The sequence below is a fragment of the Rhinolophus sinicus genome, chromosome 8 (assembly GCF_057876585.1).
Source record: "Rhinolophus sinicus isolate RSI-liver-muscle chromosome 8, RSI-T2T, whole genome shotgun sequence".
Classification (NCBI taxonomy): Eukaryota; Metazoa; Chordata; class Mammalia; order Chiroptera; family Rhinolophidae; genus Rhinolophus; species Rhinolophus sinicus.
In genome coordinates this window covers 38805822-38949006 of record NC_142508.1, presented here as the reverse complement: position 1 = coordinate 38949006, position 143185 = coordinate 38805822, and the positions used below count along the sequence as shown (strand labels likewise).

Here is a 143185-nt window from a genome sequence, read left to right as displayed (position 1 = left end):
TTTTTATAGTAAATGAATACAGTATCTGCCAGTAATTTTGCTTGTAGAAAAAATTAAAACCATCTTATTTGTCTCTTTACTTGAAATTCCTCCGATTAAAATACCCAGGAGGAAACAAGCCTAAACTAGAGTTGTTTTAAAATTGTTGTTACAGTAAATGACGTGCCTAGAGACACAGTTGTGTTAGATCAAAGATGTGGTTCCTTCAGGGGTACCCACAGGACTGGGAGAGACAGAGCGTCCATATACCTGTTATGATGCCTCATGGTCACCAGGGGGCATTAATACACCACCGCTCCAGAGTTGGGTACCGTGGGTAGGGTGGGAGAGAGGCTCCTTATTCAAGTAAGAGAAAAGCAGGAAAAAAGACACAGAGGTAACATTATATTTGTTTCCATTAGTATAATTTCAAGCTAAAACCAAACAGAAAATTTTAATTTGGCAAGAATTTGGAACCATGGCTGGTGGAAATTTAACCTGGAACTTCCCCCATAGGAAAAGAGTTCATCTACTAAAGCTTAATGCACACACATCTTATGATCCGGCAGTTCCAGTCCTGGCCATATGTCCAACAGAAACGTTCACCAAGAGACATATGAAAAGACACATTCAAAGGTGCGTTAGGATTGTAAGTCCAAGCTAGAAAATTCCCAAGTGCCCATCAACGATGTAATAGGTAAAACAAATTTTGGTACAATCACGCAATGAAATACTGTACATAAGCACAATCACTTAACACAATATCTACCATATTAAATTTGAAATACACAACACAGTATTATTAACTATGGGTACAATATTGTACAGCTGGTCTCCAGAACTTACTCATCTTGTGTAACAGGAACTTTGTTCCCACTGAATGGCAGGCAACTCCCCATTTCCCCTTCCCCCCAGCCCTTGGCAATAACCATTCTACTCTCTTTTAAAGAGTTTGACTGTTTTAGAATCCTCATATAAGTGAAACCATGCACTATTTTTCCTTTGATCTGGCTTATTTCACGTAGCATAATATCCTCCAGGTTCATCCAGGTTGTTGCTAATGGCAGAATTTCCTTCTTTAAGGCTCAGTAATTTTCCATTGTTTGTAAATACCACATTTCCTTTATCCACTCATCTGTCAAACATTTTCCAGGGTAGATCATATGTTAGACCAAAGCAATGTTTTAGGGAAAAACTAGTAAGGAAGAAATCCAGATTCATCCACAGGGGAATGGGTAACTAAAATATGGTATGAGCTTCAATACTAAATACTGAACTAGCTATATAATCAAGATGGATGAAACCCGCATATAAAATACATGAGTGGATGTGTTAGTTGATGAGTGCATTATACAGTACGCCATTTATCTAAGTTTTAAAAGCCTCCATAAATACCATATATTGTTTATGAGTATAGTCAAACACCACATAGTAAGGGAATAATGCTAGGTTGGAAATTATGTACTGCAAGGTCAGAATAATCATATTGTGAAGATACAAGCAATGGAAAGAAAAGGAACCTTAACTGCTTTTGTACTTTTATTTCTCATTTTTGTAAAAAAGAAATTTGACATAGCCTTGGGTAATATTTATATTGTTTCTGTATCATTCTGTACGTATGAAATGTTACAAATATTTTTTAAAATTTGGAATGCCATGAAGTGAATTAGGGGTGCCCTGGTAATTTTCAAAAATCAAGTCATCAAAGATGCAAAGATTTGATAATTCGAGGCTCCAAAATGAAATAACAGGTTTTATACAATTATCACCCATCATTTACACAAACACAGACAGGAGAACAAATATTTGTCTCTGAGACCTAGATGTTTTTGAACATTATTCCCATGGGAACAGCTCTTGAGGAAGATCTGCCGTCTTCTCCTGGAATATTTTATCAAAGACTTCAGCTTGGGCCACCGTGAAGTAATTTTTCCAGTCTCCAGAAATGCCTGATAAACATAAAATAGAGACACACATCAGATCTAGAGGTAGGTTACAAGACCCCAACACATCTCCTGGATCTGTTCCTTCTGTCCACTTGACTGGAAATTGTAGCTAATATAGCAGGACGACCAATGGCTCATCGGTGAGCCTTGATACCCATTTACACTTCCATCTGCCCGGAAATGATTTCCTATATTCTCTTCTCTCTCAACCCATTGTGGATACAATCTATTAGCAATAATGCAGCTCTATGTTCTGTTACATCCAGAATCTGTCCACATCTTACCACATCTGTCTCTATCACCTTGGCCCAAGCCAACATCGTTTTTCACCTAGATTATTGTATTAGACTTCTAATTAGTCTCTCTGGTTTTTTTTTTTTTTTTTTTTTTTTTTTTATACCTTTCTCCACTGTAAGTTATTCTGAGCATGTCAGCCATCTTGATTCCTTAAGAAACTAAGCCAGATCATGTCACTTCCTGCTCAAATTCTCCAAGGACTTCTGGTTTCCTTCGTGAAAGTTCTTATGGCTTCTACACGGCTCCAAGTCGTTTGGTCCCCTGTCATTTCTCTGATCCCATCTCCTATGACCATGCATTTGTTCACTCAGCTTCATTTCATTGAGTCTTCTGATTCTGCCTCAAACATGCATCTCAGACTATTTTCACTTCACATCCCTTCTTGCTGGAGTGCTGTTCTCTCAGGTATATCCATCTTGTTCGTTGGCCTCTTTCAAGCCTTTATTCCAATGCAGTCGTTTCAGTGAGGTTCTCTCCCACCCACCAGCTAATTTAGAACTGTAAATCTCCATCCTTGCTGAACTTTACTTATCACGTATGATATGCTATGTCTTGTCCTTTGTGTGTGCGTGTGTCTGTATGGCATGTATCTCCAATATATGTTTTAGAAAGTCACAAAGTTTTCCTTTTAAATTGCCAAAGACTTCGTGTTTCAGAGTCATAGATGCATAGTATGTACTCAAATGTCTATTGAAATGACTAAAAGAATGAGGGACGTGCTATCATTGTCTCCATTTTACAGACGAGGAAAAAGCGACTGGAGAAATTACAGTTAGAAAGTGATAGATGCAGCTTTGAAGCCAAAGATGCTGATACCAGAAACCGTGTTCTGAATTATACAGTTATGTTATTATTTTATATATCATATAAATTAATACTTAAGTATTATACTAACTAAATCAATACATAAATTAATATATAACTGAATAATACATAATTACATATAAATGTATATGCTTAACTTACATGCATAGAAATAATGTAACAGAATGTCTAATAAATAATTGGTGCCCTATAAACACCCATGTTACTCTCATGCTCATCATTATCTTCATTATTAGAACAATTTTCATAATTAATTTCTTTTTTTATTAAAGTTTATTGGGGTGACAATTGTTAGTAAAATTACATAGATTTCAGGTGTACAATTCTGTATTACATCATCTATAAATCCCACTGTGTGTTCATCACCCAGAGTCAGTTCTCCTTCCATCACCATATATTTGATCCCTTTACCCTCATCTACCACCCCCTCCCCGTAATTTATTTCTTATGCTCATGTATCCTCCATAACACACCTGACTTTTATTTATTATTTACTTATTTTTATTAGTTATTATTATATAATATATATTTATATATATAATTATAATAATAATAACAATTATTATTTGGCCTAACATAGGATCTACCCTGGGAATTGTTTGTCAGATGAGTGGATAAAGGAAATGTGGGATAGACAAACAATGGAAAATTAAAACAACAGGGTGATCAGACATTTATATACCTCACAAAGTAATAACCCCAAAAAGTCTATTACCTATGTGACACTGTACATAGCTATTAGATTGTTATTGACTATATTCCCTATGCTGTACTATATATCCCCATGACTATTTTTTTTTAGAATTATAGTTGACATTCAATATTATTTTCTATTCGTTTCAGGTGTACAACACACCTGACTTTTAGTAAGCCAGGGTGAGGTCTTGAGGTACCAGAATCTCTGTAAATTCAGGCTGCCCCCTATTAAACATCAGGTGAGAGAATGTTTCTGTGCAGGCAAGCCTGTGAAACCAAGCAAGTGATCTGTTTCCAAAATACAATGGTATGAAGGGCATAGGACAGATACTCTCACTCCAAAAGGAAGAAATCAGAAAGAAAGCGATCATGGGTCCCAAGCAAATTCAAAACCTAGCAGGGCAAATTCCATTAGATTAAAATGTTTTATATTAAAGTATGGTTGGCATATATTATATTTCAGGTACACAACACAATGATTTGACTTTTAGATACCTCACTAGGTGATCATGATAAGTCTAGTAACCCACCTAGGTTTAAAGGATCGAGAATTAACCTCTTTGTCTTGATGCTCTGACCTCCTGGACCATTGGGGTGGTGGCCCCCAGCCCCTCTGCGCTGGGTGGCAGCCCTCACTCAAGGTCTTTTGAATTATTTAATTCCTTTCTTCCATGAGTCTTTCTTCCACTCTGGATATACTTGAACTATAGGGCTCTGGGAAATGCACTCCTGCTATTGCACGCATCCCATTCTTCATTCATCTTGAGCCCAAGGATATGGACATGATTACGCGTTCACCACGGGGCCCTTACAATGTCTGATAGCAAGACAGTTTCTCAGCTAAGTGAAAAGTCTCCCCTCTTTCCCTTTTGAGTCGTTGTTTATATATTTCTTTGTTCAGGATAGTTGTTGATGCTAAATCACCAGTGGGATAGCACCAACATGACCACCCCCACTCCTGTCCTCACTTCCCAGGTAAATCACAGCTGGCAGGTTGGCAGGGGTAGTGAATTCACCTGGTTACTGCTTATAGAGCAGGGGTCCCCTGTGCCAAATTTGGAGGAGAGAGAATCTGAATGACCTTGTATTAAGTCAGATGACCGTTCCAGGTCTAATCTAGTTTCTCCTAGTGCCTGCAGCCCACATCAGTGCTATGAAAATCGGCTCTCTGAAGGGCATGTCAGAAGTTCTCAAAGGGGTGAAGAGGAAGTTGATAACGAAGGTGATAAGTTCAAACACTCCCTGGTTCCAACTGCGAGAGGCCAACTGCGAGAGGTAAGCACAAGAATGCCCTCATGTTCTGATACATTCTGGAGCTGGATCATGTTCTTTTACCTTTTCTCAAAAATGATCCATTATTTTGATCTAAAAGCCAACCACGCAATAGGGTATAATTGGACATCTTGTTTTCTTTCATGACCTGGAAGGAGCTGTTCTTGAGGACTGAGTTCAGTTCTTCTGGTTCTAATTTCTTGCCCAGGAATTGGCAGAGCTTCTGTACAGCACTTCTTGGATCCTAGAAGAAGAAAAAGCAAGGAAGAAGGTATGAAAGAAAATATATAGAAAAGGAGGGGGAAATGGCAAAATGAGGAGAAGGCGGAGCGGGGAGAGAAAGAAACAGTGCTGAAACGAGGCGCGTTGAGCTGGACGTAACTAGGAGGAAGAAAGGGAAGAAAGTAAAGAAGAAAGAGCACAAATACAAGTATGTCAAAGATGCAAGGACCAACATAGATTTCCCAGTGTGGCTGAATTCAGGACACCTTAATAGTAGAATACTATTTTCTAAAGAGACTTTTTAGAAGGCTTTTTTGGGCAGTTATGATGAGGATTAAGCAAGGAGAGGTTCAGAGAGAACGTGACAAAGATTTAAGGGATTTATTTCAAATCCTGGTTGTGCCATCCAATAGTAATACTGTTTTTCATAACTAACATTTGAATCACACGTTGAGTTTTACAATATCTTTTTATATATATTATCTCAGTAGTTAGTAGTTGGCGCATGACCCTGGGAGATTATTATAAGGAAATGGATTTTATAACCAGAAACACTTTGCTTTGAACTGTAAAATCTTCCTTTTATAGGCACCATGCTTTAAAATTTTTCTTTATTCCATAATCTAACAAGAAAACACACGCCTGTAGAAATTACTACAATAAATCCATTTTGTGGCTTGGAAGCATAATTACAGCAAAGTATGGGAACATGTACCTGATGCAGCTAAACACGTTGCAAAATGAAATTCATGTGGAGCCACAGAGGATTGGACCAAAGTAGCCAGAGGAAGATCGTAGGAAGTAATATTTCTGACATAGAAGCAAAAACCTGTTTATGTTCTTTTCTCTTTTCTCCAAGACCCCACTAATAGGTAAAGTCCTTCTTTCAATGGCTTAATCGCCCTTAATGGTTTTGAGTATCTCCTGACAACTTTTCCTGTCCATCCCTGGTCAGTCCAGTCCTTGGCCTGTCAGAATAATTACGCAGATTGATTTCACAACTTCATTTTCCTCTTGTTAATCAATGACTTGGTCCCATCTTCTTCCTCAGTCCCCTCCCACCACGAGGTTATCACCAGCATCGTGTGTCCTATCCCTAGAAATTTTAGAATCAGTTGCCAATGTGAGTATAGCGATTGTGCCCTGTCTCAGTGCATGAAAAAGTTCTTAAGATGTTGTAAAATGAGAGAAAGAAGAACACATGAAGGGAAAAAAAAAAAAAAAAAGCATGGAGCTTGGGAGCCAACCAGAAGCAGGACAGTGACGATCAAGTTGCTGTTTTCACACCTAATGACCCCTCACAAGGCTAAACTTTGATTGAGAAGGTGGAATAGAGACTCAGAGGAATGGAGGGAAGTTAGAGGGGTGAAGATGGTGAGAGGGTGAGTGCTAACCGTAAGAACAAGAGTTACCTGTTTCAGCTCTTCATAACTCAGTATCAGGAAGTTCTCCTTCCCTTTCATGGACGTCCAGCCACGAATGTGGTCAAACCACGATCCGAATGCCACTGCATGGGTGGGGGTGGAGGGCAGAAAGAGTGGGTGGATTACAAACTCTGTGAAAGCAGGAACCCATCTATTATGTTCACTCTTGTGGGCACAATTGCTAGCACAATGTCTGGCACACTTAGAACTGTCATAACTCTTTGCTGAATGAATGAGAGTAGAGATTGAAAATTATTATCCAACATCATGCATTTACCTTGTAATGAGCCTAGTTTATTTACAGCAGGTTCTGTACCCAGTTCTCAAGGGTCTCTAAGGGGATCCTATCAGACAGCCATGTGGCTTAAGGAATTATATATAAGGACTGGGTACATATATAAGGAATATATATATATATATATATATATATATATTTGCTTATTATTTATTTATTTATTTATTTGTTTATTTATTTATTAGTTTCAGGTGAGGAATGATATTCTTGCTGCCCCCAACCTGTTCAGTATTTATAATTTTTCATTGATAGGTCACTCCCATATCCCTTGAAGATATTTTTCTGTCTTCTTACCTTCATTGTTGCTATTGTAATTATTGTTCCTTTAGAAATTATCTGCTTTTTTTTCTGGTTTAAGATTTTCTTCCCTTTTTTCTACTACAGTTTTCCTAGAAACTAGGTGTAGATTTATTTGTAATAATTCTTTTTGAGGCTAGGTGAGGTTCTTCAAACTGAGATATCATCAATGCAGGAAATTCTCAGGCATGTTTCCTTGAAAATAGATTTACCTTATATTTTATATTATCTTCATGGGAGGTAAATATTCTCACTCCATCTTCCACATCTTAACTATTTTATGCTTTTTAATATCTGTCTACCATGACCAAGCCCTTCTTAACTCCAAAGCATAGTGGGAAATTATCAACTAAGAATTCTATCCAGTTAAATTATCATCCAAGAATGAGCATAAAATGAAGATGTTTTCAGGCAAAATACCAAGGGAATTTACCACTTTTGTTATAAAAGAACTATTTTAAGTTATACTTCATGAATAAATAAAGCAAATCCAGAAGAAAGCAACAACCAGTGGGCCAAAGAAGAAATCAAAAGGGAACTTTTAAAAAATCTTGGAACAAAAAAAAAAAGGAAGCACAACATATCAAAACTTGTGGGATGCAGCAAAAGCAGTTCTGAGAGGCAAGTTTATAGTGACAAATGCCTACATTAAGAAAAAGAAGATCTCAAATTAATAACCCAACTTTATACCTCAAGGAACTAGAAAGAGAACAAACAAAGCTCGAAGTTAGAAGGGAGGAAATAACAAAGACCAGAGCAGACCAAAAAAGAGAGAGAAAGGAGAAAACATTAGACTAGATTAACAAAAATAAGAGGTATTTTTTAAAAAAAGATAAACAAAACTGACAAATGTTTAGCTAGACTAAGAAAAAACAGAGCAGACTTAAATAAATAAATGAAAGAGGAGATATTACAACAGATGCCACAGAAATACAAAGGATCATAAGAAGCTACGATGAACAATCACACACCTGGAGGAAATGGATACATTCCTAGAAATGTAAAACCTACCAAGACTGAATCAGGAAGAAATAGAAAATCTGAATATTCCAATAACAAGTAAGAAGACTGAATCAGTAATCAAAAATCTTCCAACAAAGAAAAGCCCAAGACCACATGGTTTCCTGTGGAAATCTACGAAACATTAAAAGAAGAATTATACCAATCCTTCCCAAACTTCAAAAAAAATTGAAGAGGCGGAAACCCTCCCAAAATGATTTTACGAGGCCAGCATAACCCTGATACCAACGCCAGATAAGGACACTGTAAAAGAAGAAAACTACAGACCAATATCCCTGATGGATACAGACACAAAAATCTTTAACAAAACATTAGCAATCTGAATATAAGAGCACATGAAAAGATTTTATACCATGGGGTGCACTTCTATTCAATAATGTCCCAGACTCCTGGCCAATGAGATGAAAAAAATAAAGACAATATACACATATTAAAAATTAAGACAATAGTCATTAACTTGAAGGTTATACTTCATAGAAAATCAAAGAGAACCTATAGGGAAACAATTACAATTAAGAAGAGAGTTCATTCAGATTGGTGATTCCCTAATCAACATTCAAAATCAGTTACATTCCTCCAAATCAGGCACAAACAACTGGAAAATGTAATTTAAAGATGCCATGAGTCTAAGAAAAAATGAAATGCAGCTAAAAACAGTAGTAAGCTTTTCATTAAAAAACCCCCCACAAAACATAAAAGACCAAGTAAGGCATTTAAAAAGCTTTAGATAAGGGATGGGATAAACAAAGAGACATATCTATAAATGAAGAGAAAAACTAAATAAAATATGCCATTTCTCCATTCTGTAAAATTAATATAATGATAATCATAAAAATACTGACAATAACAAGTGTTACTGAGGCTATGGAGTAACAGGTGCTCTCATATGCTATTTGTGGGAATATAAATTGATGCAATCACTTTGGAAAACAGCTTACTATCTTTTAAAATTGAAAATTCATATTTACTATGCCTTAGCAGTTCTACACTCAGGTTTATAAGCCAGAAAGAAAGTCACGCACACATGTACCAGAGAAGCATTGTTCCCAATAGCCCTAAACTTGAACCACCTCATTTAACTTCTAACTTTGGACTTACAAAATGTTGGCAGCAGCATCTGACTGAAAAACTAATGACTTCAGTGATGCTTGCAAACAGCAATTACAGTTCATTCCTTTGATTCTCCCCCTGGCCAAACCTAACCCAGCAGTGCTCATGCTGCTGGGGTGATTTGCCTTGGGAGGTGGGACATGGCCATCAAAGTATGCCTGGGGTCTTCTGCATAGAGAATTCTAGGGTTCAAGTTTCCCAGAGCATGGGTGATGAAACAGGTGCAAGCTCCAGGAGTCCTATAGACTCCTTACTTTGCTCGGGAGGAAATGTATTCAGAACAGGGGGCCCCCTAAGGATTTTTCATCATGTATGATTCAGAGTTTTGCTCTAAGACACAGGGTCCAGAGCAGGGACAATATTCCCTGGGACTTAAATTTTGAAGATTTCTTCATTTGTATGGGGGAACAGGTTTGGATCAACCTTCTGCAGGGCTGCAGAGAACTCAGGAGATTGATATTAGTTGAAAAAAATAAAGATTTTGGTTCTCAACTGGAAAGAGAGACTGGTGTGTGAGTTTTAAGGTGGAGATAAGCAAGATTTTGGGATAGTCGTGAGATTTCCAGGATATGTCTTCATCACTCACCACTATCGATTGGGCTTTCCTGACAGCTGACGCACAGTTCAGTCTACTTTCTGTACCAATTGGCAAGATCAAATACATAGCATTGGTGAGGGGGCTGTTCTCTTCACGTCTGGGCTTCCACCATAGGGTTTTCACTGTTGCCTTTTTTTTTCTGAAAGAGTAAACTGAGGCAAAGCAGGAGATAGGGCTGACGAGTTCAGCCAGGATCAGCTCAATAAGAAATGTGACTGTAGGCTTTGAAGATTGAACTTTACGCTGAGGGCAAACAATCCAGGGAATGTGTACTTGTGCACATATTACAGATGATTGCAGCATAGCCTGGAAGGGCCAAAGAACATGCAGGCGAGGACACCAACAAGTGTATTACGTTCATCTAGGTGGGAAGTAACAGTGGCTCTGGTTGATAAAGCACCAATGGGAGGGGAGGCAAATAAATATTCATTATTACTATTTTTCCCCCCTTACCCCGTACTCTGGCGGGGCAGCTCACACCGAGCTTTGGCTGCTCATGGCACCTGAGCCATCGGCGCTCCAACCACCTGAGCCACCGGGCCTGCCCTAAGTATTTATTAACAAAGGTGTATTAGCTGATCACTACATGGCAAGCACCACATTAGGGGGGTCAACAATGAACAACTCACAGAGCTTACATTTTAGTGGGGAAACACACGGAATAAACAAACAATTACAATACATGCTCGTTGGTGATAAGTACTAAGGGGGAAAAAAAGATAAGACTAGAGAAATGGGGAGGGGTGGTATTTTATATGGTGTGGAAAAGGAAGACTTCCCTAAATGCAGAGTCATTTTAACAGAGACCAGAATGAAGATATTAATCAAGGTTGTAGAATTTACACTTCAGATCGAAAGACACAGACTGAAAGTAAAGGGATGGAAAAAGATATTTCACACACACACACACACACAAAAAAGCTGGGATAGAAATACTTATATCAGACAAAATAGACTTTAAAACAAAGGCTGTATGGAGTGGCCGATTAGCTCAGTTGGTTAGAGCGTAGTGGTGATAACATCAAGCAAGATTGCTGGTTCGATCCCCGCATGGGCCACTGTGAGCTGCGCCCTCCTTAAAAAAACCAAACAAACAAACCAAAAAAAAAAGCTGTAACAAATGACAAAGAAGGATGCAGCAATTCCATTTCTGGTTCATGTATCTGAAGAAACCCAAAACACTAATTGAAATGACATATGCATCTCTGTTGTCAATGCAGCATTATTTACAATAGCCAAATATGGAGGCAACCTAAGTTCCCAGCAATAGATGAATGGGGAAAGAAGATGTGGTACATATAAACAATGGAATGAATATTACTCGGCCACAAAAAGAGTGAAATTTTGCCATTTGCGACAGCATGGTTGGACCTAGAGGGTATGATGCTAAGTGAAATAAGTCAGACAGAGAAAGACAAATACTATATGATTTCAATTGCATGTGGAATCTAAAAAACAAAAGAAATGAACAAACAAAACAAACAAATTCATAGACACAGAGAACATTTTGATGGCTGCCAGACAGGAGGGCAGTTGGGGGGATGGGTGACAAAGGGGAAGGGACTCAGACGTGCAAATTTCCAGTTATAAAAGCAGTCACAGAGGTGTAAAGCACAGCCTAGGGAACATAGTCAATGATACGGTAATAACTATGTTTGGTGTCAGATGGGTACTAGACTTACCGGGTGAACACTTTGTAAGTTGTATAAATGTCTTGTCACTATGTTGTACCCTTGAAACTATCATAATATTGTATGTCAACTGTAACTGAAAAAAATTATTTTAAATAAATGTGGGATTTAGATAAAGGAAAGTGGTGAGGGGCTTGGGGAAATGGGATGGGGAAAAGATAACACGTGTGAAACGTCAGAATCATGCTTGCACTTGGATGAGGAGGTGGTTCTATTTATTTAATAAAATAGATATGGGGCAGTTTAGGTTATGGGGGGCAAGATGTTCAATTTTGAACATACTGAATTAGAGGTATGTATGGTTTTCTCTGCAGTACAGGTGTCCATAGATTTAGAGAAACAGGTTTGAGGTAAGGGAGACCTCACAGCTGAAATATGGGACTCATCATATAGTTTTGGGAAAAATTGTGAAATTTCAAGTATTTGAGAAAGCCTAGAAATTCTACATAATTACAAGTATAGATTTATCGAGGTAATAGATGGGAGAGGGGGTTGGGGGACAGGGTGAAAAAGGTGAAGGGATTAAGAAGTACAAATTGGTAGCTACACAATAGTCACGGGGATGGAAAGCATAGGGAATATAGTCAATGATATGGTAATAACTATGTACAGTGCCAGGCGGGTACTAGACTAGTCAGGGGATCACTTCTTAAATTATATAAATGTCTGACCACTATGCTGTACACCTAATTAATATAAAATAATATATAAAAATTTTTTTAAAGTATAGAGATCCTAGGGTAACGCATGCATTTTTGAGACAGATAGGACAAGAGGATAAAGGGAGTCTTAGAAGGACGCATGCAAGTAATAGTGGAAAGTCAAGATTGTGTTGTCCAAGAGTCCAATGGAATTCTGACTTTCCAAAAGCCACAAAGTGGGAGAGCAGATGAGAAGAATACGAGTTTTCTGTGTCAGGCCCTGGACACGCCGAGCACAGCTGGGATGGTTTATGGTGGGGCAAACGGAAAGGTTGGCCGGGATCCTGCTGCTCTGCAAGGCAGTGTGTGGAATTAGAAAGTTAGGGTTCCAGTGGAGATTGAACCTTACACCCACAGGTTAGTGAGATGTAGCGATGTCAGGTTGGACGTCAGATGAAGTCTGGGAAAGGACTCTGACATTCCCAGCTGCCACAGGTGCCAGTCACTCACCATTTCCTTGGATGAACCATTCAAAATATTGTTCCAGTGACTCTGGTTTCTTAACAAAATACGAAATAATCCAGAAAAAGTAACCAGACACGAGAATATCTCTGGGATTTCTGATGAGATAAATCACCTTAAAGAGAAAAATGGGATCGTGAAAAAACAGTACAGCTTCCCATGCTTCCTGACCTTCATACAAATGGAGAAAAAACCCAATTCCTAGAAAAATACCTATTAAATTTGAATGAATTCTTTTAATTAATAAGTTAGTTATTGTATTCATTAATCAAATGTGTATATTTTAAAGTTCCTATGAGGCAGTCATAGGGGGTAATACTAAGAATATAACAATGGAAGAGGAAAGCTTTGTCCCTTCCCTTTGGAATATTATAGTCTCCTCACAATGGGAAGCAACCAGAAGATTTTAAAAGGTGAGTGGTATAATATTTATGTTCTATCATTTACAGGTTAATAATAGGAGAAGGGATTAATAAATCGTGCTATATTCATAGATACGTAGCAGACGTTTGGATGGCATGGGTCTATTCAGATGATGTTTAAGAGCAAGCAAACTAATCTACAGAGTTTGAAGGCAGCACGATGGTCACCTCTGCTGGGTGGGCATTGACTGGGGAGGCCCACGAGAGTATTTTCTGGGGGAGTGGAAATGTTCTAAATCTGGATCTGGAAGATAGCTACCCAGTCATGTACATATGTAAAGATTCGACAAACTAATAGTCCGGATTAGTGCACACACACAGACACACATGTGTAAGAACACTTGGCATTTGATGGGAGGGAGGTGGGGATGAGTGAGAAGGGGAAGGGATTAAACAGCATAAATTGGTAATGACAATATTGCCACGGGGATATGAAAGACAGTTTGGGGAATATAATCAATAATGTTGTAAAGATTTTGTAGGGTGTCAGATGGGCACATGTCTTATTAGGGAGACCATTTCATGGACGGTGTAGATGTCTGACCACTGCACTGTACACCTGAAGCTGAAGCTGAATAATATTGAATGTCATCGATAATTTAATATATATATGGTCACGGGATATGGAGTATAGCATAGGGAATAGAGTCAATGGAATTATAATAGATATATATGATGTCAGAGGGGCAACAGATTGGGGAAGGGTGGTTATCACTTTGTGAGGGGTGAAATGTCTAACTACTATTACATTGTTTTATATACCGGAAACTGAAAAAAAAAAAAAGAACATTTGGCATTTGAACATCTGAATTATATTCTGGATTCTGCACCAACTTTTTTTTTTTGTGACGTGATCCCTGGCCACGCCTCTCTCTAGGCCTCAATTTTTCCATGCGAGGATTTAACACCAAGAAGACACATGTAAATACATGTATTATAACGAAGCTTGGGAAGTGGTGGGTTAAAAAAAAAAACTTCATGTGCCATGACACCTTGTGAAATTTCCCAGAGACGAGAATATTATTCCAAGCTTTACAATCTAATTTAAGCAAAAAAACATTTTAAAAAAAATTTCACAAACCAATCAGCACCTTCCAGGACAGTGTGTTTCTAGAAACGACCTGAGACATGCTAGGTCCTGGATATCCATGGTCCCTTCTGGTGATTATCTATCAGCCCCATGAGGGATTCATGTGGCTGCTAAGCTCAATAGACAACTATACAGAGAAAGACATAGTGGTTAGTAAAACCAGCCATGCTGCCAGAGCAATCGCTCTGAATTCAGGCATAGATTTACGAATTTGCTGCTTCCTAAACAGCTAACTTTATGTCTGGTGCTTCTACCTCAGTGGAAGGAGGCATTCATTTCATTAAGATTGGCTAATTATTTTTCAGAGCAACAAAAGGGGGTTATCTAGTATGTAACACAGTTATAATTTCTGCTTGGGTTTAAAACGTGGTTTTCGAAGATGCTGGCATTACCTCTGGTGTACATCTGGGTTGTATAACCTGTGCAATGGTCTACACCCTTGTACTCAAGTGTGGACTGGGGCATCACCAAATGCAGAATGTCAGGCCCCACCCCAGATCTGCTGAATGAGATGGCATCTCAACCAGGTCTCCAAGTGATTCCTAGACACATGAATGTGTGAAAAGCATTGATCAAACATATCTTGACCATCATGCACTGACCTTGGCCTTGGACTTGAAGATAGACTTGGGGAAGAGGTGGATGGGGACGTGGGAGGTGATGAAGCGTGTCCCTTCCTTATCCTTTAGGGATTTATATCCATACATAGTCTCCAACCAGGGTGAGCGTTCCCAAATGGGGACAGATTGGACCCACTTGGGATCTCCCTTGGAGTAAATCAGGGAGAGAATTTCAATCAACCAGTTCGTTCCTAGATAAAGAAGGAAAATGGCCGCTCATTTTTCAATCTGACTTTTTAAAATATTGTGATAAAATATAACATAAAATATACCTTCTTAACCATTTTCAAGTGTACAGTTCAGCAGCGTTACGTGTATTGACATTGTCATGCAATCAATCTCCAGAACTTTTTCATTTTGCAACACTGAAACTCTGTACTCATTAAACAACAACTCTCCATTTTCCCCTCCTTCCAGGCCTTGGCAACCACCACTCCACTTTCTGTTTTAGAGTTTGGTTATTCTAGACACCTCATTTAGGTGGAATCATACAGTATTTGTCCTTCTGTAAGTGGCTTATTTCACTGAGCATGACGTCTTCACAGTTTATCCATGAGGTAGCGTGTGTCAGAACTTCATTCCTTTTTAAGGCTGAATAATATTTCATTATATGTGTAGACTACATTTTGGCTATCCATTCATCTGTCAGTGGACATCTGGATCGCTTCCACCTTTTGGCTATTTGCCTAAACCCTTGTGACGTTCCCATCATCCTTGGATTTTCACTACCACACCACGTCCAATGCCTTCAGCCTTAGTCGTTGCCCAATTTGCAGCCCCTTTACTCCCCCTCCCCTCACAGAAATATTATCCACATCCCATCATAAAATCCCTTGAATTTTCCAGGCTTTTTCCAGTTCCTGCCCATTGTCCATGTTCATACCTTTACCTGAAAATATTCCTTTTGCACTAAAGAATTTCACATTCATTCTTTTCATCTCAGTTTAGATGCTATTTTTTCTACTTTTTTTTTTCTTTGGCTCTGATGGTTGTGTTTTGTTCATCGCCCCCAGTTTCATTGAGATACAACTAACAAATCAAAACTGTACATATTTAAGGCGTACGATGCGAAGATTTGATATATGTATACATTGCGCAGTGACTACCACAGTCAAGCTAATTAACAGATCCATCATCTTGCGTAATTGCCTGCGTGTTTTTTTTTTTTTTTTCCTATTTTTGTTTCTTCTATAAAGATTTCACTAGTCATCGTCCTCCACTTCTCCATACAAGCACCTGAATCAGCCTTAGGATTCGCTCCTATGGGTTCCCCAATACCTTCAACTACCCCCTCTGAACATTCATCTTACTGTGTAACTGCCTAGCTGAATCCTCTCCTCTGAAAGTACATGGTATTACGGCACAGCTCTAGTCCCCAAAGCACTGCACGTTGTCTGGCATATAGAAAGCACTTCATTTGTCTACTGAATGGATAAGGGACATAGCTGAAATGTCTCTCCGTATTTGATCCTGCTCCCTTACCTGATTTGGGGAAAGACAGTATTAAGACATCTTCATCCTTAAACACAAAATTCTCCTGCACTTCTCTCATGTGTTCAGGTGTGAAATCCACAACAGGAAAAGGTATCCCTTCAAACCACACAAACCCATCTGACATTATGGTGAGCTCTTTGTTAGAGCTGGTGTTAGAATTTGAGCTGTAGTCACTGTTGCAGGCTGTGGCAGCTGTCAGGAGATAAGCTTTTATAGTAAAGATAAAACAATCATTAATCTCCTGCAGTTTGTGGAAAGTTTGCCTGCTGATAAAGAGAAGTAGATATTGTAACTAACAGACAATCACAAGGTTGATAGTATTGAGCAACCATGAAGTCATTCAGAGAACATTTTGGGGTAATCTGAGTTTGGATTCATGGGAGGGAACCAGGAATTCAATAACAAGCCAACAATGTAGAAATGTGGGTGAATTAAAAAATATTTTTCGTAAGCTTGATTTTTTTTTAGAACAGTTTTAGATGTGTAGAAAAATTGCGAAGATAGTATAACAAGTTCCCATAGTTCCTACTTTATTCAGATTTCCCTATATACCTAATGTCATTTTTCTGTTCCAGATCGTATCCAGGAGACGACACACATTGCGACATTATGTCTCCTCTTGGCTATGACAGTTTCTCAGACTTTCCTCGTTTTTTATGACCTCAACAGTTTTCAGGAGTCCTGGTCAGGTATTTTGGAGAAGTCCCTCTGTTGGGGTTTTTCAGATGTTTTCTTTATCGTGGTTAGACTGGGTTTATGGCTTTTGGGAGGGGAGAAGATTACAGAGGTAAAATATCATTATCATCGTAATATTTCAAGGATCCTTATTATCAACATGACATATCACTGTTGATGTTGACCTTGATCGCCTGGCTGAGATCATGTTTGTCAGACTTCTCTGCTGTAAATGTATTCTCCTCCCTCCTCCTTTCTATGTGGGCATATTTAAAACATGAACTCTAGGCCTCAATGTATTAATAAGAACACACTGTATAAACTCCAATTGAGGGATATTCTACAAAATGATTCTCCAGTACTATTCAAATTGTCATGAAAAAAGAAAAAACAAACAAACAAAAAATGCTGAGGGTATGTCCCAGATTAAAGGGACATGTAAACTAAATCCTTGATTAGATCTTAGACCACAAAAAAGTGTTATCATTATATTATTGGTACAATTGGCCACATTGAATATGCAATGTCTATTAGATAATGATATTGCATCAATGCTAAATTCCCCAATTTTTATAATTTTACTGTGGATATATAGGAAATACCTTTGTTCTTAGAGAATATATACTAAAGTTTTGAATATATACTGCAACTTGCTCTCAAGTGGTTAAGAAAAAAGTTAATATTATATATGAGAGAGAAAATGATTTAGCAGATATTGCAAAATCTTACCATTGGTGAATCTGTGTAAATTGTATATAAGAATTCTTTGTGGATTTCTTGCAAGATTTATCTAACTCTGAAGGTAATTCAAAATAAAAGTTAAAACTAAATAGACACAGTGACGATAATAAGCTGGAAGGAAATTGAGAAAGCATGGAATGCAATCTCTCTTTTTGAGTGCAAAGGTCAAGAACTTGTTTTATACTCACAGATGTGGGGTTGAATTTATATTAAACTATAACTGGACTATAGAATCCAGTTCTCATGTACCATTTAAATGTTAACATACTGAGAATTTATGAAATGCTTTCAGGTTTTGGGGCCTGGGCTAAAACACTTCTCATACCCACTGCATTGAAAACCCATAATACAATTGTTATTTCATTGGTCCTGCCCTTGTATTTCCCAGGGGAGAACTTTAAGGGTCAATGGCTTCACATGTTTACGTAACAAGCAAAAGGGAGAATGCTCACCGAATGCATGAAATATTGACTCCGGGAGTACTTACAGAAACATCTGGGTTCCTAGCATTTCCCTCTGGGCTTCAGTCAGCTAAAATTAAGACCATCTAACGAACGCTCTAAAACCCAAATTTGAAGGCAACAATGTTTAAATTTGAATATTTGATACTCAAGAGGAGGATCATCATCTCTCTTTCTTATTAATTCCTGGGCTGGATCAATAGATTGAGCACTTGTGTGTTAAACCTTAAAAAGGTATCAAACAGAAATTCTGTAGCTGAAGACGAATACAGTGAATGAAACGAAAAAAAAAAAAAAAGTAACAGAGAGCGTCAGCAGAATGGGTCAAGCAGAAGAAAGAATCCATGAGTTAGAAGACAGGAAATTTGAAATTAACCAGTCAAAGGAGAAAAAGGTATAAAGATGGAAAAATAATAAAGAAAGCCTGCATGATCTATGGGGTCACCATAAAAAGAAATAATCTGAAAATTATTGGAGTCCCAGAAGGAGGAGAGAGAGAAAAGGGGGCAGAAAGCTTATTTAAAGAAATAATGGCTGAGAATTTCCCAAATCTGGGGAGAGATTTGAATATCCAAGTTCCTGAAGCTCATAGCACCCTCCCCCCCAAATCAGCTTAAAGAGATTCTTTCCAAGGAGCATTAAAATAAAACTATCAAAGACAAAATCTTAAAAGCATCAAGAGAAACAAAACTTATAACTTACAAGGGAACCTCCATAATGCTATCAGTGGATTTCTCAATAGAAAACTTATAGGCCAAGAATGGGATAATATATTCAAAGAGCTGAAAGAAGAAAACTGCCAACTAAATACTCTATCTGACAAAGTTATCCTTCAGAAGAAAAGGAGAATTAGAGTTTCTCAGAGAAACAAAAGTTGAGAGAGTTTACCACCATTAAACCTGCCTTACAAGAAATACTGAAAGGAGTTCTTCAAGCTGAAACTAAAGGATGCCAATTAGTAATATGAAAACATGAGAAAATATGAGACGGCCGGATGGCTCAGTGGGTTAGAGAGCGAGCTCTCAACAGCAAGTTGGCAGTTCAATTCCCTCATGGGATGGTGGGCCGCGGCCCCTGCAACTAAAGATTGAAAAGGGTGACTGGACTTGGAGTTGAGCTGTGCCCTCCACAATTAGATTGAAGGACAACGACTTGGAGCTGATGGGCCCTGGAGAAACACACTGTTCCCCAATAAAATTTATTTTAAAAAAATTATTTAAAAAAAAAACATGAGAAAATATACAACCCCATTGGTAAAGGTAAGTATACAGTCAGATTCAGAATACTGTAATATGATGCAGAATACTCTACTACTGTAATATGGTGTTGTGTTATACACCTAACTCCAGTACAAAGGTTAAAGGAAAATAGGCCGTGGGAAGACTGAAATTTCAATGAAAGAATCAAACATATCTTCCTGTGGTCATTTCCTGAGTGGCTTCTCTAGGCAGGGTATTATAACTTCAATACATTCAGTAATGAGTACGCAGATTTCTATTATCAGTCCACGGGATTGAAAGAATTTGGCCAGGGTCCACATTTACCTCTGTTCCTCATCTCTGAGTTAAGGATCTTGAGATGGGGTTATCCTGAACTTCCTCAGGTGGGCCCTGAATCCAATGACAGGTACCTTCATAAAAGACAGAAGAGGAGAAGACACAGACACACAGAGGATATGGTGACATGAAGGCGGAGGCAGAGATTGGAGTGATGCAGCCACAAGCCAAGGAAGGGCTGCAGCCACCAGAAGCTGGAAGAGGCAAGGAAGCATCCTCCCCTAGAAGCTTCAGAGGGAGCACGTACTTGCCGACACCTTGATTTCAGACTTCTGTCCTTCAGAAATGTAAGAGAATACATTTCTGTTATTTAAGCCACCAAGTTTGTGGTCATGTACTATGGCAGTCTTGGAAACCAATACGGTGCTCTTTGATCTCATGCTACATGCTCCTTCCAGAGCTTCCCGTCATTGATACCCAACAGTCCCATTATACAAAGCGGCAGCCGTCTCACACCACACAGAAGCTCACACATCCCAGGTGGAGGTCTAGGGTTCTAGGCTGTTTAAGGTGCCAGGAGGGAAGGACAGCCTCCAAAAACAGTGAGTTCTTAACACAGAATTGAGAACTTCTCTCCTATTCTGTATGATCCTCTAACCACATATACAAAAACTAACCCACTGTTAACATAAAACTAAAAGGGCTTTCTAAGTAAGAGGCAACAGCATTTATGTGAGCTCAAGAAAGAAAAAAGAATAGCTATTCGGAAGCATTGATTCATGAAGAAGCCCCCAAAGTGTTATGAAGAGGAGACAAAAGGCAAGGGGTGTTTATGAGAAAGGGAAGAGGAACAATTACATCCATAGAAGGAAGGCATTTCTGTGGGTGCAGATAAGCAAACAGTGATGCTAATTCTAAACAATGTTTTTAATTTTCCGTCTGGTAGTCAGTCATTAATCCCATAGTCATAATACCTGCTTTCTTGTGATCTTTGCAAACAGTTCTTTGGGACACAATGTTACATTAGCTCCCATCCAAGGTTATCTTGTCCTGTGTTTGTTAACATTCCAAAGGTATGAGGCATAAGACTTGCAAAGCAGTTCCTCTGGATGGCAGCTCTGACTCCATTTTAAAGTGGCTCCCTTTATATTATTATTATTTTTTTTTTACAACACCAAGCTTGCATCTGAAAGAAATCCAGATATTTTTGTATAGCTTTTCATGCCAACAGCCTCGTCCCAGAATCGACAGAATATACAGATATTCCTACTGGAGAAGTGGAGGAGAAACATTTAAGCAGGGAGTGGGTGGAACACAGAGAAGGCCTCAGGCTGTCCTTTGTCCCCAGGGCATCAGTGATGGGCCATTAAATGGTATTTGCAGAATCTCGTCTCTACCTTGAACAGAATGGTCAGGCATCTGAGAGTAAATAAAGTATCAAATCCCACCTCATTAACCTTAATGACATTCATAACCGCTCTCATCAATACCCAGAGTACTATAGATTTTTGAGAACCAAAAGAATATTTTGTTATTGTTTTAGCAACTTTACAGAGATCCCATCTGCAGCACTGAGTAGCAGCTGTGTGAATCTTCCAGGAATCAAGGACCCCTGCTTTCTCACGAGGATTTTCCCACAATCCTCTGCTGCCTGAGACAGCCACATCCTGTGCCCCCATCCCATCCTGCAAATTCTCAGCTTGCCCTATGATGGAGTCCCTGATGTGGTTAGTGGGATTTGTGTCCCCTTGGTATGTTCTGGTCGGCACCCTACATGCTGTTCTCCTAGCTGCTCACCATCCTCAGTTTCGTAGGTCACGATTCAGTGCTCTGGATGGGGTGAGAGAGGATGGGCCTCTTTGACAGTGTCCCACATAGCTGAGGAAGCCGGGAGCTCACTCACATGCTCTCACTTTCCCTGTGGGGAGAAATCACTGGCCTGAGAAGGTCACTCTTGGCACTCAGCTGTGCCACCTTGGGGCAGGGGTGACGCAGATAAAGTCACACTGGTTGTCTTACCTTCTCCATGCATCCAAACTCATATTTTTCTTGCTCTAGTGGTGTGCTAGAACTTTCCTGCTGGGCCTTTGGATTCCCACAAAGGACCTCTTGTCGGGGGGAGGGTGACTATCAAATTCAGCGCTCTCCAGGGATCCCTGAACCCAACCCCAACAACGCTGCAGCCAGGACCCAGGTCTATATGCCTGTTACTCGACAAATGGGTGGGCAAGACTCCTTCTGGGTCCCTTTGTGTGTGCTGCTTGTGACCACAGAACCACAGTCAGATGGGGCTGTAGCCGAGTACTCGGGTCCCGGTCCTTAGACGAGGCCACAGTGGCTGAGTCAGCCACATGGGTGTGAGCCCCTCTTCTCAAAATGGCTCTCCTCGACCCTGGACTGAGTGGGCTGGGGCTGGGACTTCTTGGACTTATAGAATGAACTTCAACAAAAAGGGAGACTTTATTGGCTCCAGTAACCAAACCAAGGAACAGGCAGAAGTATAATTGCAGATACCTGGAGGAAGAACTGTCCACTTAATTCTCTGCTACGGCATGTGAGCTTAGCCTCCTGGCAGGGAACAAGCCTTAGGCATCTCCCTTTGACCTCCCAACAGGTTAGCTATCACAGAGAAAAGTCTTCCCACATCTCTGCCACCAGTTGGAAGAATCATGGCTCTGAATGGGTCATGAGTCCATGCCCAGGGGACAGGCCCATGTGCTAAATCCTGAGCCGTCTTCCTGGCTCCACAGTCTGAGGGCTTAGCAGTCATCACTGACGTTGAACATACTTATGCCTCTGACTCAGCAATTCTCAACTTAGTATATACACTCACCAAGGACATGTAACGGGATGTTCGTAGCAGTGCTGCCCGTAATGTCCCCTTGTGAAGCCCACCCTAAGGATTATCAGGAGTAACATGGATGAATGAATTGTGCTGCATTCACACCGTGGGAAATTACACATCAATGAAAATGAAAGGTCTGCACTTATACGCAATATGGCTGAATCTCACTCACATAATAGTGAATGAAAGAAGCCAGACACAAAGGTATGATCCAATAAATATGAAATACAAAGAGACAAAACTAATCTATGCTGTCCGAAATGAGGCTAGTGGTTACCCTTGGTGAGCAGTACCTGGAAGGGGGCATGGAGCAGGGCTAGCAACGATCTTTCTTAATATGATTGTCACTAACATAGAGTGTTTAGTTTGTGAAAATTCACCTAGCTCTACACAGTGGAATATTACTCAGCCATAAAAAGGAATGAAGCACTGACACATGTTACAACACGGATGAACCTCAAAAACATGCTGAGTGAAAGAAGCCAGATATGAAAGGTCACATATCGTAGGATTCCATCTATATGAAATGTCAGAATAGGTCAGTCCATGGAGACAGAAAGACTACTGGTTGCCAGGAACTGGGAGGATAAGGGATTGGGGAATGTCCATATAGTGGGTACAGGGTTTCCTTTTGGGGTGATGAAAATGTTTTGGAATTAGAGAGAGGTGATGTTCGTACAACATTGTGACTGCACTAAATGCTGCTTCGTTATCTTTAAAGTGGTTAATTTTATGCCATGAATTTTATCTCAAAAAATAAAAAATGTACACTATACTTTAAAACTTTAAAAATTGTGTTAGGGGAAGCTTGAGTTTCTCTGAGAATTTAGTTAACCTCCCAAAGATTGTTGTTAGCAATTCATTAGGATCTTGATTTGAATGAAAATTCTTCCCCACAAATGCCCTACTCATTCCCCACCATAGCCAGCATTGCATCCATCACCATTGAGCTTTGGCTGTGCCTGGTTTCAAGAAAAGGAGTCATCCACATGGAAAAGAGATCAAGTCTTTATTGGTCAGAATGATCCGAGAAAGGATATATTTTGAAAGGCAGCTGATGAATCCTGTAACGTCTGTCCCTTTAATAACACCAAGACTTATTTAAATGCTGTGGAAGAGAAATGGCGGTGAGGGTCAGTATCACAGTCTGTCACCCTCCAGAATGATCATTTCTCCTTCCTAATGGGAGACCTGGTCTACCCCCAACTAAACAACATGAGTATGTGGAACAGGAGAATGATAGAGGAACGTTAGAGATCAGTGGCCTAAGGAGGGTGTAAGTATTTCTCTCTTACTCTCAAATACAATATGCATTACTGATTATTTCATTACTTGATTATTTTAACATAAGTTATGCGGTATTATTGGAACAAATTTAGTAAATTGATAATATTTAGTGTTAAGAAAGTTGCTAAAAGTGGACAGTCTCATATGTTGACTGAGGCTAATTTGGAACAGCTTAAAATTTAACACACACACATACACACACACACACACACACACACACACTCACACCCTTAATATATATATATATATCCTTTAACCAAGTGGTTTCATTCAGTTAATCTAATAATAATTTAAAAACCCTCACACACTTACTCAAAAATTCAATGTAGAGCGTAAAGGGGATCAAATATAAGGTGAGGGAAAGAGAACTAACTCTGGGTGGTGAACATACAATGTGATATATTGATGACGTAATACAGAATTGTACACCTGAGACCTATGTAACTTTACTAACAATTATCACCCCAATAAACTTTAATAAAAAGTAAAGATGAAAAATAAAAATAAAGTGCTACACATCACTGCAAAAAATAATTCAATGTAGAAGGTACACATTTGGTCATAGTCATATCAAATATTAAAAACCATCAAATTATGCTTTAATAGGGGAGAAGTATATCCACATTTTGAAATTTGGTGAAAGCATGAAGAAAGGTGAGGTAGATTTATGCATTTACATGGAAAAATCACCGTAATATATATATTTAAATGAAGATCAAGACACAGGACAAAGAAGATAGTATAATTCATTCATGCTTAAAAAGACCTTTAAAAAAAGTTTATATGTGTGGAAATGCATAGAATAAACCTGGAAGAATACATCCCGAACTGGTAGCTGTGTTTTCTGTGAAACAGAATAGAAGGGGAGGAGGGAAGGTGAGAAGGAATAGTAACAGTTTACTCCCTCTATTCGTGTGTTGCTTCAGTGTTTAAATGAGCACTCATTCACATATTACTTGTGTAAATCAAAGTAAATATTTAAAAAACAAAAGTGATACATGCATATAATTACAAATATTGGACAGCACGTAAAGATACACCAATGGGACTCGACAACAGTCCAATGCAAATGTGACCATTACTAAGATTTCCTCATATTTATCTGTCCGGGGCCTTTTTTCTATATTTATAATATGAACCATTTTTTTTAGTTTTTAAAAAACATTTTTGTGTTTCTTAAAGTTGTCTACCTTGAAAATGTAAAAAATAATATAAATGATTCCACTTTAAAATGGAGTCAGAGCTGCCATCCAGAGGACCTGCCTTGTGTGCCTTAAACCTCAAACCCTTGGAATGTTAAAACAGGGCAAGATAACCTTGGACGGGGCCTGAAGCAACATCGTGTCCCAAAGAACTGTTTGCAAAGAAGAAAAGAAAGCGGTTATGACTACTGGACTGAAAATTAAAAACGTTGTTTAGAATTAGTGTCACTGTGTTCGCTTATCTGCGCCAATAGAAATGCCTTCCTTCCATTGATGGAATTGTCCTCTTTCTTGTTTGGGCTTCTGCCTAAATCAGTGCTTCCCAAATCGCTATGTTTAAAAATCTCAAATAAATGCTTGTTGTCTCTCACTTTGACGTTTTATTTCTAGGCTAACATAAAAAAACATTATATCTTGAACACTTTTCCTGTCACTGAATGCCACCCTGTGCGTCTGTTTCTAGTCCTGTATGTGACTGTGCTTATTCTCATTCAGTGATAACGGACGGATATGTTATTAAGTGCTTTGGGTCACAGTGATGACCATTGCCTTACACACATATTTGTACAGCTGTCCAGGGTTTTCTTTAGGACAGATCCATAGAATAGAAGTTGTTGAGTCAAAGGGCCTGGCTCTTTATGGATGAGGAGAGTCAAAGATCACCCAAATCCTGGCTCACCTGCAGCAGGTACAAAGACTCTGTGTTCTGTATTAATTTGTTAGTCTCAGGGAAGGCTCTATTCTACATCCCATCCGTCCTTTCATATTTTTCATCTACTTCTAATATTATGTTGAGTTTTATATGGTTATGCACTCCATCTTACATCTCTTTTTATAAAAAGAATTGGGAAAGTAAGGGAGGAAGGGAAAAAGAAAGAGGGAGAGGAAATGGAAAATGCGAGGGTGAAGGGGAAATGCAAACACAGCATTACACTTACTCTGTATTAGGCATTCTTCTGAATGCTTTATAAAATCTGAATTATTTGATACCCTATGAGGTAAATCCAGTTAATACGTCTATCTTCATAACCACCATAAATGGTAATGAATGGTTATCTAGAAAATGCCCATTTTATACACAAGAGAGCAGACTCAGAGTGGTATTTTTTAACCACTGCCCAGTATGGCCTCTCAAAGCAGAAAGGATGTAGGAAGATGGGTGGAGGAAAGTTATTTCATTCATAAAACTGATTATCTCTTGTGGAGAGTGATAAACCCCCTGAAAGTCTTCTCTAGAAAGTAGGATTTCAACACTCTAGAGGACATAATTAATAGAACTAAACATGTAGTCCTATTTACTTGGCTGCTAGAAAGCTCAGCTCCAATTGTATAATCTCACCACACAGCCTGTATAGTGCTAACTACCTCTTGCCTTACGACTCTGAATTTTCCTTGATTTGTAATCTATTAATTTTATTATTGCAAAGCTAGTTATTTTTATTAGCTGTCTTAAACTTTCTGGAGCAGGGCAGTAAAAAAGGGAGGAAAGAAGGGAGAGAGAAATGAAGCATCTATTTCTGAGAAGCCGATATGTGACAATTCTGAGAGTGGTCTAGGACAGCAGGCATATGATAGGGATTTGGAGCTGGATCACCCCCAACCTCTGATGCCCTGGAGACCCCATCACTGGTGGGAAGTGAAGAACACACAGCCCCTAGTGCAAGGTGGTGGTCCAACTGTTAAACTCCCACTGCAGTTGAACTGGGATGGCATCCCAGTGGAGAGGCATATGCTGGCTGGTTAAATGTTTCAGGAATTTGAGAAGTCCTAGGAAACAGTAACTACACAAACAATGGGATTGAATGGCTAGAGCTGAGCACCGCTGATACCCTATCCTAAGATAATGAAAAGCTGCAGGTGAGTAACGGGCCATTGAATACCAAGTGTGGAAACCACGGAGACTTCCAGGCATCTTACCAAGGAGCGAACCTGCAGACCAGCCTAGGACTTAACTATTGGCAGAGTTCCAGAGAAGGTTCAAGTATCAACAAACTCATTTGGGGGAAAACATGGGACCCCTTGCCTGTATAAAAAAACATGCTTGTTGTGTCTGGGTCCCAAATAGGTCTTTGCCGTTTCTGGAAGCCCAAAAGAAAGGTCAACTCAATCACTGACTAGTTACAACGTGGATAAGGAAAAAGCAGTCATTCCTCCTAGATTAGACTGAAATGCTCCATGTGGGTCTTTATCTATGTGTCACTGATATAGACAATGACCCCAGAGACATCCCCTAATTAATGGCTGTGTGAGTTTTGACAAACGCATAGAGCCATGGGGTAGAAATGGATACTGACTTTAACCACCACTGAATCCAGGCGAGGCTTGGAGCTTCATCTCTTACTAGCTGATTGGCTAAGATGACCAGGCTCTCAGTGTCTGATTCCACATCCGTAAAATGGCAATTTTAATGGGGAGAGAGATAATGAATGGAAAGCTCATAAAAGCATACCGTAGGGGCTCATTGAATGGAACTGGTTAGTAAGCGGTCTCTGCGCAAAGCTTCTTTACGATAATGGAATTTGACACTGAGTTAGGGTATAGCCGAGCCTCTTAAGCTTTAATTTCCTCATTTCTCTCTGGGTATAATGACACCTATAATCACTTCCTGGGGTCATCGTGAAGGTTAAATGAGACACGATTGCGCTCAATAAAACCCTCACCGTAATAATTCAAGCATGGAGATGGGTGAATTCCCCAATGTCTCTTGACTATGCTTTTCTCCTTCCCATGTCTTCTTTTCAGTGGAAACTAACCTCATTTCTTTATCTGCATGGGGTCAGGGACAGATGGTTCAAGCCAGGGACCAGCAAACTAGAGCCCAGAGGCCAAATCCAACCTGCTATCTCTTTTCGTGTGGCCTATGAACTAATAGTTTTCTCATTTTTAAGTGGTTGACAAAAACAATAATCAAAAGACAAGTAATATTTTGTGACACCTGAAAATTACATGAGATTCAAATTTCAGGGTGTATAAATAGTTTTACTGTAACATAGTCACGTTCATTGTTTTTTATTTATTATTATTATTGCCGCTTTTGTGCTACAAGACAGAGCTGAGTGTGCGAGAAACCATATGGCCTACAAAGCCTAAAATATTTGGTATCGGGCCCTTTACAGGAAATGTTTGCTGACCTCTGATCTAAACCACCATCAGATAATCTAGACCCCCAACTTCCCTTTCCGTTAATCCAGAGGGCTCCCCACTTTAAGGTCTGTAAGACCCCTCACTGCCTCCTTCCCCAGACAACTTACTGGTAAGGAGAACATTGCTTCCATTTTCTGTCATCATGGTAATTTTTTGTCAGTGAACACCAACTCCGATTCAAAATATAGCCTTCCTTGGTGCATCTGTGAAAGAGTTTTTTCCTGAAGAAGAAAGGGAAGACACACACGGGGGGATCTGCAGAGAAAGAGAGGAGCAGGAGAAACAGGAATATAAAAAGTCTGATGATTAACCATTACTAAATTAACGGCACAAGCTTTTTCTACCAGAGCAGACTGTTTTCAAAGTGTTAATTAAAACGTAGAAAGGTCAGGATTTGGATTCAGGTTTAGCCAACACCGAAAATCATGTAAGCAGCTGCTGTCAATTGCTCCTTGGATCCAAGGCATCCGAGATGGCCCATCAGAGGGACACTCACCCTTTCCAGTGCAATACCGCCACCTGCCTTGGAATTTCTTGTCAAGAGAACACCAATCATAACTGCTGTGGACAGAGATGCAGTTGTGGTAGACCACATCGCCGTACATAAATGGAAAGACACAGGTACTGTTCACAAACGCTGGAAAAGAGAAAACACACCAAATGGCAGGCGAGTTTACAAAGGGAAGTGACTTTCTAATCTCTGTCGCGATTGTCAGCACCATGCCTGCTACCACCCCCAAACCTGCGTGTGGCTGGTCTCGCTAACTGCCTTCCCTGTGTGTGGCACCAAACATCAGTGAACATGCAGGGAAGCCTTCTTTTAACCCTGAGCTGGAAGCTGAGTGCAGTAGCTGGCTTCCTTTCCGTGTGAGTCCTTCAGCGACTGTACACCCAAACTCCTAACCTGACATTCTGGCCTTTCTTAGAGTCCCCTTTCTCCCTCTCTCCTAGAAAAATAAATCTCTTAGCTTGCCAAAGGTAGCTCCGAAGTATTTCTTAAGGTTACCCACTTCCCTCCACACCCTTTGTCACCACCTAGCATTGTGCCTTGCTTTGACTACGGCAATAACTGATTTCTGGATACTGCCCACCTGTTTGTCCCATCATTCTTCACACTGCTGGGAGAATGTTCTTTCTTAAATACTAACCTGACCCTGCCACTAACCTATTAATGTCACATTGCAGTTAGGATAAGAAATAGCATTGAAATGGCTTGTGACGCCCTACGGCCCTACTTGATCTGGTTCCCTAAAACACCTCCAACCTCATCTTGGGCCACTTTTCCTTGTGTTCTCTTTGCTCACACCTTGTAAGGTGTCCTGAGAGTGCCGCCATCTTTCTTGCCTAAGGGGTTTACAGGCGTGATCTTCTCTGGTTGGCAGGAACGTGTCTCTGTTTTGCCTGTGTAGCCTCCTCTTACCATGTTTTCCTGAAAAGAAGACCTAACTGGAAAATAAGCCCTAGCATGATTTTTCAGGATGACGTCCCCTGAACATACGCCCTAATGCGTCTTTTGGAGCAAAAATTAATATAAGACCCAGTCTTATTTTCAGGGAAACACGGTATGTTCAGCCTAAATGTGAATCTCCATGGAACTTCCTTGAAGGAAATCTTGGAGGGCTGACTGAACTTGGTCTTGAAATACAGGATTGGGTTGCCATGACCGGGGAGGGCCTCTTGTGCCAGAAGAACAGCAAAGGAAAGAGTAAAACAGCAGGAAAACTCAAGGAATTTTCAGGAATATAACATTGTGTCATGGTTGTGGGCTAACATTTGAAACGTTAACAAATAAAGAGATGTATCCTCACCTGGAATCACGGGGTGTAAATGGGCAACAGATTCTGAAAGAGAAAAAAAATGGGTAAAATTTAGGCCACCTCTTAAAATACTCCATTCCTAGATAAATGGCTGTTAGAAGTATCTTGAAGTTCATGTAGCAGGAAACCCTCTGCTCTCACCATGTGGATGACTTATGATTACTTCTAGTTGTTGTTGGTGGTGGTGAGGGGTGTCTCACCTCTACCCAAGACATAGCCCATTAATTCAGGTATGAGCTCTGAGTATTCCAAAGGGCTTTCTTTGAGTAAGTTAGAGTAAATTCATTGGCACTCAACATCCATCCATTAGTTGACATTCCACTAGCCTGGAAGTTGGAGGGACCATCCTAGCTCTTACCCACATGTCAACATTTCAGGAAAACAATCCGTTCAGTGTGAGAGCACTGAATATTCCCAGCAGCCTTGGTGATTCTGTTTTGTTTTGATTCCTAGAAAATAATGCTTTTTTTTATCATCTCCAAGCCTGTTTCAGGGAGTAAGTGTCTTGGTAGCATGAACACCATAAAGCCCAGTTAGACCTGATTAAAGACTAGAAATGACCTATTATGAAGAAGTGTTATCCAGTAACATTAGCTGATCTTTAATTAGCCATTCCTGTCTTCCTGTCACTGTCCTCAGTGGACCTTCACCACACCCCTTTGAAGGAGAGAATATAATTTAGAACTCCCTTCTCCTCCCCATCCCCCCAAAGGGTTACAGACCAGAGGACACAGGCAACAGAGAGAGACTGGAAGTTATGTGACCACTGACTGGTGGGAAGTAGGTTCATACTTAAGGAGTCTGACTTTGGAGACTGATCTGAGCGGTCGCTTACCTGCGCAAGGGACTCAATGCATGTGCCTCGCTTTCCGTACCTTTGATGTAACAATGCTAATTCATAGGTTTGCATCTGACTAACTCAGGAGTCGGATATGGTGAGTACAGCGTCAGTAGTAGCCGATAGCGGCCCTGATCTTCAGAAAATAGCTAACAAGATGAGAGTGCTTTTGAAGTTGTGGTTAAATAATTGATTATTATGGGTGGTTCCCTAGGTGCCCGCCTTTCTCCTTAGTGCCTTATGCTGACTACCTTAAGGAAAATGAATCTTGCCACACGCCTGTAAAACTGGCATTATTGTATGTTTATAGGTTATGCATTGTTAATGATGACCTCCATGTTGTAGATACAGAAGTGGAGGCTTAGAGAGAGAAATCATTTGCTCAAAGCCACAGAATGAAGAAATCATTCAGGTCCCCTGTCTCCAGAAACGAAGCCTCTAAAATAACCATGCCTGTGCGGGGCTCTGTGTCTGGCCCCAAAACTCTCTTAGGAGGTGCTGCCGCAAAGCTGAATCTCCTCCCCATGCAAGCTGGGGTTGTTTTAGGACAAAACCACGGGTACTTACATTGTGTTATAAACCCCAGCTGTCACTGGGTGCATTTTCCGCTTTGCCCAGTCACTGTGGCCAATCTTCCAAACCTTTCATCCCTACTCTCTTTAATCCCCACAGCCTTTTCCTCATTTTACAGATGAAAGAGCAGAGAGGTACTTGCATTTAAACATTGTCCACACAATTAAGAATGGGTACAGCCCAGACTCACGTCCTGTTCTGTCTGGTTCCAGGCAATAAGCTATTTCTTTCAGACCCTGGGGCCCCCAGAAATGGTCTTTCGTCATTTCATTTACTAATAGTGCCAAACATGACCAAATCCTCACAGATCTTCTATCCTTGCGTGTTGTTATCACATGCATCTCTGCGCAAACATCACCATGTTGCCTCCTCCCTCGCCTCCCCCTCCTTCAGCAAATAATGATGAAGAAGCATCACCCCCAATATCAACTGAAGACTTATTGTACCCAATGCGTTCAGAGAAAGAGAAGACAAAAGGCTGCCCCCAAAATCCCAAAGCCAACCTGACACATTTAGGCGTGTCATTCTCCTGCTGGACATAAACAAGCTCATAGATCTCAGACAAGTTTACACTGAGATCATGAGAAAATAAGGTAAGGCAAGTCCACTTCAGAATTTTGCCTGAACAGTCAAAAACGAGGTCACCGTGTCACAAAATACCAAACACCTCCTGTCCTTTGGCTGAAATGAGTGACTGCTGCTTCTTGAATGACACCTTTTTCCTCCTCCTAATCTGCCTTCTCTGTAGAGATTTGCTGAGATACCCAGGCATTGAATTGTCCCTGCCTTCTGACACCAACCATCGTTAACCTAATCCCCTCTACTCTCCCAACCAGAACCCAAACCCTAGAATAGGTTCTAACACCCTGGCTTAGAATCCCAAGGTGCCCTATGGAACCCCAAGGTGTGTGGTCATCTTGACTCCAGTGAGTGAAACATCCAGGCTGATTAACTTCTGTGTGTTTCTGGTGGCCTCGGGCTGCTGACGTCAAGAGTGCCAGGGGACTTTCTGACCTTTTCTACCTTAATCCTTACAAGGACTAGGAGAGATAAAGATCACTTTCTCTCTGTCGAATTGCTTTGTTTTCTGGGGAGGCAATTCACATGGTTCAAACTTCAAAGGAGTTATAAAAGGGGAATCAGTCCTCCCAGCCTCTCTGACCCCAGCCTCCCTGTCACCCTCCCCACAGAAAACTGATGTAATTCTTGTGAAACCTACAGGGATGTTTGTGAACATTTGAGGGCATATTAACAACGTTGCACTCCTTTTTCACACAGAGGATAGCTGAGCCTACATACTGTTTCTTTTGAACATTGCTCCCTTGACAAAAGATATTGGAGAACTTTCCAAAACGATACATAATAAGCTTCCACTTTCTCTTCTTTTTTATTGTGGGAAGAATACTTAACATGCGATGTACCCTTTTAAGAAATTTTTCGACACCTTGAGCTGAGCTGCCTCCCAGATGGCTCAGTTGGTTGGAGTGCGTCCTCTCAACCACAAGGTTGCCGATTCGACTCCCGCAAGGGATGGTGGGCTGTGCCCCCTGCAACTAGAAAACAGCAACTGGACCTGGAGCTGAGCTGCGCCCTCCACAGCTAAGATTGAAAGGACAACAACTTGACTTGGAAAAAAGCCCTGGAAGTACACACTGTTCCCCAATAAAGTCCTGTTCCCCTTCCCCACCCAAAAAAAGAAATGTTTAAGTGTGCAGTGCAGTATTGTTAACCACAGGGCACTATGCTCCATAGCAGGTTTCTGGAACTGACTCGTCTTGCATGACTGAAACTTTACACCCATTGAACAGCAACTCCCCATTTCCCCTCCTCCCCAACCCCTGGCAATAACCATTCCACTCTCTGTTTCTATGAGTGTGACTATTTTATATACTTTGTATAAATGGAATCACACAGCATTTGTCCTTCTGTGCCTGGCTTACTTCACACGGCATAATGCCCCCAGGCTCATCTGTGTTGTCTCAGATGGCAGGATTTCCAAGCTTCCTCTTTCTTAAAGACTATTATTACCATTCTGTAGATGAGAAGGCTGAGGCTTAAAGACAGGCAGCATTACTTGCACAAGGTCACCCCACCAGCGAGTGGAAGAACAAGGATTTGAACCCAGGACTCTCCAGATTCTCATCTTCAGCACCAATAATTATGCCATAGTTCAAAGTATTATGGACAGTGGATAGAATCTGTTTCCTGCCCATCTCACCCCAAACCACTGCCTCCGAGATTCCCTCTTCCTCCTGCGTCCTCTCCTCCTCCCCTTCCTCGTCGTCTCACCTGCTTTCAGTCCATACACACAGAGAACCAGGGACACCCAGCCTGCCAGCTTCTCCATCACCTCGCATTACCTACAGAGGGCCTGCACCGTAGCAGAGGTTGCCTCTGACTTTATACGCTCCAATGTCTGCCCCTCCTACTCTAGCTGCTCCCACAGCACACAGACTTACTCCGGAGCATTTTCTCCCATGCCCTAAATTTCAGGGTGCACAGAAAAATTAGGAACACCCATCTTGAAAGCATTCTACAAGTGTGGTTCCTGGACCAGCTCCATCACCCTCACCCGCAAACATGTTAGAAATGCAAATCCTTAGGCCCCACCCCAGACCTGCTGAAACTGGGGGTGGGACCAGCCACCTGTGTTGTAACAAGCCCTCTAGGCGAGTCGATGTTCACTAAGGTTTGAGAACCAGTGCGCTATAGCTTGCTTAATACTTTCATATCCATTCATATCATTTACTCCCTTGATTATTATTATTTTTTCAGTAAAAGTCCAGCAAGAAAGGCAAAACCAATTTTAGCCTCCTGGATAAGTAAGGCTCAGAAAGGCCACACATTGTGGCTGTGCTCAGCCAGTAGTGGAAAGACAGAGTTTAATCCCAGTTCTTATACGTGGGCTTGGGCCACTTTAGAATTCCTTTCCCAGCCACCATCTCTGGAGGGATGTGGGGAGAGCAGAAGAGGCAAGAGCACTTTATAAGAGAGAGAATGGATTGGAAGGGTGAGTACCAGTAAAGAGAAGGGTGTCCTAGTGGAGCCCCAGGGTGATCTAAGATGGGGAACAGACCGTCAGTCCTGGAGACCACGCATCATGACGGCGTCGGGAAGGGAGGGGATTAACATTCATACTTTAGCATGTATCTGAGCTGACATCTTTTCAGACATTCTGTCAGTTATGCCCCACTTATAAACATGTAGGGACCAGGTATTGGTTACAAATACATTTGCCTTTTCCAAATAGAGACGAGAAAATGGAATAGGGGAGACGTGGAAAAACTTTGATAAGGGTACGGAGCCTGGAGAGGCCGAGTTTCTCTTGTCCAACATGTAGGTTTTTGCTTTTTGCTATTTTGCTGAACTGATGGATCTTCACACAGCACCTGGCCTCTCTGCAGGTAATGAGGTCACCTGTCAATCACGAGTAAACAAAACGGGTTGGCAACAGTGCTTCACCCATGGGAGCTGAGAGAAGTCTCACACCACTTCATGGCGTGGGAATTGTATCCCCCGGTTCGACATTTGGGGAAACCGAGGCTCAAAGAGGCAAAACCATCTGTCAAGGTTACATGGCTCATGCCGAAGTGGAAGACCACAGGTGCAATCCAGGCAGTCTGACGTCAGGCCTTCTGGTTTCTGCTCGCCCCACTGTCATCGAGGTCTTACAGGCAAACGCCTTCATAGGGAGTCGGTCTCTTCAGAGCCACAGGTTCAACTCTCACTCGATACTGGTCCCCAAGACCTTGTTTCTGACTCACTTGCTAGCTGAGTGACTCTAGAAAGTTTTGCTGTCTATGTCTGCATGTCAGGTCTGTAAAATGTTTGGGCTACGTGCATCCTATCTGAGAGCCCAGCAAATCTTTCTTTCTTTCTTTCTTTCTTTCTTTCTTTCTTTCTTTCTTTCTTTCTTTCTTTCTTTCTTTCTTTCTTTCTTTCTTTCTTTCTTCCCTCCCTCCCTCCCTCCCTCCCTCCCTCCCTCCCTCTTTCTTTCTTTCAAGTTAATTCCAGTTAATTATATAATTATATCCCATCACATCACAGTGTCCAATCCTCAACCATCACTATCCAGGATACATACAAAGTCAGTGGGAGTGTGAGACCAGATTCCTATATCTCTTATTTAATAAGCTAAAATTTGTGGCAGACATTTGAGCTTTTGTTATTTATTAGGGAAGATAGTGCATCTTTGACTTTGATTTCTCTCTCTCTTTGTGGTGAATTTTACAAAATGTGCTTAATTCTAATTGTAACTTCTCTCAAAGATAATGGGAAGTTATATTCCCAAATATTCATGATTTGCAGAGGTGGTGATAAACATGTGCAGAGTTGCTGAGGCACGTTGTAGAGATTCCCCACCCCCCACCCCCTAAAGGCATGGCCAGGACACTCTGAGCAGGACCCAGGACACCCTCCCTACTGGAAGGGCTGAAGTGGACATCAGGGAGAAACGATTATTCCTTTCTTACTCAACTGAATAGTCATTATGCCCCAAGGCACTCAACCAACTGTGATAAAATGTTTTTTCAGAACCGAAGTTGGTATCTAGCCAATGGTATTGGGAGGGCTGGATGAGGATGAAAGAAAAAAATCTATCAACGTCATCAACCTACCAAGTGGAAGAGCTGGACTTGGACGTTAGAGTTTCCCTACGAATAGCATTAATCACGGGGAACTAGAGAGAAATGATCAATGATTCCAGCAGAGAGGGGATTATGTGGGGCTCAGTTTTATCTTTGGCAATAATGAAAAGATAGATAGCACTGGGTTTGGATGCAGAATGTTAACTTGCAATGTCAGTCCTGGAACTAGTAGAAAATATTGAGCATTAATATCAGATAGACTAACTTTCAAATCCTGGATTTCCCACTTATTAGTTAGGGATGTTAGCTAAATAACTCACCCTCTATCTTCCTCTCTTTGTTTGTTTGTTTCTTTCTTTCTTCTTTTTTTAAATAACTCTCTCTTCCTTCCTTTCTTTTCTTTTTTTTTTTTGAAGGTGGGGAGGAATGGGAACAGGACTTTATTGGGGAACAGTGTGTACTTCCAGGACTTTTTTCCAAGTCAAGTTGTTGTCCTTTCCTTCTTAGTTGTGGAGGGTGCCGTTCAGCTTCAAGTTGTTGTCCTTTCAGTCTTAGTTGCAGGGGGTGCAGCCCACCATCCCTTGCGGGAGTCGAACTGGCAACCTTGTGGTTGAGAGCCCGTGCTCCAACCAACTGAGCCATCTGGGAGGCAGCTCAGCGCAAGGTGCCGTGTTCAATCTTAGTTGCAGGGGGCGGAGCCCACTGTCCTTTGCTGGACTCCAGGAGTTGAACTGGCAACCTTGTGGTTGAGAGCCACAGGCCCATGTGGGAATCGACCCGGCAACCTTTGGGGTTAGGAGCACAGAGCTGCAACTGCCTGAGCCACTGGGCCGGCCCCCACTATCTTTTCCAGGGGTGGTTTAATATCTATGTTTCATAGATGCACAACACAAGATGAACAGCAGGCATTCGACCTTCACTAGTATTTCTTGCTTTTAAGAGACAAGTAATTGTAACTAAGATACATACATCTTCCTGAAACCCTGTGTATTCGTCTGCTAGGCCTGCCATAACAGAATGACACAGACTGGATGGCTTAAACAACATGCATTGTCTTCTCACAGTTCTGGAGGCTAGAAGTCTGTGATCGAGGTACCAGCAAGTTTCTGGTGAAGGCTCTTTTCCTGGCTTGTAGACGACCACCTTCTTGCTGTGTCTTCACATGGCCTTCCTTCTGTGCTCATATGGAGAGAAAGAGAGATCTCTGGTGTCTCTTTGGGTATCAACATATGAATTTTGGGGGGGGGGGAAGGGACACAGTTCAATCCGTAACACCCTGATTCATCTCTTCAAAATGAGATTATTGGTCTCAGCCTCATTTATACTACGGGAAAATCAGATCATGGGCACTAATTGAGAGTCAATATAAAAAGCCAAGATGTCTTGATTCTTGGAAAAGCTAAACCATATCCACACGTAGGCAACTAGTTCTTTTAATCAAAAGCTCCCACAGAGTTGAGAGTTTCATGAGAGAACTAGAGATGTGGGAATTCACTGGAACACAGAAAGCATTGAAGATAAAGTGGAGGAGCATTTGGTTAAGGGTCAGAAACCCCCAGGTTGGAATTCAATGTCTGCCGCTTTCTTGCTGTGAGGTTAATTGGCCTAACCTCTTTCAATCTTGTTTTCCTTGTCCATAAAATTGGGGACATCAAAATATTTTTTATTTTCCCCACCAAACCTGCTCATCCTGCCATCCCATCTCCATAAATGTCATAACCATTCACCTGCATGTGAAGATCACACTAGGGTCATCCTTGAGTCCTCTTTCTCACTTTATATCCAAGTCCACTGCCAATCCTGCGGACTTTACCTTGGAAATATCTCCTGGATCCAGCCACATCCCCCTTCTGCCAGTGCTATCCCTCTAATCTAACCACCATCATTTTCCCCATGGACCATGACAGCTGCCTAACCAGTTCCCCACCTTTTCACCTTTGCCTCCCCTTCATTCTCTCCACATGGTAGCTAGAGCTAGATTGTGTTGCTGCTATGATGAGAATCCCAGATAGGCTTCCAAGACACTTAGAGAAAACGCCATAACCTGGACTTGACCAGACCGCTGACGTTCCCCATCCCTCACTCAACCCAAGTGTCCCCCAGTCACTGTTCCTCAGACACCCCAAACACAATGCTGTTTCAGGGTATGTACATTTGTATGTCTGTCTGACAGAAACTTTATTCCTCCCGCAACTTTCTCTTTCTCCCTCTTATTCTGACTTAATATTTTACATGGCGATTATCTCTACCTGACCTAATTCTCCACATTCACACCCATGTCTAAATCCATATCCATATCTATGAATGTGTGTGTTTATTTGCTTGCTATCTTTCTCCTCTACTAGATTGCAGACTCTGGAGGCAAGGACTTTCTCCCCTTATATACTTTAACTCCAGTAAAATAAAACAGTGCCTGACAAATAGTAATGCTCAATAGCCATTGTTGAATGAATAGGCTGTCCCTCCCTCATAGGCTTAGTCTGAGGGTTTTATGAGATAACACAGTTAAGCAACCCGGCCAAAACATGGCACCAGCTAAGCAGTCATACGGTGGTTACTATTATCGTCAATCAGTCTGGTGACTAGACTTGCTCTGTGATCATTAGAAAGTCATTGCTGATGTTCAGATGGGCAGAGAGTAGATGGGAATGACTTTCAAAGTCTTTTCCATGGCTCGTCATAGTAGCTCCCTGTTTTCATGAGAAAGTGGTATTTCTGGTTCCGAAGAGCCAGTTTTAGACATTGTTGATAGTAATGCTAAAGTTGTCCAATTAACCTCGCTGGTACATTGCTAAAGGCAAGGAAGACCACATGTGGGGCCAAATGGCATATTTGTTAGCATGCCTAAGTGTCCTCATGTTTGGTATGTACGGGGAACACGGCATGAAAAAATATATATGAGAGGAGGTTCAAGATGGAGGATTAGCTTTAAAAAATACACACATACATATATATTTTTTATTGATAGAAACTGTTTAGTTTGATGGAAAATACGGTAAATCCTCAAGTCTGATAGATCTGTGTTTGATTCTCATGCCTGTCCCTGAACAAACCATCATCATAACTGATTATTAATGTTAAGGGTGTTATTGCTTTCATCAAACTGTCCCAATTCAACTCCTGCTCTTCCACTTACTGGCTCTGTGACCTAGACTGTTTTGTGCCACACTTTCCTCACACAGAAGATGGAGATAACAACAGCACCCAAGTCTTCAGATTGCTGAATTATATGGACAGGTGTTTGCAAAACCATTAAAGCCATCCTGAGCACAAAGTAAGTGCTGTACAAGTGTTTCCTTTAGTCATCGTGACTGCTACCACAACTATTACTGCAACTAGTAATAACAACAATATTTTAAAATTGTCATTATATTACATTAGCCAGGCAAAACCTCTACAAGGTAAGCAAAAGTATGAATCTAATTGGTGGGTGGGGAAACCAAAGCTTAAAAAAGTAAAGCAACTTGTCTAATATACCCATTGGCTATTTGTGTATCTTCTTTGGAAAAATGTCTACGCAGGTCTTTTGCCCATTGGTACAACCATTGTGGAAAACAGTATGGAAGGTCCCTTCCCCAAATTAAAAATAGAACTACCATATGATCCAGAAATTCCACTTCTGGGTATTTAGCCAAAAAAAATGAAATCACTATCCTGAAGAGATATCTGAACCTCCATGTTCCTTGCAGTGTTATTCACAACAGTCAAGATATAGAAAAAAACAAATGTTCATTAATGAATGAATGGAGATATATATATATATATATATATATATATATATATATATATATATATATCATCATATATAAAATTTTATGTATTATAGATATATTATAGATAACATATGTACATATGCAGTGGAATATTATTCAACCTTTAAAAAGAAGGAAATCCTGCCATTTGTGACAACATGGTTGAACCAGAAGGACATTATGCTAAGTGAAATAAGTCACACACAGAAAAACAAAGTGTATGATCTCACTTATATGAGGAATCTGAAAAAGCTGAACGCGTAGAAACAGAGAGTATAAAGGTGGTTACCAGGGGACCTGGGGTGGGGGACATGGGGAGATGTTGATCAAAAGGTACAAGACTTCAGTTATAAGATGAGTAAGTTCTGGGGATCTAATGCACAGCATGGTGACTATAGTTAACAATGCTGTATTATATAGTTGAAACTTGCTAAGAGTAGATATTAAGTATTCTCACCACACACACACACACACACACACACACACACACACAGTGGTAACTATGTGAGGTGTTGGTCAAAGGGTACAAACTTAGTTGAAAATTCCTGTGGAGTTTGGAGGAATACGGTCTAGGGATCTCACCAGGCTTCAGGCTTCAAAGACTCTCTTCTGTTGCGACTGTAAGAAACCTAAAACAAGACTCCTGGGTAGCCCCACCATAGGCGCTCAAAGCCCAACCCGGTCTAGAAAGTCTTCTACTTCAGACTTGTGTTTCCCAGATTTCTCCCTGTCTTGGCTTTCAAAACGATGTGTCCATATTCATTTGGAAGATGTTGTTTTCTGCCTCTTTCTGAGATGAGGTGTTGTTACCTCTGGACCCGTCTTCCTCTGTGGGTTTCTCCCAGAGAAACTAATCTGTTTCTTCTGAGTCCTGCCCTCTTGATGGAGACTTCTGAGATATTTCTTGCCTTTTGTCCTTGTGGTAGGCAGAATTCTAAGATAGCCCACCACCCCCACCCCAATTCCTGTCACCCTTTCATGTAATATCCTCCCCTTGAGTATAGGTGGGACATGTGAATATGATGGGAGAGTTACTCTCGTGATTAGGTTATGCTATAGGGTACAACAGACTTGAAGAAAGAGAAATTATCCTGGATAGGCCTGACTTTAATCAGGCGAACCTTTAAATAGGGCTGAGCTATTTTTAGCAAGAAAGGATTCAACATGAAGGAAATTCTTCATTTGAAGATGGAGAGGGCTGTGTGGCAAGGACCTGAAACCAATGTAGGGGTGCTGAGAGCAACGCCCAGGCAAAAAAATGGGATCCTCAGTCCTTCAACCACAAATAACTGAACTCTGCTCATAACCCGAATAAGCCTGGAAGCAATTTGTTCCTTAGTTGAGTCTACAGATGAGAACACAGATGGCTGACACCTTGGTTTTAAAATCTGTGAAGCAAATACTAGTAGAACTGTAAGGAGATAGAGACAAATACACAGTTATCATCAGAGATCTCAACACCCCTCTCTCAATATTTGATAGAACACGTAGGCAGGAAATCAGCTAAGATACAGAGGCCTCGAAAGATACTATCAACCAATTTGACCTAATTGACATTTATAGAACATTACACCCAGTAACAGCAGAATAGACATTCTTCTCAAGTGCACATAAAACATTTCCCATGATAAATATTGTTTAGGCCATAAAGCAAGTCTCAATAAATTTAAAAGGACTGAATTCATACAAAGTAGTTTCTCTGATGACAAAGGAATCTAATTAGAAATCAAAACCAGAAAGGAAATTACCTATTGAACCACAAAAAAACATGGGGGAAGCTTAAATGCATATTGATAAGAAAAAAATTGAAAATGCTGAGTAAGTCAGCCCTCTGTATCCATGGGTTCCACATCCATAGATTCAACAAACCAAGGATCAAAAATATTTGGAAAAATCGCTTGTTATGTTATTGCTGATGTGTACTATGTAGTGAGGCCTCCAATGCTTGCATCTGTTCTGAACATGTACAGACTTTTTTTTCTTGTCATTATTCCCTAAACAATATAGTATAACAACTATTTACATAGCATTTACATTGTATCAGGTATTCTAAGTAACCTAGAGGTGATTTAAAGTACATGGAGAATGTGCATAGGTTATATGCAAACACTGTGCCGTTTTATGAGATTTGAGCATCTGTGGATTTGAGTATTGGCAGGGGTCCTGGAACTAACCCTCTGTGGATACCCAAGGATGACTGTACTGTATGATTCAAACTATATGACATTCTGGAAAAGCTATGACTACAATCACCACCAGAGGAGAAATTCTGCCCTAAGTGAGAAAACACTGAAAAGAAATCCTGGTAGATCAGACAAGGGACTCAGAAGTACATGGATGTGAGCTGGCTGACTTGGAAAGCATCACTTCTGTAGGGGAAAAGGGATAGATCTCCTTTGGAGGCTGGCTGGTGATGATAAATATGAGGGGGGCACATTAGGACACTACAAAATAAAATAAAATAAAATAAATTGAAGAAAATAAACCTTCCCACCTTAATGAACCCTTTTTCCCAATAAAAAGCCATCCTTGAAAGAAACTGCCCTCACTCTATAAATGGTAAAGGGCGCACTTGAGCTATGAATCTTAACAACTCCTCCAAACCATCAACCCCTGCTGTGAAATTCAGACCTGGGCAGAGCAACGAAAAATTTTAGTTGCTCAGTGCCTATGTTCCCAGTTGAGATAGAACAAGGCACTGCTCTGCCTTCTTGTTTCAGCTCTCATACTGTAAATAAGTTTCCTTTTTGCAGTCCAGTTAGTGCTACATTTTTGGCTTTTTTGTGCTTTTTGTTGGTGACTTTGCTGTTTAAAGTGCCCCCAAATGAGGTGCTGAAGTGCTACCTGGTGTTTCAAAATGCAAGAAGGCAGTGATGTATTGTCATGCAGGGTGTCAGGCGGGGTCTCTGGTCCCCTCCCCACATAAGAACGCAGGACATAATGAGGCCAAAAAGGAACACCCATGGAGCCATAGATAGGGGAGTCATACCACCATAGTCTCACTGGCGGCATCCGGCCCGTCTGCAATCCACAATCCACAATCCGCCCTTGCTCGCCCCCATTCTCTGCTAGCGTAGCCACAGCAGTTATATTAGTGGCCAATGGCTCACTGGTTACAGCTGACGGCCCACCAGCCACAGCTGATGGCCATCCAATCACAGTTGATGGCCATTTACTACCCGAGTGAGCACCTTCCCACGTGAGGGCGAGAGCCTGGAAACTGCACTGCTGGCTCTGTCCCCACATGTGTCACACAGAGAAAACACGTGTGTGAGAGAAGCTTCGTTTAGGCACAAGTCAGAGTATGTTGGCCGTGAGTTCAGTATTACTGAATCAACAGTCGATTAAATAAGGTGCTTTGAGACAGAAACACACATAAAACCTGGTTCATATTGATCAGTTGGTACAAATGCTGTGAAAATGTTGCTTTCAGGAACCTCATCCTGTATTTCCCCTACAAGCAATGGCTCAGTAGTCACTAATTCAGTGTTCACAACAACTTTATAGAACAGAACTACCACAGATAATAAGAATTGAATGTGTTCTCTTATTTTAGAGGCACAAAGAGCCATGTGATGTCTATTATCCTTATTTTATACATGAGGGGAGTGAGGAGTCGAGAGGTCATGGAAACTGCCCATCATAAGTGACACAGCTGGGTTAAAAACATATCCCTCTGACACATGCTCATTGCAAATATGTTATTTGACCTATTGTTCAATGAGTACTTAAGGGAGCTTACAGGTGTTTAGGAAACAAATGTCTTCTGCCATGTTAAACAAAAAATACTGGGGACAGCCAGATGGCTCAGTTGGTTAAAGCGCAAGCTCTTAACAACAAGTTGGCGATTCAATTCCCACATGGGATGGTGGGCTGCACCCCCTGCAACTAAGATTGAAAACGTCGACTAGACTTGGAGCTGAGCTGCGCCCTCCACAACTAGATTGAAGGACAACGACTTGACTTGGAGTTGATGGGTCCTGGAAATAGACATTTTTCCCCAATAAAAAATTAAAAAAAAAATGCTGGGCTGGGAGACTTGCTGCAGAGGAATCACCTGAGTGTATTTTTATCTCCTTGAGATTATGTGGAAATAAAATGGGTCAGAGTCTCACACCTGGATGTATATTGAAATCACCTGAGGAGCTTTAAAAAGTATGTAAGTTGGTTGGCTTTGGAAGGAGTTCATTACAAATGTTCAACAAATGATTATTTGTTATTATTATTATTATTATTATTATTATTATTAATAGTCTTCAAAGTCCATAAACCATGGGGCAGATTTTCCTCCTTTTCTCAGAGACAAAACCACTCTCTGATTTGTGTCCCCTTTTAGGACCTGAACTTTTTCTAGTTGCCTTGCTTATGGTTATTGTGATGGTTAATTTTATGGATCATCTTGACTGGGCCATGTTTCCCAGATATTTGGTAAAATGTTGTTCTGGATGTTTCTGGGTGGTTTTTTGGGGGGCGGGGGGTGATTTGTTTATTTATACATGTGTTTCTTTTTTCCCCCAACTTTATTGAGATATATTTGACTGATAACATCGTGTAAGTTTAAGGTATACAATGTGATGATTTGATACACATGTTGTGAAATTATTATGACAATAAAGTTAATTAACCCTTGATCACCTCACATAGTTACCTTTTTTTGTGTGTGGTAAGAACATTTAAAATCTACTCTCTTAGCACTTTCAAGTATTGTTAACTGTGGTCATTAGATCCCCAGAACTTATTCCTTTTATAACTGGAAGTTTCTATGAGTTTAGCTGTTTTAGATTCCACACACAAGTGAAATCATACAGTATTTATGTTTGTCTGGCTTAAAACTACAAAGAATTATTCTTTCATAGGGCTTTGTTTATCTAGCTATATCTCTACGTCTGTCTCTGTCTCTATCTCTAATAAATTTTTCTCCCAACAATGCTGTAGGGTAGAACTCTAACACAGAGACTTAGAGAAAGTAAGTAATAGAGAAGGTAAGTAAATACCTTCTCTACCTGGGTTTTCCATAGTGATCGGTGGACACTAGATTCCACCCCAGTTTTAGCTCTGCGGGGAAGCACCTCCATCCACTGTGCTCTGATTTGCTGCATTTCTAGATGACTTGGTGTGAATAGGCAGCTAAAAGCCAATCACTCGGCACCTTTGATTAGTCAGGGATCTTGATTACAAACAACAAAAATGGGCCTTGGTTAACTGCAACACAACAGCAACTTATCGGAAGGTATATTAGGAGAGGCTTATGGCTCCTGTCAACTATGTGAAAACTTCAGAGCTTAAGAAAACAAAAGTTTGGTTCTTGACAAGTGCAGGTCAGGGAGAGGGTCTCTGCTCCCTGCAGTGACTCAGGGCTCCAGGTCCTTCCATGTGGTGGGTCTTCTCTCTCTTAATGTTAGTGTCCTCTACCATTTCCTCTACATCCAGCAGGCAGATGCAGTGGGGGTATGGGGCAGGGGACTTACACAGAGGTTCTAGGCATCAAGTCTCGAAGCAGCTTACATCACCTCCACCATACTCCGTGGCTATCAGAATTGACCTAAACTGCCTCCATCTGTGTGGCATTTGCTCTCAGATGGGAGTAACAGCCAGTCATATTCCTGAACATGGCATTCAGGAGTCCCAGCTGCTAGGATTCTGAGATATTGATCCCACAAATATTCATTATGCATCCTCTATATGCCAGAGTCTGTTTCTTGGTGCTGAGGAGACAGCAATGAACAAAACAGACAGAGGTCCCTGCAGTTGCTACTGATAGCTTATTTGTCAAATACAAAATGATTCTTATTTTTTTCACAATTAATCTAGTGTTAGATCCAAAAAAGTGTTTGAAATGTACATTTTAAAAAATTGTTACTTTTTTTTTTTCTCTTCAAGACTTTAAATTCTTTAAAACCTGCAAAAACAAGAATTCAAACAATTATTGTATGGTACTTGGCAATTTAATGTTTCAACAGGACTTATGGCATTTCCCATCCTGTTAATGTCTGAAGTTCTATATTTTATTAAGTTCAGTATAAACTAAAGGCAAAGGAAACGCTGACTTATTGGGGATTCAGTATTGTTTGTGTCATACAGAAACAGATTTGAAAGCATACATCACAGCTTTGATGGCTAGTTTTTGTTTGACCCTTGGAGGCAAATTTTATTTATGGAAGAATTTTGTTCTTTTCTTAGGATCATGAATTCTTATATAGGAATGGATAAAACCAACACCAAAACCAAAAAAACCTCCATAGGCTTATCTCAAAAATGTCTCCTAAAAACTTGCAAAAAGTTAACAGACCTATTATAAGAAAATGTCTGAACAGCTGATGATCTGAAAATTAATCAAGTGCTGTTGTTTTTTCATTTTAAACTATTTTCTCTATGAGGGGCCATGATAGGGAATGAAAAAGCAGGTGAAGTGAGCAGGGAACTCCCCTCTGGACACCCTGGAAAAGATGGTAAAGAAAATGGAGACGTTCACATTGGCCCCTGGTCTGGTCCTTCCCTTTCAGGGCCTTGGACTCGTTACTTAATTTGATTTATTCTGAGCCTTGATTTCTTCTTCCATAAAAGGGGGATGGTAAAGCAAATTTGCAAGCTCGCTATGAGGATTCAATGAGACCGTGTACGTACTGCAGCAGTTACACTGCCTAGCATATAGCAGATTTTCAATAAACTGTCTTTTCTTTCATGCGATCTGCTTGTGCAGGTGTGGGCTGGAAGGGGAAAGTGAAAATTCTATGGATTGTCAACCTCAGGAGAGTAGCCCCAAGTGAAATGTCAGTCATTGCCAAGGACCATTTCACGGACATCAGAAAATCCGCTAAGAAGTTATTGATTTCTCAATGCCCAGGTGAGGCATTTGGTGTTTTCAGAGAGAGAGGACCACGAACAGGAAGAGCAAGTGATGTGAAAGAATGGCCTGGGAGGAATAAGAGATTCTGTCAAGATATCTAATTTTGCTTTGGTGTAGCCAATGGGAAGCCACAGCATGTTAACATTTGTGCCAGGTAATGGAAAACTATAGCAAACAAGACTTGTGCTGGTGGAGGGTGATTAATAAATGTATGAGCACTTGACCATGATTGAGATACACCACTTTCTGATAGGCATATGTTCTGTGTCCCAAGATGGAATTCAATTTTATAACTCTTAGTACTTTTTTCACATTATTAGTTTTTTAAAATTATGGAGATATATATATATATATATATATATATATATATATATATATATATATATATATGTATATGTATATATGTATATATAAAGTACTGATCACACACACACACACACACACACACACACACACACGAAGTGAGACAATTAAGTTCGCGAACTCATTCTAGAAAAAGTGCTATCTACCTCATTGCTGAATATCACTACAGTCACCTTCAAAGTACTCCCCTTGGGAAGCTATGCACCGATGCCAGCACCTAGTCCACCCTTCAAAGCAATTTTGGAACTCTTTTTCTGAAATGGCCATCAGAGCTGTCATTATATTACCTTTGATGTCCTGAGTGTCATCAAAATGTCTTCCTTTCAGTATTTCCTTTATCTTTGGGTAAAGAAAGAAGTCATTGCCAGACAGATCAGGAGAGTAGGGAGGGTGTTCCAATACAGTTATTTGTTCACTGGCTAAAAACTTTCTCACAGACAGTGCTGTGTGAGCTGGTGCATTGTCACGATGCAAGAGCCATAAATTGTTGATGACAAGTCCAGGTCGTCTAACTTTTTCACGCAGACTTTTCAGCGCTTCCAAATAATAAACTTGGTTAACTCTTTGTCCAGTTGGTACAAGTTCATAATGAATAATCCCTCTGATATCAAAAAAAGGTTAGCAACATTGTTGCAACAAGTTTGCGAACTTAATTGTCAGATCTTGTGTGTGTGTGTGTGTGTGTGTGTGTGTGTGTGTGTAATAAAATTTGCCATTTTAATACTTTTTCAGTATACAGTTCAGTGGCAGTACTTACATTCACAATGTTGTGCAACCATCACCACTATCTATTACCCAAAATTTAAAACACCCCGAAGAAACTCTGTACCCATTAAGTAATAACTAACTCCCCATTCTCCCCTCCTCCCAGCCCCTGGTAACTTCTAATCTACTTTCTGGCTCTATGGATTTGCCTACTCTACATATTTCATGTAAATGGGATCATACAATATTTGTTCCTTGGTGGCTGGCTTGCGTCACTTAGCATAATGTTTTCAAGATTCATCCATGTGGTAGAATGTAACAACTTCACTGCTTTTTATGGCTGAATAATATTCCAGTGTATGGATGGGCCATGTTTTGTTCATCCACTCATCTGTAAATGGATGGATACGTGGTTGTTTCCTTCTTTGGCTACTGTGAATCATGCTGTGAAGGACATTGATGTACAAATATTTGTTCAAGTTTCTGCTTTCCATTCATTTGGGTTTGTGCCTCGGAGTACAATTTCGGGCTCATGTCAAAACTCTATGTTTAGCTTTTTGCTCTTATTTCCTTTTTATATCATAAAAGTCTTATAGGCATGTAACTCTTCGCAAACCAGTTAATCCACTTGACTCATAGTTTCTGAAAACGGTGACAATAATATTTACCTCATGGGGTTGTCATAAAGATTAACAACAATGTGTCTAAAGCACATCAATATATAATTGTGAAGACATAAAATTTGCTTATTTCCTGAATGGCTCCAGAAAACTATGACCCACCATGAGGTAAACCGCCACACACCCTGCTGCCTTCAGCCTCACTCTAACACTTCACCTCATCAACACCTATATTCATACCTCAAGTTCCAACTCAGTTATCACTAATTTTTTTCTGTTTTTTAAAAAAATTCTCAATTAAGGCAATGCATTTTTAATAGACTTTAATTTTTAGAGCAGTTTAGGTTCACAACAAAATTGAGCAGAAGACAGAGTTCCTATACCCCCTGCCCCACTCCCACCACACACGCACAGCCTCTCCTATGACCAACATCCCCAACCAGACTGGGACATTTGTTACAATCCATGAACCTACATTGACACCTCATTATCATCCAAAGTCCATATACTCCTTTTAAAAGGGCCTAATTTTACACAGCTAGCAAGTAAAAGTGCTGAAGCTAGAATATAGATTTCTAGATCAAAACCCCATAACCCATAATCAAAACCCCAAGTTATTTACAACCAGATCATCTCCAACTCACATCTCAGAAAAAGAAAATCCTTTTAATGAGAGTCCTACCTCCTCCTTTCCCAACAAAAATTGTAGATTTTTTCCCAGGAGAATGATTCAACCGCTTCATCCCCTCCCCCAATAAATCTCACCACTAGTCGCAGTATTTCCAAATCTTTTCCTTGTTATAATTCTGGGTCAGTGAACACCATTTTTTCCCAAATGTTTCCGCATCATCAGTACATTCCCAGTAGATTGTGCGTCTGTACCAGAAGGGAAACACACATTTTGCGAAGTCTACAGAGAAGGAAGACGCAATCAGAATAAGAAATCTTTCTAATTTGTACCACTTCTTACAACACACACACACACACACACACACACACACACACACACACACACACACACGTTTCCCACCCTGCTCTATTCCACCAAAAGCATATGGCAACAGTATTTGTGGGGAATTGAGATTCCGTTAAAAGACTTCTTTTCAAGGTAACATAGTTGAAGCTCTCATTATACATCTTTGGTGCAATGCGATTCATACCATCAGAGAACTTATACTTCACAGAACTCATTTGCACAATTTATGGACTGTGTATTCCATTTTCAGAGCCCTCTTGAGGGTCTCACCTAACCTCTGTTCCAGCAACCAAGATTACCGGCCACCTTGAGGTCTTCGGGGGCAAGACACTCACCTCCTTCAGAACAATACTTCCAATATCCTTTGTAAGTCTCGTTTAACGAGCACCACTTCTGTTTTGCCTCGAACTTGATGCAGTCATGATATATTGCATTTTTATAGTAGAATGGAAAGAAACACTTGTCACCTAGAGAAAACAAAAATGCTTTTTCCATCTCTGGGACTGTTGGTTGAGATATCACAAAGGTACTTTCCTCCCAAGGCTGGTTTCACTCTGAAATCCAAGCCACCACCTGTGGTTCTACTGCATATTCTAAGAGTCACACAATAGCAGAGGTTTTGTGTTTTATATTCTTATTCCTGTCCCACTTTTTTCTGTGGCATAAATTGTCAAAATTTTGCTTAGCATTTAGCCCTAGTTCCAGAAATGTACCCTAAGCTTCGAAACATAAATGTGGGCATTTATCTACTAAATGATTTCCTCCCTGTATCTCTTTTCTTCACCCTCTTCCACCATCACACACGCACACACAAACAGTATATATATATATATATATATATATATATATGGATAGCTCTATGTGTTGACCTATCTCTTTATATAGATAGAGTATATCTCTGTCCATTGCCCATACAACATATATAGCCATATAGCATACATATAACCATACATAACTTACATATATGCACACGTGCACACACAGATTTTTGCTCCCTCCCGAAGTGAATCATACTTTCTTTCCAAAACTTCGGTTTCTAACTTAACATATCATAGAAATCCTTTTAAATGTATCCTTTGAACTTTTATCACTCTAACTCCTTTCTAACACTGAGCCACATTCTGTGATATGAATGTTGCCACAATTTATTCAGTATTTTTCATACTAATATTTTTCCATCTGTAAATAAAGCTGCAGCGAGCATTCAATGTATGTAAATCCTTCTGTACTGAACCATTTGTCTCTAGAGAATAGAATCCCAAAAGGAAGGTTTTAGGTTATAGTGTATATGAATTTTTAACATTGATGGGTATTGCTTTCTCAAAGGACAATAGCAATTCAGCTTTCCCACCAGTGTGCTCTTTCATCTGAGTTTTCACCAGCATGAAATATTTCTACACTTTTTATTTATTTATTTATTTATTTAAAATTTATTTTATTTTATTATTTTTTAAAAATAAATTTTATTGGGGAATATTGGGGAACAGTGTGTTTCTCCAGGGTCCATCAGCTCCAAGTAGTTGTCCTTTAATCTAGTTGTGGAGGGCGCAGCTCAGCTCCAAGTCCAGTTGCTGTTTTCAATCTTAGTTGCAGGGGGCGCAGCCCACCATCCCATGGGGGAATTGAACCCACAGCCCTGTTGTTCAGAGCTTGCGCTCTAACCAACTGAGCCATCTGGCCGCCCCTTATACACTTTTTAAATGTTTACCTTTATAATAGATGATTCCTATCTTGTTTTAAAAGATCTCCTGGTCCTTTAGGCATACCTATACTTTTCTATATTTTCTTCTTAAATGATTTGGTTTCTTTTACTTTTAAAATTTGATTAAAAAGGAATTTCATTTTACATAAAATGAAAGAAGGGAGTACAATTTAATTTTCTTCCAAGTAGCTTTTACATAATGATAAATTGTTGACAAACTAAACCACCTGTACATTTAAAACCATGTATAGATTCTAATGCTATATCCTGAGGTCCATTCTATATTTTCTATCACATTTACTGAAATTCTTGGAGCAGTGAGATACAAGTAGATGGTGGTAAAATGAGCAGAGTCTGGAGACATCAAGCATCAGAAAATATTGTTGTTTATTACTTGACACTTTCTAGGCTGATACCACACCACATTATTTATGTTACTGTATTTATGGTTTGTTTAATCATCTGGGAACACAAGGTGCTCCTCCACCCCAGCACTATTTTTGTTCATAATATTTCTAATTACTATTTTTCTATGAATTTTAAAATCAGGTATTCTCTACTAGATTGGCAGAAATTAAAGAGTGGAACCATACATTGCCAGGCAAAGTTCAGGGTGACTTCTATGTCTGTTTTCCTTTGTCTCTTTACCAGGCTGGCCCCACCAGATCCTTTTTAAAACTAGTAATCTTTACTAGTGTTCCTAGGGGTTTTAAAGTATACAATCATAAAATAATTTTGTCTGTTATTTTCTATAAACTTATGGATTATTTACTTTTTGCAATGCCACATGTTAAAATACCCCCAGCCCAATAATGTTTACTAGTACTGGTCAGAAAAGACACCTATGTACTGTCCTGGTTTTAGTTGGAATGACATTCAGGTTAAGAATGTTCATTTTATGGCCAGCCGGGTGGCTCAGGCAGTTAAGAGCTCCGTGCTCCTAACTCCGAAGGCTGCCGGTTCGATTCCCACATGGGCGGCTCTCAACCACAAGGTTGCCAGTTCAACTCCTTGAGTCCCACAAGGGATGGTGGGCTCCACCCACTGCAACTAAGATTGAACACGGCACCTTGAGCTGAGCCCTTGAGCTGAGCTGCTGCTGAGCTCCCGGAATCCCCTCAGTTGGTTGGAGTGTGTCCTCTCAACCACAAAGGGATGGTGGCTGTGCCTCCTGCAACTAGCAATGGCAACTGGACCTGGAGCTGAGCTGCGCGCCCTCCACAACTAAGATTGAAAGGACAACAACTTGACTTGGAAAAAAGTCCCGGAAGTACACACTGTTCCCCAATAAAATCCTATTCCCCTTCCCCAATAAAAATCTTTTTTTTTTTTTTAATAAAAGCTTAAAAGAATGTTCATTTTAGCATGGTTAATAATAGTAAAAAAAAATAAATAAATAATATATATATATATATATATATCCAAAATATCAATCACTATGGAAATTTAAAAATAGATTATTGCTTTATAATATCATACAGGCATTAACAAAAATGAGAATATAAGTAGATATGGAAAGTTTTTGTACCTCATCTTTAGGTGACAAAATGGCATTTTCTATTTCACTATGTTCCATAAGACTATTTTTGCAAAAGGAAAATCACATTATAAAATTGTGTATAATGAAATATTGGATTACTAAAATATAGTAGCAGTAAAATTTGCAATTAAATTATTATTGTTCTTTTCTTCTTTTTCCTTAACAATTTTTAACATTTTTTAAAACACAGAACATACTTTTTCTTCTATACAAGGACACAAAATAGTAATTTTTCATGAAAAATATGATTTCTTACCAGAAAAAGAAGTATAGTTTTCAACGGCCTCACATTTTATGGCAAAATTTAAAAAGAAACTCTAATAAAAGAGTTTTGATCAACTCACTTATAGTTGGATCACCTTCAGTACCATCTGAAAGACACAATTTTAAACAAATATTTATTTCACTAGATTTAGGCTTTGAAATAAAACAAAATACCAAATTATATTCTAGTAATAATAATAATAATATTTCGAAGGTGATACATCCAAATTTCAATAGTGCTTCTTTTTAGTAGTGTGATTGTGGGTGATTTGTATTTTTTTCTTTTGCCTCAACTGTATTTTCCAAACATTGTTAGTGAACAGGAACAATTAAAATTATTTTTAAAACAAAAAATTCAGCAGGCAAAAGTAAATGACTGACTTTCCCCCCACTTTCCTATAACATAAACCACGTTAGAGTAGGAAAAACGTGTATCATCATTTCATCATTCTTTTGTTTTCTTCTATTTCTTTTTAGTACTATCGGGAAGGTACAAGTTGGAGAAAATTTTACTTACGTGTCCTTGGCTTTTACAATGAGATCAAATTAGTTTTAGCATCTGTAAAAGAAGGGGTCTCTACAGTTCAACTCCGTAGGTTTGTTGTAAGGATTAAATGAAAATGTATGGCGGAGCACAATACGCAGCCCATAGCAAGCACTTATCATATGGTAACAATTTTATTACAGTGATAAGGATTTCTCTTCTTACAATAATCATTATTATTTTCTCCCTTACCAGATGGAAGACTCACTCACGTTTGAAATAGATTTTTACAAACCATGGAGAACTTATATCCACTAAAAATTGCTCCAGAATTCAAATTTAGGAGACTTTGATAACCAGCAAATATTGAAGTTACGAGAAATCTCAAAGAAAGCAATAAGGCATTTCATAATAAAAGAGTTGTCCCTTGTTCACACATTTTCAACTGCACTTCTTGAAGTAGAATACAGGCAGGATATCCGTGTGTGTATTTGCCTGTGGATTTTGAACAGGTAACCTCTAAAAACTATGAAACTTTTTTCTAGGAGCAGGAAGCATGGCATAAGGAGAGGAGTGGGAGCATCCCTTACAAGTGTGAAGCATATCAGTAGGAGGACACATACATATAAATTGACAGTGCAGAGATGTGACTTAAAAAATACACTTTTCTCAAAATCTTTAGCTCAAACCCCAGCTGTTACTAGCTAGCTGTGTGACTTTAGGAACATGACTCAGCCCCTCTGTGCCTCAGATTGTCTTCGATGAAATGAGGGTAAGAATTTTACCTATCTCAGGTGATTGTTATGAAGAACAGATGTAGGATGCATATAAACTACTTAGAATAATGCCTCGTACAAAGAAAGCACTTAATAACTTATAGCTGCTCTTGTTATCAACAGTGTTATAACTACTGGAAGACCATCCTCATCACCATTTTCATCATCATCACCATCACCCTCATGTCATCACTATTGTCTGTCGTTAGTAAGATTCAGGCTTGTCTTCAGGGAAGGTTTAGTGGTGTTCCTGATACGGAACACTACACATTTTTAGTTTTTGTCACCACATCTCACTCATGTCTGAATCCTACTGTCAGAGATCCATGCCTTTGGAGTCGTCACTTTCCAAATGGAAATCCCTTCCTTGAGGAGAGAAAAGTAAAGGTGATACACTGGGATATGTAGGGAAGGTAAATGCATTGAGCATCTTATATATACTGGGCACTATATTTTATTGAATGCATCAGAACAACTTTGGGAGGCAGGCATTATTTTCACCATTTTATAGACAAGAGAACTAAAGTTCACAAGAGTTAACTAAGCTCTGAGTAGATCTGGCAATCAATTTGAGTCCCCCTTGGGGGAGATGGTTCAGTGGAATCTAATGGCTCAAACCCTAAGACAGGTGCAAGCACTTACCAGTCAGCTGCCTCAGTTTGCTCAGCTGTAAAATGGGGAGAGAACCTAAGGTGTCAAATCCTCCCCCAATTCAAATATTTTAATATTCTTACAATGGGAGAACCTGATGGCTTTACTTTTTTCCTTAAAGCAGGACTTCTCAACCATTTTGCCTTCATGAGCCAAGACACCTGTAATGCTTACCTCCTCACCCCTGTCGAACTTGAATTTTTTTGTTTTGTCATTTTTGGATGGTTTCTGACAAAGTGATTTTATGTAAAGACTGTGTACTGTTAAACCATCGCAGACTTGACTAAATATTAAATCTTTGTTATTAAGTTAATCCAATCACATCTTGAAAACAGTTACAATTTTACAGTGAACTATAATCTAGAATGAATTTTAGAATAAACATAGAATGAAAAGTCTTGATTTTCCCCCCAAACAGCATGAGGTACATGCTGCTTAATACCCATTAAAATTATGTAAGATAGAAAAGTATAATTTACCAACTGCAGAACTTTGGGTTTGCGCTGCATGTCAGGGGCTGCTGGCCTGGACAGTCCTCCCTGGAAGGGACCCCACTGTGATCTCAGAGTAGGCCCCGACAGCTTGTAATAGTGGAGAAATGACATTTTGTGCACGACAGATTTCTAGGCCTGGAATGAGATCACTCAGCCCACCCTCTGTGAAGCCTTGCCAGGTCAATCATATCTCCTTTCTCAGGCCAGACCTAGCAGGACCCGAAACCTACCATCTCATCGCTTCTAAAATGCAAAAATGCAAGGCTTTTGGTGCTCTAATGTCTCCCAAGTCAGAATGCCCCTTACTCTTGATGGCATCTTATGACCAGCAGTCTGGATTGCTGTGGGGACGTGGTCGTTATTGTTTGCACTGAATGTGACCATATTCAAAAGGCCAGCATCAAAATTTGTAGTATGCATGTCATTGACTCAAAAGAAACTCCCAGAGACAACAATGGGGCCCCCTTAACCTCTGGTAGCAGATGCTTGTGAAGGAGAAGGAGATAGTGGATAAGAACAATAATAATAACCATTACTGCTTATTCTTAAAAGTAAATTAGCACTACATAATTTTAAAGACCGGAGAGTATGTCTAGAACCAATGCGTTTGAATTTTTTTATGTATTGTTTCAAGAAATGCTGCCATCACTGACTCTTTTTATTTTATTTTATTTTTTATTGGTTTCAGGTGTACAACACAATGTAATAGTTAGACATTTACACCCCTCGCAAAGTGATAACCCCTTCCCCCAATCTACTACCCCTCTGACATTGTACATAGCTGTTACAATTCCATTGACTCTATTCCCTAGGCTATATTCCATATCCTGTGACTATATATGTTAAATTATAGTTGACATTCACTATTATGCAGCTTCAGCCTCAGGAGTACAGCGCAGTGGTCAGGCATCTACACTGTCCATGAAGTGGTCTCTCTAATAAGACAAGTGTCCATCGGATACCCTACAAAATCTTTACAACATTATTGATTATATTCCCCAAACTGTCTCGGTCTCAGAGACAAAGAGAAAAAAAAACTGAGGGTTTCGAGATGGGAGGAGGGTGGGGATGAGAGAAATGGTGAGGGGATTAAAGCATAAATTGGTAACCACAAGATTGCCATGGGGTTATGAAGGACAGTTTGGGGAATATGATCACTGATTCTTGACAGCACCGAAATAAATGTGGAAAAATATGACACCGATAATTCAGGAGGCCAGACACCAAAAGTGGAGAAATTTAGGACCATCTTAATCAGCTTATTTCACTTATATTTTCTTTTTCTATGTACATACAAAAGAATATCTCATTTAAAAGAAAATCTATGTCCAAGTCCAAAAGTGTTCTTTTTCAATAAGCATAAAATAAAATTTCTAACTGATAAAAAAGCAGTGATCATAGTTACCTGGAGAGCATTGTTTTCTTTTTTCTGCTTTTTAAAACATTTATCAACCCCCTATTTGATTTATTTTTCAATACAAAGTTGGCCTGAAAAATATTTAAAGTAGTACATGCCAGATCCTGATTCTTCACCATTCCATAAAAAATTGCTTCCACAAATCTAGCAAATCCTCAACAAACATGTAAGAAATGCATCCACAATGAAGTATCTTCTTATATTGTCACTTTATAATTGACAAAGGCACAGGCAACATAGTTTTGGTAAAGGAATAAAACAGGCTTTCCAAAACTTAGTTTCATTTTCAAAACCTCTACATAAGGCATTTAAAACATACGGGAGTGAAGGGTTATCAAGTAACTTCTATCAATAGACTTTCCAATTTACATTCCTACTCTCATTTTTTTATTAGTTTTTTTTGTTTGCTTGTCTTTTTCAGCCTATCAGTGGATTGTGTCTATTAAATGGAAATATCTGAAAAGTATAGACAGTATCTTTTTCCTTCTTGGAGCCCATGAAATAAGAATGACTCACCGTCCACGGCTTCTCAGGTTTCATTACCAAAGGCAGTAGAAGTGCGAGTCTCGGTTTTTGATGCCCAACCCCAGATACTGTGACAACGCTCCTCACCTTCCAGCAGCTGACCGACCACACTGAGACGCCAGCAGACCCAAACCAGCAGGAGCCCCACGTGCAGCGCCATGGTCCTCCTTCCAGGGAGTGGAGGGCCACCAGCTCATCTCAGGGTTTTATAGGCCAACCACGGTCTCCTCCCTCCATCTCTCACTTCCCTCCTTTCTCCTCCTCTCCCCTCTCCTTTTCTCCATTGTCCCCAGTCTCCTCCTTCTCCGCTCTCCTTCCTCCTTCTAACACCCCTTCTCCTTCTCATCTCCTTTTTCCTCTGCACCCTCTCCCTCCGCCCCGTTCTCCCTGTCCCTGCCCCTCCTTGTTCCCTCTTCCTCCTCCTTTTCCATCTTTCCTCGCTCCTCCTCTCTGCTCCAAAGCAACACACCTACCTCGCATAGAAATAAATACAGGGGGAAAAAAACACTTCAGATAACTGGCATTAAATACAGACAAGGATGAGAAGAGTCATGATGAGGAATTTCGGGTTGTCAAGACAACGCTCACCCAGGATCACACCAGCAGTCATAGGATTTCCGTGTCTTGGATCTTACCTTTCTCTGAAAGCCAGAGCAGAAGAGTCCCCGGGAGTGGCCCAGGGAGGCTCCTGCGCGAGGCAGCTGTGCTGTGCTTACCTTCAGAGTGGTCACTGGTCCTTGGGTTGCCCTTGGCGATTCACCCTAATGGGCTGTGGGTGCCTTTGCAGCTCTGTGGAAAAAGCAATGCAAGATTCATAGTCACTGACATTTCCTAACTCTGTGTGAATTCTGAAACACACCATCTTCTAGTCTTAATAATCAAAAGCATGTCTATCATTTTGTCTCCGTTATTTTTTATCTTTAACACAAGAATGTCCCCTGGGAGAAAATGACAACAGAAAGCCCCGACACTACAGCCATCAAAATGTCACCAGCTATCAAATCAGACACTGGCAACTGTGTGACTTCTGCTGCTCTTGCACAATAGATTTTTAAAAGTGAAATAAAAGCCTACTCAAGAATTTAAAAAAGCTAACCCACGTCTGGGGAAACCAAGTCATTGGAAATGCCATAGTTGTTCCTTCACTTATTTCCGTCATTTCCGTGTGCATATGCTACCTCCTACAAGCATCACTTGAGAAACTTTGTTCCTATATCTTGGATCTACAGATGTGTCCATAGACAATACAGTTGGCCTTTGAGAATTCTTACCAGCCTCTCAGTGTTCGTCTCATGGGAACCACTTGAACTTCTGTTACCGAGCAAGGGTTTGCAGTCCAATGTGTGTAGAAGCCAATACCAGGGCACCAGCTTTTGAGAAACAGCTTTTATTGAGAAGTCAGCTGGCAAGGAGACAGGGGGCAAGGCTCAAATCTGTCTCCTCGAGGGAGGGTTTTGGGTTACACTTAAAGGAAGAAGGGGGGTAAGTTATACGTATTCTATAGAGTTACATTAATGTAACATAAGGAGAGCTTAGTGTGCAGGCGCTACCTCGGATGTGTTTGAATAGGGGTGGGGGTACTATAAAGTCCATGGTGGATTTTGACCTGGTGGCATAGAATGGTATTCTAGGGTGAATCTTTCCTTTCTTCCTTTCTTCCTTTCTTCCTTTCTTCCTTTCTTCCTTTCTTCCTTCTTTCCTTCCTTCTTTCCTTCCTTCCTTCCTTCCTTCCTTCCTTCCTTCCTTCCTTCCTTCCTTCCTGCTTCCTCCCTCCCTCCCTTCCTTTCTTTTCTGTTTATAATAAAAGTGCATTTATTATAGTAAGTAGGATTCTTTTTAAAATTTTGTTTTTCAATTACAATTCACATTAAATGTTATATTAGTTTCAGGTGTACAGCATAGTGGTTAGACATTTAGACAACCTACAAAGTAATCCCCGGGGTAAGTCTGGTACCCACTTGGCTCCATACATAATTATTACATTATTAACCATATTCCCTATGCTGTACTTTACATCCCCATGACTATGTTGTAACTGCCAATTTGTACTTCTTGATCCCTTCACACTTTTCACCCAGCTCCCCAACCCCCTCCCATCTGGCAACCATCAGTTTGTTCTCCGTATCTGTGAGTCTGTTTCTGTTTTGTTTGTTTGTTTATTTTGGTTTTTAGATTCCACATATAAGTGAGATCATACACTATTTGTATTTCTCTGTCTGACTTATTTCACTTAGCTTAATTCCCTCTGGGTCCATCCATATTGTCACAAATTGTAAGATGTCATTTTTTATGGCTAAGTAATATAATATCCATTGTATACATATACCACATTTTCTTTATCCAATCATCTATTGATGGGCACTTAGGTTGCTTCCATGTCTTGGTTATTGTAAATAACTCTCCAGTGAACATAGGGGTGCATATGTCTTTTAGAATTAGTGTTTAGTGCTCATTGTGATTGTCCGACAACATGACCTGCAGCCTTGTTCTGTTATCAGCACGGATTTGGCAAGAAATACAATCCTTCCGTTCTCAGAGCACAGTTTCATTATTTCTTCAACTTTTCTGTATACAACCGTTCTCTCTGTAAGACAGTCTTTCCTTGCTGACCCAGTGAGCCAGGAGATGCCCTGCTAGGTATCGATGTTGTTCAAGCAGCCTTTGAACACATAATAGCTGCTTTCCCTTCTTGTTTGAACATCTTTCACCCAAATAGGCAGTTCTGGAATATATTCTACCACATAACAGTTGGTCTTTGACTCACTATCTTTTTGTTATTATGGTCAATTCCTTATGAACACAAAACCAAAGTATGTTAGGACATCATACACTTGCAATTCCTAAATCACTCGTCTCTGCCTTCGCCATCTTTGTTCCACATAAGTAACAATTGTAAGGCATGTCACCAATTTCCCATTCTGTAAATATTTCCTCAATCAGATTCACTTTGTTATTAGCCATAGGAGACCCAATAAAGTAGAAGAGAGTTGAATTTCTCATTCACCCATCTTCTTGTACATTTTTAATTTATTTTGTTCGTGTTATGCAGAAATGTGATTTCTGCATGCCTGAGTATTGATGAATGGGCTAAGCATCTAATATGATCACTAGACTTTTTGTATGCACAGCAGAATATAATTCAGGGAAGTTTTTGAATCACATTTTTCCCCCTAGGACATTGTATCTAGGATTTGCTTGAGCAAATCTCAAAAATCTTCAACTTCTAAAATCTGTTGGCTATGCACAGCAATTATTTTAAAATTGTTTAAATTCTTAGCTGCCATAAATACAAAGGAATTTTTTTCTGAAAATATTTTTGTAAAATACGGTGTTTTGAGGTTTGATGAGTGAGAACAAACTGGATTAGAGTATCCCATTTTTCTTTGCCACGTTCTTCTTTTTCTCATGCTGTTTTATATTCCTTGTTATAGCTAGAAGAAAAGATGGTGTTGCATGGTTAACATGAAGAGCGGCAAAATTGTTATTATGCTTTTTTTAAAATTAAAGTTTGTTGGGGTGACAATTATTAGTAAAGTGACATAGATTTCAGGTGTACAATTCTGTATTACATCATCTATACATCAACATTGTGTGTTCACCACCCAGAGTCAGTTCTCTTTCCATCACGTATATTGGATTCCCTTTACATTGTGCTTTTAACTTATTGCTCACACAATTGGAAGAATTCTAAAACAGGATTTTTTAAAGACCTGTGGGTTAACCGTTAAAAATGTGATTCCTAAAGATTCTCTTTAATACCATGAGTCTGGAATACAAAATAATTATATAGATATAGGTAAATACTTAATCTCTATTATTCTGCCTTTTTATGATAATTTCAATCACAACAATATTTTACCCTAAAGGGATATAGTGTTCTCCTGAAAGTTGACTAGTTAATTCACTTTCACAATTTTCACATAGATTATTAATATATTTCCTTATTCTATACATCTGAAAGTTCTTAATAACTGATTTTTTTCATGTTGTGTTCACAATAGCATTGACTATTGGTGCATTTTGCATGAACAAGTTAGATCTATAGTCTTACTGACATAATTTCTACATATAAAGTACATAAGCTTCACTTGCCAGTTATATCTAGAATATACACTCCTCTTTCCAGGTGAATATTAGCATAGTAAAATGAATGTAAAAATATGTCTTGTTAGCATTACTCAGGTTATGTATATTACAGATGAAAACAGCCTCGCTGATCACAAAAGTCAGTAATCCAACAAGTATTTGGGGATTCCAGAAAAGATAGTGAATGAGGCAATTGGACTGTCTGACCAAAGGCCACGGTCATGATTATATAGTGAGAGATATTCAAGTCAGAATTAGACAGAATGAATAAAACTCAAAGACAGAGAGATATAAGAGGTGGAAAAAAGAGACAAGGGCAGAAAGAGAAATGGGGAGGGAAGATGAAAGATGGTGCAAGAGAGACATAGAAAGAAGTAAACGCAGAGACAGAGACAGTGACAAAGACCACGTAGATAAGGAGGCTGCCATGTGAAGAAATTGAAACTTCAATCCCTGTTATTCTGAAGACACTCACGCCTGTGAAATGAGAACACAGCACCAAAGGGACAAAATGAGACCCCTTGGTAACTTCAAGCCCCACTTTCCCTACCAAAATGGCTGCATGGCTTTTGCCAATCCCTCAGCACATCTGTGCCTCAGTTTCCTCATCTATAAACCCAAGGCATCCTATTTGGGATCAACCGTCCCACTGGGTAAATCTCTACAGTGTCCATCCTGAAAGGGAGAGTTGTGGACGTTCACCACATTTTTTCAGAATGGTAGAATAGCATTTAAACATTGGGAAAAATCAGATGTGTTTCAGAGAGCTGGTTTCGATTCTCCCACGCTTCCCTTCTCACCAGAAAATTTTATGGCTCTTGGTCTTTCATTATTCAGTTGAAACCTGTTCTTTTCCTTGTAGCTGACTATGGAGGGGTATGTTCTCTTTGGTTCATTAATATTCTTGACCTTGACCCCCCACTCCTGCAAAAAGCCCATCAATATGCACATGATTGAATTTGATGGGCCTCATTGATATGTATGAGCTCATCTTGGGGCATCATGAGCCACAGGCTATCCCATCCTAACTGCCTATGGTTGTAACCACTTACAGAAAACCCTCCTTGGGGAAACCTGCAGTCTCATACTACAGACAGGTTGGGGGCAAAACAGTCGGGCCAATTCCCAGATAATCTAGGGATCATGGGAGCAGAAACTTAAAGCAGGCTTGTGGAGACAGGACTCTCTCAGGACTCTCAAGAAGGACTCTCTCAAAGTTACACCTCAACCTAGAAACCTGGGAGGGTGTGAGAAGTGAGGCCTGGGGGCTCCCACAGCAAGGAATGAGGGTCTATAGCAGGGGGCTCTCTTAGAGGAAATATAAAATGAGCCATACATATCATTGTAGGTTTCATAGTAGCCACATTTTTTAAAAAAAAGAAGAGCTGCAACTTATTTTAATAATGTACTTTGTTGAATCATGACATCCCCAATATTACCACTTCAACATGTAATCAACACAAAAATTATTCATGAGATATTTACTTTTTGCATAATACTTCATCTTCAGAATCCAGCAAGTATTTTACACGTACAACACATGACACTTAGAACTCACCACATTTTACGGGCTCAGGGGCCACAAGAGGCTGGTGGCTGTCATATTAGACGGCACAGCTCTAGAGCCCTGGGAAGGAAAGGCCAGAGAAAGTGGGCAGGTGGCCTGGGGGGCAGATTCCTTTTCTGTTAAGGAACTTGAGGGAGTGGGTGGAGGCAGACTATGTGAAGGACAAAGGCTGCCGGTATCCTAAGTTTGGGGAAAAGAGATGGAAGTAAAGGAACTAGCCTGGACAATTGCCTGTTAAGTTCTTGGTGGTGGACTAATATTTGTGTGGTTCCACAAGTCTTTTCACCATCCCTCTAAGGTAAGACTCATTCTTCCTGTTTTATGAAGGAGGAAGCTGAGATTCAAAGAGATCGTTCTGACGTCCAGTCGCTTCTTCCTCCAAAGGCAGCCTGAGCACATAACAGAATAGGGGTGTGTGTGTGTGTGTGTGTGTGTGTGTGTGTGTGTGTGTGTGTGTGTGTCTTACATGGAGCTTTTGGTTCAGATATGGAGTCATTTGCTGCAGAGCAGCAAAAAGACGTAATTTGAAGATACACTATACTCCAGGCCCTTACTCCCGTGAGCTCCCGTAATTCTCACAATAGTTTCCATATTTAGATTATTATCTCCACTTAACACATGAGAACATTGAGAACTGGAGGTCAAAGAGGTGAACTGACCTTCCCAAAGCTACCCAGCAGCTTGAGGTTAATGAATTAACTACGGTGCACCTTCGGTGAGGCAGGGACGTAAGCATGAGACCATAGGTGGTAAAGGGTTTAGAGCAAGTGGCAAAGTGTATCTCTCTCCTGTCCTATTAGTCATCTGACTTGTATGCCCTCTGCCATTTGCAAATAAATTTCAAGCATCTACTGCACTTTTAATAAGATCTTGAGGTGGGTTTTATTTTCTCACATTTGAAGATTAGGACAACTACCCACGTCTGACTGTGGTTTGACTCCACACCTTTCTTTCAACATGGTGACAGCAGCAGGCTGCCAGCTCCAGCTACCCCATGGCCTGGGACAAAGGGTCCTCCAAATGTTTGAACATGCCAGTACTTGAGGAATAACTTGGTCCTAAACAGCATGTTCCAGACGTGGGACGCTGGCCATTAAGGGTCACTTTACAGTTCAATCATTGTCTTGAATTGCCCCCAAATTATTTTCTATTAGTATCAAAATAGATTCAATAATATTCCAGAACGTCAGTACATATCAACTCCTCATGTTTGCACAAAATCTTTTATGGTACAAAGAAGCAAGCCATACAAACATCTGGGGGTGGAGGAAGCATCCCAGGCAGACAGAACAGCAAATGCAAAGGCCTTGAGGTTAAGCAAGCTCGGCTTGTGCAAAACACATTAAAAAGGCGAGTGTAGCGGGTGCAGATCAAGGGAGGGAAGAGTGTGGGGGTGGTCAGTTAGCTCAGTTGTTTAGAACATGGTGCTAATAACACCAAGGTAGCCGGTTCAATACCCGCATGGGCCACGGTGAGCTGCACCCTCCTTAATAAAAAGGGGGAGGGAAGAAGGAGAAGGGATGGGCTTCCAGGGGAAACCCATGGTGTGGACTGTGGAGTTTATTATATAAACGTGATGGAAAATTTTGAATTAATGAATGCCACCTCTCCCCCCTTGAATCCCTCCAGCGGCTTCCAGTTGCATTGAGAATATAAAGAAGGCGCTGCAGGGTCCTGCCCCATCTACCTCACCAAGCACCTGTCTGGCCTCACTCCTCCTTGCTCATGGCCCCAGACATGCCAGTTTGTTTTTTTCCTCCAATACAACCAGCTCTTTACCATCTCAAGCTCCGCCCACACACCCCAGCTCCCCTCATGTCTGCCTCATCCTTCTCTTCCTCCAGGTCTCACTTCCATGTCGTTTTCTCAGAGGTGCTTCCCCTGACTTCCCAATGAAAGATAACCTTGCCACACTTATTCCTTAGGTTCATGGGCTTCATAGCAATAATCGCATCTAAGAGGTACATTTGTCACTGGTGTATTCAGGTCCTGTCTGTCTCCTTCATGGGTAGTCATCTCTGTGAAGGCAGGAACCATGCCCATTTCACACACTGCTGTGTACTCATGACCTAGCACCGCACCCCACACTGTGTAAGTGCTCAGTAAGTATTTGTTTCTGAATGAATGCATAAAAGCATGCTCCCAGAGAGAGCCTGTCAGCAGCCTTGTGGACTGGACAAGGGAGAGACTGGAAGCCAGGACACCAGTGAGAGGAATATCATAACAGTTTAGGGAGAGATGGTAAAATCCTGAATTTTATCAATAATAGCAGAGACAGAGAGAAAGGAATGGGTTCTACAGCTAGCTATTCAGAAAAAGCAGAATCCACTGGATTTGAGGACATAGAGAGGACAAAAGGACAGCAAAGCTTTATTCTTGGGGTGATAACTGGAGAGATTGGGAAAAACACTGCTTTAGTCTCTTCGGGCTGCTGTAACAGAAATATCGCAGATGGGGTTGCTTGTAAACAACAGAAATTTCTTCCTCGTGATTCTGGAGACTGGTTAGGTCAAGATCATGGTGCCAGCAGTTTTGGTGTCTTGTGAGAAATCGCTTCCTCAAGGTCAGCCATCTTCTCACTGTGTCCTCACAGGGTGAAAGGGGCAAGGGAGGTCTCTGGGGTCTTTCATAAGGGCACAGATCCCTTTCAGGAGGGCCCCACCCTCATGGCCTAAGCACCTCTCAAAGGCTCCACCTCCTAATACCATCACCTTCAGGGGATTGCAACATATGAGGTGTTTTGGGGGCGTTTAGTCCATAGCAAACATAGTGCAATTAAATTAAATAATGTGTCGGGGAGGATAAGACATTTTGGGCTACATAGCAAATGCCAAATTTTGGAATTTGAGGTGTTTGATGGGTATCTAAGATGGACATGTCCAGGAGTCAGTTGAAAACACAATTCTGACACTCAGAAGTGAAGTTTGGCTGGAGATGTCTGTTAGGAACCATGACACTATTTTGGCTAACATTTGTGGAGTGCTTGCACACACTAAGACTCATGCTCAGCCTCGAGGCAGTAAACAACAGTGGCTAAGTGCCCAGTTTCTGGAGTTAGATTGTCAGCATTCAGTTACCAGCTCCATCACTTACAATGATTGCAATCTTCAGCAAGGAGCTTAAGCTTTCTGTGCCTCCATTTCTCTATCTGTGCAGTGGGGATAACAATAGTATTAATATCTACGTCATTGGGCTCATATCAGGATTTTAAGGAACTTAGAATAGTGTGTAGCATTCGGTGAGGATTACCTGTTATCTTCAATGACCCCAGTGAATCATGATGAGAAGCGTCAACAGTACATAGAATTAGTTAGTATTCCCATTTTTTCAGGCTGGGAGAATTTAAGTAACTTCCCAAAGTCACCCTGGTGTTAAATGGTGGAGTCAGGATTTGAACCCAGAGCAGACAGCCTCTGTCGTCAAAGGCAGGTCCAACTCCAGGGTCTGAACCACCGGCCGGACTTAGAGTCCTCGGCAGGTAGGCAGAGAATGAGACGTCACTCAGGAAAAGCATGTTTGAGGGATGGTGCTATGATTAAGAATAACAAGAGAAATCAGAAAGATGCCCCCATATGTGACAGGAAAGCCAGACATGGTAAAATTGGGGGCATGTTCTGCAGCTCAGGTGCTCAGCGGCGCCACCTCCCTAGTGGAGAACCTAAATCAGTGGCTTGGGGATTTTGATTGTCAGCCCGTCACCTGGATTTGTGGTTAACAGTTGGTGCCATTTGATGTCTCTCCCCTGAGCTGCCTTGACCTTTGTCTTAATCATTCATAAATGTAACAAATAATTTACAAACAAAAAGCACTTTTACCTCAGGATCTAATCGGACCCTCATGGCCTCCCCCAGGGGCAGGAATTATTGACGTACACTATGCAGGTAAGGAAACAAAAGCCTGTAGAGGGGAAATGCTTTATGGAGCTTAAGAGTTCTGACATTGGTGTAGACAGGTCTGCAGCTGAATCCAAGATCTGTCACCATCTGTGATCCTTGGGTACGTGACTTAACCTTCCAAACCTCAGTGTCCCTCTTTTGTAAAATAAAGCTGATCATGCCTTCTCCGTAGGTTTCTAGGAGTAAATTGGCTTGTGGTTGCAGTAGGCACCCAAAAACTCGTAGCCAGGAGGAGATGTGGTAATAGTAGCTGAGCCTCAAGACAAGCCCGGACCACCAATTCCAAACCCTGGGTTGTTGTTTCTGCTGAGAATGGCATTTTTAGGTGTCACTGAGGAAATGGCATGGAGCCAATAGAGCTAGTAGAAATTATGGTTGATGAAGATAGTAAATGCTGATTGTTAAGGTACTTTAACATCCAGCCAAGGAGATGAGTGTGGTCCACAGGGAGGGTTAAGGCTATATGTACTGTTTTCATGATGAATAGAGCCTTTGAAGCCATTTATGTGGGTTAGAATCCTGCCATTTCCTCACTGTGTAACCAACTCAGGCAAATTATGTGGCTTCTCTGAGCCCTAGTTTCTTCATTTGTAAAAAAGGGATTAAAAGTATCTATCAATTGATTTATGAGAACCAAGTGACATGCAATGTGTTGGGCATCTAGCCTGGAACATAGTAAGTGCTCAACAAATGCTCCATCTCTCCTTTCCATCACACCCTCCCCTCCATAATGACAGTTTCTATTTTTTTCTTTCCTGTAATAATGTTATTCTTTATTACTCTCTGGGGATAGAAATAAAAACAGCACACATGGCATCAAACCTGGGAGTTAGTGGAAGAGGAAGGGGACCCCACAGGAGCAAAATTTTTGTCTTCCTTCAATCCAGAAAGAAGAGAACAGCCAAGATGAACCGCTGGTCCAGTTACCTGCTGGGATGGGCGGTCTTCCTCCTCTAATCCTCTGAGACAAAATTTACTGAAAAATGATGGGGGAGGATTTAGAAACTGGAAAGAATGAGTAGGCCAAAGTAATGATTCCTGGATCCAAGATGGCTTAGGAGACATCTCAGACAGACCTGGGGTTTCGACCCTGGATCTGCCACTTTTTCTCTGTCTGACCTTGGTTAAACAATGTAACCTCTCTGAGGTCGGTTCTCCACCTGTGAAAGAGGAACAATGGCATTTCCTTCATGGGGCTATTTTGAAGATTAAATAGAATAATGGACATAAGCATCTTTCATAATTTTGAGCCCCTAGTAGGGGGAATGCAAATGCTATGTTCATTAAAAAGAGGGGGCTCATAGTTCCGATGGACTGAACCCACAGACACTAACTTGATCACTCTCGTTACACTTTTTTAAAAAAAAATTGTGGTAAAATACGCAGAACATAAAATTTAGTTACCGTCTTAATCATTTTTAGGTGTACAGTTCAGTAGTGTTAAGTACATTCACATTTTTGGGTAATGAATCTCCAGCACTCTTTTCATTTTGCAAAACTAAACCATCTGAATTAAAATGTCTCCTATTTCCCCCTCCCCTCAACCCCTGGCAACCACCATTCTACTTTCTGTCTCTAAGAGTTTGCCTACCCTAGGTACCTCATATAAGTGGAATCGTATGGTATTTGTCCTTTTGTGACGGGCTTATTTCACTTAGCATAATGTCTCAATCGATGTTGTAGCACATGTCAGAATATTCTTTCATTTTAAGGCTGAATAATATTCCATTGTATGGATAAACCACACTTTGTTTATCTGTTGATGGACACTTGAGTTATTCTACCTTTTGGATCCTGTAAATAATGCTGCTGTGAACACGGGTATGCAAATATCTCTTTGAGAACCTGCTTTCAGTTCTATACCCAAAGTAAAATTGCTGGGTCATATGGTAATTTTTAATTTTTTTGAGGAACATCCATACTATTTTCCATAGTAGATGTACCATTTTACACTCCCACCAACAGTGCACAAGGTTTTCAATTTCTCCATATCTTTGCCAACACTTGTTATTTTCTGCTTTTCTTTTTCATAGAAGCCATTTTAGTAAATGGAAGGCTACATTCTTAATGTATCTAGGATCTAAATTAACCACCCAAAGATTGTACGGTGAGCATGGAAATAGAACAAAGAGAGACCTTGATCACATATAGTTCACTTAAACTATAGTGAAACATTCTCTATAATTAGAATCCTTTTCTGCCTGACAAGTGCTTTTTCCTTGGTTAGGCTCAAGAAACACTCTCATGTTTATGTGCTTTCATTCCATGAATTCCTTTTTCAATGATCGCATTCTATATTCCAGAGATTCCTAGCTTGCGGTCACTGGGCAAGCACCAGAGTTCATGAAACCCCAGATTTATATTAAAAAGGTGTGTATTTATCGGGGTAGTGAGAACAGCTATTGCAACAGACAAACTCCAAACTGTCAGCAGCCTAGCACAGTAACATTCTATTTTCTACTCCTACAACATCCAACAAGAGCACCACCTCTGGTCAGCAGGGACCCAAGCTTCTTCCATCTTGAGGTTCCACCATCCCCTAAGGCTTCACAGTGCGCTGTGCGTTCTTTGCGTTCAGCTGATAGACAAAAATCGAGAGTCTGGAGAACCTTTGAGGAGAGTTTTCTTGGCCAGGCCAGGAAGTGACATACATCACTCCCTTCCACCTCAATGGGCCCAAACTCATGATGCTTAACTGCAAGGGACTCTGGGAAACGTAGTTCAGTTGTGCATTTGAGAGGAAAATAAAGCTGGTTTTGGTGAACACACAGCAGTCTCCACCACAAGGACATACAAGCGTTTTCCTAGAGAGAAGGTCTGGATTCTCAAAAGAACAGTCAAGTCCCTAAAGTGTTAAGCACCTACAGTTTATTCAGACAGGGAACAAGGTATTTTACCGAGTGTCAGCTTTAGTTATTGTCTCGTTCTGATCATGCCTTCCTGAGACCACAACCACAATCCTCTGCTGAAACTCAGTATCCCCAAGTCTCTTCCACAATATTTATCAATTCATTTATTCAATACATGTTTATTGAGTGTTTCCTAAATGCCAGGCACTGTACTATAGGCCAGAAACAAAGCAGTAAGTAAAAACCAGGCCTTACACGGAGAGCTCACAGCGAATGGAAGTGACAGATACTCAGATCATTATATTCTTTTAAAACTTGGTAAGTACATCTATAGAGATCAGCTCCGAGGATTATAAGAGTGAGGGAGGGTATTCATCCAGACTGGACCGAGTCTTCCTGGGTGAGGTGGTGAGGGGCAGGGAGTAAAACTAGGAAGAGAGGAAAGGCATTCAAGGCACGATGAAGGACATGAACAAAACCCCAACAGCAAGAAAGAACATGGAGTAAGGGCAAGGACATGCTCATCAGGGAGTGAGAACAGAGAGGGCAGCAGGGCCCGGATTATGGAGGATTTTAATCCAGTTGAGAAGATGAGACCATCTGTCGGATTACTTTGCAGATGGCTCATAGAGTCTATGATGTGTTGATTCTTACTAACTCTCAACAATAACCTGAATTCTATGTACGGGGGGCATCCGGCTGCCTTCCCCCTCACCACCAGCACCCCCTGTACTCAGTGATGTCTGTGGTCGAGGAAATTCATTGGTGATGACGATGACGGTAATGCTGACGGTAACATTTGTTTAGCAGCAGCCGTGCTCTATGTGCTCCTCTAAGTACTTTCCAGATATTAAGTGGTTGAGACCTGACAAAACCAAGACCAAACTGCTCTGAGACCCAGAAGAGGCCCAGAGGTGGAAAATGCAATGTTACTTAAGGATCCCTAATTGTATCAACGCAACGGTGAGGCTCAAAGATGGAGGCCTGCCTTTCCCACTCTCTCCCAAATCCTCCCTCATCCTTAGCATGGTCTTTGCCAGATTACACAGGGTCAGAACCTGATCCAGAACGAGAGATGGGACTACTAGGTTGAAGACAGAGGTCGTGTCTTGTCCATCTGTATTAGTAATGGACCAACTATTGCATTAGGTTGGTGCAAAAGTAATTGCAGAGGTTGCATTGGCATGAATTCCTGATGGATTGATAAGATTTGGAAAGTCACTGATGACATGGAAAAGGTGTGGTAAGTGGAAGGAACACCAGGGAGAAAGGAGCAGAAGTTGGAGAACACAGAGCAGGTACCAAGTGTGCACCAGAACCTAAAAATTCAGAGAGTGGTCGTAGAAGATACAACCCCTGGGGTGGGGGGTTGTTGGATTATGGATACACTTGAACATCAGACTAAGAATTTTGGACTTTGGTCTTTAGACAGCAGTTAGATGCTGAGATTTTTGAACCAGAGAGTGTCACAATTCAAAATTGACATATTCTACTTATTCCTCCCACAAAAATGATCTCCTCTCCCATCTACAAAGGACTCCAACCTTTTTCATTTATCCAGTGACTCAATCTACACGTGTTGAGCTCTGTGCTAGGAACTGAGGACATAGTAATGAAAGATTCAGTCTGTGACCTCAGAAGGAAACAGGCTATAAACTAATGTAAGCTCTTGTGACGTCACGAGTCAGGATTACTGCAGAAACATGCACGGGTGTTATGGGATCACAGAAGAGGGACACTGGGCCTCTAAGAGAGGTGGGGGACACCTTCCAGCAGCATAACTAAGAGACAGTGGAAAGAGGAAAGGGTGTTCCAGACAGAAACAGTGACATGAGCAAAGACAGGGAGGGGAGCTTCGTGCACGATTCCTTTCAGTTTTCTCCAAAACCATGGAAGAAAAGTGTCATCATTACCCCCATTTCACAGATGTGAAAACTGACACTTAAAGAAAGTAAGTGACTAAGATAAGGCCACATAGTAAGAGACAATCCTGAAATTGAACCCCGTGAATCTGACCTCAGAGTTCCAGCTAATAATCAGTCCACTCTCCTTCTGATGGGACATTTTGTCCCTATGACAAAGGTGCCCAGTGAACAAGGAAGGGATGGGGGAGGTGGAAATGAGTCCTGCCTGAGCATGTGTAGGAATAGGCTACTGGAAAAGGTGGTCCGAGGAGTAGCCAGGGGCAGAAGCAGGAGAGGTAGGAGACAGTGAGCTCTCTCAAATAACATGGGGGAAGGGGGTGCAACAAAAACACTTGCAGAACCTGTCCCCCCCCACACCCAACCTCAAACTAGGAGAGGAGTGAGAAGGAATGGCCACTTTGGAAAATCACACAGGGTGTTGGAGTTGGAAGTGTCACCTTCAAAGTCAACAGTGCCGTCTCCATTCACATCGGCCTCCTGGACAACCTTGGAGACCTCCCGGGGGCTGAGCTTCTCTCCCAGAAGCCTTTGCATGGCCTGCTGCAACTCTCCCAGGGTGATTTTCCCATCTCCGTTGGTGTCAAACTGATTAGGAACAGAATCGCAGGCATTAGGGGCGCCGACCCCCTGCGCAGTTGAAAATCCATATATAACTTTTGACTCCCCTAAAACTTAACGACTAAATAACCTACTGCTGATCAGAAGCCTTACCAATAACACAGTCAGTAACACATATTTTGTATGTTATATGTAATGCATACTGTATTCTTACAAAATAGGCTAGAGAAAAGAAAACGTTATAACAAAAATCCTAAGGCTCATCTGTGAGTTTTTTCAAATTGATGCAACTCTCCAAAAAATCTTCCAATGTATTTGCTGGAAAAAAATCCATGTATAAGTGGACCTTCACAGTTCAAGCCCATGTTATTCAAGGTCAACCATATTAGCGGTGACGATGACAATAATTAATAATAGCAGCAGTGGAGGGGGGAGGGGGGTTCATACAGTGTGAGGGATATAAATGATAAACGTCTAAGTATTACTTTGTCTTGTGTACCTGAAACTAATAAAATAAAAAATAATAGCAGCAGTAATTATTGATCACTGGCTGTGACGCAAGAGCGAAGCTAAGAGCGTTCGCACATCAACCACGAGAATGTCAGCTCCTGAAGGCAGGTGATTTGACTGCCTTGTTCACTGGTCCGTGCTCAGTCCCCAGAACCGTGCCTTCCACGTGCTAGACACTGGATAAATATTTGTTGAATTAGTAATTAGTGAACTACCACCAAGCCTGTACACTGCACACCCTTAGCCAATCTACCAGAGCGTCTCATATGTTTTACCTCCAAGACATATCGGGCCGCCAACTCTCCTTCTCTAGCTATGCCGATGCCACAATCACCTCTTCTTGTCTGGGTTATCGCGACAGCCTGCTAATTGGTCTTCGGGCTCCCATCGTGGTCCTATATGGTCTGTTGTCCACACATCAGGACTTCACACAATATTATTCTTTGTTTTTGTCTCATATAATTGAAACATATCAGACCGTGTCCCTCTCCCTTGCTTAAAATCCTCCAGTGGCTTCCTATCCCACCCAGAATGAGATCCTGACCCACTCCTTCGGCAGCTCTGAGACCTTGTTTATTTCACGCCACGGTCTCTCCAGCTCGGACCTCACCAAGTACCCAGGTCTTTGCCCTTCCTAGGATATGCCTTCCTGCCTCCCAGCGCTTGTACCTGCCGCTTCCTCATACGATTCCCCTAGAGCAGTGTGTCCAAAAGAAATACAACGCGAGCGAGCCTCAGGGGTAATTTTAAAATTTCAAGTAGCCACATTAAATTTAAAAAGTGAAAAGGAACAAGTGAAATTAATTTTTAATCATTTATTTTACTTAACCCAATATTTCCAAAATATCCTCACTTCAGCATGTAATCAATTGAAAAATGATTAATGAGCTATGTTACCTTCTTTTCAGGAAGACTGGCTTTCATAAGACTTAGCATTACCATACCAAGTACAGTAGTACCTCGGTTTTCTGTTGACAAACATTTCGGTTTACGAACGCCGTAACCCAGAAGTAAATGCTTCAGTTTTCGAACACGCCTCAGAAGTCGAACATGTCACAGCTTCCGCTGAGTACAAGGTCCTGAGGCCTAGCTGTCGGCTGTTTTCGAACGTTTCAGAACTCGAATGGTCTTCCGGAACGGATTACGTTCGAAAACCGAGGTTCCACTGTACTTATACTCATATGAGTTTAGCCCAATTAGTGAACACACTCAGCATCCATGGACACCTAAGCTAAGGATACTACACCTTCATCCAGGGTGTATTGTACACTTACAGCACTTTTCAATTCAGACACCAAATGTTACCAGAGGTACTTGATCTGTATTTGGGTTTCACAAAATTTGTACTTGACAAAGAAAACTCACATTCCCACGTTGTTCCAAATGAATGTTTTCCAACGATTGAATTGAGTATTCACTTTTCAATGGAAACAAACTGAAGTTATAGTCAACTGAATATAAATGGAAATTAAATGTATAACTTAAGTGAATTGAATCAAAATTCGATAAAATTAAAAAACCCGTTCCTCAGTCACACACGCCACATTTCAAGGGCTTGATAGCCACAAGTGGCCAGTGGCTACCGTCTTGGACAGGGCATTTCTGTGACCACAGGAAATTCTGTTGGACCCTGCCACTCTAGAATTTATATGAATCTGGGAGAGACGGTCCCACCGCTAGTAGGGGGAGATCTCTCTGGGTTTTGGACCTGTGTTTGTCTGGATCCAGTGTCTTTCCTTCCAAACATGATATTGTTCTTTGTTTTTGTCTCATATAACTGAAAGCTCTCAGAGTAACAAAAGCATTTTATCAGGTGATAGAAGTGAACTTCAGCAAACCCCCTACCCTCCCTGGATCTCATTTTTTAAGCATCTCTATAGCAAGTGGGTTAAACCACATGATCTCTCTGGGTCCCCTTCTTGGATCTCAGGTTATTGGATTCCTTCTTCCTGTTATAGGCACGGAGCTTAGAGGTCCTAACATGTTTTGGAGATTACAGGATCCTGGATAAGATCTGTAATTTCCATGAGCCTCAGTTTCCTCCTATGTATGATTAAGATAAATGACTGACACTCTTATTTTTGAGGGTTACATTAGATAAAATAGGTAGAGGACCTTGTCTATGGCAAGTGCTTGGAATATGTTATTTTCCTTCCCTATAAATTCCACCATAGCTAGAAAAAATTGGTGTGGGCGGGTCCCGTTCATGGCTAATGAGTAATCATTGACCTCTGGGTGTCCTGCAAACACCTCCCGCGTTATGAGACTCTTAACTCACTTCCTTGAAGGCATCTCGCGTCTCCTGGACACCGATCATCCCAGCCGTTTCTGCAAGCAACTTGGGGGTCATTAGCTCCACAAAATCATCAAAGTCTACATGGCCACCCACTGAGGAAGGAAGAGGCAGGTCTGGTCAGATTCCACATGACCTCACCCTCCAGTACCTCACTTCACCCTTAAGATCCAGAAATAGATCTGCTCCCATCTCTCTGCCTCCTAAGAGCTTTCTCTCAAGCCCTCCTGTCCCTCTAATCTGAACAGGGGTGAACGGAGTGAGGTATAGTGGAAACAATTAACTGTCTGTGTGACGGAGCACATCTCTTAATTGGCTCAGATCCATGTTCTCTCATCGGTAGATGTGTAGAAGGAAGAGTATGAATGAAATGAACAGCAAAGTCTATTCCAGATGTGAATACTATCATGACCTTGAATTCAACCTTGTTTACTCAGTCACATGCCCAGAAGCAAACCCAATAGCAATTTTATCCCAGCTCCCATCTCAAAATCAGCTTTGGTCACCATCTAAAAAAAAAAATCCATCCTTTTTGCAACACTATTCATCAACATTAGCTCCAAGTCTAAGTTTGTTTCCAGCATCAAATGCAGTTCCAATCTTGTGCTCCGCTGATGAATCTTATTGGTGATGATAACAATCTACCAATACTAAGCTTTTATGGAGACTAAGCCTTTACCTGTATTATCATCTTTATCCCTTCTATAATCCCACAAAATAAGGGATGATATCACCTTCACTTGACAAATGGGGAAACTGAGACTCAAGAGTGGGGGTTAACTCCACTTTTTAAAATGACCACAATTAGTAAATAAGAAAACTGGGAATTGAACTCAAATCTATTTTAAAAAGTCACTCTTTTAACCACTTCAACTGCTGCCTCCCTAGGATATTCTGAACTGTTTCCTTCTAGACTGCCAGCCCCTCTGACACGCTTCCCCATCTCCAACTCTATTCTCAACCCCAGATCCTTCCCAATTCCACCCTTAGCTGTCCCCTAACCCCAGTCATCCCTCCCACCCGCCGGCCTCACAGTTCATGCGGATCTGCTGGCCCAGTTCAGTCAGTTCCATCTCCGTGGGCATGTAACCCATTGTCCTCATGAGATTCCCCAAATCCTTACATGAAATGAACCCATCTTGGTCCTTGTTGAACTCAAGAAATGCCTCCCGGAGCTCTGAAAGTTAAGAGGGAAGAACTTTGGGGGAACTTGAAACAGTCAATGAGGAAGAGTGGCATCCCTTGAAACCATCAACAAGGCACAGACTAGAGACTTTTCAAAGCAGAATACATTTTGAAAAACAAAAATTTCAATGGAGCGACGTATGAATGAAATGTGTTAGCAAGAGCAACGATTCCTGAGACCCCCAAAGGATAGCACTGAAGTCCTTCCAATTCTTGGGTGAAGTTATGGGAAACTTTGAAACCATCAAAAGAAAAAACTAACATTCTAAAACTCATGTGTCACTCCTGGGTCTCTGATACACTTGGGGATGGGGATGCCTTCTAAACACTTTGGGAGGTACCGACACTGCCATGAGAAAGAGTTCCACAAAATCCCAGTTAAGTGGGAAAAGAGAGCGAAGTACAATTTTCACCTGAGGGGACTTACGCTGAAATGCACAAAGAGACAGAGAGCAGACAAGTGAGTAGATGGCGAAGTGGGGACATTTGGGGGGAGAAAGTGTTACCTTCAATCTCATCTTGTCCTAGTGGTCTTTCCTGGAGAGGAATCAGGGGAGAGAGAATTGGAGAGAAGGTCAGGTTCCAACATCCAATCTCAACACGTCCCCACATTTTCCCAAGCTACTCCTCACCCCTTCTTGTTTCTTCTCTCATTCTTGCTTCCCTCTACCCCTCATCTTCCTTCCATCTCCTGACTCCCATTCCACAGCTGTTTGCTTCTCTCCCGCTTCCTCACCCCTCTCATGTCCTCTCTCCCATCTTTGAATCTTGACATCCATCCCATTGTGTGGGAAGTGGTCTTATAGGCCATGGAACTGATCTCCAGAGGAAGAGAGGGAGACTCACAATCACAGCTAATGTGTTCAGAATGCTGACTCAGTGCCAGGCAGCCTCCGCAATCATTTCATTTAGATTTCAGAACCGCTCTATGAAGTCAATCCACAGATCATTCCCATCTTATTTAAGAGGAAGCTGAGGGACAGAGAGGTTAAGGAACCTGCCCAAGGTCACGTAGCTCATAAGTGACGTTAAATCACTCCCCCGAGGCTGTACAGCAAGCCAGGCCCAGGGAACACTGGGATTTGAATTCAGGGCTGACTCCCAGGTCAGAATTCTTTCTATTACACCCCAACGACTTTTCCCACCTGCCTCCATCCTTTCTGCCAAGAGTTAGAATCTCTTTGTGTGGGACCAGTGTCCAGTGGCATCCAGGGTGATGGGTGCCAGCATGACCGATTCCTAAAACCTTTAAGAATTTCCAGTTATTGTTGCCGCCACCCACTCCTACATACACCTGAAGGGTCAGGCTTGGCTACAAGGCACATCACCTGGGAAATTCCACCAACCTCTGGGCCGTTTCACCCCTTATCTGCCTTTATCCTTGGAACCTTTCCCCTAGTTTATTATTCCCTTCACCCTAAATCCCCTCCCTCCCTTATTTATTTTATTTTATTGGGGGGGGGGGAGGTGATCTAAAGCCTAACAATTAAAAGCATGCCCACTGAAATCAAACAGAGCTGACTCTGCCACTTATTAATTGCATAAGCTTAAAGCAAGTCACTTCATGACTCAGAGACTGTTTCCACATCTGTAAAATGGGAATGAAAGTATTGCCGCCCTTACAAGTTCTGACAATTAAATGACATCAGGAATGCAAACCCTTTACACAGGGCTGGGCACAGAGCAATGACTTAATAAGTGGCAGCTACTGCTATCATCTTCATCACTATAGGGGCCCATAGAAGACAAATCATGATGCTCGTCAATAATGACATCATCCCAGTTTTCCCTTTTTCTCCCCTTCACCTCCCCCATTTTGCTCCTGACTTCCAATTTCACCCTCACCCATTGCACTGACCCGCACGTCCTCACCACGCTCCTTGGAATTCTACCTCCTCAGCTCATGCCCTCCCCACCTGTCCCCCTTGTTGCATTGCACCCATCATGCCCCTTCTTTTCCCACATCCCAGCTCCCTTTGCCCCGCCCGCCATCCTTCCCACTGTCCCCAACCTCACCTTCTGTTTCTCAGCGATGCCTTTTCTCAAGATGCAGGCAGGGCCCATGGGGAACTGCATGGAGGGGCAGGCAGCGCTCACCAGGCACCAGTCTCAAGCTGGTCCCTCCTCCTTCCCCGCCCCCTTGGTGACTCAGCCTCCTTATCTTCTCTGTCACTTCTTTGCCAACTCTTCCTGCCTCTCAGCCTCTCCCTTGGTGCTCGTGTCATGGAGCTATGACAGCTGGGTTGGAAATCTCCACTGGGGTTGGAGAGGGATCAGAGCACTTCTGCCTCCCCATCTGGTCTGAGTGGGACGGGAGGGGGAGCCAGTTTCTGGCTCTGACCTTTTTTATCTCCAGAATGGAATTGGATAGTTTCAAAAGTGGGGATTCAAGCGCAGGGTACGTTGAGTGCTTGCTCTAAGCTTGGCCTCTGCTGGCCTTTGGGCGTGTGAAGATGGAGAGCACACGGCCCCTGACCTCAAGGAGCTTTGGAGTAAGTCAGGAACGCGTGCCAATGGCAGGAAACGAGACCTCGGAGACAACCTGACTTCAGGAAGTAAGACAGCTTGGTGGTTAAGAACGTCGTATTTGTTCTTCCTCTGCTCATCTCCCTAATTCAGGGAGAGGAGCAAGACAGGCGTCCATGCTGGTGCAGGGGGTCGGGGAGGGTGAGAAGTCATGTGATATCTGAGCCCAAGGAGGCGATGAGGGTGTCCACACTGGGGGCTGGTTGGGGAGGGGGCTGGGGGCCATCAGTTTGGGGAGCCAGATTTCAAAAAGGGTGGTGGAGTGAGGTAGGAGTCCTACAGAGAGGGGCCTCCCATGGGGGCCTGGGAAGGTGAGGGTGGACCCGTGGATGTGACAGCATGAGCTCAGTGAGGAAGGCATCCCTACACAGGTATCGTCGCCTAGGGTGGGGGTTTGTCCTGAAGATGTCCACTCGCGGAGGCAGCATGAGTGTAGGGTGCTGGAGCCAGATCAGCAAGAAAGGCGTCCCCACAGGGGTGCGATGACAATACAGGAGGGAGATTGCTTATCCGTGGGGAGTATATTAAGGACAACGGGAATCAGGGCTGTCACTGTTGGAAAAGGGAGTGAATATAAAAGGGACAAAGTGGAATGAGCTCTGTTGGGCTGGAACTGGAGGCACTGGTGTGTCATCATGGACTTCGGTATAGAAGGATAAAAATGAACACAGCTGTCACTGCCTGTACAGGGACACGTGACCATACGTGGTCCAGCTCTCCAAGAGGACACAGAAGCTGTGAGACCCTGATAAATGAGCACCCCTCGCATCCAGATCTTGACTTCTAAATACCATTCTCCGGAGAAAAAGAACCGACTCCTAGGAGAACTGCTGGTTCCATGTCTGGAGCAGGACAAGTATAAGATGAGCCTAGAACACTCTGTGGTGCCATAAAGCAAACGTGCTCAAAGAGCGATGGGGACATGTCAGAAGGACAGAGGTCAGCTTGAAGTGCCCCTGGCCAAAATAAAAATAAATAATAACAAATTACATAGGACAGGAAACCAGGTGTCCATACACACATAAAGGGAAAAGTTTGATAATATTTACATGGCTCATAGTACAGTACCTCCTTTATACTCATCTCAAAGGAGTCACTTTATAGTGGGGAAACCAGGCAGAAACTCTTTCTCAAATAATTAAAATGAACATGAGTAATGCGACAAATCAAACTTATGCACTTTGATTCATATGCAATTATGAATTATAGCTCCTGCAAACCTCCTTCTTGCATACTTTGCCCGGAGCCAGGTCCAAGCATCACTGCCCTTGATGGCTCTCCACAATCTTTATAAAGAAAAGGATTTCACCAAGGGGATGGTCTGTGCTCCCCGCAACGCCAGGGTCATGTCTGCAGAATCCGCGTACTCCAGCCATCAGCGTGATCCTTCACTCCCAGGCCTTACTGTCACCTCCCTTCCTGGAGATAAGGCATCACATCCTCGCAGGGGCCCACGAGGCTCTCAAGTCACTATAGTTAGTGGCAACATGTGGGACCTTCTGCAGACCGCTGTGCTCAGACTCTGGTCCTCTATTTCCTAGGCAGTGACTTATATTCCTGTGCTTCACTTGGTAAATGGGATAACAAAAGTACCTACCTAGTGGGGCTGTCATGAGGGTCCTTTGTGAGGACGTCTTTGCCCCGCCCTGGCAGAGGGGACATGGCAGCCATGGCTGCTTGGGGAGGTGTGTTCGCCGGGGCCCTGCAGGCTGTGGGAAGAGCATGTCCCATGCCCAGCTTTCATTAGGAGACCCAGTTCCACACCTAAGGGAACCATGGGGATTCCCAGACATGCAATATTAAGCACATTAATCAAACAAGTATTGTTTTGCCTTAAACATATTATTTGAACTTCATAAATATGGAAGCACATTAATTTCCTCTAAGGCAGAGCTCTTTCAGTTAGGAAAGCTTTTCGCTGAGAAACACAAGCCATTTTAGCAGTGGCATAATCACCCTTCCCTTCCACCCCCATGACAAACCCAGTTAGCCAACTGCTGCCCTTGGTTCACTGATTAAAGGGTTGTCAGGGCTACTTTCTCTGTGACTCTCCAGGCTTGGTTCTCATGATCACAAGCTGGCAACCCCAGCTCCAACCATCATATCCATAGTCGAGGCAGGAAGAAGGGAAGGAAGGGCTGCCACAACCAAGTCTCCTTTTTGATCAGGAAAAATAGTACCAACCACATGACAGGCGCCACGCTAGGGGCTGGGGATATAAGGATGAACCACACACATCAGCCACTGCCTGCCCCACCAGGGCAGGTCCGGAACACTTCTGGGGATTCTGAGGCCAGGCCTCGCCACCAGTCGGTGGGGGTCAGAGCTGGGAGTCTCACACAAGTCACTGCGCTGTCTCCCAAGAGCATGGAGCCTAAACCCCACAGGTGTGGGGCTGGAGCCAGCCCGCTGGCCCCCCAGCTGCAGCCAGGTGAGCCCCTGCTGTCCTCGGCTGTGACAGTGCCTACCTGGCTAGGTCGTGGGGAGGTTACACGAGTGCATGTACATACGCAGTTGAGACTGCCACCGTCCAACAGCCACCACACATGGGGCTACTGAAGAGAAATTTAACTAAAAATAAATGGAATATTGGGTCCTCAGTCGCACCGGCCACATTTCACCTACTTGTCAGCCCCAGGTGGCTGGTGGCTGTCACGCTGCACAGAGCGGAGGTGGAACATTCCATCACTGCAGAAAGTTCTGTTGGAAAGCGCTGCTTTCGGCAGTTCCTGGCACACTGCCACACGCTACCAAAGTGGGAGCTATGAGAGCGGAGCCCAGAGCCCGGCACAGACCTCGACGCAGAGTAGGTGATCAATAATTATTTATTGAAAAACATAACCAGATGAATCCCAGGCCACAGCTGAAACGAACGACACGCGCGCGCACACATACATATACATACACACACACACACACACACACCCCACGGGTGACCGCACACTGGATGTGCTTAGCCATGGCGGCGCCCTCCTGCATCCCCCTGGAGGACGGGGCCTAGTAGAAATCCTCCAGGTCAGAGTCGGAGCCTGCGCTGTGCTGCTTCTGAATCTGACTTTGCTTCCTGTACAGATAGGCCACCTGGGGGGGGGGGGGCAGTCAGAATCCGGGGCTGCCCACCTGCCCACCGCTCCACACCACAGTCCACCTCTCCAGGAAGCGGGTCCGGCCATGCAAGCTGCCCCTGGGTGAGCCTCCCGCTTCCAAGGGCCGCACCTGGGCACTGGTGGTGGCCTCCTCCGGCTTCTTGTCCTCACGGATGCGAATAAACCGAGGAAAGCGAAGGGAGATCCCCTTCTCACTGTCCACCTGGGGGGGGGGGGAATGATGGGACCTCAGTCCTCCCTGCAGAATTCCCTGACAACGTCACCCCTGCTCCCGTACCTCTGGCCCAGTTTCCACAGTGGGGCTAAGCAATGGGTTGTTGTATTAGGTTGGTGCAAAAGTAACTGCAGTTTTTGCACTTGTTTTTAACCTTTTAAACAGCAATGACTTTTGCACCAACCTAATAAATAGGCAATAAAGAGCTTGGGACCATCCCTGGTGCATAAGTGCTTAAGAAATGCCAGCTGCGATAGCTGTTATTAATATGAGAGCTGAGAGGCAGAACAGCAGAGTCAGGGAGTGGATTCTGGAACCAGACTGGGGTTCAAATCCCAGCTCCCAACTCCCAGGAGCCGTGAGACCCGGCACCAGTTACCTGACCTCCCTGGGGCTCTATTTCCCCATCTGTAAAATGGGGCTGTTCAGTATTTTTGTGAGGAGTAAATAAGTGTACACAAGTGATGTGCTTATTAGCAGTGCCTGCTGCACATAAATGCTCGGTACACGCTGCTCCCATCACTTGTTACCCAGGACTCTGACTGTCTAAGGTAGAGCACGAGTGAGAAATTTCAAAAAAAGAAATGAGATTCAAAAATATGAGTTCCGCCTTTAAATGGATGTCCACTTCTCATCAGAGAAGCGCATGCTAGATTTTGAAGGATCAGAAGCGATCTCAAAGGAAGATTAAATGTGATTTCCTGTTCTCCTGAAGGAGAGCTGTCCGAGTGCTGCCACAGGGCAGGGTTTCCCAAGTACCTGGTCCTTTAGCTGGTACTGAGCACTGAACCACCAGTGACAGAAGGAATTTTAAAACTTGGTGGCGTGAAAATTAATTACAGCTGAGAAATAAACGCAGCAGGAAGTGTCCTAAGCTTTTACTTAAAAGAACTGTGTTCAAAATGACCTAAGAGTTGAATGTGAGGTTATCATAATAAAGGGAGCAACTTCACTGTTTTCTTTCTACTCTTGGGGAATTTTTTTTTTTAAAAAAGGAAGTTTTTGACCCCATTATCTGACATCCAAATAAATGCAAGCTCGTTTTCTTAACATCTCCGCCCCCCCCCCCCAACACTCTCCCATCTGAATTCCTTTGGAGGGTCTGGCCCAGGTCCCAGTCACTCACCAGGCCCCGGGCAGCAGGGTAGATGGGGGAGAGGGAGAGGTCGGCGCACTTGACCTCCCACACGGCGCTGGGCTCCAGCCAGTGGTCGGGGGCCACGGCGCCGTCCGCCCGGACGTAGGAGCGTGGGCTGGGCAGCACCAAGGCCTACAGTGGGTGGCGGGAACGTGGAAAAGAGGGTCTCAGGTCTCAGAATTGAGGCCGAGGGTTGGGGGGTGGGAAGTGAGGAAAATGGGGAAAGACAGAGGCACAGACACACCTCAAAGTATAATACAACGCCAGGGTGGGGGGAATGGGATAAGGGAAGAAATGAAAGACAGAGACCCTGGGAGCTGAGACAAGAAACTGAAGACTAACAGAGCCAGAGAAAGGGACAGACCCAGAGAGAGAAAGAACCAAATGGATAGAGACACCAACACACAGAGAGTCACACCCAAAACACCTGCAACCATGACAACAAAACTGCCACTTACTAGCGGCTTAGCTAGCACCCTAAGGATAAACTCAGGGAACCCGGCAATAGCGCCCTGCCCCCCAACCTCCTGGTGCAGCTGAGGCACTGAGCTCAGGGAGAGGAGGCTCCTTGAGTGGCTAGTGGCGGCAGAGCTGGGACTTGAAGCCGGCGCCGAAGCAAAGCCGCTCCACTGCCACTGCCCTGTACACACTGAGCCCCAAGGCGGTGGAGGCCAAGAGCCCCGCGCACAGAACGTGCCGCAGAGGCTGCACCGCTCACCTGCAGGCTCTGGTGATGTTCCTCCAGCTCCTCGTCACTGAAGCCAGTTCCAAGCTGCAGGAGGACAGGTGGTCAGAGGCGCGGCACTCCCTCCCCGCTGCTGCCACTAAGGACCCCAGTCAGTGCACCAGTGCCCCCGCCCCGCTCCAGCCTAACCAGTATCCACAGAAAGCACAGAGGAAGGGCCGGGGGCTGCTGGGCACCCAGCCAACCCCGCACAGACCCTGGATGGGGAGCAATTCTCCCGGCTGCAGTCCCTGCTCCTTCTGCTCGGTCTCCCTGGCCCAGGAAGTCACCCCATGGGCCCCCAACATCCCACTTGCCCCACAACTGGTGTCATCTTCAATCTTAACACTGCCAAGAGTTTTCTTTCACCCACCAAAACATTTAAGGCTAAAAAATATTCCTGATGTCAGCAAAACAGCAAGATGGACATTCAAACTACGGATATAAAATGTCAACAGAAAGCCCTTTTTGTTTTGGGCCTTGAAAAAGATTTTCTCACCGTTTGTCCCCAGCAATGGCTCTTCCAGAAAACTATTCTAAGTAATACTGTAAAATGGTCACAGATTGGTGCCCCGAGATATTTGTGAACTGTAAAATCCCTTCTATCACAGATTACGTGGGTTAACGGATATGCAGTGCTCACTTATTCACAAATAAGAACAAAGTTGCAACGACAGACCATCCAACTACAGCACTGGTTCAGGAAGCTGGGGCCCAGCTATTGGAAAACTCTTATGCAAGCACTAAAGTCCTACGTGTAAGTCCTGAATGGCAAGTGAAAACACTAATGTTTCTTACCACTATATGACTTAAATGCATCTGACAGCATTGAAAATACAGTATTTATAGGGCGAAAACAGAAAAGAAAATTACTCATATAGAAGGATCACAACTTTGCAAAAATAAAAATAAAACATTCCCTCAAACGTTACTCGTGGTTGCCCCTGGGTAGTGGAATTGTGGTGGTATCTTATTCTGCTTCTGTAGCAAAAGCCACAAATTTGTTGGATCAACAATGTGTGCAGCTTTAGACAAAAGCAAAACCCACTACATTCCCAGGCTCTTTTGCAGATGGGGGTGGGCCACGGAGCAAAGTTCTGACCCATAAAACTTAAGCAGAAGTTGTTTCACTGGCTAAAGCTGACTCAAGTGGCCGAGCATGAATGGCCATGATGGCTGGAGCTCCTGCAGCCACATTGTGAAAGAGGCCTGAAGCACATGACAAAACCAGTGGGGAAAGTGAAAAGCCTGGGTCCCTAATGACACCGGAGAGCTGCCTGCCCACTTCCAGACCTCTTATTACATGAAAAGAAAAAGAATTTATTCTCTCACTCAAGCCCCATTATCTGAAAACTCAATTGCTGACACAGCTTCCCTACATCTTTCTATACAGGCCCATTTTTATATGAAGCAAGTTACTTATAGGATCAGAAAAGTAAATAAAAAATTATCCATCACAGGGAGGACATGAGAGACCCTTGGTCCAGGCCCTTCCTCCCCGGGCTGAGTGGCATCTACTTCCCCTGCTCCCGTGGTCAGCCCAGCTCCCAGCACCTTGCAAATGGCCTGGAGCTCCTCACTTTCCTCGTCGTAAGAGGCCAGCAGGAAGCCCCCATAGCGGCCAGCTCGCTTTCCGCGGCCCAGGTAGGCACCGATCACCACGAGGTCCAGGGTGTCGCCCACACCGTCCAGGTAGTCCTTCTTCAGCTGGGAGGAGGGAAGGCAGGAGATGGGGGGGGGCTGGGGTGAGTCTGAGAACTTCCGTAAGGAAGACTGAAGATGCCGCCGTGAGCAGACTGGACATGAACAGGCTTAAAGAGCAAATGGAAGAGGCGACTGCAATGGGAAGAGCAGGTGCCTCTGAGAGGACAGGTCAGGCGGGGAGACCTTTCCCTCACTATGGAGACACAATCCACTCACTCCTTCACACAGGGAATTTATCCACTTATTCCAGAAACACTAAGTGCCAACAGTGTGCCAGGCGGGATCTCAGCCTTGAGGATGCAGTGACTATTTCCTAAGACAGCAAAGGGTCGTGGCCTCACAGCTGCCTACAGTCTCAGAGCGGAAACAGACCAGACAACTCATAAATACACAGAGTAGCAGTCAGCAGGCCTGGCCAGCTCCACTCCAGCTTGTCTCCTGCTCTGGTCCTCTTGCCCCTCCAGCCCCATCTGCATCACGCCTCCATCATCTGAGCACATAACAGCCTCCTGCCCGCTGCTCCTGCTTCTGCCCGCACTCCCCATACCCGTCATCATCCACAGAGTAGCCAGGAGACCTGTACAAAATGACACCCAGACCATGTGACTCCCTGCGTACAAACCCCGCTGGTGTCCCAAAACTCTTCGAGGAAAACCCAGTGTTACTTTACCACGGCCCCTGACATGCTGTGTGACCTGGGACCTGTGGTCCACCCTGACCTCACCTCATACCGCAATCGCCCGCTCCTTGCACATGCCGGGCTTACAGCTACCTCAGGGCCTTTGCACTTCCTGCCCATCCCACCTAGATGCTCTGCTCCGCTCTTTCCTGTCATCCTTGTCTCGACCCAAACACCACCTCTGGAGGGGCTTTTCCCAATTACCCGAAGTCCTGCTAGCCCCTCGCTGGCCCTGAGTTGGGTGTTTCCTTCACAAGGAGGGAGATCAGTACCCGAATTTCTCTCCCTCGTGTCCTGGCTGACCTCCTTGCCCGACATGGAAGGAGCGCTCAGGGAGAAGAGAAACCTCATCTGGCTTTCCCATCGCAGCCGTCAGGGCATTTAGCCGGGGCTGCTCTCAGCCAATTCCGGGTGGATTCACACACAGGGACTTGTAGAGGGCGGAAGACCTGAGGCTGGCTGCAGTGGGAGGCAGATGGCTCGAGAAAGGCTCCTGAGCTTAAACACGATGAAGTGTGGGGACCTGAAGTCAAGTGCCCGGTCGAGAAGATGACCAAGTCCAGGGCTGCGGGAAGGCTGAGCGGGGGACAGTCACCTTGAGCCAGTTGTGTGATCTCTTGGCGATCTCGTAGGTGGCATCAACATCCAGGGTTTTCACCATGAGCCCCTCGCAGGAATCTGAAGGAGACACAGAAGTGAGGCCCTTGGGAAGCCCTGGCTCACAGCGGCCAGAGCAGGCAGGTTCTGGGCAAACTGTCCAGGGTGGGGTGGGGAGCAGGCAGGTGAGACCGCAGCAGGCAGAGGCGCGGGTGCCCTCACCTCTCACGGACTGCTCCAAGAACTCGGCAATCTGGTCCATGTCCTTGGTGTCCAGGGAGGTGGCGAAGACAAACTCGCCCTCCATCTCCACAAAGTTCTCCCGGAGCAGCTGCCGGCGTCGGGAAAGGGGCTCACGTACCAAAGACTGAGGGGGCAGGGTGAGAGAAGAAGGGAAAGAGACAGAGGAAAGCCTTAATAGGGAAGAACCAGCCAGGGGACTGGAGACCATTTAGATTCTGGTGACCTCAGGGGCATAAGACGGGGGGGCCACGGCCCTGCTGGAACTTGAATGGTCTCTTGTGACTTTGACTAGGGGTCCTTTTTTTAACACTGGTTGGATAAAGGCACAAGGAAGCCTCTGACCATCAGGTTGTTAACACAGACATGTTTCTGAGAACATATTTTCTATGTTAATCCAGGGGTTGGCAACCTTCCTCCATCAAGAACCAGATAGTAAATATTCTCAGCTCTGAGGGCTACTCTTTGTCACAACGGCTCAACTCTGCCTTTGTAGTCAGAAAGCAGCACCGCAGATGCTAAGTAAGCGATGGGTGTGGTGGCATTCCAACAAAACTTTCTTTACAAAGACAGGTGTGGGATGGGTCTGGCCCAGGGCTGCAGGTGCCGAGCCCCGTTAGGCTGAATCTATGCCCGGAGAAGCACTGCCGGCTTACACTGCAGAGCAAACTCACTAGCCTTGTGGAAATTAACCCACTCTCTACGCTCTTATTGGCCTTGATTGAATTAACCGCATCCTTTATGCTCTAAGTTCTGAGGGTCACGCACAGCCCTGCTGGGAATCACTCGAACAGATTCAAAGCTGAATGTGGCAGGAAGCCTTGTTCGTGCAAACCATCAAGCAGACTGAGCACATTACGGGGAAGCAGAGGGAAGAGCGAGGAAAGAAAAGAAGTCACCTAGCTTGGCCCTCCATCCATCCCCGGGGAGGCTCGGCCCTCCTCTACCAGGCAGAGGCGGGATGCTCCCTGAGACAAGGAACTCACTCCTCCTGGGTGGCCTGTTCCATCTCTGCGAGGGCACAGAATGTGGCAGTGTCTCAACGGCCCTGAACTCATTCACTCCCTTTGGGTCTCGATCCTTTCCCTGACTCTAGCCTAAGGGAAGATTCTGAAAGAAGGTGATAATCGTAGCAGTGACGAAGCAGCAGCTGAGCATCTTAACTGCCCCCTCTGTGCGGGGCACAGTGCTGGGAGCACGTCAGAGACGCGCTCGGCCAGTGCTGTCCAACAGACACGTCGTGTGACTGCATTTTTAATTTTACAGTTTCTGGAGCCACATTCAAAAGAAATAGATGAAATACATTATTTAATAATATACCTTATTTAACCCAATGTATAAAATAGTATCATTTCAACATATGATCAATATAAAAATTATCAAGAAGGTATTTTAGCTGATCTCTTCTCGGACTAAATCTTCCAAGTTCAGTATGTGTTTTATCCATCTAACACATCTCACTTCAGACCTGCCACATTTCAGGTGCTCAGCTGCTACGTGGGGCTGGTGGCTGCGGCACTGGGTAGCACAACTCAGCTGATCTTTCAGACACGCTCTGAGGAAGGTGTTACCCCTTTCTACAGAGATCAGAGGCTCAGCGAGGTTAAGTCGCTTGCCCTAAGTCACCAGCTGGGAAGTGTGTGGTTGGGATAGACAGCGGAGGTGGTCTGATTCTACACACTTAACCATTATGGTTGTTCTCTCATCTTTCTGTACAAAATATTCGCTGGGATGAATATTTTACAACAGAAAAACACTATTGATGGAAAAAGCCTAAGCGTCCATTTGGAGGACAAGCAGTGAAAGCAGTTTACAATCACTACAGGAAAGGAACTAGTGGAGGACCTGCCCTGCAGAGTAACAGAGGGACCAGAAGGACTGAGCCAGGAGGGGAACTGAGTGGGGATCATGGAAAAGTGATTCAAAGCAGCAGGAGAAAGGCATTCAGTCAATAAATGCTAGACTGAGACAAATGACTTGTCATTTGTTCAAAAGAAAGCCAGACCACCCACTTCCTGCCTGACACACACACACGTGCAAATTCCAGCTGGAACACAGATTTCAAAGCAAAACACAAAACTGTAAAAATACTAGAAGAAAAACTAAGTGAAAGCTTTTAGAATGCTAGGGAAAGAATGGCCTTTTTAATTTTTCTTTTTTTTAAATCTTGGGGATAACGATGCATTAAGGGGAAAAACAATGTTTGACTACATAAAAATAATAGTTAAAAACAAGTTCTATAGAACAAAAAAGACCAAAAGGCAAAAACCAAATAAGGAATATTTGAAACGCTCATGGCACGAAGGACCCAGCAGAACAGGTACAATCAAAACATGAAAAAAAACCCACAAAGCATCAGATATTTGATACCCCCTACCCCCACAAAATCATGGGAAACAAAATCAGAATTCTTTTGGTTTTCCTACAGTTATTTTATGAGATTAAATGCTATTCTTCATTTGCATCATGAGGTGGGTGGTTTAGGCACTGGACGCGTTTCAGCATTAGGACCACAACTGGCTTCGCTCCACTAGTAAGTGGGACGGGCCAGTTGTCACTGTGCAGTGACTAGACCGTCAAAGATTATCTGGGATGAAGATGGTGATGGCAGCTTCCATGCCAGCCACTGTGCTTCATGCCCGTGTCCCACCACCTAACCTGCCTGTAACAGACAGGGCAGGGGCTACTGTTAGGTCTTTATTATGGATAAGAAACCTGAGACACAGAGAGGTTAGTCACTCACCTGTGGCCACACAGCTAGGAGGGGAGAGCTGGGGTATGAGAGCAGGTTGCCTGGCTCCAGACTCAACCACACCTACCCTGGAACAGTGGTTCTCAAACTTTTTAGTCTCAGGACCCCTTCACACTTGAAATTTATTGAGAACTCACTCCAAAGGGCTTCTGTGTATGTGGGTTGCATCTCTCGATATTTACCATATTAGTGATACAGTATTCATTATAGTATATTCACTGTGACCATATTAAAAGTAAGAAATCTTGAAAACATTAATTAATTAAAAAAAATCCAATACATTAACCCAACCTCTTTATGAAACACGTGTACATTTTTAAATAGTTAGTGAGAAGGGTTTTTACATTTTGGAAAATTCTTTAACATCTGGCTTAACAAAGGTTGGATTCTTGTATCTGCTTCTGCACTCATACGGCTACAGTACGTGAAGAAAATCCACCTCACACATGGTAAGTTTGAAAAGAGAGGGCCTCCCAGACCCCCACCGGGGTCCTCGGACCTCGCTTTGATAAATGTTGCCCGGTGTGGCCTCCCAGCTCAGTGACATGGCAGAGTCAGAAATGAAACTCAGACCGCTGGCTCCCAAGCTCATGCACCACCTGCCACGCCTCGGCCGCCCTGGAAGTGAAGCCGGAACTCACCTCTCCGTTGAGGTAGATGAGGTCGAAGGCATACAGACACACCTGCACCTGGATCTCGGCTGCATCCACCTCCTGGGTCGAAGCAGAAGAGAGGGCAGAGGTGGGAGAGGGGAGCCAGGGCCTGGCTGGGTCCCCTCCGGTCGTGCCTGTGGCAGACACCGTTGTCACCTTCCACTCTCCCCTTCTCCCCAGCTAAGAGGTCGCACACCTGTGACTGGCAATGCTGGTGGCCCCAGGTACCAAACTGTGATGGCGCTCAGCTGATCCCAACAACCTCATTCCCCTTTGCCAGGTATTTCCTCTCCCAGCCTCCCTTGCAGCTAATGATGGTGACATGATACGATTCCGGTCAATGAGAGTAAAGACGTCAGCTAGGGTGCAGGTGGTGGGGGCTCCTAGAACAGACTTTCTTTCATGAGACACAGAGATGTAGAAAATAGCCTTCCTCTGTCCTACTTGGCATGCTGGGATAAGAAAGCAACGGCTGGAGCTGTGGTAGCCATATTGCAAAAGGCTAAGAGACCTGCACCCTGACTGACACTTTGTCCCTCTGGAGATTGGGCAGGACTGGGAGAAAGATGAGAGAGCATGGACATGGCAGGCAGTGAGGCTACCTTGCGTTTGCGGGTGGTGAGCACTTGGAATGGCTGGATCTGCTTCTTTTCCCGGTCCCAAGCCACGGCTTCAGTGTCCAGTATAAAGGATGTGACTGACGGAAGTTTAATCTGAAAGAGGAAGAGGGAGACCCAGGCCTGGTGAGACGTGGAGGATGAGGCCAAAGACAGACACAGGGAAACAAATTTCCTTCTCCTGTAGTAGCTCTCAAGGTCCACTGACGCCCTGAGGCCCACGAGCCCCCTGCCGCACCGAGCTGGGCAGGACAGGCCTTGGTTCTTTGTACGAGTAACTAGAGCCCCCGCCCGAGCGAAAGCGGGTGACACACACCCACCTTGGGGATGCGGCTGATGATGTCGGGGTACTTTCCAGTATTGTCTTCCTGATTCCTGCTAAAGATCTTCACCTCCCCGCCTTCTAAAACATGGATCTGCGACAGTGGGAGAGGGGAGAGCAAATCAAAGCCCGGTCTACCCCAGTGCCCCCTCCTTTCTCTTCTGACCCCCTTTCACTGGCCGAAGGTTCCAGAAGCTCTGGAGGAGGAACTGGTTCAGAGACCTGAGCAAATTATCTCTGTTCAAACAGCACCTCCCACTCGGGTGTGAAAGCCCCCACGTTTTCTTCACCATCGCAATCCCTACTCTCGTGCTGCGTATGTATTTGTGGATTTGTCTGGACGTTGTTATGCTGTGAATATCATCCTGGGTTTCACTGTTAATTTACTTATTTTAATAGTCTGGTCACGGTCCTCAAGAGGCGCTCCATCTATGCCATCTTACATGCATGTTACCTCAAGAAGTAAGTTGTGTGTGGGATAGAATATATGACTTGAAACATATATGTGTGTATATATTGCAAATCACTGTCACTATTGTAAATTGTTTCTTTGTATTTTCTCAACACTGTATTTTAAGGTCCATCTATGAAGCCAAAGGTCTACCGACCCCACTATTTGTAACTGCCTCAAGCACCACTGGGTGGCACCCTCCACACTTGCTCACCCATCCCCAGGCGATGAACCGGGATATGGACCCAACTCCCAGCCAAGGCACTAAAGCCACTAGAAGCTTTTTTACAGACCGGACAGGAGGCGTCAAGCACTGGACCACAGGACACAGCGTCCGTAATTGCACTAAGGGTTACGCACGCGCCTGTTATAATAATGAACACATTCCCCAGCAGGGCATGAGCACAGCGGACATTTCTTGAGCTCTCACTGCTATGGGTCAGGAATGATGATTTGATCGAATAAAATTGATTTTCAGATGAGCCAGTGAGGTGGCTGTTATCATACCCATTGCACATAGGTGGGAACTAAGCCTTAAGAGATGTGCGGTCAGACAGGCAGTGCAGAGGCGGGCAGTGGGCTGGGGTCTGACTGCCCCCACGCCCCTGCTCCTTGGCACTTTCCTTTCCGCTGGAGGATGCGTCTGGCCCCATACCTGTGCCCTCTGCCCATCGTATTTGTACTCGCAGGTGAAAGCTGCCTCCTCGAAGCGTTTCAGGACCTCGCTGACGCCCCTGGTCGGGTGGGCCAACATTGGCTTTAGGGGGACCCCTGGGAAGGGGGAGAGAGGGTGAGTCATGGAAGACGGTAGAGGGGCTGCTAATTGTGACGACTGCTAACGGCACACAGGAAACATGTGTGCAAGGTCCGGGTCACACCCTCACCAGCTACCCCCTTCTCTCTTTCTCTCATCTCGAAATCCAGAACAGAGACGTGAGCCATCTATAATTACGTACATTAGGGTGACAAGCTTGGGATGACAAAGTGGCAAGACAGAAGAAATCTGGCTCCCTGGGTGATCTCCAGAGCAGAGCCAAGTACCCTCCCTGGCTGCCTGTCTTCCTCTGGACTCATTTGAGAGAAAGAGATCCTGTCTGGCCTGAGCCACTGCGTTTTGGGGTATCTCTGCTCCAGCAGCTTCATTGACACCCGATCTAATACAGAGGGGGACCCCAAGGAGAAAAGGCACGGGTCTGAGCACCAGGGGACAGGGTCCCACCCTCACAGACGAGGAGGAGGAGTCTGCAGGTTCTCAGAGGGCTGCCTGGGAGTGGACACCTCACAGCCACCCCGAGGGCGGAAGCCAAGGCCAGGGGACCTGCAGGAGGGCGCGGGCGGTGCTCAGACCTTCACAGGCCCCGGAGTGGCTCGTACCTGGACTCAGCCGGCAGTGCTCCGGGAGCCGCTCCAGGCCGTGCTGCAGCAGCACAGGGACAATCCGGTCCAGGTCGGGCACCTCACTGGGGTTGTGGGGAGGCGGGGAGAACAAAGGGGGCAGTGTCTTTGCAGAACTCAGGCAGCCTGGATACGCCGCACTCTGGCTGCAGTATGGACTTCTGCCCACCTGTCACCTCGTCCCTGGGGCTAGTCCCACCTGTCCCTGACTCCGTCACCCTGTCTCTGTCACGGTCCTCCCTCAGTGTCACTACACATCACTCTGACTCGCTCTTGGTCTGAGCTGCCATAGCCCCCCATCCGCAGTCGCCATCTCACTGTGGCCGGCCCTGAGTCAGCTGCCAGCCAGGTCCTCCCACGTGGCTCTCCCTGGAGTCCTCTCCATCACTGCACAGAAGTCCTGAGCCCTCTGTGCTGGTCACCAGCCCCTCTGCTATCTCATGGCCTTTGTGCATGAGAGCAGCACAGTCCCGTCTGCTGCTCTCACCTGTCAGCCTCTTGGTGCTTCTCCCCATCCCTGCGCCAGACCCTTCACTGTTTGCTCCCTTCCCGATCTGTCACCATCCTGCGCCTAGCGCCACTCTTGTCTGGATCACCACCCTCCTGTCATCAGCCCCATCATGGTCACTGACACTTGCCAGCCACTGGCCCCTCCCACATCATCCGTGGCCCCTCCAGCTCCCCCTGACCTCCTCACTCTGACCATGGCCCCTGGATCTCACCAGAACGTCTGCTTCAGGATCATGCCTTGCTCCTCCAGCCACGTCTTTCTGGCCTCTGCTGTCTTGCCCTTCCCTGCATCCACCACGGCTGGGGGGAATTCTGAGACAAGACCCACCAGAAGAGCCTTGGGATACCTGACCCCCTCAGCTACCCCAGGGTCCACAGTGGGTGATGTGTTGCACCGCAAGGAATGTAAACTCAGTGCCAGGGACACTGTCCTCAGGGAAGGCGCCTGGAGTGGCAGTGGGAGGCAGAATCACGTTGGGGAGGAGTGCGCGGACTTCTGGGAAGAAGGGCAGCCCAGGTTAACTCAAGTGGTGGGCACCGGGACTGGCCATAGGGGCTCACCTTGGCCTGGGGGTGTGAGGCTCACAGCCTGGGAGAGGGCGGCCAGCACTGACTGCTCTGCCAGCCCGAGGCGCAGCCGTCCACTCAGGGCTCTGGGAAGAGAGCAGGCGAGGGGCAGTGGGCACATCCGCACCTGTCCAATCTTGACCTCTATACCTGGCTCTGCCTCCTCCAGTCTCCCCCACCGTGACCCTTTGGAGACCCTCTCCTCAAAACCAGAACAACCTTCACAGCCAGATGGGACCCAAGACATCACACAGCCCCACTGAACAGATGAGGAAACTGAGGCCAACCAGTAACAATGACGACCACTGGCATTTCCTGGGGACAGTTGGCCTGGAACTGGGACACAGCCTGCCCCACTGGTGCCCACGTGTGATGGTCAAGGACCCGTCCCCAGCATAGGTCTTGTTCTGAGCCAATGACCTGGAGCACAAGGCTTAACTCCCTTGTGCCTCTGTCTCCCCCTCTGTAAACCAGGGTGAGGATCACAGGGCCTGCCTCGCAGAACTGCAGAGAGGAACTGACGGGATAAAGCATGTGGCCCAAGGCAGGGCACCCACGAAATGCTCCAGGATGTCAATGGTTTCTTCATTGTCACGGCAACCACCTGGCTCCTGTACGTACTGTACTTGGCTCAGGCCAAGGCAGACATCACCAATCAATCATGGCACTCTTTCCCCACAGCCCAGGACACTTCTCCAGGCAGTATTACCAACGAGGAGCTAGTGTCCCATCCGACCAAGGAGGGCCGGGCTCCTGGCTCACACTGCTCTCGTCTAAGGTCAGGGCACTGGCAGTGGTCCCAGCCTCCAGTCCCCCACCTTCACCTCCTCGCACCTCACGGCCGCACTCACCTGGCAATGAATCGGGCTTCTGAGTGGCGGCAGGCAACAAAGAGGCCTTTGATGATGTCCATCTTCCTGGTTGTGGACTGAAGAGGTGGGGGAACAAGGTCAGGGCCTGGGGATGAAGGAAATACTTCCTCCCTGCCCCCTGCACCCCCACTTCCTACAGCCACGCGCTCAGTAGGAAGGGCCAGCTCTCCTTCTTGCCTCCCTCTCTAGCTTTATTCAGCATATAATTATTGTCACATGGCAGACACCAGATCAGCTGCCAGAATCTCAAGAGGCGGTTCAGTCTTGAGGGTGGGAAGAAGGAATGGCAGGTCCACACCCCACAGGCAGAACTGAAGTGATCCTGCCCCAGATAGTCTAACTCTTGCCCTCTTGCCACACGTGGTTTTGGGTCCCCGAGGTGAGGAGCAGAGGGTCTGGGGACGGAGGTAAGCACCCCGCCCCACTCACAGCACTGCCAGTGAGCCGGGCGATGTCTCGGAATTTGGCGAAGACCCCAGAGGCGGTGAGGGCAGGCGGGGGCAGCATGAGCCTTTGGGTGCTGCGGCTGTTCTCGGCCACCAGCCCCACGTCGCCCTTCTCAGCTGCCTCAGCCCGGACAGACTCGAGCTGCCGACCTTGGGGGAGGAGAGAGCCAGGTGGTGAGGGCATGGCTGCACCTCCCTTCTCTGGCGGCCTGGCTGCATCTGCTCCGGCTAGGTGTCCTGCGGGCGACCCCCCAACTTCCCCAGTCCTAACACTCACCCACTTGTTACAATAGCTCACTAACACCTGCCTCCCTTCACGTCAGGTGTAAGAGGCCTATTAGATGTCCGCATGGAGTAAGGTTCGCAGTTGGATGAACACGTCTACATGGGGGAGATGCCTAGGGTGGCGGTGTCAGTATGTAGATTCGATTCAGAGCCACGGGGTAGGATGGGATCACCAGGGGAGCGAGTGTAGACAGAAAAGGCAGCCAAGGGACCCTCTGCCTGTCCCCCAGTTGGTCATGCACGCCCTCCAGCAGGGTAATTGTTGTTATTCTAGCTTTTTGAAGTCCCCAGTTTAAACACAGAGAATGTTTTCTGGTCTTTCTCATTGTCCAGACTGGGTCCCACAGGCCCCGCACTGTTAAAAGCAGGAGGCTGGGAAGACAGTTAACACATGGCTCTGACCAACACCTCTCACTCCATCAGAACCACAACTCCTTCTCATATAATAAGAGGTCACGAGCAGACAGCTGCTGACACTGGTGTCCCCGCCCAGCGGTGCCACGGGGCGGAGGCCACTCTGCCCTTTGGCACTTGTCCTTAGAATGTCAGCAGTAAGGGACTTTGTGTCACTCCATTCTATTCTGAAACGAAATACAGAGATGATATAACCTACAGACACTGTCATTTCGGGAGAATGCCGACTGTAAAACATACAAGGAACAGCGCTTTCTAACGAAAGAGCGCGCATTCCCACCTTTGGCTGCCCGGCTCCTGCACTCGAAGATGCGAAGCGACGTAACGAGGTGGTCGGGCCTACTGCCTGCACGTGGAATTGCACAAAAGGGGCAGCAACAAGTGTGAGCCTTCACATGTGTGTGAGGTGGAGATGTGCACTGTCAATAGTGCTGGGGTTTTCCAAAATGCTGACCAGCTCTTAACAAACCTGGGGCTGGGCGGCCATCAGGGCCATGAGGAGACGCATTGAGTGTGTGCGCTAATGGGCTAAGGACGTGCTTCTTGACGGCCCCCAGACACAGGTCGCTCACCTGCTCCCAAGCTGAAATGATGTGCCTGTCCCTCCCTAGTGTCCTGTCCTGGCGCCGGATCCATCATCCACCGAGTCGTCACGTAAAACGCCCAGGCAGTCTTTGCACCCCCTCCGATCCTGGCCCCCCGAGCCCAGCTGGTCCTTCCTGTTCCCGTCTCTCCCGGCTCCTGCCGTCTCCTCTGCTCCCTGCAGCTTCGGCCCCAGCTCCTCCTCCCCTGGACCTTCACCCCGGCCTCCTCCATGGACTCCTGCTTTCCTGTCCGTCCTCCACACAGGCCCAGAACCGACCTGGCCCCTCGTCTGCTCACGAGCTTTCTGTGGCTCCCTGATGCCCTCACAATGAACACCAAGCACTGAGGCCCCTTGGCACCGGCCAGCCTCTCCACAAGCACTGGGGTTTGGCTGTTGTGGGCAAGCAGCCCCGCCCATATCCCCTTCTTTCCTCGTCTCCTCTGGGTCCCTCCTGCTCTCCTGGTCAGGCCTGCAGGACCTGCGCCACCTCCCTAAGCCCCGGCCCTCAGGCCCAGCCCCCGACCCTGTTCTTCGCCTGCAGCCTCTTTCCAGCCCCACTGCCCCGACTCCGCTGCCAATCCATTGCATCAGGCCCCTCGTCGGCCTCTCTTCAGAGTCCCTCTCCATCACCTCAGGTCTTCCCCAAGCTCCACTCCTACCAGAGCTTCCACCACAGCCCCTCCGTACCTGTGGCCTGGGCCACTGCCTTGAGAAGGATGCCGTCCCCGACGCCAAGCTCCAGGCCCTGCTGGGGCGGCCCAAGGTGGTTGAGACTAAGGTAGATGATGGGGAGAAGGTCTGGAGGTGACAGGGCTACCACGGAGCGCAGCAAGTTGCTCAGCGTCTCCACCATCCGGAGCCTGGAGGAGGAGCGGGCGACTGCTGGGTGAGGAACAGAGCCGGAAAGCACCCACCCCCCAGGGAAAGCACCCACCCCAGCCAGGACAGCCCGATTCATTACCGAGCAGAAACCTCCTCGATCTTCTCAAAGGTCCGGGCCACAGCCAAATAAGGGACCCTGGGGAAAGAGACACACATGCTGTCCCTCACCCAGCCACCTCCCCATGCCTCCCTGGGGACAGCCTTGCTAATTCCCAAATGCACGCCCACCCGTAACACGCTCGCTCCCCAGGGTTTTCTCTCTGTCCCCTTCAATGCTGCTGACTGTGTCCCCAAAACATGAAGAGAGAGATTTGACAGTTTCCTCCAACTGAGGCCACCGGTGAGAAGGCCCCCCACAGTGACAGGGGCTGGGGTAGGACAGCATGGGGAGGGACCGCCTCACTTCTGGCCCGGCCCCCAGCAGGCGTCTTCTACGGGATGGTAGTTGTTCTTGGCAGGGTTGTAGCTACATGGGTCCAGGGGGCTGTGGAGGCAAAAGGGAGATTAGACTGAGCAGGAGCCTGGGTCAAAGGGAAGCCATTCCTCCAACTAATATTTACTGGGCACCTATTATGGGCCAGGCCCGTTCTAGACACAGAAGTAAATGCAAACGAAGTGTGCTAACCTGGAGCTCACATTTGAGTGGGAGAGTCTGGGGAAAAATAAACAAACAATTTTAGGCATTAAGAAAGTATTTCAGAAAAGAAAAGAAAACCAAGTAGGGGGAGAAAGACGGATAGTAGGTACTACTTCAGAGGGTGGTTGGGGAAGGCCGGAGAGGAGACACATGGGCAGAATGACATGAACGGTGGGCGAGCGGGGATCAGGGAGAAGAGCATTCCGGGCAGGGGGAACAGCAAGTGCAAAGGCCGTGAGGTAGAGACACACTCGATGTGTCTGAGGCACAAAAAAGGGGTCAGCATGGTTAGAGTGGACAGTATGATCCGACCATCTTGTAGAGCCCACTCTAAGAGGCCTAGGACTCCTCTCGGCCTCTCCGCCAACCCCTCCCTCCTTCACCTTGTACGAGCAGAAGGGCACCAGCGTTGGATGTCACAAAGTGCCAGGGCCTTACTAAGGTCCTGTAACACATCTGTTAGCAATCAGCCCTACAGGCAGGGACTTCTGTTTTCCAGATAAAGAAACAGAACACAGTGCTTAAGCAGCCCACCCACGATCACACAGCCAGCAAGTAACAGGGCTCCAGAGACTGCGCTCTAAACCTCTGCATCATAAATAAACGCCTCTGGAAATGCCTCCCGCTGACCCTGTCGGAGCCAGCACAGTCCAGACTGCAGTCACACACTGGGTTCAAACCCCTGGGGCAGTGGCCGTCCCCTCCAAACCAGTGTCTCCATCATCCATTGGAGCCACCAAGGGTCCTCGCATGACATGTAGTCATCAGGGTAAGGGAGAAATTAGGGTGAAGGTTCCCACTCCTTGATGCAGTTTGTAGTGAGCATTTTTCAAACACTGATTCCCCAACCTCAAGACTATATCTCCACCAAAACTTGGGGGACAAAAGGGTACAGGAGAAGACTCCAGATTTTCTTCAGCTCTTCAGCTGATTCTGATGCACAGATCGGGTTGAGGACGGCAGAGCTGGGCTGTGCAGCAAACTCTACGGACTCAGCGTTTAGTAAGTGGTAGCCATCCTGGTTGTCTCTGTTATTACAAGAGGCAGTAGAGCACAGTGGGTAAGAAGTTCTATAGCCAGACTGCCTGGTTCAAACCCCAACTCTGCCACGCTCCCCGTCTATGACCTAAGCAAGGCATTAAAATCACATAATAATAATTATTAGTAGTAGTATTGTTATTGTTAATAGCAGCAGCTACAACTGCTGAGCTTGGCCATGGCAGACTGTAGTCTAAATGCTCCAAATCCTCAGGAGGAGGCTGCCACAGAAAGGCTAAGTCATTTCCTCAAGGTGACACTGCTGGCAAAGGTGGGGCTGGAATTTCTAACTACTCCACAATACTGCCCTGCCTCATGCCTCACTTTTCTCATCTGTGGTATGGGGACGCTGACAGACCTACACACGGTGGTGCTGTGAGCAGTCACTGCATTACGATACAAAAGGCACGCTGCCTAGGGCCTGGCACACAGTCAACGGTGGATGAAAAGGTGTGCTTTCTGTCACCCATATGTCCCCATTTCAAAGGGGAGAAAACTGGAGGTCCTGAACGTCTGTCTCCTGCTGGAAGCCATCAGAGATGGACAGTGATCAGGCTGGGAACTACATAAGAAAACTGGTCATAGCATCACAGGAAATTAAAAACAGGACCTAAAACTTCATGCATAGGACACCAATTTTGTTAGAGAAACTTATTTATAAATATGTAAGCACAGACACGTACCCAGGAGGCAAGATGGGGCAGTGAAGAAAGAGCCCAGGCTTAGGAATCAGAGTGACACGGGTCCCAGGCCTGGTCCTAGCCCTACCTCCCTGTGTGACTTGGGGAAGCCAACCTAACCTCTGTGGGCAAATGGGTCCAATGTCTGTGAAATGGTCAAAATACCCGCTTCCTTCACAGGACTACTGCACAGATGAAGTAAAGCGGCATAAAAGAAACCTTTAGCACCGTACCTGACATAGTAGGTGTTCAAGAAAAGGAGCTGACTATTCCTAGTGCTGTCACACCCTGAAATGGTGCCATTTACTCTCACAACAAGGTCTCAACTGGAGTACAAAGCTGACATTAGGAATCCCCAAAACGTTTTTATCAGAATAATTATAGCTGAAAGAATTTTTTGTGATTACCTGTCTCCTTTTTGGAGGCCTAGAATAAAATTAAAGAAACTCTGGCTCACTGCATCCTTCTTTTCAATCCACTGTCCTCTCTACTCAACAGCAGACACTGACTCACCCCTTGGGCTCCTCCTTTATTGGGGTAACAGACTCCTCTTCTTTTACTTCTTTTTTGACTGCGGGCTTCCGGGGGGCTGGAAATGAAGCCAGGAAATTGTGGGTCCTGTCCCCCACCCCACAACCACTCTCCACCCAGCACCACCCCATCACCCTGGAGAGGGTGACAAGCCAGGAGAGATAAGTTAGACTTTCTAACTCGAGGGAAGACCAGAGAGATTTGCAGCTTTCTCCGGAGAAAAACACCCCTGCCTCCGCCCTGCACAACCCCGGGGAGGTGACGGGGGGACAAACTCACTGAAGAAACTGCTGAGCGTCCTGGGAGGCCTGGGGGGCTTAGCCGGATCCTCCTCCTGTGGCTCCTGCTTTATCATCACACCAGGCTCTGAACTGCTTTCTGTCGGGGGCTCTGCTCCTAAAAAGGTCACATGGTGATGATGCAAACTGTTTTGACCCCGACCCTTTTTTTCAACCCCAAGGTCATTCTGACACTATAGAAAAACCTAACCAATTCTGCCCTTTTCCTCTCGTAAGTTTTGAGCCTCTCAGGCCTGATGCTTTTTTATCAGCACTAACTCCTGGAATGTTAGCATTTGGCCCAAAGCGGGACACTTGTGGAGAGTGGTAAAAAGAAATCTCAGCCCGATGAGAAGAAATGGCCCCACTTCTGCAGCTGCAGAAAAGCAGGTACAATTTGGCATCCTAAAAATGTCCCCATGGTGTTGTTTCTAACACAGGAGTCCCACGGACACCAGACGCAGAGCTTGTTCTGTGGCCTGTGAGGGTAATACTCACCTCTAAAATCCTGTAACTCGGCCTAGTCTTCCCACTAGTCTAACTTAAAAAACTACTGCTCAAGCAATAAGAGTGTCTATGATTTCTGAAAGGTATCAGGAGGATGAATGGCTCTTTCATTTTTTTCCCACATGCATGGAGGAAAAATAATGACAAAAACAATAACGATAAAATCAAGGACTCCCCTAGAATTTGCATTTAAATAACACATTTGAGAATCTATGTCTCAGTTACATGAACTATCCTCCAAGAAATCTGACCCCAAAATCGAGATGGGGCTGCTGGGGGAAGAGGATCAGACACTCACTGCAGGTCTCTGGGGGCTCAGGAGTTGCCATGGGTGGGTCCCCCTCTTCTGTTTCCTTCTCTATGGCCTCCTCCGGCTCTGGGAGGCTTTCTGCTTCTGTTGACAGAAATGTCAGATGGCAAAAAGTCACTTTGACATTTCAAATCACTAAGGACATTTCAACTCCCAAGACATTCTGCTCCATTTGTTCTTTCAGGAGCCAATCAAGTGTGTCTATGAAGCGATGGGAGAGGGTCGGCCTCCTGCAAGACAAAGACCTCCGAGGGGACCCAACCCCAGTGTTCGCCTGTGCAGCTGAACAATGCCAGTCCATTCTTATAAACTATTATTTCAGAATTATTCACCTCAAAATTAGAGTTGCACATGATAACTTGTTACAGATTATAATAGAAAATGTTAAAACTGACAGAAAAAAAACTATACCTCCAGGGTAATAATAAAAATTGAATAAACTAACTTGGGAAAAATTTGCGTTAGTAGAAAGAAGCCACCCACCCCCACGCCCCCAGACGCTGACAATAGCGGAAACTACACGATTTACAGCAAAATTTGTTCCTGACTAAAAATTACGAACAGGAAATGAAATCTCGACCAAATTCAAATCGTTCCTGGGAAAGATGAACCTAATAAGGACCTGTCATTAAACAAACAGACAGAAGCAACGGCTGCAACTGTTATAATCTCAGCACCCAAATGCTCAATGGATCAGACCTTTATGACTACATTTCCCAGGTGTCACCAAGATGCAGGGAACTCACAAGGACACAGCAGAGTATTTGACATTTTCAAGGGAAACTGGTGACATCTGCTCGACACTATATGAACTACCAGCTCAGTGTATTTTGGTTTTCAGTATCAGGTCGCATTCTTTCTAATTCTTGATGTTGTATTTCTGCAAAGCTGGGTTTTCACTGGTTGCTGTGATAAAAACCAAGTACTGCACAAAAATCAGTGTGGGACAGGAAACAGGAAATGAGGGTGGCAGTTTGCAACTAGATTCCAAAGTTTGACAAATGGTGCAGCGTTTTTCAATGTATGTGTGTTATTCTCAAGTGCTCAAGTTGCTAGAACATACATAGTTGTTTGAACCTAAGTACTTAATATGTGGAACTGGTATGGTGTTGGCCCAGGGGTGCCATGAAAAATGACTGAGACACTGAGAGTGATGTGAAAGTGTGGGAACCTCTGCTTTCCAGTAAAATTTACAAGTAACAACAAATCATTTAGAGGGACATACTTTCATAAACTAAAGATAAAAAGGGGAAACCACGTTTGAATGAACACTGAACTAAGATGGCCCAATGAATGTATTTCAAAATGCTCTCTTAGCAAATCTCCCTGTGTGGCTGTGTGGAGCTCTGAGAGATGCTTCTGGATGCACGGACACAGGCATCAATCGGTGGGGCCCTGACACCCGTCCTCTCGGACAGGCCCCGCCCTTCCAGATCGCACGCATGCACGCACACACACGCACATGCACACACACGCACATGCACACACACTTCTCTCCTCCAGGTGTCTCACCTCCTTCCTCCTTCTTCCTCTTGGTGTCTCCGTCCTTGTCCTCGCTCTGCTCTTCCAGAACATTCTGAATTGTCCGTTTAGAAAGCTGCTTCCGAGCTGAGAAGGCAAAGGGCTCGGTGTGGCGGAATCACTGGCCCATGCGTCCCCGCCCCAATGAGCTCAGGCCCTGAGAAGGCTCTGGGTCCCATCTCTTCTCCACCTGCCCACAGCCACTGCCCCAGCTCGGCTGTCTCCTGGCTGTGTGACATGAGCAGGTTACTTAATCTCTCTGTGCCTCACTCGCCCACATCTGCAGAATGTTAACAATCCCAAGAAGTAAGCAATGATGTAACGGGCTCGGCCCACTCCCCGACGCTAGCAGATGCTCTCCCTGCACCACCTGCATCCCTGGGATCTTACCATCTCCATGTGCCTCAGACAGATTTTCCAGAACTTCAGAAGCCCGGAAGTGGCAGGGAATCAACGGGCCCTGGGAGTAACCCTCACCCAGGGACTGATGGGTGCTGGTGTATGAACACCCCAGCTCCTCACACAGCAGGTATCTAATTCTGAGCACACATTGACGCGGGCTCCCAGAGCGTCCCCAGAGGGGTAAGTGCTCCGCCCACTGTGGTAGCTGACCTAAGAACACATCTTACAGTGGCTGCCTCCACTGCCCTGAATCACTGTGTTCATCCCACCTCCCACCCCCTCAAGAAACAACTTGCACTTAAATCCTTGTTTCTGAGCTTCAGAGCCGGCTTCTAGAAAACTCCACATTGAGGCACTAACACATGGTGAAGAAAAGGCAGCTGTAACCATTTTCGTCCACTCTCACCTTCTCCTTGGTCTCCTGGCCCCGTGACTCCTTCCCACTGCCTGAGAGGGACCTTCTATCAGCTGTGGTTGGCACCCCTGCTCAAAAGCCGTCCACGCTTCCCCATTCCCCACTCCAGGGTAAAGTCTTTTAATCTCCACTCTGTCCTACTATCCTACCTAATCTCTCCCCACTTGACCTTCTAACTTCCCATGACACGTACGCAAAATACTTTATTTTCCAACTTCGCTGAATTGTTACTGTTCCCAAACACACTGTGCTATGTCACACCTCCGGGCCTTTGCACATGCTGTTTAGCAGTCCTTTGGGACAAGGTTCCGCTGTCACTTCCTCTAAAATGAATTCCCTGACACCTCTCCAGAACAAATCTTAGTGTCAGCGCTGAGCTCCCAGCAGCCCTGAGCCATTCAGCCATTTCGTTACGATCACCTCTCCCACAGGTCTGAGCTGACCCTTCAAGCTTGCAGCCCTCCCATGGCTCCCCAGCACCCACAGGACAAAGCCCAGCCTCCTCAGCCTCACATGCAAGACCCTCGGGGAGCCAGCCCCCACTCTCCTCCCTACCTCATCTCTCTCCACACACTATCCCCAAGCTCTCCCTGCTCCCCAAATCAGTTATTCTCCAGAATCACTGACATGTATGGGCCTCCCCAAACATGCCATGCTGTTCTACCTCGAAGCCTCTGAACATGCTGTTCGTGGCTGTGACACTTCCCATCGTCTTTCTCAACACCACGAACCCTAAACCATCTGCTAAGACTCCACTCAGTCACCTCTCCTGGGCTGGCTCAGTTCTGCGCTCCCACAACACCCTCTGTTACCACTATTATTTCTTATACCACTCCATCCAATGGCCATACGTGGCGAGCCACACAAGCTTACATTTTCTGATATCTACACTGAAAAGAGGGAAAAAAACTGGTGAATTAAGTCATTTCCCCAAGGTCACATAGGCAGCGGATGGTGGAGCTGTGCTTTTAACCACAGTGCTAAGATCGGAGCTGTCATGAGGATGGCCGCCTGGGGTAGAAATCCAAGTGGGGACAAAGACAGGCAACTGAAAGGGCAGGGCCGTGTCCTTACCTGTGCGACGCTTTGGGATCCCTGACGGGGAGGTGCGTGTTGGAGAGGTACTGGAGAGGGGACGGCTGCTGTCAGGACACGTGACCGGACTGGGAGAGGAAACTTGTGCAGAGTCCAGGGCTGGCTTCTGGAAGGGGAAAGAAGAGCAATTACAGAGTGAGGGGAGGGAGGAGGGTACACACAGCTCTCATTTCTAAGCAGTTGAGAGTAGAGAGGCGCTCTAAACCTCTCTTTCTCTGTGCAAGCCCTCCTCTCCACCCCATGGTCCTAGCCCCAGCTCAGGCCTCGTTCTCTCTTACTGGGCCATCATTCTACCCTCCTGTGAAGTTTAGTGGTCCCACATTCTCCCCATCATTGATACCAATAACAACCCTCTTTTTTCTACAGTTACAGAATCTTTGATTTTCTTCTGGGCATATGATGGCCCAACTAAAGACTACACTTCCCAGCCTCCCTTGCAGCTAGGTGTAGCCATGAACCCCAGTTCCACACAATGTAAGGGGAAATAATGCACACTTCCTTTGGTTCAAATAACACTCACTTAATGGCAAGTGAGTGCCCACCTCTTCCCAATGTGGACATTCACTTGGACAAGCGCATCTAGGCAGGGCAAGCAACAATAGGGAAGCATCCTGGCTCTCTGACACGGTGAGACTGCCCCACTAATCCTGGACTTTTAGGGCTCGTTAGAGAGAAAAACAGATTCCTACCTTGCTTACACCACTGTTACTTATGTCTTGGTTTCAACTACTAACTAATCTTCTTACAGGGACCTGTGCCAGTTATTGAGCAATCGTTCCTCAGCTCCCATCCACTCTCCCTCATGATGCTGGGACTCTGCAAACTCTTTTCCTGCTGACAGCGAGCTGTGTCAGGCAGCACAAATACAGGATGCTGGGTAGGAATGTGTGAGCTGGACCCAATCTACAGGATTTCCAACACTTGCAGGGCCTGCTAGTGGCGCCGCAGCAGACACCAGCACCCTCCACCCAGTGCCCTTCCCTCACAGATCCGAGCCCCAGGCCGACAGGGCACCTTCCGAGCACCCAGCCAGCATCCCTGCCAGGAAGCTCTGAATGTCAGCTTCACAGCCCGAGGGATGGTAGCTGCGCCCTGCAGCTGCTACTTCTGCAATGCTTTGCTTCGAGTTCTCTTTTCACCCATTGGTAACTATAGACCTAGTTGACAATTCTTTGTTAAACTCTTTCTCTTCAAATCACTCGTGTGGTTTCTGTCTCCTATTTGGACCCTGACGGATACGAGCCCCCAAGGCATGTTCTAAACGCTGCCCAGAAGCCAAAGCTACCTCTGGCCCTCTACTGCTCAAAATCCTTCCAGAGCTCCCGAGCAGCCTCAGGGTCAAGTCCAAGGCCTAAAGATGTTCCCATCCTCATCCTCGGGATCTGTGACTATGTTCAGTTACACAGCAAGGACAATTCAGGCTGCAGAGAGAATGAAGGTTGCTAACCAGCTGCCCTTAAATGGAGAGATGATCCTGGATTATGCGGTGGGCCCAGTGCAATCACAGGGGCCTAAAAAGTGGCAGAAGGAGGCAGGAGAGTGAGATGCGACTACTGCAGAAAGACACAGAGTTGAGAGCTTTGCAAATGGAGAAAAGGTGGCTTCTAGAAACTGGAAAAGGTAGGGAAATGGATTCTCCCCTCAAGACCTCGGAAAGAAGCACAGTCAACACCTTGATTTTAGCCCCGATGAGACCCATGTCAGGCTCCTGACCCCCAGAACTGCAAGGTAATACACTCATGTGGTTTTAAGCCCCAAAGTCTGCAATGAATCGTTATAGCAGCAAATGGGAAACACATACAAGGAGTCAAGGAAAGTTTCATGGAGGTGACTTCTGAGCAATGCCCTGAAGTGAGGGATTAGGCCACACGTGTACATGGGGAAAGGTTTAGGCAGAAAAAAGAGTAAGAGGCCCACTTGGCATGTGTGAGAATCTGGGCAGAGCGAGCAGAGGAAGAGCTGAAGGAGGTGGAAGAGGTGTCTCCATAAGGACCGGCTCGGGCCGGAACTCCCAACCCTGGGGGTTCGAGCAGGGGACAGAGGATCCAACTTCACCACTGACAGAGACACACTGTCCTGTGGACGTTATCCACAGAGCAATAAACAGGCATTAAATGACTTTTTAAAAAAGAGAAGGAAATGAGCCCCACAGAAGACGAAAAGCTGTCTGACAACAGAAGATACTGGACATGTTTTTGAGCCCTTTTGCATCAGGCATTATTCTCAGATCTTTATGTGAACTGACTGCATGCATCTTCTCAGCCACCGGGAGGCAGGGAGCTGCAAGTGGCAGGGGAGGCAGCTGAGGCATGACAGGTCAGCGAGCCCGCCCCAGGGCCCAGGGCAGAGGCAGAGTGAGGCCCCTGCAGCCCAGGCCGTCCGTCTGCTCCGTGGCACAGCCACTAAACCCTTCCGCCTCCTGGGGCAACGCTCCAAAGTCCTCCTGAGCAGCTGCTGCACCCAGTTCCCCAGGCTAATGGGAATGATGGGAATGGGGTTCCTTCCAGTAAAAATGGGCACGCTGATGAGCACCTACCTGACTTTTGGGGGACATGAGGGCTTCGTCCTCTTCCTCCTCTTCACTGCACAGGACCCGGGCCGCCTTCCTGCCCGGCTTCTTCACTGGAGAGTCACTGTCGGGCACCTCTCTATTCCGTTCCTTCAGTGCCACCCTGGAAGGTGGGAAAATGGGGGTGTTCTAGCAGGCAGAGTGTGACACTGCCCCAAACACTGCACCTCCTTCACTACGTTCATTCCCTTCCTTTCTTTCAATGAACATTTTCTGGGGGCCTCCTAGGCTTATACTTTCACTCATCCATCCATCCATCACACATCTCTGGAGGCCTCCTATGTGCCCACCTGTGATGGGTGACGCTGAGGAACAAGCAGAGTTATTACTGAAGGCAAAGACTAACCTCCAACATCAATTTAGACCTCCTTTAGTCATCCAAGCCCAAGTTTTAGCTAGCTATATGGACACTCAAATAGGGGCTACCCTTTCCAGCCTCCCCTGCAGCTAGGTACGGTCAAGTGATGGGTTTTGACCAATAGAATGTAAGTGACCATGACTGACACATGACCGATTGCCCTCATATTGTCTTAGTCCTGGAACTTGGACTTCCTGACCTGCTTTGACAATGCAGATGAAGCCACGGCAGAACTGAAACAGGGAGGAGAGGAAACCTGGGTCTCAGTACAATCTACGTGTAGTGGTACCGAGCTGTCTACCTGCCCTATATTGTCTAAACAGCTGAAACTCTTCTGAGAAAAAGGCAACTTTTATTTTAATTAAATCACTGTGACTTGAGTTACTGTTAATGCAGCTCAAATACATCCCTGACACTGGCTCTGAGGAGCTCTCCGTCTGGTGAGGAACAGACACAAACCATCCAAATACACTGTGACATGGAGGTCGTTTCAAGTGCTGAGAACACAGCTGATTCCTACAGGTTTCTGCTTTCACAGAGCTCATGGTCTGGACAACGAGACCAACATGTAGACAAACAGCTCACTACTTAGGTCGGGGATGGCACATTTTATGGAACATCATCAAAAAGAATAAAGTGAGTTTATACAAAGCATCGTGGAGAGGGCTTTAAAAGACATCTTTTGTGTGGGGGGAGAAAGCACGCTATCAATGCCACAAGAGCTGTTGCTGTTGATTTTGTTCACTGCTGTGGCCATAGGGTCTAGAACAGTGCCTGGCAAGTAGAAGGTACGCTAATAGGTATTTGTTGAATAAATAAATATGTACAGTATGAGTCCACGAATGTAAAAAATATATGCATGTTTGCCAGTGTATATCTGCAACTTGCATACATAATAATGCTGCTTTGTTATTTAAAAATAAAGGTGTATATTATTGGGAACCTTACATGTCAGGGATGTGCTAGCTACTTGAGCTGTAACAGTGATCAAAATGACAGCCCTTCTATCTGATAAATAAGTATGGGAAACACTCGTTCAATAAATATTTACTGAGCACCTACTATGTCAATAACTGTGTTGGGTGTACATATATTTATAGGCATAGAAAAAAGATATACCTCAAACTGGTAATCGTTCCTCTAGAGAGTAAATATTGGAAGGACTTCAAATTTTTTACTTTACCTACTTCTCTAGGTTGACACATTAACAATTACTATGTAGAATGTATAATTCTACATAGGGGTATCTATGCTAGAAAAAAATATCTGTACCCGCGCCGTAGGAGATACACAGACTATTTATTGCAGCATAAATTGTTTCAGCCACAAACCAGGGACAACCTAAATATCCACCAGGAGGGGAATGTTAAATAATTTCTATGGTATATCCATAAAGTGGAACAGCAGGCAGAAGGTAAAAGGGACAAAATAGTCCTCTGTGTCCATGAACTAAAAAAAACCTGAGTCATAATGTTACTGAAGAAAGCGAGTTAAGGAACGATATACACAGTATAAATAACATTTTTTTAAAAAGTAAAATATATCACAGAAAACTACATATGCATATACAGTACATACAGCATTGTACAGACAAAAGGGACAGATCTGAAAATTAAGTGTCAAAAAACACTACAGCTTGATTCTTACTACTTACTGAGCTAATAAGTGTATGAACCAGGCACTATTCCACCAGTTGCACATGTGTTAATTCACTGAACCCACACAGAAAGCCTGATAGATATTATGATAACCTATTACACAAGAGGAAACTGGGACACAGGAAATGAAGTTATTTGCCCAGGGTCCCAAAGTGGGAGTATGAACTAAATCTAGGTTGAGTCCGTGCTCAGGCAAGCTGATTGGTCCAGGGGGTCATATGACCCAAGCAGGATCTTCTGAGAACTTGTGAAGTAGATGCTGGAGGTGAGAACATTGCTCTATTCTACTTATCAAGATGCATCAAGATGTCAGCCTCAAGATGAGGCCAATGGCCAGTCTCTATGCTTCATGGAGAAAGTCTCCTCTAAAATGAAGCGAACACATACGGAACAAAGCCCTGAAGGCAACTCTGAGGCCGTATATCCAGCTGTGCCTGAAACTGGGACACCTTTGGATTTTCAGTTACTAGAGCCTAAAATTCCCTTTGGGGTCCTGAGACATTATGAGCTGGGTGTGCTGCCAAGAGAGTCCTGACTGATAAAGGAACAAACTCACCACATCCCAGCCTATTACGTACTTCGGTGGGGGCTCTGTCTCTCTGATGCTGCTAGACGTCTCCTTCTCTGGCTTCTTCGTTTTGTCCTCTTTCTTGGGGTAGAAAAATGACCTGGAGAAGTACAAGAGTGGGGGAAAAAGAGAATGATAACAGCACTAATAACTCTTCCGATCCACGACGTACTCTACAGTTTCTGATGCCTGTTCCCATCCCAGCACCTGTTCCCATCCCAACACGTAACGGAGGATTTCAAATAACCCCCTTTGCCTGATAAGGAAACTGAAACTCAGAAAGAGGAGGCAACGCTCTGCTTATTTTTCTGCCCAGACTCAACCTGAGAGATATGACACATCCCCCATTTTCATTCAACAGGTATTAACTAAACACTTAAATATGTGCCAGGGCCTGTCCTGGGCCCTAGGGATTTGGAGGTGACCTGGACACATAAAATCCCTGCCCTCAAGGGCTTAACACTCTAGTGGACGAGGCAAATATTGAACAAGTTAACTAAATATAACAGATCAAGAGGCGGTAAGTTCTCTGAAAAGAAAGCAAGGAACCCTCCTACCACTTGAGACTGGCTAGACTTGGGGTAGGGGGGGCGTGCTCCCAGAGAACGAACTAAGAGGGAAAATAGGAATTCAATGGTAGGGACCTGGCCAATGCTTCCCTGGCCGAGTGAGGATGGGCAGCAGCACCTACGATGTCCTGGGGACACCATGTACCCCTAAGACAAGGTGGTGAGTAGGCACCTCACCTCCATGCCCAAGGCCCCAGTCTAATTATGAGAACACCAAACAAACCAAATAGTCGGGGACAGTCTACAGGTATTGTGACAAAGTCTGAGAAACTGTCACCCAGAGGAGATCGAGGAGGCATGACAACTAAATGCAACATGCTAGCCCGAACTGGATCAGGAACAGAGGACATTAAAATTTTTCGGATTGGTGAAATCCGAAAAAAGTGTGGAGTTTGGCAACAATAATGCACTGACTGATGCTAGCGCCTTATTGTGACAAATGGACCACAGTAATATAAGATGTCAACAAAGGAAACTGGATGAGGGTCATGCAGGAATGCTCTGTGCTATTTTTACAACTTCTTCGTGCATATAAAATTATTCCAAAATATTATTTATTTAATCTTTAAAAATAAAGAAAGAAAAGCAAGGGGCGGAAAGCCATCACAGGTGCTCTCAACCCAGAAGAGACTATCCCAAGATTTCTCATCACAGCGGGGAAATGCAGCCTGGGATCTGTGTGAACCACCATCCCCCAAATCTGTGTATGGATGTCCAGGTCTGGGTCTGCCTACAATAGATACATTTCCTCCTTCTGGGAACAGCCCTCCATTTCTCTTTTGCGAGGCTCTTTCCCCCAAATTCTCTCAGTACCTGAGGTTTGCTTGGGCCTACCCTTTCACCCACAGCCACGGTGGGCACGTGCCTCAGGCCTGGCCAATCAGAGCCCTGCATCCCTGTGGCTGCAGTGGCTGGGTCGGGGACCAACATGTGGCCCAAGCTGGGCCAATGAAACTCGACCCTAGATATTGTTGGGACAGCTGGGAGACAGCCTCTTGTCACTGGGGCTGCTAAGTCTAAGGAGCCACAAGCCCAAGGAAGCGAGCCTGCCAGCAGGACGCAACATGGAAGAAAGCAGAGCTGAACGGTGGGGAGACACAGATTCCCAGGGGCAAAGTTTTGGCAACGGGATCCAACTATTAACACCAGAGGTTTCAACTACACAAGCCAAATGACTCCTTTCTTTTTTTCCCTGAAGCCAGCTTGCATTACGCAGGGCTTCTCAGCGTCGGCATGACTAACACATTAGGACAGATCATTCTCTGTTGCGGGGGGCTGTCCTGGGCATCGAGGATGTTTAGCAGCATGCCTGGCCTTTGTCCGCTACATTGCCGAGACTAACAACCAAAAATGTCTCCAGACACTGCCAGATGTTCCCTGGGGGGCAAAACTGCCGCTAAGAACCACTGGCTTAGGGTTTCTGAACCTTGCAGCTAAAAAGTTTTAGTTCATACACGACCTGTTTTCCATATCCCACTCTCCATTTTCCATAGTGGTCAACTCCTGGAAATGTCAACCTGAGTTCTTCTAAGAAAAGGCAGAGAGTTAGAGAAGGAAGCAGAGAACTTAGTGTAACGTGGGAAAGGGGATGGGGTTCCTTACATGATACTTCGCTGCATGATGGCGTCAGAATGATCCCTTCTCTGCTCCTCCTCTTCTCCTGTCAGTTGCTCCTGAAAGACATCCAAACACCTGGTGAGGAGACTGCTTGTGCAGAGACCAAAACACATAACTTCCTTCTTTCAGAAAGAAAAAAAGCCCCACAAAATCAGAAACATGATTTCCCCCTCAAGAAGAAACTCCCATTTTTTTTGGACCAGAATGATTTGTTAGTGAGATTTATTAGTACAAAAAGAGTTCCACGTCAGAGAAGAAGATATGAAACCTCCTTTCCACACAGAGTCTCCGCTTATTTGCACATGAACTTTCCCATCTGCTGCCCACAGCAAATCCACAGGAGCAGACACTTCCTCCCTGACTGTGCCCATTCCAGAGCTGGCCCCTCTTCAGCTTCTCCCAACCCCTTTGTCTTTAGCTAATGTCAAATCTTTCAGAATGGCTTACATCTCTCTCCCTGCTACTTAATGTACAAAAACGCTCCACAACTCCAGGATGATGGGCATGCTTCTGTTTCACCTGGCACTGCTGGTGCTTCAGACGTCATGCCCCAGGACCTGGTGTTTTCTTGCTAGCAATGGTCTAATAAACCCTTTTGTTTAAAAAGGCTCTAAGGGCAGCTGGTTAGCTCAGTTGGTTAGAGCGCGATGCTCTTACCAACAAGGATACCAGTTCGATCCCCACATGGGCCAGTGAGCTGCGCCCTCCACAACTAGATTGAAACAACTACTTGACTTGGAGCTGATGGGTCCTGAAAAAACACACTTAAGAAAAAATAATAATAAAAATAAAAAATAAACCTTTAAAAAATAATAAAAAATAAAAAGATTTTCAGCCGTGGAAGTTAAAATTTGTTTAACAACAGGGACTTTGTCTATTTTTTCAGTGATATGGCCACAGGGCATAAACAATGCTTGGCACTGAATACACTGGCACATACACGTCTTTGATTACTAAAAACTGGGGTAACAAAAACATTACTGAAAAACGCAGGATTCATAGGCAAGATCTTTCAAAACCTGCAGGCCATGGTGATAAGGAGTGATGTAAAAGGGTCTTTAGTGGTGAATGGTATGAGGATGACAGGCCAGAAGGCGCAAGACTGCATTTCTTCTGGTTAATGAAAGCTCACGTTTCCTGACCTGTCTGCTCCCCGAGTCACACTCCATCCCTGTGAAATTTTTTACACGTTTCCCCTAAGTATGCTACTCTCCCTCATCCTTTGAGGCTTAAACAGCTCAGCATCCCTCAAAAGACACCTGAAGAAGCTGAGACAGGAAAGGGGCAGTGCCTGGCCCAGCCCCACATAGCTGGTCCATGATGGATACAAAAAATGGAGGATGCCAGTTCTGAGAACCACCTAGGATTCGTGTTTAAAATATCCCCACCCCACTCCCTGACCAATTGAACCAGAAGCTCTTGGGATAGAGGGGAAATCTGCAGGCCTAGCAAGCTCCCAGTGGATCCTAAGGTAAAATTCAGGAGGTCTTAGGCTTGACTTTCTTGCCTTTCCCTCATGCTTCCTTCTCAGGCTATAAAAGAAGTCAGAGATTCTAATGTGATGAAATGGGGATGGAAGCCAAAGAATGATGTCTTTAACCCCATTTTCTGCTCTCTCCTCACTGATGCCCCTCAGCTCTCACATGCTAGTTTCACTTTCCAAATGTTCCTCTCTTGTCCCCGCCAAGTGCCCTCTCCCTTCTAAGGACATCAAGATCCACCTCTCTTCCCTCCCCAAGCTCCTCTGGCCTTCCCTCCACCCATATGGGCAATAATAAGCCCAGACCTTTCGGCCACCGTCTCCTTGGCCCCATCCCTTTAAATCTCCTTATGGACCCATCCCTTCCCAAACTCTGGCCTCCTTCTTGCTGTCCAGCGCACGCCTTCATAGCCCTTCCCTTGGCTCCACTCCCTCACCAGGTATACACAAGGCCAGACCTCTCCCTAGCCAGAAGGTTCCCGACCTTTCAAAAAGCCTGTGCCTAGACCTGGACCTTACCATTGACCGCTCCCTGGGCCCAACCCTTCAAGGTGACCCCGCCTCTCTTTCAACTTTTTTCTGGCCCCGCTTGCTGTTACTTACCCGTAGCACATCCCCTTTCCGGTGGCCGGTATCCCCCAGGCTTTTCCAATGTTCCCCGGCCCCAGCACACCCCGCCCTAACACGCCCCCTTCAGGTGGCCCCGCCCCTCCAGGCCTCACCTTAAACCCACTCAGTTCAACTGGCTTCAGCCCACGTCTATGTCCTACCTGACCCTGTCCCTCCAGCGGCCCGCTGCCCGCGCCCTCCTTCACCGCGCTCAGGGCCTCCTCAACGTCCCCCACGCCCACTCCACTGCAGCCGACGGACCCCGCGAAGCCGTGGGCCCCTCCGCTCCGCCCGGACCGCTCCACTTGCCTCGCGCCTACCCGGTGCGCCACAGTTCTGGGCGTCTGAATCGGAACCCCTCGGCGCTTGACTGAAGTCCCAAATTCGCGCCACGAAATTCGCGCGCAGACTTCGGCGGCTGGGGGCGGGGCCGAGCCGTGGGGCGGGACCTGGGAGACGTCCGCTCCGTCGCGGCCCGGTGGACGCTGTGAATTGTAGTCTCCAAGGCTGGAGGCTGCCAGGAGAGGGGGTGAAGTGGGGCGAACCCTCCCCCAGAGCACGCTGGGAAATGCCCGTGGCTTCCCTTGCTCTAAGCCGAGGGATGTGGTTGCGGGTCTCCGGAGTAACTGGCGAGGTAATAAGATTGCGAGGAAAGCCGCTGCGCGAGGCACGGCGGGAAGAGAGGCGGGAGGCCGCGCGGGGCATCCCGGGAGCAAGGGCCTCGGCGCGGGGCACTGTGGGAGGTGGACACCGCTCCGGGGCGGGTAGGTGAGTGGGGAGGGGCGGAAAGGGTGCACCTCTGGGGGAGGGGAGAGGCACAGCTGGGTGGGACAGCAGGGATGGGAGGGGCCGCGGCGGGCGGAGCTGGCAGGGGTTGGAGAGGCGGGAGCGGGCTGATGGGGCTGCACCAGTGGGGAGATACAGCTGGACGCGGGGAGCATCTGGGATGATGAAGCCCATCAGAGGACGATGGGCCAAATCTAGGACGAGGATGCACCTCTAATAGTTGTAGATGGGAGGAGGGGGCCACAGCTGGACTGGGGGAGGGGAGCGTCTGGGTAGGAAGGGGCCATAGACGAATATTGATGACACTTCTGAGATACTGGCCACAAGTGAAAGGGGCACACACCTGTAGGGGTAAAGTACATACTGGATGTGGGGAGGACATTTGGATATGGAAGCATTTCTGGGAAGCAGGGGCCATAGCTGGATGTGGCGACTTATAGGGGCCACATCTGGGGGATGGGTTACAGCTGCATATCGGAGGACACACAGGTGCATGAAGAACATGACTGGGGATGAGGGGTCCATGACTGGATGTAAGATCACATCTAGAGATAAAGCATCCTTAGAGGTGGACACAGCTGGATGTGGGTTACAGCCAAGTGTAGACAAATGGAGGGAAGAGTTATACATATGAATGGGGTCACTAGATGTTAGTGCCACATGTGGGTGACACTTCTGCAGGGAGAGGAGGTCTTAGCTGGAAGTTGAAAACACGTTTGAGGTCTCTACAACTGAGCTTGAGAGTCATATTTTGGAAGAGGGGCCTCAATTGTACCAAGGGGACACATCTGCATAGGAGGGAACTAGAGTTGGAATTAGGGATCAGGATGACAGGCTCCAACAGTCCCTGGAATAATGCAGGGGGTGGGAGGAAGCCAAAGATGGGGTGCAGGTTCATATCTAGAGGTTAATGAGGGTGCATCCTGCCCCCCATCCCACCTGGATAGAGGCGCCAACACCGAAGAGGCAGGCCAAAAAATGGAGAGAGTGGGATACCTCAGGTGGGGATGGGTCTAATATCCACGTGTCCCCGTCTCTTCCACTCAGGCACCCCAGGATGGAGCCCCCACTTGGCATGGCGGTGGGGCAGGAGGAGCAGGAGCTGCTGGAGCAGGCCTTCTTCTCATGGGCTGAGTTCAGCCGCTTCTTTGACGAGTGGTGCCAGCAGCGGCTGGCTCTCTTCTTCGTCCAGAGCTCCATGCACCTGACGCGCTGCCACTGGGCCAGATTGCCCCCACTCTACACACTCATTGATGTGCTCAAGTACAGCTACGTGCGGCTCGTGTGCAAAGATGTGCGTGCGCCCAGCCGGCCTGCCATGGGGTGAGCTGAACCCCCGCCCGACTGCGTGCTGGGGAATAGGAAAGCAAGGGGGAAGGATAGGCACAAAGCTCCCCCACCCCAAGATTGGGAGAGAGAGATGGCAACTAAAACAGCTAAATGCACCTTACAGAGAGGCTGAGAGAGTCAAGACAGGAAGCTTGCTGAGAATGGGAGACAGAGACCAGGAGCTGGAGGGACAAAGGCGCACACGGTGAAAGATGGGGAGGGGGCTCCACTTACAGATTTTATAATAAAGACCCATAGAGAGACAGAGAGTAAGTGAGATGCACATACCCAATAGACAGAAGGGGGGAAAAAGACACAGAAAATTTGAGAAACGTGGAGAAATGGAGCCAGAGACACCAGACAGAGCCAGAAAAACAGGTGAGAGCCAGGTTTTGTACCCATAGAAGAGATCAGAGACAGAGCTGCAGAGAAATCACAGGACAAAGATAGAAAAGATCCATCCATTCAGTAAATACAGGGCCAGGTCCCATGCTGAGGACTAGGAATATTTCACCGGGGTGGGGGGATGCCCTGCTCTTCAAGAACTTTCAGACTGAGCAGGAAGATTGATGTTATATGAACAAACTCTCATAATGTTACAACAAGGGCAAGTGCAAAATCCAAAAGCAATCTGAGAAACACACCCAGGTGACCAAGGGTGTTTTAATTGACCCCGATTTTGAACTGGGAACGTTCCCCTACAGTATGTTGGGTTTCTAGCTTCTCTTGAACCATGGGAAGAGGCTGAGCCATGTGTGGAAGATGGCCACCCCAGTTACCCTGGGCACTGGCGCTCAGGTTTGCTGCATCCCCCACTGCTTTCTGCCACCTCATACTTAGCCCTGCCACTTCCTTGTTTTGGCTGCCTGGCCCTCGAATGTGCATGAGTTTGAGACCCTGGGTTGGGGAGCCATAGACACGAATAGAGTGCCTAAGGACACAGGCTCTGCCTTCAGGCTGCTTGAGACAGGCTGCACCACTTCCTGGGTGGGTGTCTTTGGGCAACGGACCTCACATCCCCACGTCTCAGTTTTCTCATCTCTGTAATGGGGTTATGGCAGCAGCTGCCTTGTGGGGCTGTTGGGAGCTTAGCCTGAGACATAGACAGGAAGGCACTGACCCGGTGCCTGGAAAAGGAGTTGCAGGAGTCAAGAGCACAGACTCCTGGGTGCAGACCACTGCTCTGCTGCTGATGAGCCAGTGACATTGAGCTAGTGACTTCACCTTTTCTGAGCCTCAGTTTCCTCATTTGGAAAATGGGAGAAGTAATAGTACTGATCTCATGGGTTGGTGAGGATCAAATGAGCTAATACATGCAGGTCGTGCAGAAGCATTCCCAGCACAGAGTAAGCTCTAACAGCATTTCTTAGCCATCGGTATTTACATACTGATTGTGAGATTACTGTTCTTGGTAAGTCACTGCTTCTTCTAGAAACAGAGACTCCAAGATCTGGAAGCAGAACAGCATCAAATGCGCCTCATCACACAGAAATCTAGAACGTTAGAGCTTGCAAGAAGCTTAGGCAGGTCTAGAATCTCTCTTTGTTAACAGAATTCAATTCAAAGTAACACTTACTGAGCATGGACTGTGTGCATGCTCTTTGCTGGGCATTTGGAACTCATAGCTGGTCTCTGCCCTTGAGGAGCTCAGAACCTAGTGGAGGAGGCAAAGACAAAAAAAAAAAAATAGGTGTCCCACACTAGTGAGAGAGAGGTCGAAGAGGGAGCTGATTAGCTCCGCCTGAGAGCTTACAGTGCAGTTCTGGAAGGCTTCCTGGAAGAGGTGACCAGTAAATGGAATCTTGAAGGGTTTTATTTGTTTATATATGTATGTGTGTACAGTATGTAACTTAAACACATGGAACTTACTCTATGTACGCACTGTCTCAAGTTCTCTACAAATATCAGAGGGAGTCAGGCAGGGGGTCTGGAGAGTGACAGGCTATGAAGGGGGCTTGGCCTGGTGACTGGGTGGACAGTGGGATGGTCCCTGGATGGGGAGCCCAAGAATGGGGGTGGTTGATGAGCTGCTTCAAGGATGACTTGGGGCCATCACTTGTGAGCCCCTTATCCCCCTCAGCTATTCAGGGCTTCTGCAGTGTCACAGCCCAGGGACAGCGCTGCGCCACGGTCAGAGGCTGGAGAAAATTAGTGTGAAAGATGTGGCTGGAATGGTGTCAAGGCCCAGAGCTGCAGGGCTGAGTCCAGGGCCTGAGAGTTTGTACTGGGAGCCCTGGGGAGCCCCAGGAGGGCTGTGAACAGGGTCAGCTGTGCATAGTGGCCTCATAGGAGATAGACTAGAGCAGAGAAACAGGAGGCCAGGGAGGCGGCTGGGGTCAGAAAGGCTTTCTTCCCAGCCACTCCTGCCTCCTTTCTCGGAAGTTGCACAGTGACCTCCCCGAATCTCTCTCCCATCTTCCTCTTCCCTGAGCTCAACCTTTCCCAACACACATCAGCCTTCGAAAACACAAAGCTCTTGAGAACCTGAAAGATGAAGAGGACATGGGTGAGTGGAGTGTAAAACAAATAAAAATGATGGTACTTTTAGGAGAAAAAAGATGTTTCAAAAATAATGGCTACTTTTTATTAGCTGTTTACTGAGCACCAGCCCCTTTTCTAACCTCTTTACATAATTTAATCCTCTTATTTAGTCCTCTCAACAAGCCTGTGAGGTCGGTATTATTATTAGCTCCAATTTCCAGATGAGAAGACTGAGGCACGGAGAGGTTAAAGGACTCCCCCAAGATCACACAGCTGCTAAGAGTGGAAAACCAGGATTTGGACCTGCACAGTTTGACCGCAAAGTCCATGTTTTAATTACCACCCTCTGTCCTCCCTCCGTATCTCTCTCTCCCTCCCTTGCCCCTCATCTGGATTTCAGTCATGGATTATCAGTGTGAGAGTTGTATGTGGTGGCACCCTAAAGATTTTTTGGTCCTAGGTGCCATACCGTTTGTTTCTTCATCCAAGAGATTCGTTTTGAACACCGACTATACTGGGTGAATGTTTTAGATGCTGGGGTTTTAGTGGGGGGAGCTCCCCATTCAGTGGGGAGCATACATTAAAGATGGCATCAATCAAACCATCGCCCCATTGTGTGACAGAATCTACCTAACCTGGAGAGGGTAAGGAAGGCCTCCTGGAGGAGGTGATGCTGACTCTGAGTTATGAAAGACAAGTGGGAGTTAACTCGATAAAAAAGGGAAGAAGGATGTTTCCTGAAGAAGGAAAGAACTTGCAGTAGGTTGGTGGCAGTGGGAATGGAAAAAAGTGGATGGTTTGGGGAGTTTAGAAGGCATGACGGGCAGGACTGGGTGTGGGTGGTTTTGACAGGATGACTTGTATGCCTGGGTGCTTGGGGTTCATACAGTGGGATCCAGTCATTCACTCATCACATATTTACTGAGCACACCCCCCCCAGGGCTGGGGGGCTGTTCTAGGTGGCAGGTAAATGAAACAAACAAAAAGTCCTGCCCCTGTGGAGTTTACATTGAAAGGTAGGTGGCATTACTCCCCAGCCAGGTGGAGGGACGTTGCAAAGCGGAGTGTTGAGGCTGCAGTAGACAATTATGTGAGATTCTGGGACCCTGGAGGGGATGTGCTAGTTCTGCCGAGATGAACAGCCTCAGAGAAGCAAACTTTTCAAAAGTGTAACACACGTTCAGAAAAGTTTACACATCATATGTGTGCAACTTGATGAGTTTTTCCCAAATCAAATGTACCTGTAACCAGCACCCAGAACAAGAGACAGAACATGACCAGTGCCAAGAAGCCCCCTCAGACCCCCCACAGGGTTAACCACTCAAGACTAACCAGTGTCCATCTATTGCCAGCAGAGGTTAGCTTTACCTGCTGTTGAATTTTCTATAAACGAGAATCATGTGGTGGGTTCTCTTTTGTGTCTGGCTTCTTTCACACAGCAGGTTTGTGAGATCCATCCACGTTGTTGGGGATAGTAATGGTTTGCTCATTCTTGTTGTTGATTAGTATTTTATTTTAGGAATATGTTACAACTTAATTTCCTACTCGGTTGTATATTTGGGTTGTTTCACGTATTTGGCTAATACAAACAGTGCTGCTATGAATGCTCTAGTACAATCCTTCAGTGCCCATCCTCGGACATTTGTCTTGAGTGGAATTACTGCTCACATGGGAGGCTCATGATCAGCTTGAGTAAGGCTGGCCACGGTTTGCTTTCCAAAAGCGACGATACCGTTTTACATTCCCGTCAATGATGAATGAGCGTTCCGGTGGCTCCACATCCTCAGCAACACTGGATGTTGTCAGTCTCTTTTATTTGGTCATCCTGGCGGTGTGTAGTGGCATTTTCTTAGGGTTTAAATTTGTATTGCCTTGAAGCCCAATGAGTTCGAGTACCTTTTTGAGCATACAAAGTTCTAAAACATAGGAACCTATCTCTCACTGTTGATAGGTACATAAAAACACATGCAGCAGTGCTAAGTACCCCGTTTGGGTCTTGGCTGCCTTTGGAGACAGAAGGAGGGGTCTTTGTTGGGGCAGGGTTCACAGAGGGCCTCAGCTTTCAATTTTGTTATTGCTACATCAGAAGCAGATACAGGAATACCTGAAAGGTTTTTTTTCTTTTTTTTTTTTTAATTAAATTTATTGGGGTGACAATTGTTAGTAAAATTACATAGATTTCAGGTGTACAATTCTGTATTACATCATCTATAAATCCCACTGTGTGTTCATCACCCAGAGTCAGTTCTCCTTCCATCACCATATATTTGATCCCCCTTACCCTCATCTCCCACCCCCCACCCCCCTTACCCTCTGGCAACCACCAAACCATTGTCTGTGTCTATGAGTTTCTGTTTCTCATTTGTTTGTCTTGTTCTTTTGTTGCTTTTGGTTTATATACCACATAAGGTTTTTTTCTTAAACTTGTTTGAGGTAAATATAATAAAACATTCATTCACTCTTCATAGAGGTGGGGTGGTGCGTACAGAATTACAGCCAACACATAGGGTTCACCGTGTTCCAGACACTGTTTTTAAGTGCTTTCCATACTCCAGCTCTTCTAATCTTCACGACAACCCTACGAAAAAGCTAGTATGAGTATAACTTCCTTTTTAACTGAGGAAACTGAGGCACAGATACCTGAAGTGACTCACCTGAGGTCAGAACAGCTGGCATATTCTTAAGTCCCTCTACTCTTCTCTGTGCTTGAGACTAGTCTTAATTTCAAAACATAATAATGATAAGGAGAGAGAAGGAAGATGAGGGAAGCAGGGTGATGTGACTGCAGCCGCGGTCATTCCTCCCGCAGGCACCAGGAGGCTGGCTGCCCTGCCTTCATCATCATCAAGCTGAGCCCACTGCGGGACCGCCTCGTGGTGACGGAGTGCCAGCTGACCCACTCGCACCCCGCCTGCCCAATCGAGTTCGCCTACTACTTCCGTCCGGGCCGCCTGCTGGCCAACACCTGCCTGCCAGTGCGCACCACCAATAAGATCTCCAAGCAGTTCCTGGCCCCCGCCGACGTGCACCGCCTGCTCTCCTACTGCAAGGACCGTGACCACAGCATCATCGACACCCTGCGGGTGCTGGAGGGGCTCTTCCACACCGACCCTGAGGCCAAGGTGGGGTCTCGGAAGAGGCAGGCCAGGGGCGGGTCATTCATTCATCCATTCTCCCACTCACCCATTCACTCCTTTCATTCCTTCCTTCGTGCATTTATTCAGTTAGTATTTACTGAGGCATTGAGGGTGCAGCAGCCAACGAGAGGAGACACACGTGGTCCTTGCTGGCAGAGAACTCCCCCCGGGAGCACAGCCCCGCCCACTTGAACTTGCCGCCAAGATGGAAATGGTCTGTGATTCTGCGCTGCCCAGTAGAGTAGCCCCCAGCTGCAGGTGGCTATCCGTCGCTAAAAATGTGCCCATTAGGACCGTGGGCCTGGATTTTTAATTTTTTTTATTGTAATAAAAATGTAAATAGCTAATAGCTATTGACCGCCTTGCAGAGATAGCTGCTAGTACCAGCTTGCAGTTGTAGTGAGAGAAACCAACAATAGACAGACACATCCAAATGTGATGTAATGTCAATAGGGTTGGTGCTAGCAAGAAAAGGATTCAAAGTGATGGGAAGTGCTATTTTAAAAAAATATTTTTTAAACTGAGCTACACATATAGAAAATGCACAAATGATAGGTAAAGAGTTTGATACGTGTTCACAAAGTGGAAACAGCCCTGTACCCACCACCCAAATCAAGCATGAGATGGAAGGGTGCTGCATCACATGATGTGGGGAAGGACAGTTAGTTGATCCCCATTCTGCCTTCAAAGGGAAGTGAGTTCCAAGCAGAGGGACGAGCCAGTGCCAAGGCTCAGAGGCTGGAGCAAGCTCCACGTGCTAGAGGGACAGCAAGAATTCTCCAGGACGTAGCTCTGCCACTTTGACCCAACTTCAGGGCTGGGGTGGATGTGGAGCGAGGAAGGAAGGAGAGGAGAAGGCAAGAAAACTGGTTTCTACCCTTGGCTGTGCTTCTCTTTCATGCATGGAGGAGGTCCCAACTCAGGGTAAATGAGGAATGAACCCGAGGGGGAGATAGGGAGAGTGCTCAGGACCTCATTCTGGAGGTATCCCCAGAATCATAAATACCACGGCTGTGGCATCTGGGTTCAGAAAGATGGAGGATTCATCCCAACATAAGTGCTGTATCTGTCAGGTCACTTTTATTCTCACTTTGTTGGCCAAAGCAAGTCACATGACCCTGCAAGAGGGCAGAGAGGTGGGAGAGCCAGTTACTTGGCAGACAGCAAATGACCACAGGTTTGTAGAGGACTGGCCAAGGGTTTCCCTGAGCCCTGTCTCAGTCTGATGCCATGTTTCCCCTGCTGAGGAGTCACACAGACCTGTCACAGCTCAGTCTCAGCCTTTTTCTCTTTTCATGGCTCCCAAAAGGAATGTTCTCTGTGCACATAGTCTGTTTTTACATCAGACCAGCCAATTTCAGGTGATACGGTAACAGCCAGAAATTTGATTTTATTTGTATCACCATATGCTAAAAGCTTTGTACGCATTCAAGTTGTGCCATTTACTGGCTGCAGGGTATCCAGTAAGTTGTGAACAAGTTATCGAATTTCTCTGAGCCTCAGTTTGTTCATCTGTAGAGTGGGGATAATAGATACTATTTTATAGGATTGTTAGGGTTGTTGTATAAGGATTAAGAGAGTGTGTGTGTAAAGAACGGTGCCCAGAAAATAGGAATGTTTTAGCTATTTAGCTATTACTTTTATTCCCTCGTTTTTCTTTGGAAAATAGGACCATTCTGATCACGTGTTGTATAAAGAGATATGCTCCCCTGTGGGAAGAGGTTGGATGAAAGTATCACCTGGTGTGGTCTCTGACATTCACACTTGTGGAATCCTCCATCAGTGGTCAATTCATCCCAGTGACACCAATTTGTGTGTCTGAGATGAAACCTGTACTCGTTTGGGTCCTCAAACCTCCTCGCGGGCTGCTCCATCTCCACCTGTGCCTCGCCATCCATTGTCTTTCAAACCAGAAGCCTCTGCATCAGGCTTGCGTGGTCACGTCTGTGAAGGCTGGGGGTGGGGGGAATAGTGGTCATGAGCACAGACCCTGGACCCAAGCTGCCTAGGTTCAAATCCCAGCTGTGCTGCATACAACCCGTGTGGCCCTGGGCAAGCAACTGAGCCTCTCTGTGCCTCAACTTGGTAAGAACAGTACATATTGTACAAGGTTTTGTGAGGATGGAAAGAGTTAATGCCTCAGAACTGCCTGGCACAGAGAAATAGCTTCATGTGTGGTGTTCATTTTCCTCAGCATGTTACATACTGAAGTGATAGGTATTTCTTCATCTTTGGTTTACAGGCTGTCTCTTCCCACTCTAAGATGTCATAATGACAGTGACCCTTGGTGCCTGAACTAGTCATATATTTGCTCAGTAAATATTTGATCGATGTATTCATTCATTTATGTATCCTCTTCCTTCATCAAATGTGACCACACCCCTTGTGCATCACCAAAATATCTCCCCCCACTCATTCCCTTCTCTTTTGTTAACCATTCTTAATGATCTGACTTGACCCCCGGCCCCACCACTTGTTAGCTCCATGACCTTGAGCAATCACTCCCCTGGTGCAGGCGGGCTCCCCAAGACCACCCTCAGGTTCAGTGAGGACTCAGCTCAGCAAAGCTGTGACATCCGTGCTGCAGTTTATTACAGTGAAAGGATACGGATTAGAATCAGCAAAGGGAAGGGACAAATGGGACAGAGTCCGGGAGAGACCAGGCGTGAGCGTTCAGTTGTCTGTCCCAGTGGAGTCATGGACAGTGCCTCATTCCCCCAGGGACGATGTGTGACGACGTACATGAAATATTGCCAACCAGGGAGGCTCAGCTGAACCTTGGCGTCCAAGGTTTTTGTTGGGGTTCAGTCACATAGACATGACTGCCAGCCTGCGTAGCTGACCTTAGTCTCCAACCCCTCCAGAGGTCACGCTGATCCAGCGCCCCGAGGCCCCCAGGTAAACAAAGACACTCTCATCACGCAGGACATTCCAAGGGCTTAGAGCAGGGGTGTCCAAACTTTTTTCAACGTTTTTCACCAAGGGCCATATGCGGTAAAATACACAAACAGCAGGGCCACTCACTCAAGGTGAAGTATGTATTGCCTCACCTGGTTTATTTAAGTAAACTAAATATATTTTTGGAATTTGCTGCGGGCCAATTAACAATGGATTGCGGGCCGCAGTTTGGACACCCCTGGTTTAGCGGCTATCTTCCAGGAGCCGGGCAAGAACCAAACCTTTCTTTGGAATGTGCGGGATTTGGATCACACAGACCTGCTGAGTTAACCCTTTACTGTGTACCTGGAATCATTCAGCCTCAGTTTCCATGTCTGCAATATCAGGAAAATAATGGTCCCCTCCAAGCTGTGACTCCCATCAATCAGAGAGCCCCACGCCAACTGCAGTCCCATTAGCCTTTCTCTTTAGCACGCCCTCCATGCTCAGGTTATAATAATAATAACAACAGCTGACACTCAATAAACACTGACCTCTTTCCAGGCACTCTTCTACATGCTTCATGTGGATTAACCCATTTAATCCTCATAGTGACTTTACGTTAATGCAGTTATGCTCCCCACCTTTGCAAATGGGAACAGCTGAGGCAAAGAGAAGTTCAGACACTTTCCCGAAGTCACACAGTTGGTGTGCAAATTCACATAATTATAAAGTAGAATCTGGATCTGTATCTTTATGATCTGGCTCCAGGGTCCAGACACTCTTGACTATTCAGTCATTGGGCCTCTCAGCTGAAATTAACACTAGTTGTGCTATTACTTACGGACACTCGGCCAGTCCAACAGGGCAGGACTCGGGCTCGCCTCAGCCCCTTTTCCTCAAGGCCTAGCACAGTGTCAGGCACACAATAGGTGCTCAATAAATGCCATTAAATGAACAAATAGCTGTTCACAAAAAGCTTCTGTACCCTCTTTACAGAGGAAACTCAAGATCATACATCTAAGTTTTCCCTTTAAGAATGGATATCAATTTCTAATTAGTCGAGTGCTTGTCAGCCCTGGACAAGTCTCAAGGCAAATACATTTTGCAGTGTTTGCTTTTCTCTGATTCCTGACTCCCAAGGAGAAAAAGAAGGATTTACTTAATACTATAGAAACATGTAAATTCTTTCAACCTATTATACCTATCACAACTTTTTTTGAGATATAATTGACATAACATTATATTAGTCTCAGGTGGGACATGACTTGATATTTGTATATATTGTGAAATGATTGCCACAATAATTCTAGTTAACATCTGATGACGTCTATCTTTATGTTAATTTCTAGACAGTGCTGTCAAATAGAACATTCTGCAAAGATGGAAATGTTCTAGATTTGTGAAATCCTGTAGAGTAGCCACTGGCGTCGTGTGGCTGTTGGACACTTAAAATATGACGGGTGTGACTGAGGGATTGAGTTTTTATATATTTCAAAATCTCAACCTAAATGTTAACAGTGGCGTGTGGCGAGTGGCTAACATATTGGACAGAGCAGTTCTAGACTGAAACTTCTGCTGAGATAAATTAAATCATAAAATAGGTGTAAAACTTAATGACAGTTGAAAAAAATTATAGTGGTGTTGTAGTTAATTCAGTAGTAAGTTTACTCAGCGTTTTCGTAAAATTTATTGAATTCCAATACTATTTTAAGATGCTGAGGGTATGATTTCAGCAATAGGGAAGAAATTTCTTTGCTCTCTTTGGATTCTACTGGACTTTTTTTTTTCCTTGAGTTTTTTTCCTTGAAAGCTGAGAACTATGCACTGCTTTGCAGCTGCTCTTGTAGGATGAGATCAGAGTATGGCGGAATGGTTTCAGGAGATATCTGTACTTAAACTGTATTCGAATCTAGGCTCCGCAGCTGTGGGTCAGCTCCAGCAGGGACTGGCTGAAGGAGCCCTGGCCACCTGCCTGGTAGGCGGAACCCTAACTCAAAGCTAATGCCCCCGTCCCATTAAGTGGCTTTTGAGACCAGGGTGGCTGAGGCCCAGGTGAGCCAGAGAGACAGAAGATGAGGTCCAAGGGCCTGATTGCCCAGCTCACAGCAAGGTGTAAACTCTGGGTGTGTAGTGGGAAGTGTGATGGGAAGTCCTGGGAAAGGTTTAGAAGCAAGGGAAGGATGATCTGATGGGAATCTTGAAAATGCCCCTCTGGCACCTATCTGGGGAACAGACAAGGGGGCTCAAGTGGAGACAGGCAGCCCAGTGAGGAGGCGCCTACAATAATCCAGGTGAGAGATGGAGGCTCCAACCAGGGCGGTGGTGGTAGCCGTGGGGGAGGGGAGAAGTGGTCAGATTCTGGACTGATTTCGAAGGCCGCTTCTAGGACTTAGGGATGGCTTGCATGTGGAGGGTGGAGAAAGAGGGGAGCCAGGAATCAGCCCTGAGTGTCAGGGCCTGAGCTATGGAGTGGATGGTAGAGCCCTTGATGGACATGGGTGATCGAGGACAGGCAGGTTGGGGGGAGTGAGAAGCAAGTGTGGCTTTGGGCCGCTAGTCTCACGGGACACGTGAGCTATCCAAGGGGTATGTTGCTGTAGAGGAAGTTAAGTAGGTGGATCGGGAGCCTGGAGATACAGAACTGGGAGGTATTCGCGTAGAAATGGTGACAGCTGTGTGACTGGATGAGCTCACCTTGGTGGAGCCTACAGATGGGAAAGAGGAGAGGGCCAGGTTGGGCTCTGCGACATTTAGAGGTGCAGCAGTGGAGGGCCAGCAAAGGAGGCTGCAGAGGAGACACCTAGGAGGAAGGAGGGACACTGGGCATTTTCAGAAGCCAAGAGAAACCTGTGTTCTAGAAAGGAAGCAGGGTCACCATCCTGAAAGCGGCTGAGAGCTCAAGACTAATTGTAGCTGGGAATTGATACATGTCAGTCATTGTCCCAAGCAGTGCACACAGATGATCTCATTTTGGCCTCACCGCGATCCTGTTAGATAGGTGTTATTATACCCATTTTGCAGACAAGGAAACTGAAGCTAAAATGCGAGGGAAGTCACTTGCTCAAGGACTCATGGCTAGTTAGAGGACAAATCAGACTGTGTTCCCTGAGCCTCCGTTCCAGAGATGTGGCCATTAGGTGTCACCGCACACTCAGGCGCTCGTGTACTCACTCATTCGGGATGTGTTGAGCTGCTGCCCTGGGCCAGGTGCCATTCAGAGCATCAGGGGTGCAGAAGTGTAATGCAACAATATCCTTGTGGGGTTTACATCTTAGGGAGGGCAAACAGGCAGTAAGCAAATCAGCAAATAAAGATGTGACATGCTTCTGGGTGGTAAGTGCCATGGCTAAAAGGGGCTAGAGAGAGCTGGGGTGTTTGCTTAGTGGGGATGGTCAGAGAAGACCTTTATGAGGAAGTGGTCTTTGAGCAGAGATGATAATTATATTAATAATGAAAACTTCGAGAGCACTTACTATTCATTGAGTGAGTATTGTTGAATAATAATATCATTTGTGCCAAGCAACATTCTCAATGCTTTAATTGATTTCATCCTTTTAATCACAGAGATACTCTCATCATCATCATTTTATAAATGAGATGGAGGTCAGGGAAGTTGCTGGAAGCCACACAGCCCCGAAGTGAGGTCTCTGGGACCTCAGCCCAGGCAGTCTGGCTCCAGAGGCTCTGCTGAACCTGACTCTCCAGACATGAGGGTGTGAATATTCAGTTCCTAGAAGGGGAAATTGGGGAACAGGACGTTAAGAAGGAAACTGAGGCACAGAGAAGTTAAGTCACAAGGTTAGAAAGTGGTGGGGCCCTGGACTCAAACCTCAGCAATCTGGCTCTGTGGTTTATGCGTTTTCTTACTAGACCAGTGGCTTTCAGACTTGAGCGTGCGTGGGAATCTTCTGAAGGGCTTGTCACAATAGATTGCTGGACCCTGCCCCGGAGGGTCTGACTTAACAGGTCTGGGTTGGGCCTGAGAATATGCATTTCTGTCAAGGTCCTAGCAGCTTATGCTGATGCTGCCGGTCCAGAGCCCACATTTTGAGAACCACTGCCCTAGACTGCCTCTCAGCGTGTGAAAGTATGAAAACCTCGTTCCCAGCGGGGGAAACTGAGACTCAGAGAGACTGTCTAGTGTCCAAAAGTTAGTTATTAGATGGTGGTGCCAGGATCGCAAATTCAGGCAATCGGCCTCCAGAGTTCTGCACTGCCTCCTGCCGGTCAAAAAAAAATACATGCATGCCCACGTGAATGAATGGATTGCCATTTCCCCAGAGGGGGAAACCAAGGTCGCGGAGCTGGGGGTGGGGGGCGACCTCGGTATCCCCTGACCTCCTTCCCTGGCCCCGCCCGCAGGTGAAGCTGGTGTTCATGGAGAACCAGGCGGTTGTGGAGACCGTGTTCTTCCTGACGTCGCGCACTCGGGCGCTGCTGCGGCGCTTCCCGCGCATGCTCCTAGTCGACCGGCTACCGGGGCTGCAGGGCGCGCTGGACCTGCTGGTGGTGCTGTTGGTGGATGGCCTGGGCCGCGCGCGCCAGGCCGCCTGCTGCGTGGCGCGCCCAGGGACGCCGAGCCTACTGCGCTTCGCGCTGGCCTCGCTGCTGCAGAGCGCGCCAGATGTCAAGGGCCGCGTGCGCTGCTTGACTGCGGGGCCCGAGGTGACGGCGCAGCTGCCTGCCCTGCGCCAGTTGCTGCCCGGCGCCCGTGTGCAGATCTGCCTCGCGCAGGGCCTCGAGACGCTCTTCAGCAAGGCGCAGGAGCTGGGCGGCGTGGGCCGCGAGGACCCCGGCCTCTGGCCGCGCCTGTGTCGCCTGGCTGGTGCCTCGTCCCCCGCCGCCTACGCCGAGGTGCTGGCGGAGCTGCGCGCCCACGGCCCGGCCGCCTTCGTCGACTACTTCGAGCGCGACTGGGCCTGCCGCCGCGACATGTGGGTGCGCTTCCGCGCCTGTGAGGCGACCCGCGACCTGGACGCGGGGGCCCTGGTGCGCGGCCACCGCCGGCGCCTGCTGCGCCGCCTCGGCCCCTCGCGCAGCATGGCGCAGTGCCTGCGCGACCTGGTGGCCATGCAGTGGGCTGATGCGTCCAGAGAGGCGGTGCCTGATGGCCCCGACAGGGGGGCGCCTTGGCTGGAGGGCGAGCCGGGGAGGGGAGCCCAGGTGGAGAATGAGAGGATGAAGGGCCTGGAGAACGCGGACTGGGGAGGGGCCCCGAATGAAAGAAGTATTTGGAGAGGCTTCCGGCTGGAGAAGGAGTGGGCCAGAGAACTGGAGGCCGGAGACTGGGGAGAGGCTCAGCTGGAAAGTGAGAAGGGAAGAGGGTTGCAAATCCGATATTGGAGAGGGGTCCAGTTGGGTAACCAGAGGGTGAGAAGGCTAGAAGGGAGAGTGTGGAGAGGGTCCCAGTTGGAGAATGAGCACTTCAGAGGGCCAGAGATCAGAGCCTGGAGGGGGGGCCCATTGGAGGGTGAGAAGGATTGGGGACTGCAAGATCATGTCTGGAGAGCGTCCGAGTTGGAGAACCAGGGGCTGAGAAGATTGGAAGGGTATACCTGGAGAATGGCTCATTTGGAGGATGGGAGGATTAGGGTTCTGGAGACCATAGGCCAGAGAAGGACCCGGTTTGATTATGAAGGGGCCAGGAGTCTAGAAGGGAGCACCTGCAGGGGTGCCCAGTTGCACAGTGAGAGGACCAGTGGACTGAAAACCAGAGACTGGAAGGGGCCTCAGATGGAGGCAGAGAAGGGAGGGGAGCTGGAGGTCAGCAACTGGAGGGGGATCTATTTGGAGAAGTCCCTCGAGTTGGCCCCTGAGAATGGAGACCAGAAGGGTCCCCAGTGGGGAGATGAGAGGCAGAGAGGGCAAGAAATTAGAGAAGAGAGAGGAGTAGTGAGATTGGAGGTCAAAAGAAGAAGGGACCTGGAAGACATAGTTCTGGTCCAGCTAGGGGACACATGGGTGACAGGCCTGAAGAATGGAGATGGAGATGGAGCCGGGTCTAGGGGCCCCAAGAGTAGGCAAGGAAAGGAGTGTGTGGACATAGGAGGGAGGTTTCTAGGGCCGGGGAATAGAGTTATGTGTGGCACCCCTGTTGGAACTGTGTTTGAGAGTGATCCAGAATGGGCAGTAACAAGGAGAGTCTACCTGGCTACAGGGGACAGCCTGCAGGAAGGAGGTGAAGGAGAATACCCACGGGAATCAAAGAGGCCTTGCTGCCCCTTGGGAGAAAAGGAGATGGACTGGGAGCCCCTGGCCAAATTCCGAGCAGCCTGCGGGCCAGAGCTGGCAGATCTGGTGGCCGAGGAGCTGGCCTTTGCCAGGCAGCATGGGACCCGGGGTTTCCACATGACAGGAGCTGGCTTTGCCCTTAAGGATGGCACCTCAGACTTCTTCCTGGACGGGGACCTGACACGCTGCAGCTGCTCCATCCATGCTGCCCGGCATCTGCCCTGCCGCCACCTCTTTGCGGCACGCCTCCTCACTGGGGCAGCCTTATTCCACGTGGACCTGCTCAGGGACTACTGGGGGAGAGCACCAGAGTCCTGACCCTCAGGCCCCTGCCTGCCACCCTCCACTGTGGGGGAGGGCATTCTTTGATCCCAAAGATAATAGGGCTGAAGCCAAGGAGGCCACCCCAGTTTCTCTGGCCACCTCCTGGGTCACCCGTGGACCTCATCTTGGCAGTTTGCCACTCTGGGTCCTAGGGGAAGTTGACAGTGGTCTCTGAGGTCCTGAAGCCACAGGTGTGGAAGATGGCAGTGGCCAGGGTGGATTCTGAGGGCTTCTTCAGAATATGAGGAAGAGGTACTACAGACAGGGTCAGGCTGGGGCAGAAGGAAGAAAGGGACAAATTGAAGGAGGGGAGGACACCAGACCATGGGGAGGGCCTGACAGGAGTAGACTGGTCAAGTCCAGGGAGTGCAGAGGGTGAAGGGAAAAAGCAAGGAAGAAAGTAAGGACAAATGAAGGAGAGGCAAGGGTGGGAAAGACAAAGAGGAAATAGAAATGGAGGAGAAGAGGAAAAATGGAGACGATATGAGGAGAAGCAGAGAGAGGCAGGAGAGGAGAGGGGGTTGGGAGGAAGGAAGGAGACACAACAAAGGAAAGGTGTGAGAGATGGAGAGACAAGAAAAGAGTGATCTGGGGGCACTGGGAGTCTGTAGGAATGGGCTTGGGGCTCTCCAGCAGGGTTGGGGAGCCATCTGGATTACTGTGCTTCAAGATTGGAATAAAACAGTATTATTTTGGTTTCCATGCTGAGTTCTTGCTTCTGGGGGAGGGTCAGAGGCCCAGACCCAAAGGGAAACTGAGATGGTCCAGCATTCCTTCATTCTTTCAATAAGGCCTATGGAGACCAGATGGATTGAAGGAGCCAAAATTGAATCTATCTCCATGGCAGCACAGCTTCATTCTGCGTGATCCTTGAACCTCAACACGCCCCATGTGCCCAGCTCAATCCCTTTAGGCCTCCACTCAAATGCTACCTCCTCCTAAGTACCATCCCTGAACAGTCTGTCTAAAGAGTCCTCCCACTCCTCTTCTCAGCAGTATTCTTTACGACACTTAACCACCACCTGAAATTATACCACATTGCTCTTTACCAGTTTAGCACAGTGGCTAAACTTATTGAGAATGAAACCAGACTACCTTGGTTCAAATCCCAGTTCTGTTACTTACTTGCTACTGTATTTCCCCGAAAATAAGACCTAACCGGAAAATAAGCCCTAGCATGATTTTCAGGATGACATCCCCTGAAGATAAGCCTTAATACATCTTTTGGAGCAAAAATTAATATAAGACCCGGTCTTATTTTCGGGGAAAGAAGGTATGTTACATTTGATTGCTTATTCTCTCTTCATTACAGTCTGAGGATAGGTGAATGAGCCTGTGTACCCGTGTCCTAACATTCCACTTCCCTCGAAAGATCTCAATTACCTATTAACATACCGTTTTCTCCAATAGTCTGTGTTCACCATTTTTATTAATAGTGAATCTGCCGCCACCAAAATATAAGCTCTATTTTATTTCCCATCGTCTCTCCAGCATCTAGAACAGTGCCTGTGGCAAAGCAAGCATTGAGAAAGATGAAAGAATAAAAATGGCAGACTGGCTGGTGCTTCATTATGCATTCTCGTTGCTGTGGTGACAGACAGTCGAACCTGCCGGACGATTCCCAGTTTCCATAACCTTGTACTCACCCATTGGCCACCTGTTTCTCCGGCTGTAGCGGCCAGAAAACTACAACTCCCAGTTGGCTGAGCGCCTTCCTGCTAAAGTCGGGCGCTTGCGCAGTAGAATCTGCTGTCCCGGCGCTCCACCTGAGCGCTCAGTGGGGACACTAAGAATGGGGACAAAGGAATAAGGAGAACCTTTTGCTCACTGAGCTTTGTAGGGCCCCCTCGTCTCAACCAGTCGGGAGGCTTTTGGGTTTCTCCATTTTGGCGTGAGGGGGGGCATTCCGGTTTCCATCGTGCCTGGACGGGCTCGTACATCAGCACAGAGAGAATTGCTGCAGGGCAAACGGAAGGGAAGCCAAAGGGGGCGTTTCCAGGGTAACCCTGGAGCCGAATGGGGAGGAGTAAGAGCTATGAGTTTAAGGATATCATTGGAGGAATTAGAGTAACAGCCAGGAAAATGGGGTGCTCATGGAGGAATGGAGAGTGTGATGGATGGATCGGTTTGAGATAAGGGGAGTTGGGGTGATACTAGGGATATTGGGGTGTTTTGAAGACGTGGGAGTGTTTGGTGAATTCGTGTGTGTTAGGGTAAAATTCAGGGAATCAATAACGCAGTTAGACTTAGCTAGTTTGCAGTTTAACTCACCGCAAAGCTCGCTCTCTAGCCACCTGTAATTAGAGTTTCTTTGCAGTTTGATCCATCCTGATATTCATTTGTTTCCTGGTTGTTTCTCCCCTCACTGATTAACTGAAGAACTCCGTTCCCTTTCTCAAGGCTGCCCACACCTCGTTAATTAACAACATCCTAATCTGGAAAAGAGCAATTTCTTTTTTTTTTTAAGATTTTATTGGGGAAGGGGAACAGGACTTTATTGGGGAACAGTGTGTACTTCCAGGCCTTTTTTTTTTTCCCAAGTCAAGTTGTTGTCCTTTCAATCTTAGTTGTGGAGGGTGCCGTTCAGCTTCAAGTTGTTGTTCTTTCAGTCTTAGTTGTGGAGGGTGCAGCTCAGCTCCAGGTCCAGTTGCCATTGCTAGTTGCAGGGGGCACAGCCCACCATCCCTTGCGGGAGTCGAACCGACAACCTTGTGGTTGAGAGGACACGCTCCAACCAACTGAGCCATCCGGGAGCTCAGCGGCCGCTCAGCTCAAGGTGCCGTGTTCAATTTTAGTTGCAGGGGGCGCTGCCCACCATTCAGCTCAAGGTGCCATGTTCAATCTTAGTTGCAGGGGGCAGAGCCCACCATCCCTTGCGGGACTCGAGGAATTGAACTGGCAACCTTCTGGTTGAGAGCCCACTGGCCCATGTGGGAATCGAACCGGCAGCCTTCGGAGTTAGGAGCATGGAGCTCTAACCGCCTGAGCCACCGGGACGGCCCCAAAAGAGCAATTTCTTAATCCTCAGGCGCCCAGACACCGGACACTGGAATCCAATTTACAACTTCTTGCAGCTTTTACTGGTGACGCATTAAAGTCACAGGCCGCTATGGCCGAGTCCGAGTCCAGAGTCCGGAGATAACATGGTCTTCAAACAGACCAGACCCCTGGAAGGATGTCAGCCCTCCAACCTGCCTCACTGACTCCCCCTTTCCTATACAAGAAAAAGCTAACCTGCAGTCAGGCGCCGCTGTGGATCAGGCTGCCCTGGCAAAGGAGTCCACCAGGATTTCTCTCTTACCCTGTGGCTCAGCAGCCGTCCACTCTCAGACTCTGGACTCCGCCCCGGTGACCCCTCCCCCCCTCCAACCCCACCCCCCCCCCCCCCCCCGCCGGTGTTTCTCACCTTACTACCCAAGGCAACCGTCATCTTTGGACACTGCCATGGGCATTTTCTCTGTCGTGTAGGAGACCCTGCTCACTGCGCCATTTGTCATGCAGGGAGGCCTGCGCGGTCTCTGCTCCCGCTCCCCACACAAGAATACAGGACATGGTGAGGCCAAAAAGGAACACCCACGGAGCCATAGATGGGGGAGTCATACCACTATATTCTCTCTGGCGGCACTATACTCTCACTGGAGGCTGGATCCACACTGTCCGCAAACCGCCATCCACACTTGCCAGCCCAGCCGCCATCTTCTTGCTAGCCCCATTCTCTCTCTTCTCTCTGCTAGCGTAGCCACAGCAGTTATATTGTGGCCAATGGCTCACTGGTTACAGCTGACGGCCAACTAGCCACAGCTGATGGCCATTCAATCACAGTTAATGGCCATTTACTACCTGAGCCAGCACCTGTCTAATGTGAGGCCGAGAGCCTGGAAACTACTTTCTGAGGCTCTGCCCCCACATGTCTCTGCCCTAACTTTGATAAAACTTCCTTTGTAGAATCTGTGAGTGTTTCACATTTTGTGAATGACCAGGAGTTAATTCCATGCCATGGAATAAAGGGATTTGGGGGACATTGGAAACATTGGTATGCTGATAGGTAATGGGGATGCTTTGAGGGAAGTGGAAATGCTGTAGGGAAAATTAGGATGTTAACTCATGCACCACTCAGAAATTATCTGTAGAGCTCCTGTTTAATGTGCCAGGCACAACTAGATTTTAGAAATACGGTGATGAGCAGGGCAGACATGACTATAGAAGTATTTGGGGTTTTACTATAGAAGGGTTAGAGTGTTCTTGGAAAAGGAGGGTGTTGTCTTCCAATGAGAGAACTGGGTGATTGAGAAGAACTAGAGCTATAATCAGAAGTTGAAGGTTTTACAAGGGAATGGGGAATTATGCCAATTAATTCTGGCACTATTTTAGAAGACCAACTAAGTACCATCTGGCAAGCCCTGAGGATTCCTTAGTAAGCAAAGTCAGCATTATGGATAGGTTTGCCGGATTTAGGGGGAAAGCAACTCATTAAATTCAAATTTCACAACGCATAGCATTTTAGTTATTTGTTGTTTATCTGAAATTCAGTGAGGCATCCTGCATTTTTACCTGGGAACCCTAATTTTGAGGAATTGGGGAGTTTAGGAAGAATGGATTCCTATAGGGTCTAGGACATTATAGAGTAATTGAGTTGTAGGAAGAGGAGCTGGAGATGGTCAGGAAAAGTAGGAGTGTTGAAACCAACACTAATCAGCACTATGTGCCTGGGGCTGTGCTAAGTGCTTTTGTTTTGAAAAGCTTTTTATTCTGGAAATTTTCAACCCTGTCCAAATAATATAATGAAGTACTTCACCATCTCTGCTTTATATGAGCACTGCATTGAAGCATTACCACAGCCCTATGAGGTAGCATTACTGTTATCCCCCCCACTTTACAGATGAGGACACTGAGGCACAGGGAGGTTAAATAACTTGACCAAAATCAAACACCGGAAGTGGCAGAACCAGGAGTTGGACCCAGGCAGCCTGGTACTGGAGTTTGCCATGTAACGTGTGTATTCCCTTTGGGAAGTTCAGAGTAGGGAGTAGGACGTGATGGGAGCGATAGGAGGGTAGTAGGGTGTAAAAGGAAACAGGATCGGGCTGCTTGAGCTTGTGCAGTTGTTAGAGGATTCTTACAAAGGTGAGTGGAAGCGTGTAGGGAGCATTGAGATGTTTGGGGAGAATAAAGGAGTTATAGGAAGTTTGGTGTTTTGAGGTGTAATGGGAAGTTATCTAGCTGTGTTGTCCAATGCAGTAGCAGCTAGCCACATGTGGCTAAATTAAATTAATTAAAATTAAATACAGTTAAAAATTCAGTTCCTTGGGAGGTCAAGGTGGTGGAGTGGGAAAACGCTGTGCTTGCTTCCTCCCATGACTACATCAGAATTACCATTAAATTATAAAACAATCAACCTGGAGAGCCATCTGAAGACTAACTGAATGGAATTCCTATAAACTAGGGATGTAAAGAAGCCACGTCAAGACTGGTGAAATATTTAAACAAAAACAATTCAGTTCCTTGGTCACACTCACCACATTTCAAGTACTCAGTGGCCCCACTGTGTTGGATGGTAAAGATCTAGAACATTTCCATCATCACAGAAGGTTGACTCCACCAGCTCTAGTGTATAGGGTGAATTGGGCTGTTACAGCAAGTGTGGAGTTTCCTGGCTCCTAACTGTCTGGCAGTGTCTCATCCCTTGCCCTCCTGCCTAACCTGCAGTGGGCTCCATCCTAGTCCCCAAACAAGACCAGCTTGATCTAATTTTCACCCCTGCCATTCCCTCTGCCGGGAATGCCTACCCAGCTCTTTGCACTTCAGGCTTAAATGTCTCCTGTAGGGAGAGGATTCCCTCAACAGCCCTATTTGAAGTAGTCGCCATCCCCTTTGCACCACCAGCAACTATCCCATCCCCGTTTTATTTCTTTCAGAAAACATCAGTATCTAAAATTAAATTGTTCACTAATCATATACCTTTTAATTGCCCGTCTTCCCCACTAGAGGGAGGCCTCAGCCTCTTCACTGATGAGGCAGAAAAAGTTAATAAAAGTGAGCCAGAGGGGGACTGCCCAAGCCTGCTTCCCTTCCCCAGGGACCACCCAGGCTCATCCCCTAGAGATAAATTTTTCTGTCGAAACACCCCTAGAAAAAGGAGATAAGACCCCAACCAGAACTAGCTAGTTCTTAGCGCTTGTGCAGACTGCTGGAGCCTGCTCGTAGCTTGAACTCCAGCCTCATTATAACACAATTAAAATAAAACTAACATTATGGCTTGGCACCGTCCTCCCCCACTCCTCCACCCCCCCACCCCGTGGGTTTTTCTGTATGCATTCTGGGTAACAGCGTGCTCAGCAAGAAACTAGTTATATAACCAGTATAGTCAATCAAATAACCTCAGTCTATACGTTGAATGTCCTGAGTTTGGATGTCACATCTCCTGCTGTAAAAAACAAAAAATTATCTATATAAAAAAAAGATAACCTAAAGTTAGGCACAGTTATCTGCAGCAATCTTCTCTGGACTCTGTCCCCAGGTAACTCCTCTGCCGGTGCTTCTCTTAAACAAACTTTCTAACTTCTATTCCAGGTGTGGAAAGACCTGTGTGGGGCCATGTGGGGGATGGACTGGAATGGGAAGAATGGATACCAGGAGGCCAGAGAGGGGCTGAGGTCATGATCTAGGGAGAGAGGAGGAAACCTGAGCTGGGGTAGGGGCCATGGGGATAGAGGGGACAATACAAGGCAGAAAGAAAACAGGAAGGATGGGGCTTGGGGATGGACAGATGGGGGAAGGGTAGTGAGGAGGAGGGAGGGAAGGGAACGTGCCCAGGGTTCTAATCTGGTGACTCCGTGGACAATGAAGCTGTCCAAAGATGGGGACCCTGGGAGGAAGACTCCAAGGTCAGCACAGTTGTCATGAATGTAAAGGGCCGGCAGGTCATCTAGGGAGCTCCGGACCTCGCTCCTGAGTGAGGTGCATTGTGATGGATGACGGCTGGGTGCCAAGCAGTAGGGGCCAAGGAGGGCTTAGTGACCCCATAACTGGAACTGGAGGTAACCATGTGCATTTGAGGCCCGATTTAGGGCAGCGCCATCTGATAGAACTTTATACACTGATAGAAATGTTCCACATCCCCGATGTCCAATATCTTAGCGACCAGGCACATGTGGCCCTTTGAGCATTTAAAATATAGCTAGTACCACTGAGGAAGTGACTTGGGGCGGGAGAGATAACTTTGTATTTTGAAATCATTTAAGACTCACAGGAAGTGGCAAAAATAGCACAGAGCCTTCCCCTGTACCCTTTCCCCAATTATAGTATCTTCGATAACCATAGGACATCATCAAAACCCAGGAAACTGATGTCGGTACAATTCAGTTAACTCAGGTACAGACCTTGTTCAGATTTCACTACAACGTAAATGAATTTTTAAACTTGTCTAATTTGAATTAACTTCAATTTAAATGTAAATGGTTAACTGCTGCCACCCTGGACACTGCGGATGTAAGACATGAAGACGCTGGTGGTGAGGAGTCCCCAGCAGGGGTTTGCGACTTTTGAAGAGTTGCCACTCATGCCCATGTGAGCCACAAAATACTCCTGAGAAGGACGTGGCAGAGGGCCTTTAACAAAACCATTGTAATGATGTCCTCCTATGGCAAGGACTCCCTGCTGGTGGTTTCTGGCATAAACAACATCTAAGTAACCACAAATGCAGGTGACAGCGGTAGGAGCCTTTCTCAAATGTTAGTACTGCTGGGTCCTCCTTCAAAACCTACACATGGACCCCTGGTGCAGAGGCTTCCCGGTGGTCCTCATTGCATTTTAAGAAGTTCACAGATGGGGGGATAACTCTTCAATGAGGACATTCTGGGTTATGTCCTTGTAGACATAGGACAGTGACACCACCGGTGCTGCAATCTTCCTGGGTGGTGGTGTGTGGATGGCATTTTAGGAAGAGTCACTTTGCGACAGATTTTGGTGTGACCTGACCAAGTCCCATGTCCTTGAGCTATTTCCTGGGCATCATCATTCAGATCAGTGTGTGATGGTTTGAGGCCTTTCCGGACCATCGACAATGTTGCCATCCACCCGAGCCTCAGCTTCGTGAACCCTGACTCTGGATGGAGACACTCCTAGACCTTGCCTTATGGGTGGTTGGAACTGTGATGAGATAGATGGCTGATGGGATGGTGGGAAAGGTGGTCTCCAGAATATCTGAGTTGTCCCATCTCAGCCCTGAGATCAGCTCTGGGGACAGTGTATTTTAAGTCAGTAATATCCCAGGTACCATGTTGCTGGTTCTGAGGCCATCCATAGGTGGTTTGTGAGATTTTTCAGAACATCAATATTGCCTCCCACCTGCCCACACCCCACTCAGTTCTCCCCAGATCTGCTCCCGTGGGAGGTTCCCCTTATAGACATAGCTCAGTACGAGGAAGTGTGTGAAGGCCAGTGTGTTGTGATCTCGGTGATTTGAGACGTTTCCAGAACACTTTCAACTCTCCCTCTCTCACCTCGTGGTCTGGCCTTGGCTAACATTTATCAAATTCTTGACAACCTACAAAATTATTTTACTTAAGGTTGTCCTCCCTCCTATCCTGCCTACCTGTAAGGTAAAAATTATCCTCGTAGCCAATTTGGGAGAATGTCTTAACTCAATGGGGTTAAAATATGAACAGGTTTTGTATCTTATATAATTCTTATCAACTGTGTTTTACCTTCTGAGCCCATGGCTGAACTTTACAAAATCTCAATCTAGCTCTATAACTTTTCAGTCTTTTGTGGCTTATCTCATTCTCTTAAGGACTCAACCCTACTTGTTTTATTAATGATCATATTTAAGTTTATTGAGACCAAGTTTGAATTTATTTATTCATCGCTATTAATCTACATCCAAAATTGCTATTAAAATTACAATAAAATCACATTCCACTTAGAAATACCAGGTCTGAAAAACACTTTTGCAGCTTAGCACATTACATAAATAGATAGCAAGTTTCTTTTCATGTCAAAATTCCCCTTACATTATTATCTTCCTCCCTCCCTAGTTCTACCTAGCCATGAGTAATGTGAAATTTAAATTTAATCCATTACTATCAAAGAAAATGGTGCAGACCAGCTTTAAAAGTGGCACTTGCGGTGTGGTCCCACAGTCCCATTCTCATTCCAAGTGCAACTATTGCCGTCATTCAACACTGTTTGGCTGTGACAAGAATCACACATCACACAGGGCCCCACGTCCTTTGGTTGACTACAGTCCAGTGGCCTCCGCAGTGCTTATGAGCGCTTTTGCTAAAGCCAAACAGCTGACTTAGTTTATAGCACATTAACAAAGTTTTCAGATTATCAGAAGTCCAAAACTCCACCACAAAATTCAGAGTCATAAATTGCATGAATGTGACTCCATCAAGATGGCGGAGCATAAATTGTCAACACTTTTTTGGATACTTAAGCAATTTCATGTTCTTCTGGCAAGACTATTTCACTTGTATGAATTTAATCTGAAGAACTTACGTACAACACTGTAATTCTACTGCTAAAAATTTACTCTGGGGAAAACACCTGAAAAATTTACATGAATGCCAGTGCAAGGTCCAGGTGCCCACCCACCCCCTCCCCAACTGCCGGAAGTACTTGTGGACTATGACTGTGCATCTCTCTTGGATACAATCAATGGATTTACAATGTGGATTTTGCCTCCGTCTATACAGAAATCCAAAACCACCAAGTTCCAGCTAATTGAGGGAAAAGTGAGTGGGAAGAACCCTGCTAATTTTAAAACTCAGCCTCTGGACCTGTGGCTCCAGTGGACTAGAGGGGGGAGGGGCTGTCATTTACTCTCACGCGTGTCATGCCATAATCCTGAACTGAGTTACCTCTGGTCTGAGGTGAGGACAGGGAGCGAGAAAGACATACGTCACCTATGTTGACTTCCCAAGGCACAGTTAATAATCCCCTGTCTTTGGCTGGCTGACACTGCTGGTTTAGCTCATCCATGGACTGAATGAAGACAAACAGTGGCTCTGACAGCCTCACCATCTCCAACAGGCATTGACAGTCCCCTTTGAACTGGTTACGACCATGGACGCTCAAAGCAGGTCATCTAGGTTCAAATCCCAGATCTGCCACTTAGATTTTGTTACAGAATAAGGAATGAGTCTGTCGTGACTTATTGGTTTCTCATTTTTCACTCTAGCCACCCTGAACTACTGTATTTTGTATCTAGAATTCCCTTCACCATCCTCCTTTCCTGGACCCGCCCACATCCTTTCGCTGCAGTATAATTGCTTAGGGAGATTTAGGAAACTTAGAGGTGCCTGCTCTGTGCTTCTTGATTGTGCCTCATATCTCTATTATAGCATATAATATCATGGTGTTTTAATTGTGTGCCTGTATGTCTGTCACACCTACTAACTGTGCACTCATTGAGTCTTACTCATCTTTGCATCCCCAATGCCTGGTGCATGGCTGGGTCTATAGCAGGTGCTTGAGAAACATTTGCTGAAACTTAAATGAATCAGATCTCAATGATCATCGTTGTTGCATTGTTTATTGAACACACCGCATGTCGAGTGTTCTGCTGGTGCTTTCTATGCAGAGTCTCATTTAATCCTTACAACCCCCTAAAATAACTGCTCTTGTTTTTATAGTTGATGTTTTCTCCTGACTTGTAATACAAATCTTTATTTAGGCAGCATCATGAAGATTCTTCTCTACTACGTACTCTTTATTTTCTAAAGGCTGTATAAATGTTGTCTTGTATACTCAATGTACCTGGAATTAATATTTGTTGATGAGGTGAATCAGTGTCTGCACCAGTTTTCAGTCTCACCCGCAGTGGACAAGGGTTCCAATTTTCCACATCCTCACCAACACTTCATATCGTCTGTCTTTTTTATTGTAGTGGTACTAGTGTGTGTGAGGTGGTATCTCATTGTGGTTTTAATCTGTATTTTCCTAATGACTACCCACTATATGATCTCAATTAATGCAGAAAAAGGATGTGGAAAAATGCGTAAGCCTCCCCCCATCTCCCATGCTGTTTCAGTGAAGACCAAGCAGGAAGCAGTGACCAGGCATATTTTCACCTTCCTGCCTGGATGGTATCATCTGAGCCCTTCCTGATACACAGAACCAGGAGAGACAATCATAATTGTTGTTTTAAGCTATTGAATTTTGGATAAAAGCAGCAATACTTAACAGGAATGACAAATTATGGACAACTCTCAAGAATGTGATTATGGGTTTAGAGTATTTTCACTTGACTGAATTTTTCTGTATTGGTGACAATAAGCATTGGTTATTTTTATAAACCAAAATAATTCATTGAAGGATATTGTAACACTTTTATTGTTTCTATATCTTGCTTTTAACTTTATAAGTGTATTTTTGTGTG

General features: G+C 45.1%; 5 protein-coding genes across 12 annotated transcripts; 1 reads left to right on the top strand and 4 right to left on the bottom strand.

The window, feature by feature from the left end:
- Positions 1-1505: 1505 nt before the first annotated feature.
- On the bottom strand, positions 1506-16658 carry SULT2A1 (sulfotransferase family 2A member 1). The gene is made up of 6 exons (XM_019752572.3): positions 16450-16658; positions 14950-15158; positions 12824-12950; positions 6650-6744; positions 5079-5259; positions 1506-1928 (listed from the first exon to the last, which is right to left on the bottom strand). The coding sequence occupies exons 1-6, from the start codon at positions 16583-16585 to the stop codon at positions 1816-1818; spliced, it is 861 nt and encodes a 286-aa protein (XP_019608131.2). The 5' UTR covers positions 16586-16658; the 3' UTR covers positions 1506-1815.
- A 12194-nt stretch (positions 16659-28852) lies between these two features.
- LOC109458707 (binder of sperm protein homolog 1) lies at positions 28853-57635 on the bottom strand. 2 transcript variants are annotated; one of them, XM_088800071.1, is made up of 6 exons: positions 57330-57635; positions 52976-53002; positions 49725-49856; positions 49179-49323; positions 30121-30153; positions 28853-28949 (listed from the first exon to the last, which is right to left on the bottom strand). In XM_088800071.1, the coding sequence occupies exons 1-4, from the start codon at positions 57400-57402 to the stop codon at positions 49181-49183; spliced, it is 375 nt and encodes a 124-aa protein (XP_088656197.1). In that variant the 5' UTR covers positions 57403-57635; the 3' UTR covers positions 28853-28949; positions 30121-30153; positions 49179-49180. The 2 variants fall into 2 exon arrangements, with proteins under 2 accessions (XP_088656197.1, XP_088656196.1); XM_088800070.1 differs by lacking the exons at positions 28853-28949; positions 30121-30153 and having other exon boundaries at positions 48770-49323; positions 57330-57629.
- Positions 57636-71928: 14293 nt separating this feature from the next.
- CABP5 (calcium binding protein 5) lies at positions 71929-78187 on the bottom strand. The gene is made up of 5 exons (XM_019752578.3): positions 78128-78187; positions 76618-76648; positions 75960-76103; positions 74912-75021; positions 71929-72150 (listed from the first exon to the last, which is right to left on the bottom strand). The coding sequence occupies exons 1-5, from the start codon at positions 78185-78187 to the stop codon at positions 71929-71931; spliced, it is 567 nt and encodes a 188-aa protein (XP_019608137.3).
- Positions 78188-81444: 3257 nt separating this feature from the next.
- On the bottom strand, positions 81445-115358 carry LIG1 (DNA ligase 1). 5 transcript variants are annotated; one of them, XM_019752616.3, is made up of 29 exons: positions 114944-115353; positions 112531-112601; positions 110370-110459; positions 107743-107878; positions 105186-105312; positions 103286-103381; positions 101762-101857; positions 100958-101074; positions 100661-100736; positions 98418-98444; positions 98196-98276; positions 97872-97928; positions 97598-97770; positions 95609-95775; positions 95159-95235; positions 94302-94393; positions 93953-94052; positions 93210-93295; positions 92491-92606; positions 91383-91478; positions 91048-91158; positions 90434-90505; positions 87023-87167; positions 86799-86881; positions 85375-85527; positions 83815-83868; positions 83085-83228; positions 81854-81946; positions 81445-81718 (listed from the first exon to the last, which is right to left on the bottom strand). In XM_019752616.3, the coding sequence occupies exons 1-29, from the start codon at positions 115337-115339 to the stop codon at positions 81635-81637; spliced, it is 3216 nt and encodes a 1071-aa protein (XP_019608175.3). In that variant the 5' UTR covers positions 115340-115353; the 3' UTR covers positions 81445-81634. The 5 variants fall into 5 exon arrangements, 4 of the variants coding, with proteins under 4 accessions (XP_019608175.3, XP_019608178.3, XP_019608176.3 ...); XM_019752619.3 differs by having other exon boundaries at positions 114955-115134; XM_019752617.3 differs by lacking the exon at positions 98418-98444 and having other exon boundaries at positions 114944-115352.
- ZSWIM9 (zinc finger SWIM-type containing 9) lies at positions 115130-132502 on the top strand. 3 transcript variants are annotated; one of them, XM_019752621.3, is made up of 4 exons: positions 115130-115268; positions 116468-116743; positions 122040-122352; positions 129610-132502. In XM_019752621.3, exons 2-4 carry the CDS (start codon positions 116478-116480, stop codon positions 131794-131796), a joined length of 2766 nt encoding a protein of 921 aa, XP_019608180.3. In that variant the 5' UTR covers positions 115130-115268; positions 116468-116477; the 3' UTR covers positions 131797-132502. The 3 variants fall into 3 exon arrangements, with proteins under 3 accessions (XP_019608180.3, XP_019608179.3, XP_088656195.1); XM_019752620.3 differs by having other exon boundaries at positions 115267-115398; XM_088800069.1 differs by lacking the exon at positions 115130-115268 and adding an exon at positions 115717-115909.
- Positions 132503-143185: the final 10683 nt, after the last annotated feature.

Excerpts from the sequence above, each read along its gene's own strand:
- SULT2A1 (XM_019752572.3), bottom strand. The coding sequence starts at position 16,585 with ATGTCAGATGGGTTTGTGTGGTTTGAAGGGATACCTTTTCCTGTTGTG. Across the intron at positions 5,260-6,649 it reads GTTATGAAGAGCTGAAACAG|GATCCAAGAAGTGCTGTACA; the intron begins GTAACTCTTGTT and ends TTCTTCTTCTAG. Across the intron at positions 1,929-5,078 it reads TGGATCATTTTTGAGAAAAG|GCATTTCTGGAGACTGGAAA; the intron begins GTAAAAGAACAT and ends TATGTTTATCAG.
- LOC109458707 (XM_088800071.1), bottom strand. The coding sequence starts at position 57,402 with ATGGCGCTGCACGTGGGGCTCCTGCTGGTTTGGGTCTGCTGGCGTCTC. Across the intron at positions 49,857-52,975 it reads TGAAGGTGATCCAACTATAA|GTGACAAGTGTTTCTTTCCA; the intron begins GTGAGTTGATCA and ends TGTTTTCTCTAG. Across the intron at positions 49,324-49,724 it reads GAAGTATTGTTCTGAAGGAG|ACTTCGCAAAATGTGTGTTT; the intron begins GTGAGTGTCTTG and ends CCTTCTCTGTAG.
- CABP5 (XM_019752578.3), bottom strand. The coding sequence starts at position 78,187 with ATGCAGTTCCCCATGGGCCCTGCCTGCATCTTGAGAAAAGGCATCGCT. Across the intron at positions 76,649-78,127 it reads GCATCGCTGAGAAACAGAAG|GAAAGACCACTAGGACAAGA; the intron begins GTGAGGTTGGGG and ends ATTCCTCTCCAG. Across the intron at positions 76,104-76,617 it reads AGGACAAGATGAGATTGAAG|AGCTCCGGGAGGCATTTCTT; the intron begins GTAACACTTTCT and ends CTTAACTTTCAG.
- LIG1 (XM_019752616.3), bottom strand. The coding sequence starts at position 115,339 with ATGCCCCGCGCGGCCTCCCGCCTCTCTTCCCGCCGTGCCTCGCGCAGC. Across the intron at positions 110,460-112,530 it reads ATCATGCAGCGAAGTATCAT|GTCATTTTTCTACCCCAAGA; the intron begins GTAAGGAACCCC and ends GTACTTCTCCAG. Across the intron at positions 101,858-103,285 it reads GAGGAAGAAGGAGGAAGGAG|AAGCAGAAAGCCTCCCAGAG; the intron begins GTGAGACACCTG and ends TTCTGTCAACAG.
- ZSWIM9 (XM_088800069.1), top strand. The coding sequence starts at position 115,788 with ATGTGGGGAGGACATTTGGATATGGAAGCATTTCTGGGAAGCAGGGGC. Across the intron at positions 116,744-122,039 it reads CCCAGCCGGCCTGCCATGGG|GCACCAGGAGGCTGGCTGCC; the intron begins GTGAGCTGAACC and ends TTCCTCCCGCAG. Across the intron at positions 122,353-129,609 it reads ACACCGACCCTGAGGCCAAG|GTGAAGCTGGTGTTCATGGA; the intron begins GTGGGGTCTCGG and ends CCCCGCCCGCAG.